Genomic DNA, 124,957 nt, shown 5'->3' with positions numbered 1-124,957 from the left:
AAGAACTCTTTAAATTTTAGAAATTTCAGGGTTGGAAGTTTAACTTGTTTTATGTGGCTTTGCCAATGTTTTGCCTTCCTCACTTTACTGAGGAAAATCTATAAAATCACTCGAAAAACAAACTTTTTAGTAAGACCTCCTAGACCTACCTTCATTTGTACATATCGACTCAGAATCACCAGCTGAGCAAATGTCTGTGTGTTTGCCTGTATGTAGACATGTGTACCAAATCAATGTCACTGGAATATCTTGTCACAGGCTCAACCGATTTTGGCCGGAATGGTTTTAATCGATCCGTCTTAACGTCCCCTAAGTTGCTATTTAAATTCATGCAGTTTAATCATGTATTTAAAAAGTTATGTTAAAAAAACTGTTTCATATTAAATTAAAATTATGGTAAAAAGGATGGTTTTTTCATGAAACCCTCACATGTTATATATTTTTAAGAAAGCATATGAGAAGACCTTTCTTGTGGATTAAGAAGTTTCAAGATCTGACTTACCTATCTGAAATTACAAGCAGTTTAAAAAATGGTCTGAATTTACATAACACTAAAATGGTCCCGTCTGGTCGCCACGAAAAAAGCCTTGTAGAGGGATGCCATTTTCCTGAAAGGCGGTGTCTGTATAATCTTGACAAAAAGTCTGTAGGAAGTTTGTTTTTTTTTACTCGTAACCGAGCTCGTCACTTATTTTTATTAGGACCTTTTAGGTGCTGCGATCACGTTAGGGGAAATCCATAAACCATGTGGACACTTTAGGGGATTGTAATCACTTTTTAAATGAGAGGAAGGCACCAACCACCTAAAGGTGGATTAAGTTACGTTTTTTAAAATGTATTTTTTTAGGGGTCAACTTACTGAGGAAAGGCTATAAAAACACTCGAAAAACAAAATTCTTAATTTGACCTCCTAGACCCACCTTCATGCATACATATCGACTCAGAATCAAATTCTGAGCAAATGTCTGTGTGTGTGGTGAAATGTTGATAAAAAAATGCATTGGATTATCACGGCACTGGCTGAACCGATTTGGACCGTTTTTGTCTCATTCAATCCGGCTTGGGGTCGCATAAGTCGATATTGAAAATTATAAAGTTTAGTTAAGTACTTCAAAAGTTATGTTAAAAAACGATTTTAACAAAAGTCCAGAAGATTATAAAAAGGGTGCACGGAAAAAAAAATCAATTCTCAAAATCGTGAATTAAATTCACGAATGCGAGAACCACGAAGGAATATATTCACGTTTAAAGTGCAAATGCACCATACTCATGAATAAATTCCTTCGTGGTTCTCACATTCGTGAACTTAATTCACGATTACGAGAATTGATTTTTTTCTGTGTGTCTTTTGTAAGAAACCCCGTCATTTTAAACATTTTTTAGAAAGGTATTCGAAAGACAAGTTTAAGTGATTGAAGATCTGACAACAGACATGCATCCGCTCTAACTCCTCTTTTAGAAGAACTTGTTTGGCATTTCACGTAGAAGATACCCAGCATGTTGTGCCAGTGATTAGAATACGCTAATTACACTTGTCTTTTAGGCTCCCGAAGACCCTGAGAGATTATTTTGAAACCCAACCGAGATATATTGTGAAAGCAGACAAAAATCAAAATACGAACGCAACCTGTCAAAGCTGTTGCGCCACAGGCTGATGTACACGCTAACGACAAACCACTAAATTTCTGTTCGGCGCAACAGATTTTTTTCGCGCAACAGAAGTGTTGCGCACTTCGGTTTGGTGGTGCGCGGATAATAGGTTAAGAACTCTTAATTGCACTCAAAGAGCTTTTAAGAAGTTCTTCTTGAAAGCTTAAGAGAACATTTACATGAAAATATAGCTAAAATCGGGTTTTCCAATTAACCAATGTTTTCTACATATTGTTCAAGCCAAAACCAAGAGATTTTTACCTAGCAAGAAACATAACATTGCTTTAAACGAAAATGCCATCTAGAACAAGCTGAGTGCCGTTAAAAAGAGCTCATAGTGCCGATGCATGTCAGACTGACAACCCTATCAAAAGTTATACGCACTTAAGTATTATTTATGAAATTTTTAGAGTTCGGATCTCATATATCGATGAAAACGTTGTTCGGATATATCATGCGACTTGTCGTGGGGTAGGTAATCAAAAGACCTTTCCAACGAGTTCAATAGATTGCAGATCTGACAACCAAATCAAAAGTTATAAGCACATAAGTGCCCTGAATTATGAAGATCTGACTACCCAATCAGATGGTATGAATAATAAATCAAGTTGGTAGAACACTGAAAGGTCCGCCCTTTTGTATCTATTTTGGATTACATTACCCTCTAAATTTGAGGGAGGCACCAACCACCTAAGGGTGGATTAAGTAACGTTTTTTTACTAACATTTCCTATATTATAAGTAAAAAGAAGTATGCATTAATTTTTCTAGTGTCCCAGACTATGTCTCTACGCTTTTATTTACAATTTAAATGATAATGGTGCCATTTTATAGCAGAAAATGTGAAAACAAGCAAAAAATTTAAAAAAGGTGGCTTAAAAACATGAAAAAATTAGATAGGTAAAATGTAATGATAGAAAAACCAAAATAAACTAAACAAGATAAATGCAAATTAAAATACTAAAAATGAAACAATAACATCATAAAACAAGAGAAGTAAAGTTTTTCGTACAACAAAAGTTGCTCAAAATAACCTCCCGAACACGGGAAAAATAAAAAAATCGAAAAAATGGGCAGTAGAGGGTTAACCATATCTAAGTTTAGATTTTGCAAGCTTAGTTCTCATTGGGAAAAGTAAATTTTGAAAAAAAAACTTAAGATTTAATTTTTAGTTTAAAAGATCTTTTTTTCTAATCTAATCTAATCTAATCTAATCTAATCTAATCAGACCCTAGCGCAGCCAATCTCTCGAAGGGATCCTGGAGAGTGCCTTAGGTTAGATGACGCCTAGCACTCTTCTTGTCATTTATTAACATTTGTAGTGCGCCATTGCATTGAAATGCATTGAGACATCACAAGCGTTAAAGCGGCCAGGCCTACTGCGTAAAGCCGTATCGCAGAGATGACTCGTAATTGGGTTGAGTTTGAGCACTGAGTGTTCGAACAACAACACAATTCTGAATCGACAGGGGAGGAAGAAGCGTGGGGACACACCACCATACGCTCCGAGATTTTGGTTGTATTAGTTGCGAGCACCATGCTAAGAAGGTTTGGTACTCCGGGACCCTCTGGGATGGGACATTGTATTTCCACGGATGCCCAGGACACTATTTGCCGTGGTTATAGCGCCACAATTCGCTCTAAGTTTAAAAGATCTTTTTTTTTTAGTTTAAAAAATCTTTATGTTGTAGTACAGCTATTGAGAAATTTGGATTTTTTGCGGTGCTTGAAGAGGGAGAAAAAAGGGTTTAAGACCAGAAACATAATTTGGAAAGATAAACAATATGATAAACAAAAAAATCTGCTCTCGAAAACTCATAAAAATTTAATATTATAACTTAATAAAAAGATTTCAAGAAAACTATCAAAAGTGGTATGATCCGAAAATATTAATTTCTGCCATTCAGCCAAAACAAAGTACCCTGTCCATGTTTCCATATTCCATATTATTAAACAAAATAGGCAAAAAGTTTAACCAAACGCTTCATACAATATAAAAGATTATAATACAAAAAAAAAAAAACAAAAAAAAGTATTATAAGGCCGTTGCTCCAAGATTTTCGTCAATACTTAGGTATTTTGGAAACTAATGATTGCAATACCACTGGACTGATCAAAATTTTAACCGAGTTAGAATATGCTTAAAAATGAGAATCAAAGAAGGAAAATACTTTTAAAATATGTAGTTTTGAGTTGATTGCACTTTAGATTTGTTTGTTTTAAAAGATATTTCTCCGCCCCCCCTCCCCCCCCCTTAGTAGACAATTGTCCATACAAAAAAATCTTTTTTGTATGGAGCGTGGACAATCGATATAAATTTTACAGCAATATTTTTTTTGTTTTAATACAAAACAAAATCTTTCACGTTTTCCTAAGTTGCAACTTTTTGAGCATGGACAAATATGCGTATACAACGGCAGTACAATATAATAAATTCAAATGAAATGAAAATTCTGATGAAGAAAAAAAAAGCGTTTTTCATATACTTAGTGAGGCGCACGGTGGGTCAAGTGGACCATGTTTCAAGAGTGTGCCAACATGTTGACTAACTTTTTTTTAATCCTAATTTTAAAGTTACACATGATTAAATTTACAATTTCACAAGATTATTTATTAAGCTAGAGAAACAGAATCTAATTCCAGCGGGCCTCTAATGTTGGCAGGTCAGAACTTTGACATTCAATTAAAACTTATTAAAAGCGTTTTCAACTGAAATCGAGTGATAAATAGGTCAATAAGAAGTGAGCACGCAAGTTTCTATCAAAAGTTTTGCAGAACTAGTTGTTTAAATAGTGAAAATCTGCAAATTGGATGGAGTTAGAAGCGAGAGCTAAACCTGCCAAATAATCGAGAATTTCCCCTAGTTCTGACCACCCTAGCAACCAACATCGAAAAAAAAAGATCTTGTTTAACGATCGCGGACGCGGACGTGCGGCTCTGCTCCTTCGGTCGGCAAACGACCGATCAGGTTGGGTCAGTTGATCCCGAGAATTCGCCGCGGCCACATCGTAAACCGAAAACCAAGTGGCAATCCTTGTTGGGACACCAACAAAACGTCGTCGTCGTCGTCCCCTCTCTCCCGTGACCACCCGGGGGTGGCGCGGGAAAACGCGGAAAATCGAATCGACGCGACATCGCCGCCTCCGCCGCCGCGTGTGGATGTTTGAGAATTTGGTGTAACAAATTAAGTGATCTTGTAGCGGGAAAGTGAAAGCCAAACGAAAACACCATTAGCAACATCATCACAGAATTGTGCCGCTATACGGTGGGATTTAAGAGAGAGAAAAATACAGAAAAGAAAATATTGTTTAAAAAATGTTACAGGAAAATTAAACTTATATTTTCTATTTGCTTTTTTTTCTTGTTTTTTTTTATTGAACAAGTGCCTTTGAGTCTGGTCTCGTAACTGTTGTCGGTTTTAAAAAGTGCTTAGCAAAATAAGCTTCAAAATACCTGAAGCATCATTATAAACAACATGACGGAATCGACTTACTTGTCTAGCGCGCTGATCCTATATCGCGTTTAAGGCGAAGGCCAATATAACAAATCACAACCAACATGTAATAAAATTCAAATTACGACCTCTGTCACATTAGCGGAAATATATTGTGCACTTCAGTGACATTTATGAGAAACTTGGGTGAAAAGTAAAAGAAAACAAAGTTCGAATTTTGACCGCAGAACAGAGGTCATGGTTGATTGGCAAGTATTTTTTTTTGTGGAAATGTTCGAAAATTCGATAAGCCGGTTGATGAGTGACGGTTGATCGGCACTTTGACACTAGCTAGACTGGATTGGTTCACCGTTTGTCCAAGTCCAAGTCTTGTGCGTAATACTCCGCAGGGACAGGATTGTTTATGAAATCTACCCAGGAAAAACAAATCATTCCGACAGTTGTCGGTCAAATTGTTGGATGAAAATGTTGACGGATGCTAAAAATGTGGAAATCACCTGATCTAGTGGATGGCATATTTTTTCTATCATAAGATAAGAAACTGTTTAAGGATTTTTTAATTTTTTAAATTTGTTTATGATGCGGGTAATTTTCCGCCAACTAACAAGGAATAAGACAAAGTTGCCTGATCTTTCTTCAATTTGCCTGGAATTTTGTTCTAAGTGGCAATCAGGTACTGGTAACGCTTTGGGTAAGGCAGTTTAACACATAAAATAGACACTTTTTCTTTGGTTGTAAATTTTTGCTCGGGGGACCCCTTGGATCCCATTATCCGGTAATAATTTTATCATATTCGTGTTCCTGAGACAATTTCACATTAGAAACATGCATAAAGTTGTTTATTTTCATCCATTTTAACCTTTTAAAAAATCAAAGTTAAAAAAAATTAAGAAGCTGTTTTTCTGGTGTCATGTACAGTAGTTGTTCGGTAACTGGGCGTTGCTTAACTGAGCGTTCGATAACTGGGCCATAGCCCAGTTAAAATGCAGACAAACGTCAAATAACCAAAACAAACCAAAATTACCGAGGGGTTAATGGATGCAAAAATCATATTCAATAAATAAATTTTTTCAAACTTTTGTTTAATTTAGAGTTACAATTAAAGAAATATGAAAGGTAAAAATTGTAAATAAATTTGAGTAACTTTTATTTTTATATTTCATCTGGAAAATATTATTCATCGGTGGTCCCCTCGTTATTTTTTGTTCAGCCCAGTTAACGAGCAACATTCGGTGACTGGGCTACGTTCTCAGCCCAGTTACCGAACAACTACTGTAGTATCCTTGGAAACGAACTTGATTTCCAATAAATGTGAATCGAAGATTTTTTTAATTTTAATCAATTGGGATGCTTCACCCCGCATTTTGTTGGATTTTTTAAGCCTTTTCAGATGCATTTTGAATTTTGAAATTTAAGGTTTAAGGTTTGCCTAAGTTACAGCCTTTTTAAGATTTTTTACGATTTTGAACCATAAAACTTTGCCCCACTTCCCTTTGACCAAAAGTGCTCATATTATGGTCAGATGCTAGTTTTATATGTACAAACAACCCTTGAAAATTTCAGGCAGATTGGTAAGGAGGGCTTCAAAAAACAAAAATTATTATTTTTTTACAGGGTAAAAAAGGCTAAGGGTAAAAAATTACAGCGATTTTGAGGTAAAAAAAAAAAGATCCAAATTTAAAGCTTAAATATCTCTCGGGGAGATCCAGCATTACAAAAGCTGAACAAATCTCAGCGGTGTTTTCTTCTAAACTCGATATTTCTTCATTTTCAAAAGTCCAAAAATTGTCCAAATAAATGTTTTTCCATGTAATTTTGTCCGCTGAATCTGCCCTCAGAAGTGAGCCAAAGTGAAAAAACAGCGATTTTTGGTAATATTTTACATGGCAAGCCCTCGAAGTTTGGTTTGTTAAAATATTTTTTTCTGAAAAGATCAGAAAATTTCGCAAGGGTTTCATTTATGAACATTGAAAATTGGACCAATAGTTTCCGAGAATCGTCATTTAAAAATTACAGGTTAATTAGGTGACACTTAGAAAAAAAAATCATTTTCTTCAATTGAAGAAAATTATTTGTGAGGCTGAAACTCGAAACTATTAGCCCGATTTCTGGAGCAACATTTGAAAGCGGTGGTACGGCCTTTCATCCCATTTCAATGTGTGTAATGAAAGGCCGTAAGAGCAATGTCGTACCGCCCCTTTCAAATGTTGCTTCAGAGAGAGAGAGAATTGTTGGAAATTTTCTCAGCATTTCAAAAATATTTTTTCAGTTTTGCTTATTTCAAAATTTCTAAAATCGAAACTTGAATTGGTACATTTTATCAATGAAATTGTAAAGTTCTTTCAAAAAAAATTCTCAATAATTTTTTTGACCATGTTTTCGATATTTTCTAAAGTAACCCTTTTTCAAATCTTTATATCACAAAACCACGGGTTTCAGAAGAAGATGTATTTTTAGTCCTCCAAAACATATCAACAAATTTCGAAAATAAAAAAAAAAAACATATTTTTGGAATTCAATTTATAGTGATAAAAAGTTGAATAAAAAAATCGGATTTTTTTCCGTGTACTTATTTTTCTGAATAGTCCTAATCATAACCTACAACTTTGCCGAAGACACCAAATCGATCAGAAAATCCCTTCTCACGATAAAGAAAGTCATACATTTACATACCCACTTTGTATGACCAGTCCCCAAAATTATAATGATATTTGCATATAAATAATTTTTTTTTGCTCGCTGATTTTTTAAGCCGATTTTGAAGGGAAGGAGGGGAGGGGGTGACAGAAACATTGAAAAAAAAATGTCTGATTACATTTTGCTTAGAAAAATCAGCTTTGTAGTTGTGAACATCAAAACCAGCAATGTTAATTTAACTTAGGGATCCAATTAATGAATTTTTCAAGTGAATTTTTAAATTTTTGAGTTTTTGAATTATTAAATTTTAAATTTGGACCATAATATTTTGGAATTAAGATTTTTAAAATTTAATTTATTTTTGAATTTACTTGTTTTTTGAGCGCTCAGCTAGCTAAATCTAAACTTAGATATATGTACTAGGATGTAACAAAAATGACTTTTTGGCGGGCATTCAAGGGTTTGTTCCGGTGGGCATACTAAGCCCAAATCCAAAATATGAGCTTGATTGGACGTAACAGGAGCTGGCGCTCTGCCCTTCAATTTTAAATGGGATTTAACCCGTAAAAAAAAGTTTTTTTCAAAAATGTCACATTTTTTTTAGGCATTTTGGCCACTGAAGCGTTTATTTTCAACATCATTGGCGTGTAGGCCAGATCCTTGCGCATCTTTTGGTGTATATAACATTGAAATTTGGAGCACCCTGAAGCTCGGTACAGACCTTCAAATTTTGGCATTTTTTTCGAAAAATCGCCCCCAGCAAAATCAAATGGCGTCTAGGGCGTCGCGAGGCGCGACGCGTATCTTTTTTGCCGGGGACGATTTTTCGAAAAATTGCCAAACTTTGAAGGTCTGTACCGAGCTCCAGGGTGCTCCAAATTTCAATGTTATATACACCAACAGATGCGCAAGGATCTGGCCTGCACGCCAATGATGTTGGAAATAAACGCTTCAGTGGCCAAAATGCCTCAAAAAGCGACATTTTTGAAAAAATCTTTTTTTGCGGGTTAAATCCCATTTAAAATTGAAGGGCGGAGCGCCAACTCCTGTTACGTCCAATCAAGCTCATATTTTGGATTTGAGCTTAGTATGCCCACCGGAACAAACCCTTGAATGCCCGCCAAAAAGTCATTTTTGTTACACTCTAATATGTACCCTTCTTATGAATTGATCTAAGTTGAAAAGTACTCCAAATATCTGAATGGCAATATAACATCCTGGAACAAAATTTATTGTAATTGTAATAAAAACACTAGTTGAGTAGAACAACAAACATTTTTGAATTTTTGAATTTTTTTCAAAGCTGTTTTATTTTTAATATTTTGCATAAAAATCAGAAGAACTGTTGAAGAAAAAAACGTTCTCCTTAATTTAATACACTTTGCTAGCACTTGTCCCGTAAACAAGTTGCATAATAAGCCTTCAAAGTCAAACTTGTCTTGTCAGAGCAATTGAACCCAATCTTATCACTTCATCTAGAGCGAGCTATATCAACGGTGTGTAAGCCCATTGCCCAAATCCCGAAGCAGGGGGGACATCATTTAAAAACAATTACCACGCGACATCTTCATGCAGCATCTATCTATCACTTTCTTGGACACCAAGATTGTCGTTACGCGCACAAGTCACAGTCCAAAATCAACCATCAGCGAGGTGGGTCGTAAAAGAGGTTGCATTTGAGCAGTTTGCTAGACACGTGTCGATCCTAATTAGTTTAGTAATTTAGGGTTTCGGGAAGTCAACTTTAGCGCTTCGTGTTTGTTCTTCCCACTCTGGGATATTCTTCTGGCTTCCGTTCTGGCGATCACCATTGTCAAGTGGGATTGACATATATAAGAAAAAGTTTACCAACAAGCTCCGCACATGAACGCCGCCCCGTTGAGATGCGGGGCATTTGTTTGTTTGAATGGGAGTAAGGTTATTTTTAAAAACAAGCGCCGCCAACCCGAAAGAGTATTCCTCCATCATCGGAACACGGTCACGGTCGGCGGAGCTGTTTTGGTCCTGTACACTTCCCAAGTAGACTGTTTGTTAACGTTAGCTCGAAAATAGGGTCACCTACTGTTCGTAGTGCACCCTGCCTGTGAGCAAACTGGGCCGGTGGGAGTGTGTACTGTACACGTTCACCTATCCTTCGATGAGCATCCATCAGAGACCGCACGGATCGGCAGCCAGTGGCCGGCATGTTCGACAATTCGACGGTCGCAACCAGAGCAGATCGATCTGGTAGAAACGCGCGACAACTCTGGCCGAGATTCGATCGCGGAATCACGTGTTGATATTGATGTATTTTCTTGTACTTTTTTCTACAGTGTAACCTTCGATCCGGTGAAACACCTCATCTGGGAGGGGGAAAGAAAATTAAACATTGATTAACTTAAATAGCACAAAGTGCAAAAGCAAAAAACAAAAAACAAAAAGAAAAATAAATAGTGATGTGATTAAAGAGAGCACACAGAGATGGCGCTTCAAGTAACGAAAAAATGTTTAGTCTACTCAACGCTCGGGGCGATTCTGGCGGCTGCGGTGATCGCGACCGTGCTAGTTCTAGTGCTGCGCGACGACGAGGAGATCATGAAAAATTACGCGATCGATAATACCGGCCTGGTTATCCAGCTGCAGGAGCAACCCGACCATCGGTACGTGCTGGCGCTGCTGAGGGGTGAGTAATGTTGCGTTAGATGTTGAGGAAAAAATCAAACGGATCATCAATTTAATGCGCCTCCAACAAATTTTAGTGTAAACTCAACCCAGATTCAATTTCACAAAGTGACACGGAATGGGATAGGACGTATGATATTGTTTAGTATTGTAGAAATGATTAAAAATCCAATCAGCATGATTAGTGCAAAGCAAATCAAATTTGTATGGATATTACTAAAAATCATGTTTTATTATTTTATGAAACCGACACCATAGAAATATAGCCCTGGATGTCCCGAACAACGTTAACGAAGAAAGTATGGTGCTTAAGTGCGTAATAAAAAAGATACAGAATTTTCAAAAGTAGTGTATCGAAAAAATCAGTAGAGCAATTCTCTACGAAATCGGTCTTTTTTCCTAAATTTTAATTTTTGTATTTTTTAATCCGACTCAAACTTTTTTGGTGTCTTCGGTATGCCCAAAGAAGCCATTTTGCATCATTTGTTTGTCCATATAATTTTCCATACAAATTTGGCAGCTGGCCACACAAAAATTATGTACACCCAAAATTCCGAGTCGAGAGAATCGTTCCCTCAAAATTTATTGAAGGCTCAGAGCCAAAATCGAGAGAATAATTCTATAAACTCACACCACCATAACAAATGAGTTCATTCGTTAATTGATACAATAAATCTCCAACAAGTGTCATACATCGACATCTGGCCACTCCTTAGCCACCAAAAATCTGTTTCTTTTGAAGGAATTTTTTGATCGATTTGGTGTCTTCGGCAAAGTTGTAAGTATGGATATGGACTACATTGGAAAAAATGATACACGGTAAAAAAATTTGGTGATTTTTTATTTAACTTTTTGTCACTAAAACTTGATTTGCAAAGAAACACTATTTCTAATTTTTTTTTTTATATATGTTTTAGAGGACATCAAATGCCAACTTTTCAGAAATTTCCAGGTTGTGCAAAAAATCTTTGAGCGAGGTATTGAACTTTTTCAAAACTTTTTTTCGCAAAATCGCGATAACTCGTGATGTTTATAAGCAAACCCCTTATGTATATATATCAAAATTTTTGTAATTATCTGCTCTACAACTTTGTAGAACATTGTTACACTCTAAAAAATAACCCTGCAGTTAGAAAAAACACGAAATTTTAAAATGAAAAATTTTGTTCTAAATGAAAAAATGACCCTTCTGGGTCAATTAAGATTCGAAAAGTACATTAAATTTCCCATAAAATGACATGTTCCAAAAATGTTTACAGTCGAGTAACGGAAAATGGGAGAATTTTTAAAACTTTTTTAGTGTTTTTTTCGATGAAAAATACGTTTTTTCGGATTTCTGAGTACGCCATCAAATCGGGCGTCTAATTTTACATAAAAGTCCCTTTGACACCAAATTTCTATCTCATCACCGTTTCAGGCTGCAAATTATTGAAAAACACCTCTTTTTCACATGTTCAATAATGGAAGGGGTCGTACCGCCCCTCCGTCACGAGATATCAAAAAACGGACCACGGATTCGTGATCATGGACAAAAGTTACCCCTTAGGACAAAGTTTCACGCAAATCGAAGAGGGGTCTCGGCAACTTTTCCCGATTTCGTGTGAGTTGGTAGAGAATTACCCATGTGAAATTTTTCGATCTATTCGAAAAAAATATTTTCAAAATTTTTAAACCAAGACTAACATTTTTAAAGGGCGTAATATTGAATGTTTGGCTCTTTTGAAATGTTAGTCTTGGCTTAAAAAAAATATTTTATTTTTTACATCAGCTGCCGAATTTGTATGGAAAATTATATGACCAAACTAATAATGCAAAATGGCTTCTTTGGGCATACCGAAGGCACCAAAAAAGTTTCAGTCGGATTAAAAAATACAAAAAAAATCGAATGACCGAAATCTGAGAGAACTGCTCAGTAGGTCTATTCCCGTACCAGCAGAATTGCAATATTGAACGCTCTGATGCTGATTTTGTGCAGTATTTCAGATTTCTGCGGTACGGGAATAGACCTTGTGTGAAACTCGCATTTTCTGTAAACATTACCAATAATATATTATAGTTTTCCGAGTTTTCCAAAATTTTCGCTTGACTTGGCAGTGTTGGCAAAAATTATGATTTTTACCGAGTATTTTAAAATGTCTCTCTTGAACGCTCTGTAACTTTTGTTAGAAGTAATTTAGCACCATACTGTCATCGAGAGAGTTGTTAAGGATATCTTAAACTGAAACTTCTACTTAAGTATTTATTTTATACAGTTAAAATTTAAAAAAATGAGAGTTTTTCCATAGTATTATCCATACAAATTTTAATTGTTTTGCGCCAATCGTAAGCATAACCAATCGTTCCCAAATTTTGGTAGGTTGTTCGTGACCCTAAATGGAACAAAAAAATGTATTACTGAAGAAATTAGAGGCGGCCAAAAAAGAGCGAGCAGCTTAAAGAGCCGGCTCACTTAAAAGAGCGAACGAACCATGGCTCACGAAAAAAGAGCCATTCCATGATGGAATAATGTTAAAGCCTTTGTATATTTTTAACTTTATAAATATTATTAATTGTATATCAACAAATTGTATCATAAGTTTTTTTTTGTTTAGAAAATCATTCACTTTTGAAGTAATTTAAGAACATGAAAAAGTACACCGTGTACACAATTCTGACAAATTTGACTTTTATTTATAAGCATTGAAAATTTTTAAACTACATTTTCAATTCTCAAAAACAAAAATTTCTTTGTGTAGTTTAAAAAATTTAAATGATTATATATAATTTATAAAGTAAACTTTGTCAGAATTATGTACACGGTGTACTTTTTCATGTTCTTAAGTTACTTCAAAAATGAATGATTTTCTAAACAAAATAAAAAACTTTTCATTACACAACTGATCGGAAATAAACATTAAAGAATTACTCGAGTGCCAATATGACCATTTTAAAGTGCTTTACTTGGAACATGTTGCCGAATAACTACTTAATAGCCATATCCTAACTCCGACAAACGATAAAACTTTGGCATTTATAGGCTTTTTGATTAAATCAAAAGGTAGAAAAAAGTTCGCAGAATATTTTCTCAAAATAAAATACCAGAATTTGTTTAATCTTAGCATAAATGAACGCAATTTTGTTAAATTGATAGACATTTTCCTCAAAATCGTAGATTTAATTTTGGGTGCTTTCCCCATCCAATCATTCGAACGTTTAGACCTTTGGTTCTCATGTGAATCTTCCCGTGTCTCGTTTTTTTTTTTCAAATGTATTAAAGTCTGATAAAAAACATAAAAAATCCCACAATTCTTTAAAATCGAAAAAAAAATTAAAAAGAGCGAAAGAACCGTTCAAAAGAGCGGATCATTTTTAAGATCGAGCGAAAATGAGCGTCTCCTAAAAAGAGCGGGTTTGCCCACCTCTAGAAGAAATCAATTTTCGATTCCACCCTACTGAAACCAGCAAAAAGACTTATTTATGTAGATATTTGAGGCACTTTGGCCACTAATGCACAAAAAAGCCATGTTTTGAAGTTTGACAAAACTAATAACCTTTCAAATGCAACTCGGAGGATGAAATTCGATTTAAAAGGTCATGAATTTATGAAAAAATTGCATGGAATTTTTCAAAAATCTGTACCTCGTAAAGACATTTTGTTAATTGAGCAATTCTCTGAGATTTCGGGCATTCGATTTTTTTTGTATTTTTTAATCCGGCTGAAACTTTTTTGGTGCCTTCGGTATGCCCAAAGGAGCCATTTTTCATCATTAGTTTGTCCATTTAATTTTCCATACAAATTTGGCAGCTGTCCATACAAAAATGATATGTGAAAATTCAAAAATCTGTATCTTTTGAAGAAATTTTTTGATCGATTTGGTGTCTTCGGCAAAGTTGTAGGTATGGATATGGACTACACTGAAAAAAAAAATATACACGGTGAAAATTTTTTTGGTGATTTTTAATTTCACTTTTTGCACGTGATTGAAACTCGTCTGAAAAACCTGTATCATTTTCTCAATCAAAACGGTACCGCCGCGTGGTGGTAGCTGCCCTGTTTATTACACTGTGAAATTATCCATGGCTAATCCAAGGAACCAAAAGGTGACAACAGAAATGTCCGCCCAAAAGGGGTGCTGCAAAAAACTCCTTATTTAAAAAAAATCCTAACAAATCAGCAACGAATTACAAGTTTGATAGTCGAACTACACTTAAAAGTTGGTTTTGTTATTTTTTTTTTTTTTTTGCAAAACCGCATATTTTTAAACAAAAGTGCCAAAAATATTCGTAACTACCTTTTGCCTCTTGGTGGCGCTTTGTGTTAGTATGTGTGTGGTCGATATTTGCGAACGTGCACGCAGAACACAGAACAGTGAGAACTAGCGAAAATGCCTCACTTTCTTCTGATACAAGTCCCCATATTGAAATTGCTTGAAGATTCATACCCGTGCTTTTTGTCACTAAAACTTGATTTGCAGAAAAACACTATTTTTTTTTTTTTTTTTTTTTTGATATGTTTTAGAGGACATAAAATGACAACTTTTCTGAAATTTCCAGAATGGGCAAAAAATCTTTGACTGAGTTATGATTTTTTGAATCAATACTGATTTTTTCAAAAAAATTAAATATTGGTCGCAAAAATTTTTCAACTACATTTTTCAATGTATTTGTGAAAAAATAGATACATAGACATTTTTTTGCTGTTTTGCTGATTTTTTAATTAACTTCTTGTCACCAAAAAGTGAATTTCTCCAAAACACAATTTTAGGTTATTTTATATGTTTAAGGGGGAAAAATGCCATCATTTAAGGTATGACTCAGCACATAAAAAAATCGACGTTGCGGCAAAAAAAACATTGTCAATGTGAAATCAAATTTGCAATTTAAAAGAACTTTTAAGATTTTTAAATAAAGTACATCGTGTCTGAGTTGAAGCCGTTTTAAAGACTTTTATAAAAGAAAAACCTAAATTTTCGGCCTCAAAAACAGTGCCCATGCTTGCCCATCCATGAAAATATTTGTTTTTAAATTGATCACAAAATTTCACATACAAATAACTATAGGTTTAACTTACTTTATTTTTACTGGTTTTCACAGAAATCAATGAGATACAGATAGATACAGATTTTTTAATATTTACATGCCATTTGTGTATGAACACAATAAAAAAATCAGGAAACATAAAAAAGTCATTACTTAACAGGTAGATTAAACAGTAAATTGAATCACTATTTTTTTTTAATATTTTTTCAATCATCAAATCCATTTGTCTGTGCGCATTTTCTCCACACTTTTCACGTGCTGTTTATGTATAAAATATAGCATAGCAAGGTACTTTGCAACCCATTCGAGACTTTATAATCGTGGATTTCCTGCGGCTGCGGATTCGCCACGGTGCATTTTCCAACGCCACACGCGTCATTTGCGGCCAAATACACTCACCGTAAATTACACTCTATAACTTCACGTGGACCGTGGTGCGGCTACGGTTTGTGGCGCGCGCGCTACTCTAGTCCCATGGCGTCAAGTTTCGTTCCATGAGAAATTTGTTTATAAATAAAGCTTTATTTATCAACGCAGGATTTGACACCTTGTACACAGGCCACAATTTAATGGAATTAATTGCGAGTGCTTTTTTGTTTTTGTTGGTTTAATATTTATTGAGAGCCAAAGAAGGTATTTAAATATTGTTTGTTCAAATTCTTCAATAATGTTTGTCGATCGATCTTATAATGTCATTTCCTCACATCAATTCCAGAATGCATTCCACAGAATAACTACCGAATGCAAGCCACTTAGCACACGTCATTTCGGCAGACCATTTTGACATTTTTAGTGATTTGGGAAATATTTGGCGCCAACTGACCAAGTCAAAGCAAGCCGAATTCGAAACGTTGCTAGCATGGAAGCAATTTAATGAGTTCAGATGATTTAAATTGAATTTCACTCGGACTGCTTGACAAACAGAGTCAGGTGACGATCTGGAATGGTTCAAGTTGCGAAAACTACTCACTTTGAGAAGGTTAAGTTGCTGGAGTTGAAATATTAAAACTAATCCAAATAAATCACCCACCAAAAAAAAACCTATGAAGCCGTTAGTCGTGCGCCAAAGCGGAATCAAAGAGCTTCAAACGAACGGAAAATTGCATTTGTCCCTTTGATATACAGCATAAATTCCCGCCAAAAGTGCCGTTTCGTTTTGACAGTTTTTGGCGCAACTCTCGAATGCTCTCGAGCCTGACCGGCCAGGGCAGGAAATGGAATCACGTGCCGTCTGTACAGCTGCAAGGTGTCCGCACTTGAAGAAGCTAGATGCATTTGGATTGGAAAACCGATATGGTTTTGGGATTTTTTGATGTGGGACTTGAATAACACGAGCTGTGGATCAGTGAATTCTAAATATTCTGTATTTTGAAGGTGTCGAAATATTTCATAATAATCACGTTTCTATTATATGAAAAAGGACCATCAATATCGAGTTTTTGTGTTTTTATCTGAAATTTTGCCGAAGATACCAGAAACACAAAAAAACGTGAAAAGTGCGGTCATCCTAAATGGAATCAAGCTGCTTCGACTCGTTGCTGACACCTGGTTGTCTGGTGTTTGTCACGTTTCGGTAAACAGCTGAAATGTTTACTAAACAGTCCAATTTTGTGGTTGAAAGGCGTTTGATATCGAATTCGAAGATCGGCCTTATAAACAAGAAGTAGAAAAATGCGTCATTGCAAACGTCATCCCAGGTTAGATGAAAATTGTGCAATTTTTCATTACATTGAATAACGTAGAATTACATAAGACAACGGTTTAATTATATTGACGTGTCAAGAATTGTTTTTGTGTACGCCTCATTACATCAAATATTTGGCAAAAACACTCAAAGATTATGTGTCACATCCATCATATTAATTAGACATTCCCCCCTCCCAAAACCGCTTGCTGAACAAGATCTTGTTCTTGTCAATCCCACCTCAATCATCCTCCGTCCAAACGTTGAGTGGAGACACCTGGTCACTGCCGAAAAAAACAAGAAACGAGCCCCATTATTTTTCGTTCAATGTCGCTCAGTTTTCGCGCTAATTATAAATGGTATCCCGCCAAAATAACATCAGTTAATGGTCCTTCCAAATTAGCAGTCGATCTTCCCCCCATTTATCAATGGTGGTGTGGTGGCCGCGTGGCTGCACAGGAACCAGTCCTCGGAAATGGTTTGGCTCAAATCCATCCCCTAACTAGAACAGAGCAGACACCCATCAGTCAAACTTGGGTAAATAAATGTATAACAAGAGCAGTGTGTTGAGTAGTGTTATTCCCTAATGCCAATCTCAATGTTGACGAGAGGCCAAGAAAGCACTTAACAATCCCAAAGCGAAAATTTTAAGATTAAGACGAAATTACAGTTTGCTACCCTAGCTTATTTTCCGGACTCGCTCGCTGACGAGCTGCTGTCAGATTGCGAAATGCATTTCTTTAGCAGTTCCCTGCCAGAAAAGGTGAGTTGAATCGAGGACAGCCCTTGTTTTACCAGATCGGTCATGGTCGATCGGGCATGTGAGAGCAGGGAAATAAATCACCTACAAATAGAAATTGAAAATGGAAAAGTTGCAGCGTTTTTAACCCCCCCCCCCCTTTAGGTGGTTTAGATTTTCCTCACTATTATAAAGAATTTTGTTTTTATTATTGTTCGGATGAAAAATTGGCTAAGCTTCAAATAAATCTTGAAATTCCTAAAATTCTTATTTTTTCTTTAAATTCGTGAAATTCTTGAAATATTTTAAATTTATTAAAATCTTCAAATTTTGGACATTTTTTAAATTCATGAAATTTTGAAATTCGTAGAATTCTTGAATTCTTAAAACATCAGAAAATTAATTAAAATTCATGAAAATTTCTTAAAATTCTTGAAATTCAAAAAATTCTTAGAAATCAGATTTTTTTTTAATTCTTAAAATTCATAAAATTTTTAAATTTCTGAAAAAAATTAAACCAGGGGTGCCCAACTTTTTGGCCCTGCGGGACGTATCTGATTTTTCTGAAGCAGTGGCGGGCCGGATTTGATATTTGATAAGGGTTGAAAAAAGTAAAAAGTATATCTTGATTTTAAGAATAAAACACAAAGATTACTTGCAAAAATGTGTTTATCTGACATATATTATAATTGTTGTTAGTTTAAAATGATATAGTTATTGTTTTAGACGATTGCAATTAAATACCTCGGTATATTTAAAAAAATACATTCAAATTTCAATGGTCGTTGTAATTTTTTAAAGTTTAATTTCCTCATTACTACAATATAAAAAAAAAAAACATTGTGACATGATAAAATTTACTCAAACGAAACTTGGATTCGAATATCTTTTTCAAAAAAAAACTTTGTTATAAACCTTTATTCAAATATTTTTAAAAAATATTTTAAAATGATTTTAAACACAGAAAATATAAAAGTTTAAAAAATAACTTTTAAATCAGTTTCAATTCGTTATTCCACGAAATTCAAATTTTATGGACAAATATATGTTTGCTCCCTAATTTCTTTGCTCATTTTAAGTAATTTTTTAATATTTTTAAAATATGTGCAGCAATCAGTACGAATAATTTGCTTTTTTAGGCCATTAAAAAAAACCTTATCACAGAAAAGTTCTTCTTGAAAAATATATTGGGGTTTGCTTAGTTATTTATCTAAAAAAATAGTTTTAAATAGAAAAAAAAAACTTCTATGCGAAGTTTACACAGTTAAAACTGAAAGAATTTTATATTTAGTTCCATTGTGTACATTATTAGACAACAATCCAAGTTTTTTTTTTTTTATAAATTTCTCAATTTTACGAAATGGATAATTTTGTTTGTTGCACCATTTTTCAGTTTAAAAATATCAGTATAGAAATAATATGAACTAAATTCAAACATGAAGAATGTTTGTATAATTGTTTCAAATTTGATCTCAAGCTTACTTTATTTTTAATTCAGACAATCAATTTATTTATTTTATATTTCATGAACAGCCTTTAGGGACGGTCATAGAACTATTTTGAAAAGCCGTTGCGGGCCGGATGAAATGGCTTCTTGGGCCGGATCCGACCCGCGGGCCGGACGTTGGGCAGGCCTGTTTTAAACCTTTTAAAATTCTTGAAATGCTTGAAATTTTTAATTTATTCTTATAATTCTTATAATTCTTAAAATTATTAAAATACAAAAAAATCTTAAAACTCTTAAAATTCTTCAAATTCTTACAAAATCTTAAAATTTTTAAATTCTTAAAATTTTTAAATTCTCAAAATTCTTAAAATTCTTAAAATTCTCAAAATTCGTAAAATTCTTAAAGTTCTTAAAATTCTTAAAATTCATAAAATTCTTACAATTCTTAAAATTCTTAAAATTCTTAAAATTCTTAAAATTCTTAAAATTCTTAAAATTCTTAAAATTCTTAAAATTCTTAAAATTCTTAAAAGTCTTAAAATTCTTAAAATTCTTAAAATTCTTAAAATTCTTAAAATTCTTAAAATTCTTAAAATTCTTAAAATTCTTAAAAGTCTTAAAATTCTTAAAATTCTTAAAATTCTTAAAATTCTTAAAATTCTTAAAATTCTTAAAATTCTTAAAATTCTTAAAATTCTTAAAATTCTTAAAATTCTTAAAATTCTTAAAATTCTTAAAATTCTTAAAATTCTTAAAATTCTTAAAATTCTTAAAATTCTTAAAATTCTTAAAATTCTTAAAATTCTTAAAATTCTTAAAATTCTTAAAATTCTTAAAATTCTTAAAATTCTTAAAATTCTTAAAATTCTTATAATTCTTAAAATTCTTAAAATTCTTAAAATTCTTAAAATTCTTAAAATTCTTAAAATTCTTAAAATTCTTAAAATTCTTAAAATTCTTAAAATTCTTAAAATTCTTAAAATTCTTAAAATTCCTTAAAATTCTTAAAATTCTTAAAATTCTTAAAATTCTTAAAATTCTTAAAATTCTTAAAATTCTTTAAATTCTTAAAATTCTTAAAATTCTTAAAATTCTTAAAATTCTTAAAATTCTTAAAATTCTTAAAATTCTTAAAATTCTTAAAATTCTTAAAATTCTTAAAATTCTTAAAATTCTTAAAATTCTTAAAATTCTTAAAATTCTTAAAATTCTTAAAATTCTTAAAATTCTTAAAATTCTTAAAATTCTTAAAATTCTTAAAATTCTTAAAATTCTTAAAATTCTTAAAATTCTTAAAAAAAATTTTAAAATTCTTAAAATTCTTAAAATTCTTAAAATTTTTAAAATTCTTAAAATTCTTAAAATTCTTAAAATTCTTAAAATTCTTAAAATTCTTAAAATTCTTAAAATTCTTAAAATTCTTAAAATTCTTAAAATTCTTAAAATTCTTAAAATTCTTAAAATTCTTAAAATTCTTAAAATTCTTAAAATTCTTAAAATTCTTAAAATTCTTAAAATTCTTAAAATTCTTAAAATTCTTAAAATTCTTAAAATTCTTAAAATTCTTAAAATTCTTAAAATTCTTAAAATTCTTAAAATTCTTAAAATTCTTAAAATTCTTAAAATTCTTAAAATTCTTAAAATTCTTAAAACTCTTAAAATTCTTAAAATTCTTAAAATTCTTAAAATTCTTAAAATTCTTAAAATTCTTAAATTTCTTAAAATTCTTAAAATTCTTAAAATTCTTAAAATTCTTAAAATTCTTAAAATTCTTAAAATTCTTAAAATTCTTAAAATTCTTAAAATTCTTAAAATTCTTAAAATTCTTAAAATTCTTAAAATTCTTAAAATTCTTAAAATTCTTAAAATTCTTAAAATTCTTAAAATTCTTAAAATTCTTAAAATTCTTAAAATTCTTAAAATTCTTAAAATTCTTAAAATTCTTAAAATTCTTAAAATTCTTAAAATTCTTAAAATTCTTAAAATTCTTAAAATTCTTAAAATTTTAAAATTCTTAAAATTCTTAAAATTCTTAAAATTCTTAAAATTCTTAAAATTCTTAAAATTCTTAAAATTCTTAAAATTCTTAAAATTCTTAAAATTCTTAAAATTCTTAAAATTCTTAAAATTCTTAAAATTCTTAAAATTCTTAAAATTCTTAAAATTCTTAAAATTCTTAAAATTCTTGAAATTCTTAAAATTCTTAAAATTCTTAAAATTCTTAAAATTCTTAAAATTCTTAAAATTCTTTAAATTCTTAAAATTCTTAAAATTCTTAAAATTCTTAAAATTCTTAAAATTCTTAAAATTCTTAAAATTCTTAAAATTCTTTAAATTCTTAAAATTCTTAAAATTCTTAAAATTCTTAAAATTCTTAAAATTCTTAAAATTCTTAAAATTCTTAAAATTCTTAAAATTCTTAAAATTCTTAAAATTCTTAAAATTCTTAAAATTTTTAAAATTCTTAAAATTCTTAAAATTCTTAAAATTCTTAAAATTTTAAAATTCTTAAAATTCTTAAAATTCTTAAAATTCTTAAAATTCTTAAAATTCTTAAAATTCTTAAAATTCTTAAAATTCTTAAAATTCTTAAAATTCTTAAAATTCTTAAAATTCTTAAAATTCTTAAAATTCTTAAAATTCTTAAAATTCTTAAAATTCTTAAAATTCTTAAAATTCTTAAAATTCTTAAAATTCTTGAAATTTTTAAAATTCTTAGAAATCTGATTTTTTTAATTCATTAAATTCTTAACATTTGTAACATTCTAAAAATTAATAAATTATAAAATTATAAAAAAATAAAAATCTTAGATTCTTAAAATCCATAATTCAGAAAATCCTGCAATTTTCTTACTACAAAATTCTTTTATTTTTTTGTCATCTCATTATGTTACTAACATTCTTCTTCAAACTTTCTTCCCTCTTCCAGATGGCATCCCCATCCAGCGCATTACGTTCGATCACGACTTCACCGACGACTCCGAAGTGGAGTCGATCCCGCGGGGGCTGCAGCTGATCGGCAGCGGACAAACCATCACCATCAAGGAGATCGAGACGTCGCCCAACTTTTCCCTCATCAGTATTACGCGCACGTTGCGCAAGGGTCAGATCATATCCGATGTGGTCCACTTCAACCCGGGCGGCGAGCGGGAACTCCAGTGGTACGGCGGTCCAGAACAGATGGAGCAGCACTATCCGGTGCAGAAGTTGCGTTTTGAAGATTACGCGTACGTTCCGAAGGAGTTGCACAGTGCCGCGATCGTTGAGCGATACTGGCTGAACTCGGCCGGGGTGTTTGTGTACGTGGAGAAGGAGGTACCGCTGTTTATCGATCAGGACGAAGAAACGCTGCGATTGACGGCGAAGAAAGAGATCCCGTACTATTCGTACGACGAGAGCTTTGAGTTCAATTATCGTATTGGGGTGGCCAAGGACGCTCGCGAAGGTCATCTGAAGGCGGTCGAGAAGGTGCTGAACAAACCCGTTGGTATTCCGGATGAGCGCATGGTGCGACATCCGATTTGGTCAACATGGGTGAGGTATCGAAGACCGATCAGCCAACAGACGATTCTGGACTTTGCCAGTGAGATCAACGGGTATGGGTTCAAGAATGCTCAGCTGGATATCGATGACTATTGGGAAAACTGCTACGGTTCGTTGATCTTCAATCCGATCACCTTTCCGAATATAACCGAGCTTACGGAGCAACTGAAGGAAATGGGCTTCCGTGTGACGCTTTGGATTCATCCGTTCATCAACAAGAACTGCCAACCATGGTACACGGAAGCGTTGTCCAAGGGCTTCCTGGTCAAGTCCCACAACGAAACCATTGGCTACAACACCAAGTGGTGGAACAGCGGTGAGAACGAAGCTTCGTACATCAACTTTAACAATCCAGGTGCACGCGAGTGGTTCCGTCAGCGTCTGCAGGAGTTGCGTGACGAAGGGATCGACAGCTTCAAGTTCGATGCTGGTGAAACCAGTTGGGCTCCAGAGGACCCGGACGTGGACGGACAGAAGGCACTGCTGCCGACCAGCATGACCACCAACTTTGTACGGATGTGTGCCGAGTTTGGACCGATGATCGAGATTCGTACCGGGTTTACCACTCAGGATCTTCCCGTGTTTGTGAGGATGCTGGATCTGGACACGCGTTGGGGCATGAACAACGGGCTGCAGTCGCTGATTCCGACGCTTCTTCAGATGAACCTGAATGGGTATCCGTTTGTCCTTCCGGATATGATCGGTGGAAACGTGTACGGAGACGACATCCTAACCAAGGAGCTGTTCATCCGGTGGCTACAGGCGAACACGTTTATGCCGAGCATGCAGTTCTCCAAGACCCCTTGGGACATTGACATTGAGGTACGTGCGAGTGATCTATTACCAATACGTCACAAAATACAGCAAATTCTTTCATTTCAGAGCGTAGAGATATCCAAGCGTTACGTAAACCTTCACGAAGACTACTCCGACTACATTCTGCAGCGAATGCGATTGGCCGTTGCCGAAGGAATCCCCGTAAACCCCCCGATTTGGTGGCTTGATCCCGAGGATGAAATCGCCCAAACGATCGGCGACGGTAAGAACTGGGAATCTTATTCAAGAAACCCCCATTTCAGCAATCACTCTTTATTTCGTAGAATACCTCCTCGGCGAGGACATCCTGGTGGCGCCGGTACTGACCGAGTTCGCCACCACCCGGAACGTGTACCTGCCCAAGGGAACGTGGCGCGACGGCAACACCAATCAGGTGTACGAGGGTGGCCGTTGGCTGTACAGCTATGCCGCGCCGATGGACACGCTGCCGTACTTTGTCAAGACTTCGTTCCAGATGCGGCGTTAGGCGTTGGAAAGGATTGTTATGTTTAAGAATTTAAAAAAAAAAGTGATGCGCAGATTCACATTCATGTGATATACGAAGTAAATTGTACGAGATTGTGTATTATTTTGCTGGGGTAGGGGAAATTCAGGTGGTAAATTAAACATTTTGCACATGGAAATTTGTGATTTTTTATATTTCAGCCAAATTTTCAATAGTCCTAATACTTATTATATTTGTATGAATCTGGTAAGAAAAGTCAAAACTGTATATTTCAGCAATCAACTTTATTATTTTCCAGAAACGGTAAAGATAAGGAAAGGAAACAGATATTAATTGCAGAGTTGAGGGATTGAGAAACAAACAACAAAAGAATTTTTGGAGTTTTTTTTTTTTTTTTTGAAAAGGTTCAATAAACCAAATTTTCAGATTTAATACCCCTGACTCAAGGCGGTTTCAAAAACACCCAAAAAGCAAAAAACTGGAAGTTTGATTCATTGGACCTTTAAAAAAAACTCCAGATTTATAGAATAAAAAATAAAGAAATTCAAAGAATTCCAGAAAATTACAAATTCATAATTTTATGATATTCTTTTAAAATTTCAAAACTTTAGAATTTAGATTGTTTAAATTCAGGAGTTAAAAATTTTAGAATTCTAGAATTTTAGAATTTAAGATTCTTAGAATTTAGAATTTTTAAAATTTTAAAGTTAAGAATTTTAGATCTTTTCAAACTTTTTTTTTATTTCCAGCTTTCTAAATAGAATTTTAGATTTAAAGAATATAAAACGTTAGGATTTCAGAATTTTTAACGGTTCACATCAACAATAGCATTTGCATCCAGATTTCTGTTACAGACATTTTGGTATCTTCAATACTGCGGGAACTATCGATATATTGTTTCCCCTAAATTACTGTCTTCGTAGTTATTTACAACAAAGTTTAACTATTTTCACAATCAGATTCTTGCAGGATTGGGTCCGTAAGTTTGACAATTTTGGAATAAGAAGACAACAACTTCCTTGGTTGATGTGCATCCTTAAACTTTATTTTTTTGGATTTTGTAATTTTAGATTTTAAGAACATTCTATTTCAGCGTTTTAGAAGCATAGAATTTAGGAGTTTTTAAATCTTCGAACTTCTAAATTTAGGAATATTTTTTTAATCTGCGAAATACGGAATAAGAAAATAAGAATGTAGTAATTTTATGATTTAACAATTTAAAATTTTTGAAACTTCAAAATGTTAGATTTTTATGATTTTAGAATATTAGTATTTAAATTTAAAAAAAAACTTATAATCATAGAATGTGAGAATTTTAAAATTTAAGTATCATTTTTTTTTAAATCTTCATATTTGCATATTTCTAAATTTAAGAATTATAGAATTTATTAATTTTTGAAAAGTAAATCAGCTCCCTCCGTGTACGCACGAGAGCATGCAGCTAGTGCTCAGTGCTCCATCGTTTTTTCGATTTTTTTTTCGCCGTAATTGATTGTGGTTACCCGCGAGTTTGCTTCTCCAGCATGCCAAAGGCCGGCCGTGGCCGTGGCAGTTCGAGTGCGGCCTCGAAAAACCCGCGAAGTTCGTCTACCGGCCGTGTGCAAAAAGGTAAACAAACAAACGCCGTGTCGGCCGCCATCGCGCAGGGGAGCGTCAGCGCTGAAAGCATCGACAAAAAGTTACTACATCCCGGATATGTCCCAAGATCACCAGTGCGAACCCGTTCCGGTACTTCCGGTGCCACGATCAGTGGCACATCAACATCCGCCAACATCCCCATCAGTAACGAGTTCCAGATGCTGAGCGACGATGAAGAAAATAACAACTCTGACGACGGTAGCACCACTACCGACGACGACGACGACGATGGTCGTGCACGGAAAAAAGTGCCGACGCCAAAAAAGAAAAATTCTCCAATGGAACGAAGACCACCTCCAATTTTTGTTTTGGACACGTTGGCGGACGATGTTGACGAGTTGCTGGAAGGCCTCGGATATTGTCTGAAAATCGGTAAGTCGGCAGTGCAAGTGATCACACTGACCAAAAAGAATTTCGACCTGGTGTTTGAAGAATTGAAGCGTAGCAACTTCAACTTCTACACATTCAACCCCGAGAAGCCCCCTGTTAAGGTCGTCTTGCAGGGTTATCAAGACCGTCCGATCTCCGACCTGAAGGGTCACCTTTCGGACGCCGGAATAAAACCGCGGGAGATTAAAGTGCTCTCGCGCAAGACAACGGTAACAGGTACACACACACTGTACCTGTTGTACTTCGACCGCGGCACCGTCAAGATCCAAGACCTGCGGCGGACTAAAACGTTGGACGGTTTTTGGGTAAACTGGCGGTTTTACACCAAGAACCCGACGGACGTAGCGCAATGCCACCGTTGCCAGAAATTCGGCCACGGCTCGCGGAACTGCAACCTCCGGCCCCGCTGCGTGAAGTGCGGTGAGTCTCACCTCTCGGAGGCGTGCGCACTGCCACGAAAGGCGGACTTGGGGGACAAGGCAGAACAAACCAAGCCACGCGTAAAGTGCGCGAACTGTGACGGCAATCATACCGGCAATTACCGCGGATGCGTCGCGCGCAAGGCCTACCTCGAGGAGCAGGAAAAGAAGAAGAAGAAAGCGTCCCACCCTCCTCAGCGAAGTACGAGCGCAGCCGTTCCTGCAGCTGGACAGCGTACGATTCCAGCGGAAAACTCAGCGTTCCCTCCTGGTTGGGGGCGTTCGTTCGCCAGCGTGGTCGCTGCCGGTAGCGGCAGTACGGCCCAGCAAGAAGTCACCGGGGAAGATCTCTTCACCCTGCCGGAGTTCTTTGCTCTCGCGGGGGGAGATGATGACGCGGTTTCGGAGCTGCCGGAACAAGGCAGAACAATTCCTGGCCCTTGGGGAACTGATGATCAAACACATCTACAAAGGATAAATATTCTGTGATCTAGATATAAGCTTTCTCTTCCTCTATCCCCTTTCCTTTGCAATTTCTGTAAGTTTTTTTTAATAGTTTTTTCTTACTCTTGCTAGTGCCTTAGTTAAAGAAATAATTGTTCCTAAATGGATTATGATGCAACACACAGCTGTAAGGAACTCCAAAACTCTGTTATGCACTTCAAAATAACTCATTGTATCTTGATTATTCACCAATAAAACCGAATTGAATTGAATTGAAAAGTAAATTTTTTGTGTATAATCTATAATTTAAAAAATATAAAATTTTACGTTTTTATATTTTTTGTTAGAATTTTAGAATTAAAGAATAATAGAATTTAAGACTAATAAAATTTTACGTTTTTTATATTTTTTGTTAGAATTTTAGAATTAAAGAATTAGGTTTAGAAGTAATAATTTCAAAAATAAGGAATTTTCAATTATTGTGTTTTCAGTTTCTAAATTTAGAAATTTTATTATTTTGTATTTTGTAAGAGTTATATAGTTTTTTTTTTATTTTATGAATTTGATAATTTTATGATTTAAAGAATTTAAGAAATTTAATTTTTGAAAGCTTTAGACTTTTAAGAATTTTAATTTTATAGTTTAAAAAGATTAGAATAAAAAATTAAATTTAAAAAATAGCAGAATTGAAAAATATTAGAATTTAAAAATATTAGAATTTAAAAATATTTGAATTTAAAAAAACATTTGAAAACAAAAATTTTCAAATTAAAGCACTTTAAAAAGTTCTGAATTTCAGAATTGAGGCATTTTAAGAAGTTAAGAATTTTAGAATTGAAGAATTTCAAATCTTCATACCTTCGAACTTCTTAATTTTGAATGACATTTTTTAATTTCATTTTTATTTTGAATTTTAGAATTTTGTAAATAATAATTTTTAACAAAATTTATGGTTAAAGAATATTTAATGCCTTAGAATTTTTGGAATTTGAGATTTTTTTAAATTATTAAACTTCATAATTTTTGTTTTCTGAATTTAAAAAATTTAAAACATTAGATTCATAGAATTATTGAATTTTAGAACCTTAGCATTAAAGAATAGTACCGTAATCTGGGGCGAATCGGGACTACAGTCTGAATAGAGACAGCAGTTTTTAGAGCACTTAAAGCTTTTAAATTTGGAAATGGATATACACATTTTGTTGGTCTAAGTCTGTTCTAACCGATACCAACCAGAAAAATCACAATATTGTGCTCCAACATGGTTAAAACTGCTGTCCCAATTCGACCCATGTGTCCCGATTGACCCCAGTTTACGGTAAATTAAAATGAATTTAGAATTTTAAATTTTGTATAGAAATTTTGAATTTATGAAATTTTGAATTTAAGATATATTTAGAATTTTATAATTTTATGATTTTCAAATTTTAGAGTTTTAGAATTTTATAATTTAAGAATAGAAAATCTTTATATTTTTGAACCTTCAAATTTTGAAATCTTAAAATTATTTGATTGACGAAATTTTAGAATTTACGAAATTTTTAAATTTGATGATTTTAGAATTTGACAATTTTAGAGTTTTAAAAGCTAAGATTTTTTTTAATGTTGATGTTTTGGAAATTCTAAATATTATGAATTTATGAATTTTTAATTTTAGCTTTTTAGAATTCTCACCCTGTACTCTACTTAAACAATGGAAAATTTTAATGAAGCTTACCTGAAGCTTTCAGGAGTAGCTAAGTAAAATCTGCGTAACGAGTCGTTATTTTTACTCTTAGGGAACTTTCGGCAAAATGAACTTTAAGTACTTTTCACTTCATAACAACCTTCATTCACTCTTGATCAATTGTTTCGCTCGATACTTGCCACTAACCCCTTTCCGACGATCTCAAAATCCCGAACCAGCGCTTCCTTGTTCAGCTGAAGAACGTCCTTACCGGAGAGGATCCTCCCGCTCACATTCGAAATCTGTAGAAAACAGAACCGAATAATTTTTACTAACATCCCAATCACGCAACCCGTCAATCCAACCCTACCGTAAACGGCTTCTCCTCGATCGCGTCCGGTCTCCAGAGCACCGCAATCCGATCGCCCCCGCAGTGGTCGTAGAAGAAGAGGGCGTACCTGCGGTAGCCTTCGCGCAGCTCCGCCAGATAGCATTCGGCCGGGCTGAAGCCCGGGATTGATTCGGGCACGTCTTCGGCGTTCGCGTTCGTACGCCGTCCCTGGGTGTAGTTGGCGACGGCGGTTATACCGACGGACGGTAGCAGGCGGGTGTTCAACTTGATGATCAGGTCGTACCCGGTGAAGGAGGGTTGGTAGAAGATCTAGGAGAATGAATTTGTGTTGAGTGTTTGATTGTTGTTTTGTTATTTGACGTCTTACGTGAACTTTGCTGCGAACAAGGGAGAAATTTTCTTCGATCTGCGTAATTACGACCTTGGCCAGCATCACGACCCGGTTCAGGACTTCCTGGGTGGGTGCGGCTTTGGCAAGCAGTCCGAACTTGTCTGCGTCGCAGGACGTGACGATAGCTAATGGAGGGAAGTTGTCGCGTCGATCGATGAATTGCTTTTCCAGTTCTTCCACCTTTTCGTCGGGGATTTCCTCGTTGAAGTTCAGCAGGACCAACTCCTTGCTCCAGTCGGTGTTGGCCAGGTAGTGGAGAAAGCGGAGGAAGCCGGCCTGTGGTTGGAGAGTGGGATCTTGCTTGAGGTAGAGGGCGGCTACTAGGAGTTCGGTGCACTCGTCCGGCCAGAGGAAGGGATCGATGAGTTGGGAGTAGAGCCACCGTTTGGCCATGGCGGCGACCGAGCCGAACGAAAAGTGCTGCTGGTGCAATCCGTGCAAGATGCTGGTAAGCTTGGGCAGGATGGTCGCTCGCATCTCGAGCTGAATGCTGCGGTCCGAGTCACGGTACAATTTGGTGATCTTGTTCTCCGAGAGGTACTCTCGCAGCAGGTTAATCTCCCGCTGGTGCACGATATGGAACCGGAACAGGTAGCCCTCTGAAATGGTGACTTGATGTAAAATGGTTCATTTGAAGCAATTCAAGGACTCTTACCAAACAAAACGTCCAGAAATTGGGAACTGGCCTGCGGCACTACCTTTACCGACGCGTCCTTGTACAGCCGCAACGCTTCAGCAATCTTCAGGTAGAACGCCGTCTTTAACCGCCGAATGGCCTCCAGCTGTTCGGGCCACTTTCCACTGGCTTCCAGCTGAATGGTGGCGTTCAGAGCCCGTTTCGCGCGGAACCTCAACTGACCGCGCTCGTCCCGCAAGGCCCGAGCCGTTGCTCGTGGCGGGTCCGGATCGCTGTACCGAAACACGGCATCCGTCCCAAGCAGTGCGTTGATCGTCAACGGCAAGCTGTCGAGATTTTTCATGATTTTGCTCAACGCGTCAAACGCTCGGATGCAGGCCAGCGAGCGCTCCTCGATCGTTTCGTGCACCTGGACGTCGCTGGGTTTGACCGATACTTCGAACTGGTGCGCCGCGTACGTGATCTTCTGCACGGGAATGTCAAAGTGCGCGTTCAGCAGGTACGTTACAATCTTGCGGCAGATGGATCGCTTCGTACCGATCGGATCTCCGCTGCTGCCCCACACGCAGCTCTCCGTAATGGAGCCGTCCTTGAAGCGACGAAGCTCGGCTTTGCCACGCCAAAAGTTTCGGAATTCTTCAGAGGCCGCCTTGTCAATCGCTTCCGGTCCCTTATCCACGGCGGCGAATGCTTCCTGTGGATTCAGCAGAATGCCCAGGGTAAGTTTCAACGGAGAAACTTCTCCAACTTCGATTGGGACGACAAACTGGGCGCGAGGACCCAGTCCTCGTCTTACGAGCTGGGAAATCATCTTCCGAAAATGTCCGTGAGGGTTTCCAAAGTAGTTCAGCTTGTCGTCGTCGCTGCCAAAACTCTCCAACACGTTCTGAATCAGTTCCGGTTTAGCGATACTCAGAATATGGTCATACTGCGTGTACACAGGGTACTTGTTCAGGAACAGCGGTATAAAGCTGTTGACTTTCTTGTCGTCCAACAGCTGGATCGCGATGGCCGATTCTCGCTTCACTCGGCGGTACAACTCACCCGACAGATTTGCACAAATGTTCAACAGCCCGGAATTGTCCAGAAACACCACTTCGTAGAACTGATGGTAACTCTTGGTTGATTCTGTGCCCGTCGATTCCATCGTAACTTCCTCCGTATCCCACTGACTGTTGGCCATCTGGTTCCAGAACAGTCGAATGATCTGGTAGCTGCTCATAGTGTTGTAGATCTTGCGATTCTGAATGAGATACGCTATGAAAAACGTAACCAACGCCCCATCAAACCCATAAAAGCCTTCGTTAAACTGTCGCTGACGAATCCACACCTTTAGCAGTATTATAGCTTGTCGCACGTGGTCCGATTGAACGACACTTTCAAGCACTTCCTGGTTCTTCAGCAACCGCAAATCGTACAAAATAGACGCATTGTAGTGCGGCGTCGGACACAGCTTGTAATCCTCCGTTACCTCCTTCCCAATCATCGCCGGCCGAACATTGTTCTTCTCAGGAACAAACCTCTTCAGCAGAAACTTCTCCGCCGCCACGGCATGAATCACAAACTTCACCTTCCCGGCGAACTTCTCCTCGCTTGGCGTCACCTCCAGCACCGGCTTCAGCGAATCACCCTTCAACGCCACAAATCCAACCTGCCCCGCCAGCTCGTACTTCGTCTGCCCAACCATCCGTTCCGCCAAATGGCACAGAAAATGTGCCCGCTTAAAGTGATACCTTATGTTGAGGTAATCTTCCTTGTGGAAGCATCGCTCCGGAATCTCCAGCAGCAAATCAACCACAATCGGCTTCCCATAATCCGTCCCCAACTTATTCGCGCCAATCTGGTGCACAATCCTCTGCTGCAAAAAATGAAACTTCACCTTCTGAAGCACCTCAACATTCTCCGGAAGCTCAAGCGGAAACTCCACCCCCTCATAACCAACATCGTCCAATCCCCTCTCTCCCTCCCCATCCTTCACCGTCCTCAAAAACTTCCGGAAATCGCCTAACCACCGCTCGACAAAGCTCGCTACCTTATTCTTCATCCGGACCTCCGCCAGCATTTGCTCCACCTGCAGCCGGAACAGGTTGGAGTGGTAAAAGTTTTCCGTCTCCTTCAGCCGGTTGATTTCCTCGACCGTCGGAGGCTTGTACAGCTGCTTCATGGCTTTGATCTTTTGCTGATGTTCCGCCTGGTCGCGATCGAGCGCCTTCCGCTTCGTGGCTTGGGCCGATTCCTTGCAGCGGGCAGGGGCGCGCACAAATCGGCCGCCACTTTCGTGGCCACTGTCACTGCCGGCCGGGGACGCGTCCGCGTCCTCATCGTTCGAGTCCTCGTCGGTTCCGTTTTCGATCATGGAATCGTTCAGATCTTCCTCCACTTGGATTGGCTTCGGTTTCGTCTTCTGCTTCTAGAATTTCAAACTTTTATCAGAAACAATACTTTGTATAACCCTTAAACGTACCTTCTGCTGAAACTTTTTCATTTTAAACAGTGAATTACACCAGCAAATTTACAAACTTATTCCAGATTGGGGACAAAACGTGAGAACCGTCGAAAACACCTCCACATTGTTTTTATTTTGCCTGCGAGGTTAGGTCGAGGGAGAAACGTCAGTCGCGGTGCTTGTTACACGTTGAAAGGAACTTGTTTGATTTTCGTTTGTTCTCAGTTGGGGCTACCCAAATAATGGGTAAAAACTGTGCGTTCGGCAACAAAACATTACGGAACTGGAAGAGTGTTTAGTTATTTCAGTTGATATAACAAAATCTTGAAAAACATCCAGAGATTTTTTGTACATAAAAATTGACATAGGGCTTTAGTACCCAATTAAACTAAAAATTAAAAAAATCAGAAAAAATAACATTTTGAAACATAATTCTGACCTAGATTCTGACTTTTTGTTTATTAGAATTGAGGAGTTTTAGAAAGATTTTAGCTAGGGTTTAAAAGTTTTTTAATTGGGTACTAAAGCCCTATGCCAATTTTTATGTACAACGGTAAAAAACACGATTAAAAACCATTTCTGATCACTTTTTTTCATTTTAATGCAAAAATTATTTTTGACAAGACAACATTTTTTCGATGGATCAACTATGGTCCCCTTGGAACGACCTGTCAAGTAGGCTTTTCTGTCAAGAAGGACCGCGAGGTTAATTTTTCAAAATTGATTTAAAAATCCATTTTAAGCTCTTTATGGTCGTACAAAGGGTCATTGTACTCAGAAAAATAAGCTTTATCGCTGTGAACAATAATATCAGCAATCTAAGCTTCATTTTAGGACCCAATTCAAAGATTTTAAGATCTAGGTTAAAATTCGAAATTACGAAAATCCTAAAATTACAAAATCTAGAATCATAAAATTTAAATTATTAATTAGAAATTTCAAATAAGATAATTTTGGAATTCACAAATTTATAAATTGAAATGAAATTTATTTAATTTTAATATTCGAGAATGAGAGATTACCTACAACTTTCTGATGTTTCGAAATAAAGAAATTCTAATAGTTTCAAAAGGAACTCAAAGGCTTTCTAGGTCTAGTGAAAAAAATATAATTTAACCCAAAAATGACGAACTTCTCGTCACAGTGTCCTGATGCAAACAATGATCGAGCTCGAGCTGTCACAGCCATGTTGGCTGTCATATCGGGAGGTCAGTCAAAAAAAAAACAGCTAGAAGTCGCCTGACAAAAAACTTTTGCTAGAAAGAGATAGGAAACCTGATGCAAACAATCGTCCAGCTGTAATGTAAACATACTTTGAATGTATTGGTAAATTTATGATTAGAAAGCCTTCTTGCATTTGGAAAATGTTAAATGTTAAGTTAATAATATTAAATCATAAAAAAAGAGTTGGAAAAAATATATTTTTATTTACTTCACTTTTTACTACTGCTGATATTTTTGATAATAAAATTAATTATTTTGACATTTTTGGGTACGAAGAATCTCACAGTTTTTAATTAAGTATAATAATTTTTTTTCGATATTATTATTTGGAAATTTCAAAGTCTGCAAATTAAAAATTTGTATAATAATGAGTTATTAGAATTTAAGAATCATACAATGTATCGATTGAATAATTGCAGATAGGACCAGTGACTTAAATATAATTCAACTCAAAAATTAAGAAATTATTAAACTAAAAACAAAAAAATTGGCAATAAATGCTAAATGAAAATCTCTTAATTCACAAACTAAAATTACATAATCACAAAAATGATGATAAAATTTAACATATGGGTCATTCCATCTCAACTGTGCACGAAAAAATGCAAATTTGAAAATTACCCTCTCCGATCCTGCTCAAATTTGGCAGAGCTGTTGATACTATCAAAACATGCAAGAATCCCAAATTTCATCCAAATCGGACCACCCCCTCCATTTTTGTTCCTTCCCAAAAAATCGACTTTTTGGCGATTTTTTACCAAACCTCCTAGTTTCAAACGGCGATAGCTCAGATTTTGATTAATTTATTTTTTCTACCTGTATTGCGCAATTGAAAACTTTAAACGGCCGTATCTCAAAACACCCCAACTTATTTTTTTTATTTGACCTCGCCATCGTGTTCCCCGGCCAATTTTACATAAGAATCACTTATTGACAGAAATGAATATGTTTCGTTCCAGAGATATCGAATTTTAAAGTTGTGTGTTTTTTATCGGCGACCAGAGGAAAGCAGAGGTCGGAAGTGAGAAGGAAAACGCGAGAATTTACAGTTAAGACTAACGTTTATTGTTGTAAAACACGACTGATCGAGTTGATCGCTAAACTGGTTATGAGGACGATCGACGAGTCGTCAAAGAAGGAGAGCTCGTCGTCGTCGTCATCGTGGTTGCCAGAAGGGCCTAGGATGTGCGCAGACTTGATGTGGACAGCGCAGATTTCCACACTCCTCCTCGATGGACAGCAGCAACGCCTACGCCAGCAGCCCGAGCGTTCCGCAGAACTGCCCAAGCTTCAACGGTCCCAGGGGCTTGGTGAAGAGATCGGCTACCAACCGGTTCGTCGGACAGTACTCCAACGCAATCTGCTTCGTGACGCACAGTTGCTGACGGCTTGCCCACGAGATTGCTCCTCCTCCAAAGGTGAAAACAAAGCCGGACGTTGAGCGTCTGTTTCCTGGGTCGCCGGCCCAGTCTGCTTCCGAGTGCCCAACAAGTGCTTCCCCAGGCTCACCGCCCAGTCGAAGATAGTACTCCCTCGTCGCTTTTAGATACCGGAGCACACGTTTTGCCGCGGTCCAGTCGGCTTCATTGGGCGCGCTGAACTTGCGCCCAAGAATTGCCGCACCGACCGCAATGTCCGGTCTAGCAGTACAGGCGATGTACATCAGTCCACCTACCAAGCTCCGGTACTTCGTCTGGTCTCCAAAGGGCGTACTCAGTTCTTCGGCTTTGAGGTACCCGGGGTCCATGGGTGACTTCGTGGTTTTCGCTTGCTCCATCCCAAACTTCGTGAGCAATTTGTCAATGTGGTTCTTCACCCGCACCTTGTAGCACCCGTCGTCGCGTTTCACCTCCATGCCCAGGAAGTGCTTGGCACTCCCCAAGTTGGTCAGCTCGAACTCTCTCTGTAGGCACCGGAAGATCCGGTCGATGTCAGCCTCCGCGTCGAGCCAACGAGCAAGTCGTCGACGTAAACAAGCAGCAACACAGTTGTTCCGCCTTGCTGCATCCGGTACAAACATGGATCTGCGTCCGCGGCCTTGAACCCCAGCTTCGTCAGCACTTCGTTGAGTTTCCGGTTCCAGCACCGAGCGGATTGGCGCAAACCGTAAATGCTGCGCCGAAGTCTGCACACGAGCTCCTCCTTTCCCAGCGCTGTACGGCTGGGCAGTGCTGCCAACTCCTGCATCGTCTTCCGCCACTCGGGTATCTTCATGGCTTCCTTGTAGTTCTCCGGATCTTCGAACGCACACGATGCCACGTCGACCTCGTACTCGTCAAGATGTTTCGGCAGCTGGATGTACTGCTTCGATCGACCGCCGCCGGCGCCGTCCGCACCCCCGGTTGGTGCCGGGTAATCCTCGGGATCTTCTTCAGGAACTGCGTCTTGAAGATCACTCACTGTTTCGTCCCCTTCATTTTCTTCTTGAGGCTCTTCTTCCAGCTTTTCCCTACACGGCAGCAACTCGATCTCCTCCTCAGCAGCTGGCGTTTCCGCGGCAGGTCGTTCCGCGGCAGGTCGTTCCGCGGCAGGCGGTCCCGCCACTGTTTCTCTGACGGCGGGCGGCCCCACGGCAGGCGGCCCCGCGGCTGGCAACTCCACTTGAGAACTCCTGTTGCTCAACTCGATGAACTTGGCGTCGCACTTTCTCAATTCTTTGCTGTCGAATCCGTTACCTCCGTCCAAACGGTTGATCTGCATCTTCCGGCAGGTCCGGTTCTCCGTCCACCGTACCTTGATCCTGTCCACGGCCTCCGATGTGCATCGACTGACGTCGTCGATGAGGTGCATGACGTAACGCTTGACAGTTTGTGTTGACATTTGTATCGGGCCGCACAAGTCTGTACGCACGATGTCCAAAATCTGCGTCGAATTTCTTTCGGTCACTGGCGAGAAGGGGCTTTGGCAGATTTCCTCCAGACAACATTCGCAAACGGACCGATTGCCACAGTCACGCACTTTCATCCCGGTGGCCAGCTGTTCATTGTTGATACGTTCGGCAGCTGCCAAGTCACGATGGCCCAGCCGCCGGTGCCATAGGTGTTGGCAACTCTCCGTGTGCTGCCCTGCGGATGCTTCTGCCAGGCACAGGAAGTACATCCCGCCGCGACGATCTCCGGTTGCCTCCACACGCCCGCTGGGGTCCGAAATCTGGCAGCCGACGTCGTCGAAGAACACTTTGAGGCCGTTGTGCGCCAGCTTGGACACGGATATCAAGTTCGTTGACAAGCCGGGCACAAACTTAACCTCTTTCACCTCTATTTTCACCACATCTTCTTCGCCGTCTAGGCCAAACAACACAACACTGCCTTCTCCTAGAATTTGCGTCTTCTTCCCGTCGGCGAGCGTGATCCAGCCGCCGGCAAACTCGGAGCGAGGTGAAAATCGACCGATCGCTCGTCATGTGTGCACTCGCGCCGCTATCGATCACCCAGCCAGCCCTTTCGTCACCGGGGTCACCGGCCGTGAACGCGACCGCTTTTGCGTCACTGTGAGCCGCCTTGGCTCTGCCGTTTTCTTCTTTCTTCGCTGGCGTGACACTTCTTCTTCTGCCCAATCGACAATTGCGCATCAAATGTCCGGGCTTCTTGCACTGGTAGCACATTTTTTCACACTGCTCGGCCGACCGCATGGCCTTTTCCACTTTCAGCTCACCGCCGCCATCGCGCTCCTGCCGACGATGGTACTCGTCCGACAGCTTGGACTTGACCGACTGCAGGTCCAGCGCCGCTACCAGGTGGTCAAACGATGACGGCAGACTGCGGAGCAGCATGCACACCCGGACATCGCTGGCCAGGTCCATGCCAGCCTCTTGTAAACGATCGAACAAATCGTCCAACTCCAACACGTGCTGTTCGAGGTCACCGCGTTCGGTGAGGTTCGTCGAACATAACCTCTTCAAAAGGCTTACTCGAAACGACCGAGTCGTTTTCAGGTGGTACGCTTTCAGCTTGTCGTACACTTCCTTCGCGTGGGTGCTGCCCTTCACGATCGGGAACTGGTTGTCCTCAATTAACACCCACTCCGGCTTCCGGGCGTCCCCGACCGGGATGGCGTCCGTCACGACGGACCACATGTCTTCGCGGGAAAGCAGCGCTTCGATCCGGATGTTCCAGGTTTGCCAGTTCCGGCCATTCAGTTTCTGGATGGCGAACTTTTCCGCCATTTTGTTCACTTCCGGTACGGAACACAAAGGCACAGACAAACAATAGTCTCTAAAAAAAACTTTTTCCACTGCGGGAACAAAGAAAACCACGCGGTTTTTCTTTTTACAACCGAACCTTCTATTCCGACTCTGCTGGGCCCATAACCTATCGGCGACCAGAGGAAAGCAGAGGTCAGAAGTGAGAAGGAAAACGCGAGAATTTACAGTTAAGACTAACGTTTATTGTTGTAAAACACGACTGATCGAGTTGATCGCTAAACTGGTTATGAGGACGATCGACGAGTCGTCAAAGAACACTGAGCAAAACTTACACAGCTTAACGAAGTGTTCTGCACATGATCTGACCCTGCTGTACAGAGCACTCAGAAATCAATCGCAAAACACTTGAATTTTGGGCACCTAAAGATGCTGTCAATTCAATAGCACAACACTTGAATTTGATGTGTTGTGTCACATGGAAAACCACGTTATATCTATTGGTTTTAAATGATTTTTCCTTCCATAATCAATGCATGTTTGTATGTAATAGAAATGGATTTCGGTTTATTTAAATAAGGGAAGAAGTTGCGTCATGAAATTATTTTGACAGCTTTTATTTGCTTGTCAAAAATGGAACATTCTTTTTGTTGTTAAATTGTCTCTTCTTCCGGTTGTCCCTGCTTTCAGGATCGTCCTCCTGGTCAGGTTCGGGTTGTTCGCCACCACCGCTTTCTGCGGAGATGGAGGCCCCCCGGGGAACCTTCTTGTTGATTCGGAACCGCGGTTGGTTCCAACGAATCAAACTGTGCCTTGACCATCCGAATGACGCATTGCTTGGCCCCTGGGTGGAATGTATCGAATCCTGCTTCTCACCGCTTCTTGTCCTCACCGACACCGATTCTCCAGCGCCCGGCGGGTGTTTTCCTTAATTTCATCAAACGCTTCCTGGTACGGCATCTGCAGCTCAATCGCATCCTTCCTGCAATTCACACAACAAAAATCCAAAAATCAAAACAAAACCCAACAAAAAAAAAAACACCAAGTGGATGAATCTCCGGAAAAGAACCTCTATCGCCAAAGTTGGCCTCCTTCCGGGTCCGGGAGACCGAGCCCTTCCGCTGACCATACGGATCCTGAGCCCGAGAACGCAGCCTTGTGGTGATGCTCGGCTTCGCGGCCACAAACCAGGCAGGCAATTTACTGGACAGGAACATGGCGGCAGCGAACTCACGCGGTCATTCGGGCCTGCGAAAAACGAACACACCGGACCGCCAAAGCACAAATGAAGAAACGAAGCAAAGTCTGACGAAGCTGTCACGAAACTGCATTTCAAATCAAAACAAGATCAATTTCAAGTGTTTTCCTCATCACTTTGAATAGTTCAGCACAGTGGGGCAAATTCATGAGCAAAACACTTGAAAAGTTTGAGCCACCCGAATGAAAATAAGGTGTCAAAAAATACCAAAAAGTCAATCGTTTAAACACTTGAATTTGATAATGGATTGGATTGAAATTCAAACACAAACAAATTAGATCTAAGATGTGGCTTCATTGAACCTTTCAAGTGTTTGGGCACTTGAAAAAAAAGTGTGGCGTATTTTCAGTGAAGGAGAGCTCGTCGTCGTCGTCATCGTGGTTGCCAGAAGGGCCTAGGATGTGCGCAGACTTGATGTGGACAGCGCAGATTTCCACATTTTTGAGATTACCTACATCAGCTTCATTTGCCGCATCTGCTAGAAGCACACAGGCGGGCTGATCAATAACTGCTACCTGGTGTTCTGGGAGATGATTGATTTAATTTATTTTTTAAAATTTTACGCAAATATTTATTCAAATGGCTCATAGGGGAAATACTCGTATGTTTGGCAAATTAAGTCCTCGCTCCTAGTTTCGTCCAATTTGCTCATTTTCACTATTTAAACAACAAATTTTGCAAAACTTTCAATAGAAACTTGCTTGTTCACTTCTTATTGAGCTATTTATCACTCGATTTCAGTTGAAAACGCTTGACGGCTGTAATTGAATGCCAAAGCGCTGATATGGCAACATTAGAGGAACGCTGGAATTAGATGCTGTTCCCCCTTGATCAATCTATTTTTGTGAAAGGATTATTTATTGGGTTATTTTGAATTCACCGTTTTTTACGTGCCGTCATCTGGGGCGAATCGGGACTACAGTCTGAATAGGGACAGCAGTGTTTAGAGCACTTAAAGGTTTTAAATTTGGAAATGGGTGAAGACATTTTGTTGGTCTGAGTCTGTTCTATCTGAAACCTACCAGAAAAATCAAAATATTGTGCTCTAACATGGTTAAAATGCTGTCCCAATTCGCCCCATGTGTCCCAATTCGCCCCAGTTGACGGTGTTGCTAACCGTTTTAGAGTACCTCCTAGGCCATGACTAGGGCCTTTATCATGGGCGGTAGCAAAATAGTGTCATTCAGCAAAAACCCCAAAACCTGCTTTATTATTATTATTATTATAGTTTATTATTGACACTTTACCATAATTTGGCAAATCTGATTTATGGTTCAAAATATTGATCATATTAAATCAATTTTTATATTGTGAGCCAGCTCCATTTGATTTAAAGATGATTTTGGTCAAGTTACATTTAATAAAAAAAAAACCTTATACGTGAGGACAGCAGTTGTATTGTGTTCCAAGAATCCAAGAATGATAGAAGAAAAAAACACTGTTGTTCGGAGGGTGTCGAAATCATCGCAACTAAATTTGGGGAATTAGCCGCTTCGCAGCAGATCAAACTTTGTGATTTTTTTACATTTTTCAGTTTTGCACTTTCCAGAAATCCTTTTTCTACTCCTTGTGATCGTCCTTCATTAGAGTACAACGTATCAACAAATTTTATTCATTTTAATTCATATGTTTTACTCAATTATGTATCGTGCACTTATTGTTCAGTGTTACTAACAAGATTAATTGCATTTTCCTGCTCGCTCCGTCGGAATCCAATTCTGCCCTTTACTGTGTGTCGTTATTGCTCTGTCCTGTGGGTTAACATAGAAATTCACTTAATTCATTTTTTTGAGCAGATAAACATTAGCGATTAAACTCCAGTTTCCTACAGTGTTATAGAGTTAATTTTTGCCCAATTTGATAAAGCTAATTTATGATGAAATATTATTTCAATAAATGACCAGGTAGCAGTTATTGATCAGCCCGCCTGTGTACTTCTAGCAGATGCAGCGAATGAAGCTCATGTAGGCAATCTCGAAAACACACAACTTTAAAATTCGATATCTCTGGAACGAAACATATTCATTTCTGTCGATAAGTGATTCTTATGTAAAATTGAGATACGACCGTTTAAAGTTTTGAATTGCGCAATACAGGTAGAAAAAATAAATTAATAAAAATTTTGAAAATGGAAATGGATTCTACGTCCAATTTCCTTCAAAATTGAGTCTAAGACCGACCTTCTAAGATTTGTGGTTCCTGAGCTATCGCCGTTTGAAACTAGGAAGTTTGGTCAAAAATCGCCAAAAAGTCGATTTTTTGGGGAGGTACAAAAATGGAGGGGGTGGTACGTTTTGGATGAAATTTGGGATTCTTGCATGTTTTGATAGTATCAACAGCTCTGCCAAATTTGAGCAGGATCGGAGAGGGTAATTTTCAAATGCTGTTCCGCTTCAGATGGAATGACCCATATTTATTTCAAAACAAAAAAAAAACTGCATTTAAAATTTAAAAATAAAACAGATTTTTTCAAGATTAACCATGCCAATAAAATTTAAGCTATGTTTATCAAAATAAAATGTTTTTTTTTTTTCAAAATTTCTATGAAATCGAAATTTAATAATATGGAATTTTGACGATTGACACAAAAATTGAGATAATTTAAAAAAATAAAAAAAATTCAAATATATAGTTCTAAATTTTACATGATTAGAATTTAATTGTTTTAGAGTTTTGGAACCATTAGTTTTAATTGTTGAATATTAGAACTTCATAATTTCATGGATAAAAAAAAAATATCAGGAATATTATATTTCATGAATTTTATTTAAAAATGAAAAAAGAACTTATGACTTTTTTGCTTGGAATATGAATTAAAGTAGTTTAGAATTTAAGAAACTAAAGAATTTTTGATGTTTTAATTGAGGAATTTTTGAGTTTATACATTTATTTTTTAAGTATTATTGAATTAAAGAATTTTATAAATTGATAATTTTAAAATCCAAGACTTTAATAATTTTAGGGTTTCAACATTTTTTCAATTACAGAATAGAAGATTCTAAAATTAGGCTCGAAATTTGAAATCTAGTTTTTTTTCTTTAACATAAAACTCAAGAAATAAAAAAGAAGAAATCTGGAGTTTTTTTTTTTGAAAAGGTTCAATAAACCAAATTTTCAGTTTTTGCTTTTTGGATATTTTTTGGTACCCCTGACTCAAGGCGAGTTCAAAAACACCCAAAACGCAAAAACTGGAACTTTTCAAAACAAAACTCCAGAAAATAACAAAAGTTTTACTATGCTCAACCTGCTCAACTAAATACAAACACGAAATGGGTCATTTCCAGAGCAACATTTGAAAGGGGCGGTACGACATTGCTCTTACGGCCTTTCATTACACGCGTTTAAATGGGACGAAAGGCCGTAAGAGCAATGTCGTACCGCCCCTTTCAAATGTTGCTCCAGATTTAAGTCAGCCGTGTGCACAACGACGAATTCGTCAAAACAACAAAAACAGAACCAAAAACATCATTCAGCAAAACTGTCAGTGCGTTGTTGACATTTTCCACCACACGATTTTCCACTGTTCGTGCCACCAACCGAGAGGCCAGTGTTTAGCTTTTGACTCTTGCTTGGTTTGCTGCTGCTGTCGCAAAAAAAAAGAGAGAAGTTTTCACTTTATTACTCCCTCACAGATGAGGATTGTTGCGACCTCCTCGTCCCGTTCCGTTACGCGCGTGTAACCGATCCCGGACAGACGGGGACCGTCCTACACACCCACAGGCAAGATGAATCTGCAGAGTCTGTTTCAGGACTTTAATCCGAGGTGAGTGCGTCGAAGGTCTCCCTTTCACACACGTCGGTGGTGGTGGCTTGCGCTGCGTATTTTCAAGGTCTAAACATCGATCGAACTGTCCAAAGTTGAAATTGCCATCAGCGTTGAGGGTCGTTTGTTTGGCCCGAATTATTACGATCTCGAGGTTTGATTCTTGTTCCATCTTTTCAGCAAATTTATCGTGCACTGCTGTTTGTTTACATTCACGGTACTGTTTTGCCTGCGATTGGACGACTATATTGGTAAGTGATGTGGCCGCGGGAGATCTACGATCGTGGTGTACTGACCGGATGATCACCTTGTTCACAGATTGGCCGTACTGGGTGATATTTATTCCACTATGGGTGTGGAAGTCCATCGCCACGCTCGGAGCGATCGTCGGGGCCATCGTTTGGTGTCGCTATCCACATTACAGGTAATTAGTATGAAACTTGTTGAAACTTTTTCTTTTATTCAAGAGACTGCAGCTATCCAAGATGTCGAACCGAGATTGCAGAATAACACGAATCTGGACGCGGTGTATCCCTATGTGCTCATATTGGTTTGAAAGCCAACACTTGTCGGGACGCTGAGGGAAACTTTCTCATGGACAAAAGCAATTTGTTGAATAGGTGGCAGCAGTTCTTCAACGAGTACCTCAACGGTGATGAAGCGAACGGAGACGACGTAGGAGTCAACCTTGGATCACCCACAGCTGATGAACGGTTCCTAGTGCCTGATCTTGAGGCGGTGAAGAAGGAGATCAGGAAGATGAAAAACAACAGAACTGTCGACAAGGGTCGGTTACCCGTTGAGCTTTTCAAATATGGAGGAGAGAAACTGGCGAGGGCGCTTACTGTGTGATCTGGTAGGAGGAGAAGCTACCGGAGGAATGGATGGATGGTGTCGTGAGCCCCATCTATAGAAAGAGGCAAAACTGGACTGGTGCAACTACCGCGGCATCACTCTTATCAACGTGGCCTATAAAATCCTCTGCCGTCAGTTGTCATCCCATGCAAGGAGGTTCGTGTAGCCCTACCAAGCGAGGATTACTGGTGCCCGGGCCACAACTGACCAAATTTTATCGCTCCGGCAGATCCTCGAGAAATGCCGTGAGCACAACGTGCCCACGCATCACATCTTCATCGATGTCAAGGCAGCGTACGATACAGTCAACCGCGAACAGCTATGGAAGATTATGCACGAAAACGGGTTCCCGGACTAACTGACTTGGTTGATCAAGGCAACCTTGGATCGTGTTATGTGAGCGGTTAAGTCGCATGAACCATAAACTACACGTTTTGTTTACAGAACCTACTGGTTTCATCAACGTGGTCTGATTCATACCTTAACAATTCGTTAACTTTCTTCCAGGGTCGAAGGCGATTCGTACGCGCACTTCAAAGCCATGCTGATATCGCTCTCACTGCACCTCATCCTGCTCATGTTCGAGCTACTGGTATGACCGAACACTTTACTGAACCCTGATCCTAGATAACTTATTCGAATTGTCACACTTTCAGGCATGTGATCGGCTAACATCCGGACGGCACCTTTGGGTACTGGTGTTTATCCCGCTGATCTTCGGCAGCGTGGCCAGCGTCGGCGCTTGCGTTTGGGCCGTCAAACACGACCGGTCGTTTGAGGTGGGGCTCTCATTAGTTTAATCTAGAGTTCCAAGATCAATTCTCATCATCTAAATTTCTAGCTCGAGCTGTTCTGCGCCGTCAACGCGCTCCAGTTTGTGTTTCTTCCGCTCAAGCTGGACGGATTCGTGTCGTGGAGCTGGGAAGTGGTGTTCGTTCCTTTGTGGATCGTGCTGTGCCTGAGCCTGGTGGCCGTACTGTACAGCATCATCTTCTGCGGCATTCTCCTGCGAACGCCGGAGGTCAGCCACCAGCAGAAGAAATCCGCCATCAACTCGGCCATCGGAAACTGCGCAACGGTTCTTCCCATCCTGGTGTTTCAGGTTCTGCTCGCCGACAAGCTGGACAATGAAAATTTGGATTGGCCGTTCATCGGCGTCGCCGGACCTCTCTTACTATCTCTGTTTGTACTAATTCTTCTCAGTTTCAACGCCAAAGGTGGCAACAAGTGTAAGTTCAAATTCCAGTGCCTGAACATCGACCATTCCAACTCAAATCTCGCTTCCTTCCCCAACAGGGTGGTTCGGCATTCGCAAGAGCTTCTGCCAGTTCCTGCTGAGCGTGCTGCCCTGCCTGCAGGAGTACGGTAACATATCATATCACACGGAAAGTGCGGCCGCCGCCGGCCAGAACGTGCCGCTGGACACGGCCGCCGTCTCCCAGCTGGACGAGTTTGAAAAGTTCGACAAAAAGAGCAAGAAAGCCCTGAGCAAAAAGAACGACCACCTCAAACCGGTGGTGCCGATCATCAGCATCGATCTGCCCGACTAGTCTGGTCCCGGAAGGCCGACAGGAACTACTTTCGCCAACACTTTTTTCCACCCCGCACGAGCCGCGTGCAAATTTGTGGGGTCTCAAGCTGCGAAAAACCTTGCGAGATTAATAATTTGGGCTTACAGAGAGCGAGCGGTCGCGCGGCAATATCCAAACTCTCTAAATGTGATTGATAATAACTTTTCCATTCATTCGGATTCAATTCGCCATATTATTTCATATCTTCGAACAAACGAATTCTTTTCATCTTGAACTCTTTTTTATACAAACATTATTTAGTCGCAACCTACTTACGGGTTGCTTATTATACCTACAAAAAAATAACCCTTACAAATAAGCTGCAGTTATCCTATTTATTTAACAGTGCAACCTACTCGGGTTGTTTTAGACACTAGTTAATGAAATGTTTAAACAAAAAAAAAACGCAAATTTTCATCCACAATTTTCGCGCCGCATTCTGAAGAACGCCACCTTTATAGCTAGGAAATTGGCAGTTACCAGCAAAAGTTAGCCGCATTGTTTAATGAGGACAATACATTAGTTTCGTTTTTCTTTTAAACAAATGACTATGTAGTTAGTTGGAACGAGGCGGCGACAAAAATTTCGTAGCAACCGGTAGCTTTTTTAGAGCAGACAATTGTTGTGTATTTAAACGACAGCATCGCAAAGTTTTGAAGAAAAAAACAAGGAAACACACAAAAATCGTGAGCAACTTTGTGGATAGCTATTTGTAAATAAAGGAATGTGAAAATAAGAACATTTTTTTTTATTTCATAGTGAAATTCGTTTTACACTATTGGTTGTTTATCATGAAATCCGAAGATAATATTAAATCTATAACAATAATCTGATTTTTTTTGTCTGATATCTAAAATTCAAGCTTTATTTCCAACATTTTCGAATAAAAAGTATCAAAAAATGCTTTATGCATTGCTAAAAATAACAAAAAAATAATCATAATAATAACAGCAATTATGTTTAAACCGTTCTTTGAATTAAAATGATGATGAAGTTTTAAAAAAAGAAACGAAATTTTAAGTTAAGTTATCTTTAACTTTTTGTCATTTTCAGTTGAAACGAAGTCGTTTGACGCATTTTGAGACAATAATTTGTTCAATCATATTTAATTTGGTCATTTTTTCTTTTCTAAATCTACAGATGGATGTTTTCAAGAAAGGACAGAACTTGCAAATTACCGAAAGCGTTATGCCGAAGGACCCGAGGTTGCTACAAGTCAGCATAAACGAAATAGTAAACCTCGTTATGTTGGACCCCAAGGCTGTCGGATTTATCATGTGCAAAAATGATAAAGGACAAAAAGGACTCGTAAATGTAGGCAAGGTCTAGGGGGTGTACAAAGTCAAAATAATTATATTTCGTCAATATATTAACGTTGTCGTTGATCTACTAGTTAATTTATTGACGAAAAATGGTATGACCTACATTTGCACACCTTGGTTGACAGTTGACAGACAAAAACAACAACAATTGTGGCGCAGAAAATTTCACCATCCTGAAGCATACTGTTCGGAATTTGTTTTGAAGAAGAAGTCCTGTCCAGCCACAGATTGGCCAAATCAGGCCTAAGCAAGCTTCCGCCATACTTAAGAATTTGATGTTCCGGACCGGGTTTGACGGAGCTCAAACGGGAAGAGGTTTCAGGGCGGCAGATATAGGCAGAAGATTCACTTAGATCAATCGTTACCCTCCGGTGTGGCTCGAGGAGGAGGAGGAATAGGTTATGTCAACAGCTGGAATGACTTTCCGGGTTCGTTCTCCAACGACGTGGATCTACCATGATTATGTTCAATTTTCTCCTCTTGCGTGGTGGAAGAAGATGGTAACCGTTCTCGGTGCTATTTGTTTTCATCCCGCCGCGCTAAATGGTTTCATTTGGCCACATTTGGTGATCGGATTTGTTTTGATCGGGTATGGTGAAATATGAACGGGGGGAGATTTCAATGTCGTAGGCGAAAGGAAATGATTGTTCTTGACCATCGTTGCTCTGTGATGTGGTTTGAGGTAGAGGAGACGGAGGCTAAATTACCGGTGGACAGGACTTTTGCAAGATTTCCCAGTGGGTCATAGCGACCATGGACATGGTTAAGTTTTTTTTTTTTTGGTGCGAGGTGGACGAAGACAATTAAGGATGTGCAATTCCGGTTGCTCAGATTGTTTAGGTTCTGCTCTCTATAGAGCACAGGAAACACGGAATATTTTACTTTTTGGTCCTCGAGTACGGGTCTAGGTTGTCTAGGGTTTTACTTTTTCCCCCTTTGTGCTGTTGAATGATATCTTGCCGGTGCCCTTCTGGTACACAGGAGTGGTTAGGTTCTGTCCTCCAAGTGTACTCCGGCTCTAAGTTTTCTAGTTTCCTAAAACAAATGATTATTTTTATTCTTTTGCGTTGTAACTTGACCAATCCTGGTCGTCGGAACAAGGTCCGCGCTAAAGATAATCTGTCCAATTCCGGCCGCTGCTAAATTTTTCTGCAGAATCTCCATGAGAATCTTCACCGCAAAAATTGATTTGCCATGTTTTGACATTTGATTTGACATTTCTATATGACAGTGGTGGTGGATCAAGGATGTACATAACCAGGTGAGGTTGCGTTAAAGTATTGACGAAATATAAATATATCAACGAACTATTGTTAGTCTATCGACCAAGTTGTCCTGCCCCTAGGGCAAGGTTAAGTCTGTCCGACTAATTGAAGAAAATAGCAAAATGTACTTCAAAGGAGGAATTTATCATTGCAAACTTTGCGTATTTAAAACGATCTCCCGGGAAGCATGCAGTGGCCACCTCTTCAAAGAATGTTCCCTCATGGTGGGATGTGATGTTTGCTCCAAAGTGTTTGCAGGAAAAAACTATTTAAAGAGACATCAAGATCGAGTACTCTGCAAGCCGGTGCTGGCAAGTAATGAATGCAAAAATTGCCTATCAACATTCACAAACAATACGAATCTACGTCAACATATGAAAAGATCGGTTTGCAACAAAGTGGCAGCAAAACTACGTAAAGTAAATCACGAAATTGTTTCGAACACGAAGAAGTTTGACATTTTCGGGTACAAGTGCAGTCTAGCAGATTTCATTGATGTAATCCCGTCGACGTCTTTGCTGAATGACGTTAAACCTCGGCTGGAAAACTTCATTAATCAACCTCAAGTTTTAATTATAAACCATTCTTCCATCTTCCAGTTGACGTCAACAAATTCAAGGAGTAATGCAACTTGACATTCAACTTCTGCCGCAGAAGAGCATCGGCAAGCAGATGGTCGCGTTCCACTGCGGCGTCCGACGGAGCGACTTCAAAGTTTATTAGCAGTCGCGAGCCAATTCTCAGCAGTTTGCGGCCGATGAACGGCAGAACGGCAGCATATATTGCCGTAAGAATCCCAAACAAAATCCAAAAACGCCCTAATATAGGCAATATGCATTTTTCACCCGGTGAAATGTTTCAATTTCAATTTAACACGAAATCCAGTTCGACCCCTGTTAAGGTGTATTCACATTATACCGCAGCCGCAGCCGCATCCGTATAAAATTTGACAGTACGGACGCACAGTGCCGAAGCGATTTTTCTAATGCATTTCAAATGTTCCCATTCACACTGTTCCGCATCCGTATACGGATCCGTACTGCGGATACGGATGCGGAACAGTGTGAATGGCTGCATTAGGTTTTACAGCGTGACGTCACGAGCGCACACGCACACACATTTTTGCTGAGACACACGTGCAAAAAATGTAAACAGTGCAGCCAAGCAGTCAAATTTCTAACCTAAAAATTTAGTCGGCGTAAAACCTAATATGAAATGCATTGGAAAAATCGCGTCCGCACTGTGCGTCCGTACTGTCAAATTTCATACGGATGCGGCTGCGGCTGCGGATGCGGTATAATGTGAATAAGGCTTTCTAGTCAGAAATTTACCAATACATTCAAAGTATGTTTACATTACAGCTGGACGATTGTTTGCATCAGGTTTCCTATCTCTTTCTAGCAAAAGATTTTTGTCAGGCGACTTCTAGCTGTTTTTTTTTACTGACCGCCCGATATGTCAGCCAACATACTTCGCAGGGCTGTGACAGCTTGAGCTCGATCATTATTTGCATCAGGACACTGTGACGAGAAGTTCATCATTTTTGAGTTAAATTATATTTTTTCACTGGGCCTAGAGCCTTATACACCTTTACACGAAAGTATGTAATCATACCTGAACTGAATTTCGTGTAATGCCGATCCTCCGTGTGAATCGAACTTGACTTTAAGTACATCCATCTGACCGTGCACCGGGAGTTGCACGGTCAGCTGGAGGTACTCAAAATCAAGTTCAAATCCACTCAAAATCAAGTTCGGGTCTCGAACTGAAAATGAGTGGTTTTCTGAATTTGATTTTGAGTGGATTTTTCACTCAAACGACAGTTCAAAAGCTGAGCCCGTGGGAGTCGCTCAACCTACATTCCTGTCACACATGAGGTCTGCACAGCTGATTCCACGTAGATTTTTCCCGCCAGTAATGACAGGAAACGTTGACAAACGGAATATGTGCCAAAATCATAAGTGGTTTTTAACATATGAAGGGAAATCATCGTGAACTGGAACTGCCGGTCGTTAGCCCGGGTAAAGTGGAAACGTTGAGATGATTGTTGTCCTCTGCTCTCATCTCGCAAAAAGCCATACAGAGAACCACGTCCCATTCAACCGGCTCCGTGGCTTAATGGTTACGGCTTCTGTCTCCCAAGCAGAAGGTTCAGGGATCAAATCCCGATTTACACTCTAGCAGTGAATTGATCTGTAGTGATGAAACATGTTATCTCTTCTTCTTATATTATTAAATACGCGCTGATCCCTGATTTGCCTGAGGGGATTGGAAGTCTAAATATAGATCGAGTTTCCTTCAGATGCTTGCTTCTATGTTTAGGCGGGGCCGAACAATGCCCAGCGACCTCGAAATTGGACCGCAAGGAGCTCTGTCATTCTGAAATGGGTCGTTGGAAGCAGCGCGAAGGCTATCACCACCTAATACCCGGGCCTGAGATAAGCTGTATCAGCATTCGGCATGTACAAAGTCTGATACAAATTATACTTTCCCATAATTTCGCTACCGGTTAGCGGGTATTGGATTGGACCACACGCACACAAACGACAGTTCAAAAGCTGAACTGACCTTTGAGTAGTTTGGACTTGGCGAAAAAAAAAGCATTAAACTCATAAATGAATTCCTCCACGCATGGTCCAAAATGAGTGAATCGAACTTGATTTTGAGTACCTCCAGCTGACCGTGTGAGTGTACCCGTTATAACGTTAACGTTAATTATTAAATAATTTAATTAATAAAATATTAAACTATGAAATTATGAAATTATGAAATTATTAAATTATTAAATTATTAAATTATTAAATTATTAAATTATTAAATTATTAAATTAATAAATTATTAAATTATTAAATTATTAAATTATTAAATTATTAAATTATTAAATTATTAAATTATTAAATTATTAAATTATTAAATTATTAAATCGAAAATTTGACAAACACAAAATTATTATCTACAATTCTTAAATTTTATTAATTCTTATGTTTTGAAATTCTTAATTTCTAAAATTCTTAACTTCTAGAAATTTTAAATAATTTGAATATTTTCGCCAGGTAGCAAATAGGAGAAATTCTCGTATGTTTAGCAAAATAAGCACTCGCTTCTGACTCCATCCAATTTACTTATTTAAACTATTCAAACAACTAATTTTTCAAAACTTTTGATAGAAAATTGCTTGCTCACTTCTTATTGGCCGATTTATCATTTGATTTCAGTTGAAAACGCTTTTTATGAGCTGTAATTGAATGTCAAAGTGCTGATATGGCAACATTAAAGGCACGCTGGAATTAGATGCTGTTCCCCTAGTTACAGTATTTTTTTATTATTTAATTCATTTCAGATCTGTATCAAACAGTCTCCAAACAGGACAATGAAAGTGTTAGTGGTGTTTGATTTTTAGAGAATGTCAAAATCGCCATTATCAATACTAAGACCTGGAAAAAAAGAACAAACTTGCGGCCGAGTACAACCTCTGAGTGAAAGCGATGGAGGTGAACGAACTACTCACGGGGCAGCAAACGAATTCTACCGGATTGGCCATCATCAAGCGAAATTTGGAAAATTGTGACTGCAGTGATAGTGAATATTTGGAAAACAAAGTGCAAGGCCAGTGAAAACTAATAGATATCAATAAAAATCAGCAAAACAACGAATAAAATGAATTTTATTTCGAAAATAACCTAAAAATTCCGAAATGACAGCACACGACAATAGCACGACATCCTAAATAACAAAACCGTGCGACGTCGGTCGAATGTCGTACGACAATGTCGAACAATTTCGATGATCGATCGCACGACAAATACGACATTTTGGTGCAAAAACGTATGACATTCGTGCGAATGTTGCACGACATTGTCGTGCGACGTCGTACGATTGCACGTACGACAAACGACGGACGTCGGACGGACTTTTCAGTCAGGGTACCGCTGTATATGTTTATGTATACATAAACGTCAACAAACGCTTTTGACGTTTCTCTACCCGCAACAGCGCAGAACATCAACAAACGTAAAGTAGAACCATGGCCAACCGCACGGTCAAGGACGCCCGGAACGTGCACGGCACGAACCCGCAGTACCTGATCGAGAAGATCATCCGGTCGCGCATCTACGACAGCAAGTACTGGAAGGAGCAATGCTTCGCGCTGACAGCAGAATTGCTTGTGGACAAGGCGATGGACATTCGGTTCGTGGGCGGCGTCTACGGGGGGAACATTAAGCCGACGCCGTTCCTGTGCCTGACGCTGAAGATGCTGCAGATTCAGCCGGAGAAGGACATCGTGGTGGAATTTATTAAGAACGAGGAGTTTAAGTATGTGCGGGCGCTGGGGGCGTTTTATCTGCGGTTGACGGGATCGTCGCAGGATTGCTACAAATATCTGGAGCCGTTGTATAACGATAATCGGAAGTTGAGGCGGCAGAACCGGATGGGTCATTACGAGTTGGTACATATGGACGAGTTCATAGATGAGCTGCTGCGGGAAGAGCGCGGATGCGACATTATTTTGCCCCGCATCCAGAAACGACACGTGCTAGAGGAGAACAACGAGCTGGATCCGAAGGTGTCCGCGCTGGATGACGATTTGGATGAAGAGGATGAGGAAATGCCGAGCGATGACGATGCAAACTTGGAGGAGATGGCGGAAGCGCTGAAGGCGAAGGAAAGGGAGAAAAAGCTGGAGACGATCAAGATCCGGGACAGCAAGAGGGAATCGTCGCGGGAGCGGCAGGCGGACAAGTCGAAGGAGTACAAGGATCGCGGCAGCGGGGGAGGGGACCGCTACCGGGACTACGACAGGGGGCGCGGCGACAGGGAGCGAGATTACGAGAGACGAGAGTATGGGGATTGATTTGTTGGTTTTGGGGTTCAGAATTGAATTGATTGAGTTTGGTTCTACTTGCAGACCACCGTCCGACTATCGCCACAAAGAGAGAGGGGATGGGCGCGACAAGGACCGGGATCGCCAGCGGCGCAGTGACCGTGACGAGCGAGATCGACGCCCCGCGGAAAGAGATCGCGAGAAGGACTACGATCGACGAGAGTAAGTTGACGAATCTTTTGAAAAGAGATTTCCTTTCATGATTTTAATCTGTAATTTTAGACCTCCGTCCGACTATCACTACAAAGATCGCGAGGGTCGCGAAAAGGACCGGGACCGACAGCGTCGCGGTGATCGCGATCGAGACTACGAAAGACGACACAGCGGGAGAGATCGGGAGCGATTTTAGGTGCGTGTTTGTGCGAATAAAAATAAAAGTCTTTTCAACCAAACTACTTTATTGAATCTTCAAACTTATCAAGTGCTAATCTGCACGAACGTCCGCTTGGCCAGTTCCTTTCGCTTGCGGCGTTGATTCTTCAGCCGGCGGTTCTTGGTCGCGTCCCGGAATAGATCAACCCCACCCTGGTTGGCTTCCGCTTCGCGCTGCAACATCTGCATGCCGTGGTGGTTCACGCCGATCATGTCGCGCTGCTCGTGGACGGCACGCTGTAGCTTGCCAATGAGGTCCTGAATGACCGGCAGCAGCGTCTGGTTGGCCACGATCGGTTTCTGGTGGATGCGGAACAGGAAGAGCACGACTTTGCAGATGATTTCGGTTTGGTCCTGGCGGGTTTGGGTTAGTTTTGGGATTCGCTCGAGCAGTTCACAGACGCTGGAGAAGGGCAGGAGAAGCAGGGCTTCCTCGAGGTCGCTGGCGCGGATGCGGGTGAGGACGGACAGTAGGAAGTCGTCGGTGTTGGTGGCTTCGTACGCGAACATTAGCGGTGGGATGATGCTCTTGTTGTCCTCTTGTTCGAAGGCTTTGCTCACGTCGAGACATTCGAGGATGTTTTCGGCGGCCTTTTCCGATCCGATGGTTTTCTTCGAGGGGAGTTTTAATCCCGGGAGTCCCGGCACGGCGGAGTCATCTCCAGTGGCTAGCGTGTTGTTTTCCAACTCTTCGCGCTCTTCTTCTTGGACGTCTTGCAGAACCAGAGGCTCGTCGGTGCGTTCAAAGAGACGTAGCGTTCGATCGGAACCGCAGCTCACCACAAACTTCCCGTTGGGACTGACGGCGAGTCCGTGTGCCTCACCAACGTGTCCCGGCAGGGTGATGATCTTCTCGAAACTGTCCGCGTCCCATTGCTTGAGGCGGCCGTCCTTTCCGCACGAGAAGAACAGGTGCGTCTTCGGGATGAACTGCAGTCCCATGACGGAGTTGTCGTGGGCGACCAGCGATCGGTGGCAATCGCCAAAGTCCATGCCCCAGATTTTGATGCTGCGGTCGGCGGAACCGGTCACGATGATGTTCGAGTCGTACGAAATGTCCATGCAAAGCACTGGGAGTTTGTGGCCGTACAGCGACAGGTAGAACTTGAGCGTGTCCAGGAAGAAGATCTTGACCGTTGAGTCGAGCAGCGCTACGGCGATGTACTTGCTGTTGCGCGAAAGCCTCACGCTCAGTACCGTTTCTTCCAGCTTGAGCACGTTCTTGTGCAGCAACGAGAGGACCTTCACTTCGCTGCCCTCCTCCCGGTTCGGGTCGGCAACCAGCTCAAAGTTCCAGAACTTGACCGTGGTGTCGCCGCCGCCGGTGACGCAACCGCGTTGATCCGGAGTCAGCACGATGCTCCACAGTTCCTTCGCGTGCGCCTCTATCCGCTCGATGACCTCCCCGATGACAATGTCCACGATGAGCAGCTGGCCCGTCTTGAGACCCACGAGCACGTGCCGATCACCGGGAACGAAGCAACAACTCACCACGTACCCGGTTTCAACGGTCCGCAGACAGGACTGCGTCGCGCGGTTCCACAACTTGAGCGATTCTCCGCTGCCCGAAGCGACGGCCAGGTTGTCCGAACTGAACCCGACGGCACGCACCTCCGTCGGATGTCCCTGCTGGCGGAGCGTATGAATGGCTTTCGGTTCGGCGTGCTTTTCCGCCACGTTCAACGTGTACATCTGGACGATGTTCTTGACGTAGGTCACGCATACGCGCAACTCGTCACGACTCCCCAGCAGCAGATCAAACGATTTAATCTTCTCCGGAACGGCAATCGCTGGTAGGCGTTTGATTTCATCGGTCAGCGAAAGTTGGCGATCCGCTGAAGACGAAGACGCCGCTTGATCATTCTTCGCTTTTGTGTCCAACTTTTTCAGACGCTTCGTCAGCCGAGCCAGCGCTTCATCGACGGTGTAGAAGTAAAACAGTTCAATCTTACGATCCGTTCCGTGACAACCCAGAATCTGGCCGCCACTTTCCGCGATCAAGTTGATGGTCCTGCCAAACCCGGACCGCTGAATGTTTCCAATTTGCGAGCATCGAAACGGGCTGGACGATTCCGACTCCAACTCTCCAACCGCCTCCTGACCACTGTTCTCCACGATTTTGTACACCGACAGCTGGGAGTCGTTCGACCCAGCCACCAAAAAGTCATCGTTGCGCATCAACACAACGCCCCAAACCTCCGTGCGGTGATCCACGATCGTCTTGAAGCAGCTCTGCGTCTCAATGTTCCAGAACTTGATCTGGGTGTCCTTGGAGCACGAAATCACCACATCGTGGTAACGCTGCATGAAGCAAGCCTCCGTAATGGGCGCGTTATGCCCTACCAAACGACACTTGCCAGCCTGGGCCACCACATCGGACACAACCACGTCGTTGTCCAACCCCCCGGAAACCAACTTCATCCCAATCAAGTCGTAATTCATCGCACTGATGGCCGACCGATGCGCGGCAAAGGTGCACACCGACTGGCGACTCTCCAGCTCAAACACCTCAATCACACCGTCCGTGTAACCCACGGCCAGGTGCTTCCCGTCCGGACTCGCCCTCACATAGCTAACCTCCTGCTTGTCCCGCGTCAACTCCAGCACCTTCTCGCCAAGTCTACAACAAAACAAAATCATTTTACCAACAAAAATCAACCGGTCAAGAATCAAACCCGACCTGGTATTCCAAACCAGCACCTTCTCGGCGGCGGCCACCGCCACGAACCGCCCGTCCACGCCGCCAACCGAGACGAACGAAACGTTGGCGCGCCCACTCGCAATCAGGTTGAAGCTGGCCACCGGCTGGAACGCCAGATACTGCTTGGTGAGACCCATGGTTTAGAGGTCGCTTTTTCACGGCTCGATTTTCTTCACACCAAAAAAAAAAAACTAGAATTTTATTCGGCATCCATCCGCGAAGCACGCAGAAAAACACGCCGTCGCCGTTCCGCGAGTAAACAACAAAAACATGCGCTGCCGCGCAGAAACGTCAAAACTACACGGTAAATTGGAAATGTCTTGAAGGTGGCGAGGTTCGGCTGGAAACGACTTTGTTTGCAGTGGCACCCAACTTAAATGATCAAAATCAAGTTTTGCCTAAACGCAGGCTATTCTTTATTTAAACATTCAAAAGATGATGTGATTCACAGAAAAAAAAGAGTCCTCTACTCGCTACAGAATCTAACTCCTCACAATATGAATATGAAATGGCCGACCTTCTCACAGCTCCGTGTGCTGCGAGGGAAATTTCTTCAGCACGGCGTGGTACAAATTGTAGAACGCGTACACGGACACCGACAGAATGACCAGCAGCGCCCCTCCGAACGCCATCGACAGGAAGTTCCCATCGATGATGCCACTGCAGCTGGACCGCGTCTGCGGTGCCCACAGATCGGACGCACTGCCGGTGGCGCTCGTCTGGTTCTGCCGTTCCGCAATCAGTCGCTTCATCTGGTTGAGGCGCTCGCGGAGCACTTCGACCGATTCGGACGAGAGGTCGTCTGGAAATTTGATTGACGCATGAATTTGAGAAGCCGTGGTTGTAATGTTATCCACTAAACTTACCGTCGGCGGCTTTCTGCTTCGAGGGCATCTTTGCTTCTTAGTCACAAACTGTATTGTCTAGTTTGGGTTGGCACAATTTGGGGTTATTTTGTAAAATTTGAGCAATCGAGACGGGGAGAGATATGGATGCTGCCAAGTGGTACAGCTCAAGTATTGATTATTTTCCTGTCATCGTTTGCGAAGATTCGAATTTCGCGCAGGCGCACAGCTTCGAAACGAGAGGGTCCGTTTTCGGCATACAATAACGACCAAGAAGTTGCCCACCGGACATTTCTATATTTTCACCGTACACAGACACAGATCGTTACGAAAATTGCTTAACTTCTAAGTTGTAAGAAATATGGTTGAAAAAAGAAAATAATCAAACTAACCTGACCCCGCGGCTTACGTGTACGTGTTGGCCAGACGGCGCATTCGTCGCGTGTTCCGGTCCTGGTCGCGAATCTTCTTCTCCATCTCGGCGTCGGTCAGCGTCTCCAGGAACGGAGCCCACTGGTCGGCATCGCTCGGTGTCCGGAACGGAACCTCCACCGTCGCCAGCGGAGTCTCGCTAAAAGCGTACGTGCGCTGGTGCCACGACAGCTGGCCCCGGATCGAGTACGAAATGGCGGTCACGAACTCACCGCCCAGTCCCAGCTCCGCGCACAGCTTGATCGCAAAGTCCTCCGGATTGTTTTCCTTCTCGGCCATGTCCCACTCGACCTGGTCCACCAGCGAGGTGTTGCCCACGTGAATGTTCAGCTTGACCAGCACGCGCTGGTCAGATCCCTCCTCCAACACAACCGGCTCACTCGGATAGGCCTCGATCTGCTGCCGGATCGCTGCCGCAATGGCCGGCACAAACGGCGTCGGATTCAAATCCAAATCATCGCACAGAACCTCCGCAAACTGCTCCGGCGTAATCATGCACTCGTTCCGGTTCCAGGTGAAAGTGTCCCGCAACTTCTGCCCTTCAATCTCCATATCCAACCGGATCGGCACCAACACCTCCGTTTGGGCCGAGTTCTCCACATTCACCGTCGGATCCGTATCGTCGAAACACATCGGAAACGTGCGAACCTTCTTGTTGTAAACCCGGTTCCGATTAATCGGAGTGGCTTGCGGAACCGCGTCCAAATGGCTCGAATTCGGCATCGTCGGAACCCACGGCGGTTGCTTCTTGGTCGACTTGCTCTCGCGAGGCGCCGGCGGCTCCGAAGCCGTTACGGCCACCGCCTTGTACTTCTCATCATTCCCCTCCAATATCTCCGCCACCTCGGAAGCCCTCAACAGCGAAACCGAACTCGCCAAAAACTGATTGCTAATCCCCGAGTCCAGCAGCTTCTTCCTCTCCTCCGGACTCAACGTCCTCCGCAACATCCCCGGGTACTTCTTGTACAGCAACCCTCGGAACAGCCGCAAGTAGTTCCCCACCTAAAAGTAAAACATCAAAAAATCAAGAGGGGGCGTAACGCTGTGTCGGCGGCCATCACCAAAAAACAAAAAAAAAAACTCACCTCGGAACCGATGCAGAAATACTCGCCCCCATCCTCGATCTGGAAGCTGACCGGCTTGTCGCCGTACGTCTTGAGGGACATCGTGTCACTGTGGACGGTAATCTGCCGGGAATTCAGGGTTCTTTCCGGGGGGAAAAATCACGGTAGAAAATGTCGCCGGAACGAAACGAGTGCGCAAACAAGCGTCGCTGGAGCGGAGTTTTGTTGTTTTTCGCATCACTCGCGAGAATGACAGCGCGAGGTTTCGCCCGAAAAGGATTTGGGCGAACTGGTCGAAAAGCAATTTCGCCTTGAATGATAAAGTTTGGAAAATGGAGAAAGTGTGACCGGTATTTTTTATTTGCTCAGAATGGAGAAACCAGAAATAATGTAAAATTACAAATTTAAAAAACCAAATATTTAAAAACTATCCAAGTTTTTAACAACATGGACGAATACCGAAGGTAACGCTTGTAACGGTACGGGGGTACGTTATGGTACGTTCGTTTGATGGCTAGTTCCACACTGAGTGCCGCACTCAGAGCTTGCTCAGAGCTGTCAAAGTGTTTCTTTGAAGAAACTCGCGCTAGTTCCGCACGAGTATCGCCGCCATCTTGGAACTGAAACTCTAGTGCCGCACTCGATATTTTTTCAGTTTCATGCGAGTTCCACGCACACTGAAAAATGTCGTTCGATTGAACCAGAACTGGGCGCCGACGAGTGCGGCACTCAGTGCCACACCGGCTCTTCAAACGAACGTACCGTTAGCCACGGACACGGTTCCGGCTGGCGGTTAGCAGGAAGCAGAGGTTCTTTCACGAGCTTCTTTCTGCCATTCTGTCTCGGGTTTATTTCTGGCACTGTGGTCACACGGACTTGTTTCCGGCCAGCGGATCTGCCTCGGGTTGCTGTGAAACGGGTTGTTTCGATAATATTCCGGGCAGCAGCAGAAAATGTTTTGTTGTGTGTGGTTGGTGCGGAATGGGAGCAAAAATATGTGACGACATCTTGGTGAAAATTTTTGACAGGAGCTCAAGAATGACGTGGGCGTGCGTTACAAAATTGGTTTGACAGTACCCCCGTACCGTTACAAGCGTTACCTTCGGTATTCGTCCATGTTGTTAAAAACCGGGATAAGATTTTATAGATTTATTATTCAAAAATTCGAAACTTTGAAAAAATGAGAATTTGAGAATGTAAGAATTAAAAAATTTTGAGAAATTTGATAATTTTGGAAATTTCCTAATTCTAAAAATTTTAAAGCTTCACGAATTTTGAGAAATCTTGAAAAATATATTTTTTTTACAATTTTGAGTATTTTGAGAATTTGGAGAATTTTGAGAGTTTTGAGTATTTTGAGAATTATGAAAATTTACAAAAATTGTAAAAACGTTACGAATTTTGAGAAATTTTTAAAGAATTTTTGAGAATATTAGAAATTTTAAGAATCTAGAAAGTTTTAAATTTTTTGAGAATTTTGAAAATTTTGAGAATTATATTTTTTTAAATTGAGAGTTTTGAGAATTTATTTTTTTTAAATCTCATTTTTTTTAAATTTTGATAGTTTTGAGAAATTTGAGAATTTTGCGTTTTTTAAGTTTAGTTTTTGCAAATTTTAAGAATGTAATGAATTTTGGAAATTTTCAAAACCCTACAAATTTTAAGAAATTTGAATTTTTTTAGATTTTTTAGAGTTTTGAAAATTTTAACTTAAAAAAAAATAAATTGTACAATTTCTTTTATTTTTTTTGAGAATTTTGAAAATATTAAATAGTTTTAAAATTTTACAAACTGTACAACATTTTGAAATTTTGATAATTTGAACATTTTTAAAAATTTGAGAGTTTCGAGATTTTTAATTTTAATTTTTTTTTTCGTAATTTGAGAATTTTCTTTATTTTGAGAATTTTGTAAACTATGAGAATTGAGAAAATTTAAAAAAGTGTTGATTTCAAGAATGTTGGATTTTTTTAATTTGAGAATTTTAAAACATAAAGAATTTTGAAAATATTGGGAATTTTGAAAATATCGGGAATTTTGAAAATTTTGTAAATGTTGAGAATTTTGAAAATAAAAAAAAAATTTGGAAAATTTTGATTTTTTTTTAGTTTTGAAAATTTTAAGAACATTAAGAATTTAGAGATTTTGAATTTTTGAATAGCCATATAGGAACAAATTATGAGAATTGAGAGCGATCTTTTATTTCTTAACGCTCTTATGGAAGGGGGTGGGGGTGGAGAGGGGTGTTGAGCCTGTATTACGCTCCATACATTTTTTATTTGTATGGATTTTTTTTAAAGAGAGAGTGGGGTCTATGAATCCGTTAATAAGTAATAAAGGAACGTTCCCATTTAAAGAAATTTGAGAATCTGTTAATTTTTTTTAATTATGAGACGATTAAGAAATTTGAGAATTTTTGTGAATGTGAGACTTTTGAGAATTTTGAAAATTTTGAGACGTTAGATATTTTTGATAGTTGATAATGGTTTTTTTATAAAAGGGTCCTTAAAACCTATGTCATTTATTTTCACTAAACTGTCAAGAAGGAAATTTTCCGTGAAGAAGCACGGGCCAATACGCACATCCCAAGAAAAGGGGTCAAGAAATGGCTTTACGAAAAGCAGAACAAAGGAGAGGGAACGTTTCCTTGGGGCTTTTCTTCACCCTATCTGGCTTGCTTTCGCTACCGCTGTTGCCCATTTGAAATTTTTCTTGACCGGTTTCTTCCGAAGTGCATACACTGTAACTGAAAATCGCACATTGCTGAGTTCGTTTTCGCACTTTTTCATACGATTTTTTCAGTTCGACTGTGATTACACAAAAAAGTGTAATCGCAGTCGAACTGAAAAAATCGTATGAAAAGTGCGAAAACGAACTCAGCAAAGTGTGATTTTCAGTTACAGTGTACCTTACATTCCCCTGGAGTTGAGATTTGCAGAAATGTTGTTGGTCGGTGTTTTTCTCTGAATTTTAAAAAAAATTGAGTTCTTTTTTTATTAATTTGAATGAAAAATTTAAAAACAATAAATTTAAAGCCAGACGATTCATCAGGGATAACACTACTCTTATGGTACGTTCCTTTGAAGAGCCGGTGCCAGTTTTGGTTCAATCGAACGTCATTTGTCAGTGTGCGAGTAACCCGCATGAAACTGAAAAATTATCGAGTGCGGCACTACACGCAAAATCCAGATAACACAGATCTGTGTAAAATTTGACACAGATCGCCTAAAACCTGGAATACACAAAATCTGTGTACAAGCCTTGTACACAGATCTGTGTTCAGCCGTTGTCTGTCAAATCTGTGTAATTTTTCAACCATCAATCTGTGTAAAATTTTACACAGATCTGGGTAATTTTTACCGCACCTGGGTTTTTGCCGTTTTTATAATTAAAACACGATTTTCGATTGATTTTAAAAATAAAACATCATTTATTCTCGTTTATTGACCTAATAAATATACTAACAAAATATTTATGGCCACATTTGATGCACTTTTGCCCGTTTTGTGACTGTCGATTATCGTTATTTTTGGGTTAGAGTTGGCTTCTCCCGATAGCGACAAAAACAACATAACAATGACGACGAGGATGACGTCGTAAAGTGCCACCCAAGCTGGCTTCCGGAACCTGTGGCCACTTTTACTTTTACCAACAAGAATATTCCGGAAACTAAAAAAGGAAAATCAAGGTAAGGTTAGGTATTCAAAGTTTTAAGAAACATTCTTACCAGGTTCCACAAACAATCATTTCATTGGGTACTGGTTAAAGTTTGGAAGATGGCCAAAGTCTGAAATAGTAAACTAATTTTAAATAACGAAATAACTCAATTAGAGAAATAAAACTTACCAACTTCACGAATAACTTTAATGGTGCCTGTTAAAAAATGACAACTGTTTTTTACACAGATTTGAAAGAACTGCTTTTCAAAAATCTGTGTATTTTTTTACACAGATCTGTGTAAAAAAATTACTCAGATTATGAAAGCTAGAACTGAACAACAATCTGTGTAATTTTTTTACACAGATCTGTGTTATCTGGATTTTGCGTGTAGAGTTTCAGTTCCAAGATGGTGGCGAAACTCGTGCGGAACTAGCGCGAGTTTATTAAAAAAAAACACGTTGACAGCCAAGGGGTAGGACACAGAGTAACTGAGTGACTCAATTTCACAAAAATACTCAGTGTGGCTCAAAGTTACTCAATCCACCTCTCGTTTTTTTCCACCGAGTTTCGGAATTTGTGAATAAACCAGTGCTTGACAGAAGAGCGCGATTACAAATGAATTTGACATATCTTCACGCCACGATGCTGCTAAAGTTTCCTTAGCCGAAACCCGGAGCAAACTATTCCGTCTGTTACGGATTTCGTTACGGAATGTGCCGTGCTGATCTTCGCCGCCGTTACCGGAGAATTCGATAGTGATAAAAAAATTCTCCAAAAATGGACAGACCCGAGAGAACGCTTAGCTCGCCATCACCCTCGGTGTCAAACAGTTGATCGTGGATGTCAACAAGATGGAATCGACTGAGCCCCCGTTCAACGAGGTCAGTTTAAGGACATCAAGAAAATCGGCTACAACCCGGCCGCCATCGTTATCGTGCCCATCTCCGGATGGCACGGAGACATGCTGGAACCGGCCATCAACCAGGCCCTGACCGATCATTCCTCGATCGCGCATGACGTTAAGTGACTTCGGCTGTAAGGTGTACATGGACAAGGAGTGGAAAGCCCACTCGGACATCCAGATCCAGAACGAGGAGGACTCAGAGGACATCGGCTCCTTTCAAGACTGTTCACTTTTTTCCGGCGCACAATGGACCAAATGCATCGAAATGGACCGCATTAAAAGAAACTAAGCAAAAATAAAGGCTTTTATTTATTAGTTTTATTTGACTCCTTTGACAGCTGAATTCTCGCAAGTATCCGCATGACATAACCGGAAATCGACATCTGGTTCACTCAAGGGAACTGTCCTCGCGGTCGCTAGTATCGATTGTTGTTTGGTGGCCTTTTCGGCTACCACGCACAGACCAGGGACCAGGAAGACGATAGCGTCATCACCAGACTTGTTGGACTTTGGATGATCCTCGGTGGACTTGCCGGAAATTACGAAAGACCTTCTCCTTGATCTCACTGAACTCGCAAGCAATGTGAGCGGTATGCCAATCCAGCACGGCGACGTATCCACGACGCAGTTCCATGACGGACAAGTTGTTGACGTTGTCTCCGGGCACGGCCTCCGGCAGGGCTTCTTGATACATTTCGACGGACTTGACATCAGTGGTCAGGTTGGCCGAAACGAAGACGATGGCGATACCGGGCTTGTTCACATCGGTTTCCGTTCCCGTACCACCGATTTTGGGGCAGAATCGCCCACGAACCGTTCCGCTGAATAACCTTACTGTTTGGACGGTCGTTTCCACGTTGTTTCTTTTTTGTGTCTGTCAAAGTCAGTCGTCTCTGGTGCCAAATGTCAGTGTCAAAATTCGTTACGTCATTTAAGAGGATTGAAAAACTTTGAGTGACTCAATGTTACTCAAAATTATTCAAATTTTCTCAATATTACTCTCTGTCCTACCCCTTGTTGACAGCTCTTAGTGCGGAACTCAGTGCGAAACTAGCCCTCAATCGAACGTACCATTAGGTGCGACTTGCTAATGCTAATGCTCTTCTCAATCACCAGTGTACAGTTTTTCGACCTTATCCGCCGAACCCCCTCTTTAAAAGTTTGACATCCGCGATGTAAACAAATCCCTGCTCAGCTTCACAAGTTTGTAAACTTTTTGTAGTTTCCGCGTTCGGCTCGCGCAATCGTTTGGATTATTCTGAGTTTTTTTTGCTGATAAATTACGCAAATGAAGCACTTTTTTTGGTGAACGGGGTGAGCGCCTACCAACCAGGTTTGCAGCCATGTCCGAGCAGTCGGACTCCGAGGACGGCGACGGAAGCTTCCTGACCGAGTCGGAAAGCGAGCACGATTCGACCTGGGGCGAGGACAAGTCCCAGAAGAATGTGGATTATACGGCGACAGCCAAAGAGATTATCTGCGAGAATGTGAACATTACGACGGAGAATGCGCTGAAGCTGAACAGCGGTTACCATAACATGCTAAAGATTTTGAAGAACAAGTTGGAGATATTGCTGGGACAGTGCCAGGAGCGGCAGAAGGAGATTGAGAAGCAGATTGACGAGTATCGGAACGCGAAGCGGCCGGTGGCGAGGAAGTCGCGCACTTCGGGGTACATTTGCGGGCAGCCTTTCTTTAAGGACGAGGATTTGTACCCGGGGCCGCACAATGACGACTATTTGACGCGGAAGAACGTGGGGAAGGAGTTTTTCCCGCTGGATTTGTTCGAGGTGACCGATACGAACTGGACGGTGAAGGACAAGGTGAACATCTTGAAGGGGGTTAAAGCGCAGATTGTGGAGTTTATCGAGCGGGAGAACCGGCTAAAGATTCGTAAGATTGGGAATGGGTTGGAGGCGGAGCGGTTGCGGCGGGAGATTGCGTCGCTTGGGCGGAAGGAGATTGGAGATTTGTGGGAGAAGGTGCTGCGGTTTCCGGAGGAGTATCCGGATCAGCGTTTTGAGATTGATTGGTTGAGGATTTCAAATGTGAACATTAGTGAGCGGCACTCGGTGTCGGCGTGTATTGGGATTTGGAACAATTACATGCTGCCGGGGTTGGTTCGGGATGCTTGGAAGCCGGAGGAGGAGACGCGTCTGGTGGAGGCGGTTGAGCGGTACCAGCGTCAGGATTGGGCGCAGATTGCGGTTGAAGTTGGGGGTCGTTCGGCGTACCAGTGCTTTGTGCATTATCAGACGACGTTTTCGGACATGGCCCAGATTAAGCACGAGCGATGGAGTGTGGAGGAGGATGCATTGTTGGTCAGATTGGTCGACGAGAACCGGGTTGGGTCGAACATTGTCTGGAACAAAGTTGTGGAGAAAATGCCGCTGAGGAACAAAATCCAATGCTACAACCGGTACATGTTCACGCTGATGCGACCGACGAAGAACGCCAAATTTACGCCGGAAGAGGACTGCGTCATAACGGCGTACGTGCAGGAACACGGTGAAGACTTCAAGTACTTCCCGCCGAATCTGCTGCCCGGGCGAACGAATCGACAGATCTGGGCAAGGTACCATCACACGCTCAAGTACGTGAACAAGCACTCCGGATGGACAATCGAAGACGATTACAGCTTGATGAACTTTATCAAGGAGAATCTTACCGACGAGGGACCGCGTAAAATATCGTGGGCCGCCTGCTCGAAAGTTCTCGGCAATCACAGCCGCTTGAGCTGCCGGACACGGTACTACACGATCGAAAAGTTCCTGGAGAAGAATCCGGACGCCACCCTGCTGGACGTTCCCCGCAAGGAGAAGCGCCTGTCGACCGCCGTAACGAACGAAAATTGGATGCAAACCATGGTCGAAATACGCAACACTGAGGACAAGGCAGAAGAAGAGCAAGAGGAAGAAGACGAACTGCCGTCGACGTCGAGCACAGCTCGAGAACCGTCGCCACCACCCCCGCAGGACGCACCAGCGAAGAAGACTCGCGCCAAAAAGGTCATCGGCCTGCCAAAGAACAAGCTTTTCTGCGATACGTTGCGATGCGCCATGAAGAAGAAGCTGTACGAAAAGTTTTTGTACTCGTTCCACTTCCGCTTCGGCGATCAATATCCGGACGTCGAAAACAAGCGCGTTTTCTGCAACCAGCAGGTCATTTGCATCCTCCTCAGCTGTCCAACCCAGTACGAAGCGGTCGCAACCGCCCGCCATAACTTTACCCTGAACGAGCTCAAGGCCCTGCGCACCAGCTTCTCCATCCAACTCAACGCCGCGTTGGCCAACTTCCTGCAAAACTGTACCTCCTGTTTCCTAATGCCTCCGAATTACAACACCATCCTTGGCCTTCGCGGAGTCGTCCTTCACGCCAACTACCCCAAACCACCCCCAAAACCCAGCAAAAAAGAACTCCCACCGCCAACTGACCAATTCGACGAAGCCGGCTATCAGAACGCCCTCCAAGCCTTCCGCGCCCGCTTCCGCTCCATCTTCCTGTGGACAATGCTGCTGGCCCGGCAAAACCCACGCGACGCCGACTTCCAGAACGTGGTCGTCGCAGACGACCCAGGCGCCCAACAAAGCTACGAACACGACTACCAGGCCCAACTGGACGAGCAAATCTCGCTGCAGCAGCTGGTACAGCTGGCCACCGTCCGGCCGGAACAACCACCAACGCCACAGCCCCCACCTATCTGCCAGCCGACGGGCGTTGAATCGCTGCGCAAGGTGCGCATCTCGCGCGCCACGCCCTGCTCCGTGTACGTCGAGGAGATGCGCGATGACGACTCGCTGGACGGGATCATGTCGCCCGAGCATCATCAACCGATCGCGGAAGTATTGCCCTCGGCGTTGCAGTCAACGACGGCGACGACGCAGACGGTCGAGGCGTACTGCCTGGACGAGGATTCGAACCAGCTCAGTTTGGTGTCGCAAATTACCGTCATCAATCCGGGGGATTTGCCGATTGTGGAGTTGTCTCAGCTAGAGGTGGAGCCTCAGGTTGACGTCGCCGACGGTCCGGTGGTTGAGGAATTGCCGAGCCTGGAAGAGGGCGGGGATGAGTTGATGGAGGAGGAGGACACGAGACACGATCCGGCGGAAGAGACGTTTTCGGCCGACGAGGTGGAGGACGAATCTGGACAGTTTGGCGGGGAGGAGGTTGGTGAGCAGGATAGTTCCAACCAGGATGATCAGCTGGTTTCTGATCGTCAAGAGGAGCCTGTTCAGAATGGTAAGTGTTACTGATTATTCGTTCATTTGATTTTGATCGTAATATAAAGGTGCCCCCCCCCCCCCCCTTTCCCCCCTCGTGAACAATTTCCATAAAATAATTTAAATTATCACTTTTGAATTTTCAACTCAAAAACTTTACATTTCATGAGTTTAAAAATTACTAAATTTTAAAATTTTTGAATGCAACTAAACTTTTCTTCAACTCTAAAATTCAATTATTTAAAACTTTTGTAAAAATCAGATTACAGTGTGCTAAAAATGTTATATTATGGTACCATCCATAAACTACGACGATAATTTAGTGGGAAGAGGGTGGGGGTTATCCATGTAGAATAAATAAAATATTCTTTTAGTTTTTTTGTCTGGGATTCCTTAAAAATTTAATTTCCAGGATTTTAGAATTTTTAAATTTCAAAATTTTGATTTCATTTTACTCAATTTAAAATGACAATCTCAAAGATTTTCTAATTTGAACTTTCGAACTTCTAAAGGACGTATTAGACTACGGCAAACAAACAAACTCGCAATTTTTCGCGTTTGACTGTTCACCAAACTAGCAAACTCGCAAACAAGACAAAATGTATGTAAGCTGACGTTTCTGCAAACAAATGTTAGAGAACAAACAACGCAGACAAGTTTGTTTGCCGTAGTCTTATACCTCCTTAAAGGTAAGAACAAGATTGTCCGTCAGGCCTGAACGCAAACGCAAAATTTTGCGCCTGTCATCATAGCCTGCCAGTCATCGACCATTGAACAAAGCAACCCCTGCAGATTGTTCGACTGACAGTTCATGGAAAAATCGAACTGGCACAGCGTTCTGCGTTCACCACTGCGTCGAACGGACAATCTTGTTCTTAGCTTAAGATTCTAAAATTTCAATATCTTATGATTCTGAAATTCAAAAAGGCTGAAAATTTTAAATTCCAGAATCATAAAGTTTTGATATTTTAAGATTTCAAAATTGCGCATTAGGAGAGCATGGAGAAGGTGGTCTTAGCGGGTTGCAGACTGGATTTCGTCATGTTTATGTGATGATTGTCAAGTCCAGGTTGCTTATCAATTGATTGAAGGGAATTAAAACCAATTCCACCAGAACAAGACAGGCAGAACAATGAGAGCCATCCATTGCCGGCCGCTCTCATTCACCGGGGAAGGAGAAAGGATGCGGAGCATGGGGAATTTTTATGCTTGACTTACTTAGAAAAAGGTACCGAAACCCTAGGCTCTTTTAAACGATTCTAGGGTTATAAATTATGAATACCTTATTTTATTTTTAAATTGTAAACTATTTTTCCATTAAAACACTCTAAGTTTTTAAAGTTTTAAAATTTAAATAACCTTTTTTTTTAATTTGAAATGATTGTTTTATAGATTTTAGCATCCATTATTAAAAAAAATCATTTATAAATCCTAAAAGAATCCTAAATATTTCAGTTAATTTATTTTTTTTTAATTTTAATTCCTTAATATTTTAATTTGCTAGATTTTAAAATTCTTAAAATAAATATTCCATAATTCTCGGGTGAGTTTTCAAAAAGCCGTAAGAGCCACCGTGACCTCTAACACTAATTTTCGTTTTTCTCGAAAATGAGACAAAATTTCATTTATTTTCAATTTGGGGCACTTGAAGGACGTGTAAATGAACAATCTCGAGCGTTTTTGATATTAATTTATCATAAGTAGGTCGAATACCGATTTAAAAAGGACTTTGTTTACCAACGGCTCTTACGGCTTTTTGAAAATATATCCGAGAATTGTTGAATTTATAAGCGCTGAAAACTTAAAATTTCTAAATTTTGATGTCATCAATTTAAAATTAAGTGTAAAGAAATTCAACGAAGTGTAAAAAAAATCTATTTTATTATAAAAAAACTTTACTTAATCCACCTTTAGGTGGTTGGCGCCTTCCTCACATTTAAAGGGTGCTATCCAAAATGCAAAAAGTGCGTAAATAACACTTAAGTGCTTATAACTACCTATCCAACGATTGGTCGCATAAGAGATCCGGACAGCATTTTCATCAAAATATCTGAGATCCGGCCTCGAAAAAGTGCGTAAATAACACTTAAGTGCATATAACTTTTGATAGGGTTGTCAGATCTTCAATGTTTTAGACGCATTGGAAAGCTCTTTAAATACCTATCCAACAATAGGTTGCATGAGAGTTCCGGACAACGTTTTCATCAACATATCTGAGATCCGGCCTCTAAAAAGCATATAAATAACACTTAAGTGCTTATAACTTTTGATAGACTTGTCAGATCTTCAAAGTCTTGGACGCGTTGGAAAGGTCTTTTAAATACCTTTCTTAAAATGTATAGCATGACGGGTTTTCTTACAAAAACCACCCTTTTTACAATCTTCCGGACTTTTGTTAAACTCGTTTTTTTAGCATAACTTTTGAAGTACTTAACTTAACTTTATCATTTTTAATAGCGACTTATGGGACCCCAAGACGGATCGAATGACGCCAAAACGGACAAAATCGGTTCAGCCAATGTCGAGATAATCGAGTGACAATTTTTTGATCAACATCCCACCACACACACAGACATTTGCTCAGAATTTGATTCTGAGTCGATAGGTATACATGAAGGTGGGTCTAGGAGGTCTAATTAATTAGAATTAGAATTGTGTTTTTATTAGAATTTAACAGTTCTGCTCCAGGATGTTACATTTGCAATTCAGAGATTTGGAGAACCTTTCAACTGAGATCAATTCATAAGCCTTTGCAGGGAGGATACATATTTCTAAGTTTAGATTTTGCTAACTGGGTGTTCTTTTAGGGAAAATAAATTTTGAGAAAAAACCCTAGATCTATGTTTGGCTTAAAAACTAATATCACAGTTGTTGACGGAGGAGTGCTTCGATGAGCGGATTCGTTGACATCCCACATGAAGTCCTGAAGGTTCTCGTTGCCTTTTCGATGCTTGCGTCGATGGTGTCGACGCCGGCCAGCTTGTGTAGATCGTCGGTCGGGTACCACGGGTCCAGGTTGTGCACCATCTTGAGCAGCTTGTTCTGCTTCACCTGGAGTCGCTTTCGGTGCGATTTGGCGCAGTTGCCCCAGACCGCAGCAGCGTAGGTCAGCATTGGACGGATGATGCACTTTATCACTAGCGACTTGTTCTTGATGCTCAGCTTCGACCGCCGATTCAGCAGGGAGTAGAGCGCTTTGGTGGACCGATCCACCTTCCCGATGATGTAGTTCACGTGCTTGTCGTACTTTAGCTTCTTGTCATGCACCACACCCAGGTACCTGACCTCGTCGTCCCACATCGCAGGCTGGCCATTGACGCTGATCGATCTGCGGGGAAGGTGCCGAGCAGCACGCCTCCTGGTGAAGAAGATGGACTGGGTTTTCCCAGCGTTCAGCTTGATGCGCCACTTCCGCTGAAACTCCTCGAGGTTGTTCTGTGCCGCTTGTAGGTGGGTGACGACGATCTTCGGGTCCTTATCCGATGCCAAGTATGCAGTGTCATCCGCAAAGAATGCGTACGACACTCCATCGATCATCGGCACGTCGGAGGTAAGGATGTTGTAGAGAGTCGGGCTCAGCACTGATCCTTGGGGCACGCCGAAGGGGATGTTGTGGACGGAAGAACGCTCGCCATTCACCGTCACCGTAAACGACCGCTTTGTCAGGAACGACTCGACGATCTTGACCAGGAACGGCTGGAGGTTCGAGCGGAAGAGCTTGTAGACCACGGCGTCCTGCCACACGGAGTCGTAGGCCTTTTCGACGTCGAGAAGGATCATGCCGGTCGACTTCCCCGCCAGGAAACCGCGCTTCACCATCTCCGAGATACGGGCGAGTTGGTGCACCGTTGAGTGCCCCGGCTTGAAGCCGAACTGCTCGTGTGGGATGAGTTGCTCCGTCTCTAGGTGACGGTTTATCCGGGCGAGGATCACCCGTTCCAGGAGTTTGCTTAGGCTGCTCAAAAGGCTGATCGGGCGGTAGTTACCTGGATTGGTTATGTCCTTGTTCGCCTTTGGGATGGCGATCACGTTCGCGTGTTTCCAGCCGGCCGGAAAGTAGCCCAAGGCCAGGCAAGCGTTGAAGATTTTGGTCAGGACGACCAACCCTTTTCTTGGCAGCTGCTTGAGGCACGTATTCCGGATTCCATCTTGCCCCGGAGACTTTCGGTTTTTGAGCTTGCTGATGATCGCCTTGACCTCTTTCGGCTTGACAAGGGCGGCCGGAGGCACGGGAGGAGTTGTCGCTCGGATGTGGCCAAGCGCGTTCTCCACAGCGACCGATGTTTCGGGATCACCTGGTTGCTCGTTGTTGTGGGCAGCGGCGATGCACTCGCGAGCGCTTCGGCTTTCGCTGAAGGGCTCGCTACGAGGTCTCCGTTGACGTTCAGCGGGGGGCTGTACTTGACCGTGTTCCGGAGGTTGCGGGTAAGCTTCCAGAACTTGTTGCTGCCGTTGTTCAGCGTCCTTAGCAAGGAGCCGAAGTTTTTGTAGCGGTGTTCGGCGCTTTTGGTGCTGATGACGTTGTTCAGGTGGGTCACCACCGCTCCGATGAGCGGGTCCCGTCTTCGGATGAACTGTCTACGCCGCACGTTCCTCAGCCGGATTAGCAGCTTCAGCTCGTCGGGAATGTCCTTCTTCTGAGGTAGGATCCTACGCGAAGGGACAGCGGCTTCCTCAGCTGCTTTGAGGATGGCGGTGAACTTGTCGATGGCGTCGTCGATTTTCTCCGAGCGATCCAGATCGTTGATCCAGCTTGCGTTAAGGTCGACCTCCCGCTCGATCGAGCGAGCAAATGTGCTCCAATTCGCTCTGTCGAAGCATCGGACGAGTCTTCCAGCCGGGGCGACTGGAATGTCAGCGTCGATCGTAAAGGTGACCGGCAGATGGTCCGACGACAGTTCGACGTGCGTTATCGGCTTCGACATCTGCACCAGGTTGTTAGAGATGACCAGGTCCAACGTGGAAGGCCTCCCTCGTCCAGCGGGGCAGCGGGTGGGAGTATCCGGAGCGTGTATGTAGATGTCCTTGGACTCGTACTCTTGGTGCAGTATTTGTCCTGCCTTGTTGGCCCTGGTGCAGTTCCACATCCTATGCCGCGCGTTCAAATCACCCACCAGGAAGACTGATCCATCGATGCTGCTGAGCTGCCGTATTTCGCGTCGGAACTGACAAAGCGTTGCCCTGCGTGTCGAGCCAGGGTAGTAAACAGCAACGATGTTCACTGGTGCGGGATCCACATTGATCGTGACCCCAACGGACTCGATTGCCCGGGTCGAAGTTTCGAGCTTGGAGTACTTTATCCCGTTACGCACCAGAAGTGCAACTCCTCCCCTCGAGCAGCATCCAGCGAGTTACGGTCCGCGCGAACAATGGTGTAGTTTTCGTGGTACACCGAGTTGTTGAGCTGCAGCCAGGTCTCCGTGATTGCAGCGATGTCGATTTCGTGAGCTTCGAGGAAGTGGAAAAATTCCACAACCTTGTTGCGGATGGAACGGCAGTTCCAATTCATCACCTTCAGCGAGCTAAGGTTGGCCATTATAAACAAACTTGATAATGAGCTCGCTAAGGGCGAGGAATTGCATGGCCTTCGACTGGCAATTCGAAAGCCTAGTGAAGAGTTCACTGGCTAGGCACATGAACTCCTCGACGGTGAACAAGGTTGACGACTCGGGTTGGCCCTGCACGGCTTGCGAGTACGAGACCCCAGGATTCGCGATGCTGCCGAGCAGCTGGCTCAAGTCGCCACCCAGTGGCCGTGAGGCAGGCGCAGGAACTGCAGACACCTTCGGAGCGTTGCTTCTGCTGGCGGGACTCGTCTTCTTCTTGGCCTTCAAGTCCTGCAGGTACTTGAGGCGGGTGGGGCAACCCTTGTAGTTCGCTGTGTGGTTTTGGCTGCAGTTAGCACAGCGGATTTGTGAGCGGTCGTCGTTGACCACGACGTCGGCTCGCGCGGGGAGTACACATGCTGTCGTCTGGTGGCGCTCGCCACACTTCACGCACTTGGCCTCCAGATGGCAGTTCCTCATCCCGTGCCCGTACTGCTGGCACCGGAAACATTGGACAACATCCGACTTCTTCTTGGAGTAGTGCCTCCAGCGAACGATGACGTTGAACAGGGCCTTGATCTGTTGCAGCTCCTGGAGTTTCACCGTTCCTTTATCGAACTGCAGCAGGTACAGCGCGTAGTCGCCGTGTTTCGACTTCCCCATCTGGCGGACGCTGGTGGGGCGCAGAAAAACACTTTCGAGTTCCAGTTTCACGTCTTCGACGGGGAACACAGGCAGCCCGGAAAGAACAATTTTTACCGGTGTTTCGTCGCTGGTTCCGTGCGTATAAAACTGGACGTCGGAATTTTTCAATTTACTCACCACAGCAGTGAAGTGAATTTTAGTCGACACCCTGATCTGGATGTGACCTTTGTTTACCCGCAGGTGGTAGTCGTCGATGCCCAGTTGGGTTGTTGACAAAAGCCGGTTGAGTGCCGGGACACTGGAACCGTAGACAAAGATCAGCGGACATCTCACCTTGGTGGGTACAGGGACCGAGTTTTTCACAACACTACCAACGGCAGCACCATTACCAGCGGCAGCAGTTTCCCCATCGCCGCCATTGTTGTTGTTCTCCTCATCGTCGCCGGAGATGTCGAAGTCAAGCGCCTCGTACTGGTTAAACGTCGGGAAACCACCAGTGCCTCCTCCGGGTTGGGTGCCAGGACGATGATTGTTGAGCTGGACCGAAGTCGACGAGATTCCGCCGAGCGAATTTCTTCGATGGCGCCTTGAAAGCGGGGTCGTCACGGCGATTTCCTGCTGCTGTTTGCGGACCTTTTTGTAGTTCACCCGCTGCAGGATCTGCGACGAACTGTCCCGTGCGGGTGAGCCTTCGCCGGGCAGCGGCGGCGGCTTGGGCTGCTTTCTTTTCCCCAGGGTGCTGGCGAACACACCGGGAGCGGTAATAAATTAACTTTTCGCGAGAGCTACTTATTCGACACGATGTTAGCACGCCGAAGGTGACAGCTCGAATGGTCAAGGTCTAATTAAGAATTTCGTTTTTCGAGTGATTTTATAGCCTTTCCTCAGTAACGCGAGGAAGGCAAAAATCAGTTCCTTAAAATTTATTTTTTTAAGTAAATGCTGAAATTTTAAACTTTTCGTCAATAAAAATTAAGATTATAATTCTAATTTTCAACAAGTGTTCACGATAAATTTATATGTTCCGATATGCTAAAATTGTAAAGCTATAATATTGTAAAATTTAGAATTGTCAAATTCAGAAATTAAAAAAAAAAACAAAATTCTGGTTGAACTCATTCTAAAATTCATAAAAAAAATTCCTATTCCTATGTTTCCGTAGTAACATTTCAATAGGGCCAATCTGCGTTTGTAAACAAGCAGTCTATCCCTTTCGCTCAAGTGACAGTTCACGTCAAGTAAGAGGGGGATAGACTGCTTGTTTACAAACGCAGATTCACCCTATTGAACTGTTGCTACGGAAATATAGGAATTTCATATCAAAAACTTATTTTTTTTTTCAAATTCCATATTTCTAGAACTCTTTAGTTAAAAAATTGTACGCTTCTAAAATTCTTAAATTTGGAACTTCTCTTTTTTTTATTCCATGTTTCTGAAATTTACACATCGCAGGAAAAAATATTAGAAATCCGATAATTTTTAAAGAGACCATCCATAAACCACGTAGGGTATGGACAATTGTCCACGAAGGGGGGGACGGCTTAACGAGTCTGCACCAAAATTTTGAGCCAATTTGGTCAAAGCGGTGTTGAGATATCGTGGCACTTGTTTTTGGAAATTCTAAACTAAAATATCTATATCTCGGCAATGGTACATCCAAATGTCTTCATTTTTTTTTTAATAAACGAAAATGTATATTTTAATGCCCTGCAAAAAGATTTTAAAAAATGTTTAAATAAGTGCTCATACCAACCTCTGTCATTTTTGACGATTTATCTGTATGTAGCCCCTTAAACTCTGCAAAATCTTAAGTTATAATTTTTTCAATTTCTATAATTCTAAAATTTGGAATTTGGATTTTTTTTATAATAGGGTTCTAAAGTCCTATGACAATGTTTATGTACAACGGTAAAAAAACACGATTAAAAACCATTTCTGAATTATTTTTTTACCAACTCTCCAAAATAAAGGAGAAAGGGGGGGGGGGGGGCTGTAATTGAATTTAAAAGTTATGATATGCCAACATTAGGTGAACGATGGAATTGCATGCTGTCTCTCTAGTCTTAGTTAACAATGTCTTATGAGTTGTATATTTCAGTAAAAAGTTTGTGTGCGCGTAAGCAAAAAGACCTGGCCTTTGAGGTTATGCAAAAATCACCCTTTTTTGTATCTACAAAAAAAGCTTTTTCATGGCATAACTCTAAAAGTACTTCACTAAACAGATCAAAATTTAATAGAGTTTAATTTAATAGGGACCCCAAAACGAACAGAATAAGGCGGATCCGGCCAAAATCGGTTCAGCCAGTTCTGAGACAATCGTGTGGAAAAAAATCATGTCTACACACATCCACACAGACATTTGTTCAGAATTTGATTCTGAGTCGATAGGTATACGTGAAGGTATATCTAGGAGGTGTATTTAAGAAGTTCATTTTTCGAGTGATTTTATAGCAGGTCTGCCCAACGTCCGGCCCGCGGGCCGGATCCGGCCCTTGAAGCCATTTTATCCGGCCCGCGACGGCTTTTCAAAATAATTCTATGACCGGCCCTTAAGGCTGTTCATAAAATATTAAATAAATAAATTGATTGTCTGAATTAAACATATAATCTTAACATCAAATTTTATAATATTGTAACAACATTCTTCATGTTTGAATTTAATTCTTGTAATTTCAACATCGATATTTCCAAACTGAAAAATTTTGCAAGAAAAAAAAATGATCCATTTCGTAAAATTGTGAAATTTATTAAAAACTTGGATTGTTGTCCAAAAATGTACAAAAAGACACTAAATTTAAATTTCTCTCGGTTTCTACTGTGTTTACTTCAAATCGAAGTTTTTTTTTCTATTTTCTATATTTTTAAATAAATAAGTAAACAAAAGCTAATGAATTTTTCCAGAACAACTTTTCAGTGATAAAGTTTTTTTTTTAATGAAGCAAAGCAAATTATTCATACTGAAAATAGATCGCGGCCAATATTTTAAAAATATAAAAATAATGTCTCAATGGGGCATGAAATAAGAGAGCAAAAATATATTTTTTTTATAAATCCTTGGGCATGAGTAAGGACCTCGACGCCGTTAGCAATGTTGGCTTTAAAATAAAATTTCGTGATAATATCACTTCCCCCCAGCCAACATTTTTGCCATGCGAAGCGGGCCTCGACGCTGTGTCTAGGTTTAATTCCTAGCTAGGAGCCATCAGTGTCTTAAGAGGTGGTCCCAAGGCCGAGTAGGAGTTCATGAAGCAAATTAGTCGTCTCCCACCCCTTTTAAATTGAAAAATGAACTCTGAAACCAGCGCTTACTCACAACAGAAACAGAGGCCTCTTCTAGGCATTGTAGGATAGAATAGATTTTGAAATTTATTTAAAAAAATATTATTACGTGGCATTTTGATATGTCAAAATTTCCATAGAGTCTCGGTCAATCAATAGTGCGATGATATCGGACAAAATTCGTTAATCTGTTGAACTAACGGTTTTCGGATTATGGTTGTATCGACCATTGTTGCGAATCGAGGGTCTACTGGAGCCTTGACGATCAAATGGAGCCTAACATTTCAAAAGGGCGCATGGGTTTTGTGAACAGGAGTGTGTCTCCTTCACTCAAATGACAGTTTACATAAGGTATAATAGAGATGCACTCTTGTTTGCAAAGCTCTATGCCCTAATGAAATGAATGGCATGAAATAGTCGTCTTAATTACTAGTGTTCAACTTATGAACTGTTCATTTATGTTTATTGGTTTTGGAAGCGGCAAGACTGGTTTAAAAACAAGATCCTTTACCTTATTTGGCGTTATAATAAAACATTCGGGGATTTGAGATTAAATTTACTTTCAGACAGTTTAGTTTAGGTTGTTGATTAAAGTTAGATAGTTTTCCGTGGATGAATAATTGGACTTAAATGATTAGTTGATTTGAACGAAGTGTAACATTTCATTGGCAGATCTGTTTCTAGTTGTAATGTACGACAAGACTATTGACGGACGTGACAGGTCGGCAGTTAGTTTTCATCTTTTTTTCTCTAGTATTTTTATTTCCTTTAAATTTGGAATACATCATAGGTTTCTTTTGTATAGATCTCCGATTAGTTACATTTTCTTATTTAATTAACTAATAATTTAATTTATTCCGGGCCTTCTTACTTTGAATCACAATTTCAGATTTTCTTTATTCAGTGTTAAACTTAGATTACCGTAACTGCTCAAATCATCCAAGTTCTTACTACTCACATCAACACTAATTTTCTTTCACCTCCCCCCTCCCGATCCCCTATATCTTCCGGTGGTGTTCATTTGGTATGCAATACTAGTTCGGCCACTACCCTTTTTTCCACAAGAAACCGGACTTGGACTGACTTGAGGCCGCGTCCCCCACCTTGCTCCGTAAAACGAAAACGAAAACGAAAACGAAAAATATATTTTTCATAAACCTTGAATTTAACGAATTAATAATGATTTAATACATATTTTTACACTTTTTAAATTTAGTTTGTGTTTAAAATCATTTAAAATATTTTTTAAAATATTTGAATAAAGGTGCACAAAAACGCAAAAAAGTTTGTTTTTTAAAAGGGATATTCGAATCCAAATTTCGTTTGAATAAATTTTATCATGTCTCATTGATTTTTTATATCGTAGTATTGAGGAAATTAAACTTAAAAAATTGCAAAGTCCATTGAAATTTGATTTTTTTTTAAATAAAAATTGCAATTGTTAAAAACAATAACTATACAATTTTAAACAAACAAAAATTAAAATAACTCAAATAAACTCATTTTTGAATGTTATCCTTGTTTTTCATTCTTAAAATCAAGATTTAGGAATATTATTTGCAACACTAGTTCTTTTATTTATGTTCTTTAAAAGAACCCAATAATAAAAATTGAACAAAAATGTGTTAACTTCTTCAACTTTTATCAAAAATTAGTTCCGGCCCGCCACTGCTTCAGAAACATCAGATCTGGCCCGCAGGACTAAAAGGTTGGGCACCCCTGTTTTATAGCCTTGCCTAAATGAGATGAGGAAGGCAAAAATTATGAATTTTTTTTTGAAATTCTACAGGTCTGGAGTTTTTTTTAAGGTTCAATAAATCAAATTTTCAATTTTTGCTTTTTGGGTGTTTTTAATACCCCTGACTCAAGGCGGTTTCAAAAACACCCAAAAAGCAAAAACTGAAAATTTGGTTTATTAGACCTTTTCAAAAAAAAAAAACTCCAGAAATCTTAAATTTTGAAATCCTTATATTTTTAGGTTATTATATTTAGATGATTTCAAAGATTTGATATTTAGATGATTTCAAAGATTTGACAACTTTTTGAACTTACCGTAATTTTGACAAATTGAGAATAAAAAGACAACAAATTCCTTGGTTTCTGTGCACCCTTAAGGATTTTTTCAAATTTTCATTGAGTTTCTAACTTTTTTTTTGTTTTTTTTTATTTTTTCAAATGAAAAAAAAAAAAAATACTTTTTTTATTTTGAAATTTGAAGTGACCTTTTCAAATTTTCAAATTCTTGCAAATCAGTACTTTAGACTGTCTTATTTTTTAGCCAGAGAAAAATTACATAAAAATCGTCGAAGATCGTTTTTAGACAACCGATCGAAAACTTTAAAATAAAAACACTCAGTCATCTAATTCAACAAAAATCCTCCTTTCAGAACCAATCGAGCTAACGACGACCACCTCATGTGACACCTCCCAAGCAGAGTGCACCGTCGCAGCAGAACCACCGTCCGAGCCCCACCATGAGCCGGATATTGGCGCCGAAAACGTCACCATTTCTTCGACCAGTTTGGCCCACGTGACGGCCGTCACGAACGTGGGCGACTTTGTGATCGAGGAACTCGAAGAGACCGAATACTGCGAGGAGGTCGTCACTCAGACGTCCTGCGATGAACCGTTGGATCTGCACATGTCACCGGTGGCAAACGCGGTGGAAGGACCGGCGGCGTTTGAGGAGGAACCGGTACCGACTGTGCGTGCGCCGCGCAAGACCTACAGCCGGGCAGCGGGTCGAAGCTCGCAGAGGCTGAGCGATCGGCAGGAGCAGGTGGTGGTGAAGCCGGTGTCGCACGCGTGGCGTTGGACGCATTTGGACGGGGAGGATGAGGTTGAGATTGAGGGCCATCGTGAGCTGTGGGAACGGTGCGATCCGGCGCGGGATGAGTTTCGAGTGGTGCAGAGCGATTACGCGACGGATTTGGCGGAGCAGCAGCGGGACGAGGTGATCGTGATTGACGATGAGATTGAGATTAAGGAGGAACCGCTGGACGTGGAGGAAGATCATTTGATTGACGTGCAGTTACCTCCGGAAGAGAACCAGGTGGACGAGTCGACGATCCAGCAAATCATACAAACTGCCAGCAACATACTGCGAATTTCGGAAACGTACAGATTGGACCAGTCGTGTTTGCTGCCGCCACCACCTCCACTTCCTCCACCGCCAGCTCCGGTGCCGGAACCTTTGCCAACCTGCGAATCGTTCCGTTCGGTTCAATCGGGTCCGCTGGTGGTGCAAACGCCGTCGCGGATCTTCGACGAAGAGTCCAACTGCTACTACTACGTGGACGAGGTCCAGGAGGAATCGGGCATGGAAATTACCGGTCCAGAAGTGGAGATAAATCCAACCGAAAAATCAACGCCCTTTGCGAGTCAAACGCTGGAAGATCTGCTGCAAGACTCGCTCCAAGCGACCTACGCTGTGATGCCTCAGTTTGCCACCCCTCAACGGGTCGTTGAACCGTTCGAAGCGATTCCAATCACGAGGACCCCCAACCGGACGCAGAGTACCTACGGAGGAAGAAGAAGTAAGCTCACAATGATCCCCTTTACCTTGACCTCACCAACTAACCTCACCCCATTCCTTTCAGCTCGCGCCATGGTGGCCATGGAGGAAATGTACTCACCGGCGCCTCCGATCAACCGGCCCAAGCGACCACCCCGCGAACCGGAGATCGCAAACCCAGCCGCCAAGCACAACATGCAAGTTAAAGCCCTCACCCAGCTGGACGCCCTCAGCAAACAGTCCCGTCATCCCCCCAGACCATCGTCCGCCCTCTCGATGGACCAACTCGTACTCCTTGAACCCACGCCAACTCCCAAAAAGCGACCCCACTCCTCCCAGCAAACCCGACCCCCAAAACCCAAACGAACCCGCACTCAACACCTCCACATCGAACCGGTGCTGCCAACAGCTCCGACCATCAAGCAGGAACCGCTGGACCTGCTCGCAAACGCCGAACAGGCCGACTTTAGCGCCGTCGACATCATCGACGCCCTAAACAGCATGAGTCAACGCATGAAGCAGGAGCGGCTCAGCGACGACGACGACGACGGCGTGGAAGACGACAAGAGTTCAATCCAGCATCTGGTTCCAACGCCGCCGCCGCCGCCACCTTCAGTTAAAACGACGACGACGACCACCGAGAGCCGATCGGTGATGCAGAAGATGGTGCGGACCATCATAGAAACGTCGGCGGGCCGATCCCGGATGGACGTGCACTTTAAGGTCGCGGGTGTAACGATCAAGAAGGTGCAGCAGCGAAAGTGAGGCGTTTGATTCATTGTGGCGCATTTCTAAGTCATTAGTTTGAACATGTGAGTAGCGATTAAGGAGACGGACTTTGCTCGAAATATACTTTGTTTGAGACAGTTTGATTCACGATCGTCACTTGCAAGGGTATCCGAAGCAAATCCTTTAAAAAATAATTCTACAAAGTTTAACGAAAACATTTAACTCGCCTTGCTTAGCCCCTTTGTATGATATTCTCGATTTCATTGGTAGGTTTTCAAACGAATTTTAGCGCGCCAAAATCAAGAAAGAGAATGTGAGTATGTGTGAGTGCACCAAAACGGTAAACTTTCTGTGCATGCGACTGAAAACTTCATACCTTCTCAAAAATCGGCTCTCTCCATTTCTCTCCCTCTCTGTTTCTGTGTTCTCTCTTTTTAAACTCTCTCTTATTTTAATGCAGGGTTGCCAAGATTAGTTTGAAATGTTTATTGGTAGGGTGTCACAAAATTGGAATTTTGCGAAGTGTGTAGCTGGATTTTCTGCACTGCAACTGAGCCTAGAACTGAGCACATTGCTGAGCTCGTTGCTGAGTGTTATGTTCAGTAACGATATTCTCGAAAAAAAAACTTTTTTTTAAATTAATATTTTTAGATCAAGTAAGAGCATTTTTGAATTCAAAGTTTGAGCTGTTCAATTCAAAAACCGACAATAAAGAACAACAACGTGTGATCCGGTTATCCGAAGATTAGATTGTCCAAATCTAAATAAAAATGTTTGCGATGCTAGCCCGCATCTGACCCGCCGCTTATTTCGATAGTTGTTGGTCGTTTCCAACGACCGATTACAGTAAGGAACTGACCGCGTGTAAAATATAATTTCACGATTGAACAACATTTCAGAAAGGCCAAATATTGAATATTCAAATCAAAATCAAATTATTCGCTCTACAGCATTGCCTTGGCGTTTTCGATTGCGCGATTCCTACTCAAAACTAAGTGTCCGAAGGCTTGATTGTCGAGGCAATTGCAAACCTCTTTTTACACCTGAGCTTCCTTCCACCCCGGGATTCGAACTGACGAACTTTGGATTGTTAGTCCAACTGCCTACCAGCAACTTCACCGAGGCTGGACCCAGGGACACGACTCCTTCACCTGGGCTGAGCTAACGACCTAACCCTTTAGGTTAGACCGGGGCCAATATTTACATCCCCGTCCGACGGAAGGCGTGATCAGACAAATCTCGTCTCGAAAAATGCCACCGGGACCGTCTGGGATCGAGCCCAGGCCGACTGGGTGAGAGGCAATCACGCTTACCCCTACACCACGGTTCCCGGGTAAATATTTAATATTACGCCCTTTAAAAATGTTGGATTTGATTCCAAAATTGAAAAAAAAATCCGATCGAAAAAAAATCAGAAAATTTTACAATTGTTAATTTTTTAAAAATAAATTGTTAGTTTCTGAGATTTTGTACTACAAAATAAAAGCTGTTTGGATCGTTTGGATGAATAATAAAAAAACGATAAAAAATATTTTCAAGAATGAAAAATCATAAGCAATATTTAAAAAAAAATCAAAAAACTAGAATTTTCATTTAAAACTGAATTTTAAGTGGCTACATCTTGAAAACGCTGCAATTTATAAAAAAAACTGTAAAGTACTTGTCGATTGCAAATTTGATTTTACATTAGGAACTTAAGTCAAAAAAAATCGAGTAAGACTTCATTTTTTCAACAAAAAAAATCACTTTTTCTTTTTCAAAAAAGCATAACTTGGCGGCTTTTCTTTGGCTCAAAAGCTGCGCTTAAAAACATTAAACATTAAACAAAAAAAAAATCAAATGTTGAAATTATAGGCTTTGGTAATTTAAAAATTATAAAAATTGAAAATACGAGCCATGGTTTCAACATTTTAATGAAAAAAGTTTTTTTTTCAAATGCATAATACACCTGTCCAGTTGTTTTGTCATCATTAGTTTCCGAAATATCAAAGTATTCACGAAAATTTTATTTTTTGCGAAAAATATTTTTTTTGCGGGGCTGTACATTGGAATTTCGTATAAATTCAAAACAATTTTAAACATGCCTAAACATGCAAAATATGATTATCCTTGCAGAAAAATGCATTTTAGATTGTTTTACGTTGATTTGACTTCTATTTTCACGGAAATTTTGAAGTTTTTTGGAAAAAGATTTTTTTTTGCCCCCTGATTTTTCATACCAATTTTGAAGGGGGGCGACCGAGGGGGCGACATAAACTTTCAAAAATATTTGCAACGGCCTAAATAGAAAAAAAAACTTAAATATGTGATATCAGCCGACTTTGCAGAGAATTGCTCAATTTGAGAGTTTTAGAATTCAAAAAAAAAAAAAGAGCTGGGTCCTGAACTGCCCCTGATCGCATAAATGTCCCATATGCATTTTCATCGGTTTCGAGTTTTTGATGCAGTTTGGTTCAAAATCGTGTGCTCTTTCAAAAGAGCCAATAACATCCAGTACTTTGTTCTAGAAATCAGGAGGAAATCCATTTTTTTTCGTGAAAACTTAACACGTAGCCTTATGTATGGGACAAACTTCAAATGCGTTTTTCTCAGCATATGGGACATTCATGCGAACATGGGCAGTGAAGCCCAATGATAATTTTAGCATGCAACGGACAAACCAGAGAATATCCTCTTTAAAAAAATTATTGCAACATAACGAATAGTAAAATTGTCAAGGGATTTGTTTAGTTATGGAGTTAAATTTCAGGTCAGATAACTAAATTTCGGCTATCGTCGTGAAATTTTGGTGAAGACTCCGTATAATCGAGTACGGACATTTTTCGCGTTGTATTTTTGATTTTGATTTTTTAATTTTATGTGAATTTTGGGCTGATTTTGAAAAATTATTTAAACTTTTTGAATTACTTAAAAAAATAGTTCATATCTATTAATCTCTTCTTTCCCGACGATCCGGCATCACTGCAGTCCCCCGGAACCATCTGGAACGTTCTCTCTCTCTCTCATTCTCACGCGCTCGCTCCCGCGTTTTTCTCTCTTTTTATAAATACCGCCGCCGACGCCGCAACCTCTCGCATTCATTGAACAGCAGTCTAAAGACGAACATCCACGCAGCAAGCTATCCCGCTCGTGTGTGTGTGTGAAGTGAAAAGTTCCAGCAGACGGAAGTGTGCTTAAAGTAAGGAAAAAAAAGCGGAAGTCCACAATCCTTCGTGGTTTTTAACGCCGACCAGCAAACACAAAGCAGAACAAGGTAAGTTTGTGAAAAAGAAAGGATTTTTTTTCTGCTGGGGAAATTTTCGAAAAGGGCGTGAAATATTGCGTGACTCATCGTTCGGCGAGAATTTTCCACACGTGGGGGAAACAAAATGGCTCTCGTCTGGAGGGTTTAATTTTGCATGTGGCTTTGAAATATTAATTTTAATACTAATTTAAAGCCATTTTCCTGAAATTTACCGAAGAAATTAGCAAGAGTTCGTTTTTTTTCGTTATTTTGAACTAGAACAATAGCTGGAATTTTCCAGACTGTTTTAGAAAGGAAATTGACCTCCTAACCTCAATTTCCTTTTGCAAGGGAGGATGACCCGGTGAAATGGGGGAAAATTTTTCGCACCTTCCAAGAATGAAAAAGTCTACTTTAAAAACGCACAAAACTTACGTAATTTTCCATGACTTGACACTCGTGTGTGGTGAACAAAGGAAAGAAGCGCGCAAACTTCCTTGACCGCGCGCCGCCATCGCGTTGATCGCAGCAGGCCGCCATTTATGGAAGTGTCTGGAAACAAGAATCCTTTTCAGGGGGGAAGGAGAACAGCGGCGGGTCAATGCGGTTCTTGCAACAAAAGGTCATCGCTTGTGTGAACCCGCGCGCCCTTCCTGGATTTTAAATTAAACGATTCCGCGTGCAGCACACGCCGCAGCCGTTTGAGGAAGAAGAAGTGAGGTTAGGGTGGTGGGTGCCGGCGGCGATGGTGGGAATTGAGGTTAGGGTCGCCGCATGGGGGGAGGGTTAAACCGGTGGCAACGAGGTTTGAACACACATGCGTTTGATGCTGTTGCTAAGCGAGCAAACTCCATGCATGGCCTACCACGTTTTTGCTTTTTTTTGCGTTATCATGTAATAGAGGAAGCATGCGGTTTTGCGCGCGCTTTATCGGGCTTAGGTTATGAGGTCTTTAAATTCTTAGAAATCTTTGGCGATTTTAAGATGAGTCACCACGCGGTATTGCATCATCCAACAACATTTCACCAGTTCCGAGAAGGTTCAATGAGCATTACTAACTCGGCCCTTTTCTTCCAACAGATGGCCGCAGCCAAGGCACCAGCAGTCGGTATCGATCTGGGTACCACCTACAGCTGTGTGGGTGTGTTCCAGCACGGAAAGGTCGAAATCATCGCCAACGACCAGGGCAACCGCACGACGCCGTCGTACGTGGCCTTCACCGATACCGAGCGTCTGATCGGAGACGCCGCCAAGAACCAGGTCGCGATGAACCCGTGCAACACGATCTTCGACGCGAAGCGACTGATCGGACGCAAGTTCGACGAACAGAACGTGCAGGCCGACATGAAGCACTGGCCGTTCACCGTCGTGTCGATCGAGGGCAAGCCAAAGATCCAGGTCGAGTACAAGGGTGAGACCAAGTCGTTCTTCCCGGAGGAAATCAGCTCCATGGTGCTGACCAAGATGAAGGAAACCGCCGAGGCGTACCTGGGCAAGACGGTCACGAACGCCGTCGTCACGGTGCCCGCTTACTTTAACGACTCCCAGCGACAGGCTACCAAAGATGCCGGTACCATCGCCGGATTGAACGTGCTGCGTATCATCAACGAGCCGACCGCGGCCGCCATCGCGTACGGTCTGGACAAGAAGACCGCCGGCGAGCGCAACGTGCTGATCTTCGATCTCGGTGGCGGTACCTTCGACGTGTCGATCCTGTCGATCGACGACGGTATCTTTGAGGTCAAGTCGACCGCCGGAGACACCCATCTCGGTGGTGAGGACTTTGACAACCGGCTGGTGAACCACTTCGCCACGGAATTCAAGCGGAAGCACAAGAAGGACCTGTCGACGAACAAGCGAGCCCTGCGTCGTCTGCGTACGGCTTGCGAACGTGCGAAGCGTACTCTTTCGTCGTCGACCCAGGCCAGCATTGAGATCGACTCCCTGTTCGAGGGAACCGATTTCTACACCTCGATCACCCGTGCCCGTTTCGAGGAGCTGAACGCCGATCTGTTCCGTTCCACGATGGAGCCCGTCGAGAAGGCCATCCGCGATGCCAAGATGGACAAGGCTAGCATCCACGACATCGTCCTCGTCGGTGGATCTACCCGTATCCCGAAGGTCCAGAAGCTGCTGCAGGACTTCTTCAACGGCAAGGAGCTGAACAAGTCGATCAACCCGGATGAGGCCGTCGCGTACGGTGCCGCCGTCCAGGCCGCCATCCTGCACGGAGACAAGTCCGAGGAGGTCCAGGATCTGCTGCTGCTCGATGTAACGCCACTGTCGCTCGGTATCGAAACCGCCGGAGGTGTGATGAGCGTTCTGATCAAGCGTAACACCACCATCCCGACCAAGCAGACCCAAACCTTCACCACGTACTCGGACAACCAGCCCGGTGTGCTGATCCAGGTGTTCGAGGGTGAGCGTGCCATGACCAAGGACAACAACCTGCTCGGCAAGTTCGAACTGTCCGGAATCCCGCCGGCGCCCCGTGGCGTGCCCCAGATCGAGGTCACCTTCGACATCGACGCCAACGGTATCCTGAACGTTACCGCCCTGGAAAAGTCCACCAACAAGGAAAACAAGATCACCATCACCAACGACAAGGGCCGCCTCAGCAAGGAGGACATCGAACGCATGGTCAACGAAGCCGAAAAGTACCGCAACGAGGACGACAAGCAGAAGGAGTGCATCTCCGCCAAGAACGGACTCGAGTCGTACTGCTTCAACATGAAGGCCACCATGGAGGACGACAAGCTCAAGGACAAGATCACCGACAGCGACAAGACCCTCATCCTGGACAAGTGCAACGACACCATCAAGTGGCTCGATGCCAACCAGCTGGCCGACAAGGAGGAGTACGAGCACCGCCAGAAGGAGCTCGAGTCCGTCTGCAACCCGATCATCACCAAGCTGTACCAGAGCGCCGGAGGTGCCCCGCCCGGTGGCATGCCCGGATTCCCCGGTGGTGCCCCTGGAGCTGGCGCCGGTGGTGCCGCCCCTGGAGCCGGTACCGGTTCCGGCCCGACCATCGAGGAGGTCGATTAAATCGCTCGCCCACTCCCCCCGCAAAACCATCGGCGCAGGCGGCTGATGCACAATTCTTAACAACTCAACCAATTCAATTCCGATTTTCAAACAATATCAGTATTTGTCTCAAAACAATTTAACTTATTACACAAACACTGCTTAGACAAATGATGAATATCCATTCCTCTGAAAAAAAAACCACAAATAAAGCAAACCAATCGAATTGAATTTCGCTTTTTCGTGCGTTACATTTTGTTGCGTGTTTCCGATCTCTTGTTGTGGAACCTTCTCTACGTCATCGATTAGGACCGATTGTAATTGGAACGAGTAATTCAGTTAGCAAGCAAAAGTCAGAATGAACAAAAAACAAAACGGAAAGGGAAATGCCCAATAAAACAAACGAAAGCGAGTTGAGAATTAAAAGCGAAACTGTGTTTTTATTTTGATTCCTCTTGGGTTCTGGGTTATTTTTGACATTCCAACTGGTAATTTTCTGGGTTTGTTCAAAACGACGCTTGAATGTGAGTGAGGAACTATCACTTTAGCAGTTATTCAAACAACATTTTCAGATAGATCAACAATGAAGAGTTGCTTGTTTACTTTCATTTGTGATGTTCGTTACGTATAGTGACTATCAGACTCAGACTAAATTCAGAGATTTAGAGAACATTTCAACTGAGATCAATTCAAAAACCTTTGCAAGTGAAGTAGGGTACATATTTCTAAGTTAAGATTTTGATAACTGAATGCTGTTTTAGGGAAAATAAGTTAAAATAAAACTCTCGATCTATGAATTTAGAATTCAATGTATGCAGAGCCGTACCTTGGGTCTACGGCGCCCTTGGCGAAGCATCAATTTGGCGCCCCTCCCAAATTAACAAGCATTTTGATAAATTGATATTGATTTTTAATTATTGCTTCAATATGAGTTTTGATGTTATAATTGCAATTGGAGACATTAATATGGTAAAATTCAGAAACACAGTTATTGTATGTTTTATTGTTCATATAAAATGAGATAGATTTAAAATTTATTACAGGAGTTAAGTTGGCTGAATATTTTCTGAGATTTCATAAAATTGATAATGATAGCAGTTTTTTTTTAATTTATTTCTCAGATAAATGCACATAATTAAATGCTCAATCATAATACATTTTTCTATAACTTGTTAGCAAATTTTATATTTTTAAGCCTGCATAATTTGATCTGATCTAGTCTTAATTTGATTGTATAAGCAAAGAACTTTCCCGGATTCGAAAAATAATTAGCTAATTTGGCTTTGGATTTCATTTCGATAATTACAACGAAAAATGAAAAAAAAATCCTTCTTCAAAATTAAAAAAAATAATAATTCGATGACCGTGTGCTATCTTGTTCTATCTAGATGGGAATCCCAGCAAGCTTAGCTCAAAAGAGCACACCGGCATCGAAGTATAATTTTTCAACATGCAGCGATAGAACAAAATTTCGTCAAAATCAATTTAGGCCTTTGCAAATATTTTTTGAAGTTTATGTCCCTCGACTATGACCAAAAAAATAAAACAGTTAAAAAATTTAAATTACAGGTAACGGTTTCAACATTTCAATGAAAAAAGTGTTTTAAAATGCATTATAAACTCCCCAAGTAGCACATTTCGAGCCAAATATTTCATTAGGGCACAAAACCAAAACGTAAACATTTGGGATTATTCCACTATTCTATTCATTAGTACACATTAGTACAGGGACTACATGCCCTCCAAGAATCAGATTGATAGCAAACAATTTACCATTGAAAAAATCAAAAACACAAAAGGGCACATAACAATTTTCACTCCAAACCCAAAATATTTTTTTTTATTATGAGTTTTATTGCGAAAATCAACATAAATTAAGAAGCAGTAAAGCAGAGTTAAGGGGTTACATACATGTAAATCGGCAAAAATGTCAGAGGTTGATTGAGAGCACATATAATTTTTTTTATATTTTTCAGGGCACGTTTTTCTTTTGTTGAACATCTCTTCATTCGTTAGAAAAGTCCGTGTTTCGAGCTAGTTTTGCAAGTGTCATACTTGCATAGAGAACGTTTTTTGAACATGTCATAAGAACTCATGACCATAAGACACTGAACACATTAACAACTTGTTTACGAGAAATCCCAGCTGAAACCAAAGGTTACATCTACTATGTCATCATGTTCAGCAAACTGAAATGAATCATCATGTCTGCAAATGTCATTTTGCTTTTCGAGTTATACAAGCATGTTTTATTTAAGTCAGAATAAACTTCAAAATGAACTATTCTTAATCCGTTGCTAGATTTGGCATTTGTGTTATAATGGTTTTTTGATCAAAATGTGAACAATTGACCAAATTTTCTGACACTTGTCCAATAATTAACGTATAAAAACGCTAGAGAAGCGATTGCTACTTGGGCCGTTCAGTTGTTTTGCAATCATAAGTTTCAAAAATTTGTAAGTATCGACGAATTTTATGTTTTGTTAGAAAAAAAGTAAAAAAAAATATAAAGATAAGAAATTTTTATTAATTTTGAGTGATTTGCCCATACGATTTTTGAGAATATATTTCATCATTTATTTTTTTAAAATTATGTTTCGCATTGATTTTTATTTGTATATGTATTTATTTGTTTATTTTTAATTCGTAAAATTATATTTTATATTCTAAAAAAATATTTTTGTGCGCAAAACTATATACAAATAATTTCAAACCTTGATAAAATATTATTTTTTTGGTTTTAACTTAAAGAAAATAGATTGTTTTTCATTATCAAAGCTTTTTAGACGATTTAAAAAGTAAACAACACTGGTTAAGCTAAAACATAAAAAGTGATGTGCTCTGAAAAACATTTTTTTTCTTAAACAAATCATGTTGGTCTTATTGGTGAAAATTTACAGCAGTTTCCCAAATTCAAAACCATTGTATTTTGAAAATTCAATGCACGAAGTTGATTATAAAAGGGGAAACCGTGCTGAAATTATTACAAAGGCCTTTTTTTTAACTCGAGAATGTAAAAATTTCAAAAGAAAGGTAAATATATGTTTTAATGTTAAAATAATTCCCATTTCATAGAATACTGTGATTCACAGCCAAATTAACGTGATAATAACATATAATGGGACATTTTTATAGTCTGGAAGGTATGACTTAATCTTCATTACACAACGGTCCAAACTTTAACGTGTATTGATTTTGAGAATTTCTTATAAAACTTCTTTAACTTTTTGTCGCTCGAGCGCCCCTTCTTCGATGAAAAAAATAATTTAGCATTAAATATGAATTTTCAAAAACACTTCAGTAGAAATATTCATACAATTGACTTTGGCGCCCCTGAATATTGTTTTTATATTTTAAACCAAATTAGTTAATTGTAATTCTATTTTATAATTCGGCGCCCTTTCTGTTTCAAATATCTAATGAAGATGTTATAGCTGACATGAAAATTATGTACAATCATCGATTTTGGCGCCCCCAAGGGCTGGCGCCCTTGGCGGTCGCCAACTGCGCCAACCCCTAGGTACGGCGCTGAATGTATGTCATTTTGTCTGAAGGACTGCAGTACTTTCATGGTGTCGATCCAAATCCCAAAATAAAATTCCCTGACTTTTCCCTGACCTCTCCAGACCACCAATTTTTTTCTATTTTTTACTAACATATTGTTTGGAGCGTTTTTATAGTTTCATGTATTTTCCTTTTTGAATATTGGAAATTTTAGATATTGAAAAACTTCAATGACTTTTTAATTTAACTTTTTAACGATTGATTCTGCAAAAACTTAAAAACTATTTTTTTATTTTGTCAATCATTTTTTTCTTATCAAACATCCAAAATGAGCAACCAAAAAATGTCCTATGTTTTTTTTATGAGGTTATGTCATTTAAAAAGTTGTCCTTTACCAAAAAATCTAAAGTTTTTTTAATAGGTCCTTTAAACATATGAAACACAATAGCTTATAGGATCTTTTTGAAAAAAAAAACTCAAGAAATAATTTATAATTAAAACTGTTGCAATTTTCAAATGGCGATTAGTTAATTTCACTTCATTTCGTAAAAAAAAAATTAAAGCTAAAAGTTAAAAAAAAAAATCAATTGAAAAATTGAACTTAAATAAAAAGTTATGTTTAATTTTAGAATTGTTGCCTTTTGCCGAATTTTCAAACGAATTAGGCCGATGTCATATTTGATTGTACTTTTATAAAAAACCTAAGGTTTTGGAGACAAAAACAAAAAAATATGTATTTTTGCAGAACGAAAAAACTGAAAAACTAAGAAAACTATACAATTTAACATTTAACTATTAAATGTGAATTTTTCAAGTACATGTTTACGGTTTTGAAAAAGATCTAGAACTTTTCAACAATGTTTGTATTTAAAGTAAACAGATTTTTGGATATTTGAAGAATTAAGTTCTTAAATAATTTTACAAAAAAATATTTTTGATATAAAATTAAAAAAAAAATTTCTACCTTGACCAGAGCCTGCAGACGATCATTCACACGATCAGTACATTTTATAAAAATAAAAACAAAATACAACCTTCTGCAATCAAATCTAAATAAAGAAAAAAAAAAAAAAAAAAAATAAAATTGTAATAAATCCTCGATCTTGACATTTTAATTTTTTTACAGTTCATACTCGATGATCTTCCCAAAGCGTCACTTAGAAAAATCGAAGCAAATTTTCTACATTCTCAAAATTTCTCTAACCGAAAAAAATAACTCCAAAAATACTTCAAATTTTATCAGGTATTCTGTAATCTAAGATGGTAAGATGGAATTTGTGAATTAAAGAATTAAAGAATTAAAGAATTAAAGAATTAAAGAATTAAAGAATTAAAGAATTAAAGAATTAAAGAATTAAAGAATTAAAGAATTAAAGAATTAAAGAATTAAAGAATTGAAGAATTAAAGAATTGAAGAATTGAAGAATTGAAGAATTTAAGAATTTAAGAATTTAAGAATTTAAGAATTAAAGAATTAACGAATTGAAGAATTTAAGAATTTATGAAAAAAATGTGTTCTCTTGATCGTTTTTATTTTTGAATAGTGATATTTTAGATTTTTTTTTTATATTTTTTAAATTCAACGGACAGATCTTTAATTTTTTTTAAATGATTTGTTTGTGGGGTTATTATTATTATTTTTCCTAATTTTATTTCCTAATTCCTGAATAATTTAATTTTGAATGTTGGAGCTGTAATTTTTTTGTTTTGATTTTTTTTTTCAAGGATGTTTAAATTTCAAAAAAAATATTTCTACTGGTTGAATCAAAAATTCAAAGGCGGAGGCCAGCTTCTGTTACGTCCAATCAAGCTCATATTTGGGATATAAGCACATTACACCCACTGGAACATGCTCTAATAATAATTTCCAATAATAAGCTGCCGCGCGAAATCTGCGCCAAATTCGCGCCGTCCGTAACAACCTTGTTTATTCCACAAATTTTTGTTTTATTTCTTCAATTCTTTAATTTTTTATTCCATTTTACCATCACTATTTGGCTTACATTTTAGATTAAACAAAATTAGATTACTTTGGAAAAAATCATAGTAGCCTTAATTTTTTTTTTTTAGAACTTCATAATAAGAATTTTAAAAAATTAAGAAATCATCAATTCCAAAATATCAGAATTTTCAAAATTGAGAATATTTAAGCTTTAGAATTTAAGATTTTTTTATTTTCAAATGTTCGAATTTTTTAACTTTTGAATTTTTTAATCATTCAGTTTTTCAGAGAAAATGTATGGTTTTCTCTATGGTCCCTATATGCTGAGCAAACGACCAATTTTAGAACAAATCTTTGAGGATGGTGGGGCAACTGCCTCATATTGTCCCACCCTGTGTGCGCTAATAATTTGTAATTTTCAGTTGAACGCAAATCCAAAGCAAATCCAAATTATTTGTTTTTTTAAACGTAAACATATTGCAAACAAGCAACGCGCGGAAGAAGGCCAAATGCAACTTTTCGTTGCTATTTCTTTTCTTCGTGACCCTTTTGTAAAGCATTTTTTATATGGAGTTTTGCGTTCCAATATAAAAAATTCAATATTATCAATGTTGCAAAGTTTGGCCTGGAAGACATTCAAATACATCATAAAGGGCGAATTTTCAAAAAGAAATGGAATTTTGTAGTAATATTTTTAAGATCATCGAAATTCCCTGACCCAGCTTAAAATTCCCTGACTTTCCCTGACTTTTCCAGGTCAAACAAAATTCCCTGACAATTCCAGGTTTTCCCTGACTTTTCCAGAAATCGACACCATGTACTTTATTTTTAGAATTATTATTTTTAATTTTAAAGCATTTTCGCACTTTGCTTTTAAATGTATTTACATCAAATCAAATTTACCATTTATTTAAACGTTGGATCTGGGGATATTACGACTGTCTGTGAAGTATAAATCGCACTCTACAAAAAAGGAGGTGATGATCACCTCATCCATAAATCACAGATTATGTACTATAAGTAATATTCATTTTCACATCTTTGTATTTCCACCGTCTCCATAAATTTCTCCTTTGTCTTGCGCAGCAAACCTTGCCGATCTCCGCCGTCGCCGACCTCCGTCCTCCCCCTCATTTGACTGCTCAATACCAACCAGTTCCGTGCTAGTCTGGTGCAGCATTTCCGGGTGCTCCTGGAGCAACTGGCGCGAGCTCGCCATCCCAGCCAGCACGCACTGCAGGTTCCAATCGTGGCGCAACAGCGACTTGTCCAGCTCAAAGTGCCCGTGCCGGATGCACCGGATGGCGACGCAGTGCGCGACCGACTTGAGCCCCAGGCCGATCTCGTGAACGAGCTGACCCAGGTAGGGTTCGGTTTCGTTGATGGCGTGAATTTCTGAAGAAAGTTTTAAATCAATTTGGGTTTTTTAAACTTCCAAAGAGGCTTACCGATGGTGAAGAAGGGCCGCCGGAATTCGGCCAACCGGATGCCGTAGATCATGGGCTGGCTGTTGTCGGCGGGACGGATGGTGCCCTTGACGGCTAGGTCGTACGCGGCCTGCGACTGCATGTCCACCCCACACAGCTCAAACATCTTCTTCTGGTGGGAGGCTTGCATGGACGCCAGCAGACGGGAGATTTTGTCCGATCCGATGTGGTCGACGGTGGCCTTGGCGATGACACGCGAATCGCCAAAGTGACTCTCGGTGGCCTTGCCCAGGAAGCCCGTTATGCGGTACACTCGCAGGGGACGGTTCTGCTGGATGCGGAACACCGTGGAGAGTCCTTTGTTGATTCCTAGAACTGTGAATGACAAGATATTACTAAATACTAACAAATAATGCTCTCAATTTCGTCTCACCGAGCACGCCGCTGGTCAAGCGGCCATGGTTGGTACAGGTGCGAACCCGGAGATCCTCCGTTTGATAGCGTGGACCCACGACCAGCACGTTGTCGGAGATGTCTTCAACTGTGCGTACGACAAACCGGGATTCTGCGCCGCTGGCGATGGCAACCCGCTGAAGCGGAGGTCGAACCCGCAGTTCGTTGAGGTCTGTGAAATTGTTAAAACTAAATTTTGAAGTAAAACAGCAACATTGAACATTTACATTTACCTCTGCAAAGATTCCCGATGATGGTGTGACGAACCTGCTGCACCGTTAGACCGGCCGGTTTGTACACGTTTATTACTCCGTTCAAATATTTCCACACCGTGGCGGCATCCTTCACTGTGACTAACGACATTCTTGTTGTAATTTTACATGGAAAGTTGCGTAAAATCAAAATCAACCAAGTTTTCGTTTGTTTACATCACAATCACATGTTTCGTTAAGGTTTTGTTTGCGTGGCACAGCTCTACCGAGATTTTCGGCGATTTTCAATTTTGACATTTCTTAACGTCATCCGCAGCTGATCACAGAAAACCGGCCTTTTTGTTATGCTGCTCCAATCGACGATTCGTCATATTTTTAGAAATTCTAGATTATTTCCGGGTAAGTTGAAGTCAAATTTGCACTTGAAATCAGCTTAATTTTAATTCCATTCCTCCAGCAGTTGCCCGTCACAACTTAAGCAGCATGGTCGACGCCAAACTGGAAGCGGTCCCGCTGGTCGAGATCGACGAAGGAATCTTCAAGTACATCCTGATCAAGGTTTACGGCAAGGAAAAAGCGGACGGTTCCGAGCCGAGCAAAAACATCGTACGGGGATTTGCGCGGGCCGAGTGGCATAACGACATCTACGAGGAGGTGAGCTCTTCGTTGGCCGGGCTCGGGCTGGAAACGGAGTGCCTCGGCGGGGGCCGGATTGAGCATCGTCCGGAGCAGAAGCTTATCAAAGTTTACGGATACTCGCAGGGTTACGGCAAGGCCGACCACCAGGAAGCGAGACGCATCCTGCTGACCAAGTATGCCGATTGTCAGATTGAGACCTCGGATGAGGGCTATTGAAGTTAAATAAAATGGTTTTTGAGTAAAATTGTTTAGTTTCATTAGACAGTCATTTATTTTATTTGATTGTTTAACTCGCTATTTTCACCCTCCCCGACTTTCTGCTCCTTGAGCACCTGTTGTAGCTTTTTAGCAAAAGTGTCAATCTCTCCCCGTGTCACCCCAAGCGCTGCACTGGCCGTCAAGTACGGCCCCACGTGCTCACCATCCGACGAGTGTGAACCCCACGCGCCAAACGTGTGTTCTGCGATTGTTTTTGTCTCGCGACCGGTCACCACCCGGCAGCCGGAAACTCCCCGGCGTTGCAGCATAGAACCAATCATCTGCGCGTTATCACCGAAGCTTCGCAACGTTAGGGCTGCCGAAATGGGATTGCGTCCACTTATGACCGATTCTCCGTACTGCTTGGCAACTGAAGCTAGTTGCTCTAGCAGATGTTGGTGAAGTTGCTTCCGTTCGGCGACGAGTTTCTGGAAGCCGGTCTTTCCCAGCGATAGCAGCGTCATTAGGACGTCCAAGCTCTGTGAGCTGGAGGCCCGACCCGGGTAAAGTGCCGCAATTTGATCGATTATTGCCGAGTCAAACCCGGCTATGATTGCGCCTCCCACAGGAACCAGCAGGTTTTTGTCCGTGCTTTGGACGAACGCATCCACCCGACCAAGCCGGCCAGCCTGCTCAATCTGGTGCGTCAAATAGGAACTCTGCAGCCCGTACGCGTTGTTGACCACGTGAGGAATCTCCTTACAGCGACACAAGTCCGCAAGCTGAGCAATCTGATCACACGTTCGTGGCGCAAAACAGCTCGTGGTCGAAAGAATGCAACAAACATTGGCCGCACCAAGTTCCTCCACCTTGTCTCGAAAAGCTTGCACGTTAGTCCCCAGTATCGGATCACCCCGCTCCTCCGCCGGAACCGTATCAATTACCACCGGAATCAACCCGGCCGTTACGATACTTTTAAAGCACGACTTTTGATCGATTCTGGACCACAGCACGTACCGCGCATCCGGTCTGCTGGCCTTCAGCGCACTCAGCACCATCATAACGGACATTCCCGTCGCCAACGGCACTAGCAGCGCCTTTTTGCAGCTTCGGATGCCCATTTCTCGGAGCAAATCCAGCACCAGGCAGATTGTTAAATTTGCCATGATTGTCGAGCCGGCCGCCTTCGGTTGAGCCTCGGTCAGGTTGCCGGATCGCCCAATGCCGTGGGCGAAACCGTAGTGGCGTTTGCGGACCAGTTCTAAAATGAAATTACAAATCAATAAAGAATCTTTTTTAGTCATGATGAAAATTGATTACCGCACACAACCCTGGCCTCGCGTTCTCCGACGCCGCATCGGCTGGGGAAATTGTTGCTGTCCAGCAGGGCCAGTCCATCGACCAGGTACTCGATGGTGCTGTTTTCCCAGCCATGCTCGGGGAGCTTTTTCTATAAAAATCAATATTAAGTTTTTGAATCAACTCAACTACAACTCAAAATGTAATACCTTTTCCAGCAGAACTTTGACTAGTTTATCACGGCTGACACGAGCATTATTCGCAATTGATAGGTAATTAGACGGTACTAGGTCGGCCGCAATGGATTGCAAGGTGAAATCGTTCATTTTTAGCTATTTAAATAAATATTTGAAATTTGCGTTCGAAAAACTTTTACTCCGTTCTCTCATGATTGTCACGGAAACATGATCCAAACAAAACGAGCAAACCGGCGGAGATGGGAAGGTTTGTGCGGCATTTTGTTTACAAGTTTGTTTCGTTAAGTTTTGGTGAGGGGTGATACACGACGCATAACATTCGTTAACATCGATGTACGCTTGTGAAGAGCGCAAAACACAGAAAACATGTTTTACACTTTTGAAAACTACACCTGATTTTTTTTTCACTGAATTCAGTAAACTGAAATTTTAGTAAGCGATTAAGAGCGAGTCCACGAGCAAAGCATACCCATCTCGCATCGACCTCACCAATCTGCCTGAAATTTTCAGGGGTTGTTTGTACATATAAAACTAGCATCTGGCCAAAATATGAGCACTCTAGGTCAACGGGAAGTGGGGCAAATCGGGATACAAAGTTTAAAGTTTCATAAACGTCAAAAATCTTAAAAAGGCTATAACTTAGGCAAAATTCAATCTATTTTCAAAATTTAAAATGCATCTGAAAGAGCTCAAAAATGCAACAAAATGCAGGGAGAAGCATCTCAATTGGTTAAATCTAAAGGGAGTTATTGGCATTTTATGAAAAATAGCATAATTTTTAAGCCACCGGAGGTCGCGTACGTGTACTTTGTACACAGTTTGTAAGGGCACTTGTAAGAAAGGCGAAAACACGCGACTTCCCGAAGGTTAAACTAAAATAAAAAAGTGTTCCATCCAGATATCAACTCGGTTCGACCTGCAGCTTGTAAGGGACATCTGAGACTACCATCTGAGACTGAGAACGCTTTGGGATTGTAAATTTTTGCTCGGGAGACCCCTTAGATTCCATTTTCTGGTGATAATTTTATCATATTCGTGTTCCTGAGGCAATTTCACAAAAAAAACGTGCATATAAATGTATATTTTCATCAATTTTAGCCCTTTAAAAAATAAAAGTTAAAAAAATCTTCGATTCACATACAGTCGACTCTCTGGTTGTCAATATTCAAGGGACCGTCGAGGAAGAGAATCATCAGTTTACAGAGCGAAGCAAAATGAAGACTCGATTGATTTTTTTTTCTTGATACCCAGCTATGGGAGAGAATCATGGCAACGTCCATCAAACAAAAACAAACTAATGTCAAACACCCTTCAAGGCTTCGTTTCGCCAAGAAAAATGTCTATGCAAGCCATGAGAAAGTGAAATTATTGACAACCGGAAGAGATTTTTAAAGCAAACAGAATCCAAGGGACCGTCGAGGAAGAGATCCTTCAAGCAAGGGAAAATATCGAGGAATGAAGATAATTGAAGTATGCAGATTGAAGGGACTGAAGAATTCATCGATAGATGGAGAATTATTGATATCGAGAAGATCGACAGCCAGAGAGTCGACTGTATATTAAAATCAAGTTCGTTTCCAAGGATACTAGATGACACCAGGAAAAAGCAGCTGCTTAATTTTTTTAACATTAATTTTTAAAGGGCTCAAATGGATCAAAATAAAATGATTCTATTGTAAAATTGTCTCAGGAATACGAATATGATAAAATTATCATCAGAAAATGGGATCTAAGGGGTCCCCGAGCAAAAATTTACAATCAAAAATTCACTAAAAGTAAAAGTGTCTATTTAATATGTTAAACTGCCTTACCCAAAGCGTTCTCAGTCTCAAATGGTAGTCCCAGATGTCCCTTACAAGCTGCAGGTTGAACCGAGTTGATATCTGGATGGAACACTTTTTTATTTGAGTTTGAAAATTATGCTATAAAGTCTTAGATTTAATAAAAGTGTCCGCGTGTTTTATTGATGGTTGCAATTGGGTCCTAGAATTAAGCTTAAATTTGTGATATTATTGTTCACAACGATAAAGCTTATTTTACTCAGTATAATGACCCTTTGACGTCCGCAAGGGATCTGAAATGGATTTTTGATTCAATTTTTAAAACATAACTTCACGGCCCTTCTTGACAGAAAAGATCCTACTTGACAGTTCGTTCCAAGGGGGCCAAAGTTGATCCATCGAAAAAATGTTGTCTTATCAATATATTTTTTGTATTGAAATGAAAAAAAAGTGATCAGAAAGCGTGTTTTTTACAGTTATACAAAAAAACTTACATTGGGCTTTTGTATCCTATTACCTAATTTCAGCTAACGCCTCCTTCTATCTGATGGGGATGTAAATTTTGGTCTTGGCCTAACCTACACGCGAGTTCAAAACCGCTATTTTCGTCAGAACCGAACCTACTAAAAAATATCCAGAGTCCAACGAAAACTTATATCCAACCAGATCTGCTTGAAATTCACTCAAATCTGACAGATGCCCCATTTGCCTCACCGTTTCTAGCCTTTGGACACGAGTTACACGGGGAAGCAGGCTTGCCACACATACAGATATTTTGGGCACAAACCAAACACTCAATCAAGTATAACTTTAAAGAAAAACATTTTTATCAAAAATTAAACAAGCAAAAAGATGCAAAAAATGTTTATCTTTTTAGTGCAGTTTACAAAAACTACTCAAATGTATTTTAACTGTAAAAATAATTAGTTTGAGTGTTTGGTCTGTGCCAAAAATATCTGTACATGTGACAAGCCTGCGGGGAAGTACTCCTGGTCACGGCGTTCTAGCAGGATACTGGCAGAACCAGCTCTGCTAGAATATCCCGTGACTGGGTGGTATCCCGAGCATGGGTAAATAACAAGGGAAATGCGTAATAATACCTTTCTCTGGTATCAATACCAAATTTTGGTATTCTTGGACCCTTTAAAATTTGTCTTAAGGATTATGCAAGAGCAAAATGTGGTATCATACCAATTTAAGGTATTGTTTTGATATTGCAAAATTGCAGAATTTGTCAATGATCGAACACCACATTTTGGTATTCTTTTGGTATTACAGTATTTTATCAAATTCCTCTGAAACTATGGGAAAATTTTGACCAATTTTGACAAAATAATTAATTTTGCGCTAAAATGATGTCTCAAAGCGAATGCTTTCATTCAAAACCGGAAATTTCAAACTCGATTTTAAACATTTTTGATATACCCCCTACAGAAATGACTTGAAATTGTGGAAAATTTTCTAAGTCAGGATGACACATTTTGGTATTATTTGAATATTGAAAGGTTTCATCAATTTTCTCTGAAACTATGGGAAATTTGTTTAAAAAATTTTACGAGTTAATTAATTTTGCGCTAAAATGACTTGAAACCCAAAAATTTTTTTTTCAAAAACATTGAAATATCTCTAAGTCGGGATAACCAAATACTTTGAAAAACGAGTCAATCGACAGATTAATGAATTTTGGTGAATTTCAATTCAGTTTCATTTTAATAATACTTATTTTTCAATCTTGTTATTTTTCAGAAGCTTCAAGAACATCAAGCACAGGCCGTTCATCAATGACAAATGCATTCGGTGTGGTGAAGAATATCACTAATAACAACATGGAATCATCAGGTGAGTAGATTTGGCTGTTGCATATGAATAATTTCCGGTTTTTCACTAACTGCAACTGCTGCACTAAAAATGGTATGTAAATACCAAATTTTGGTATTACTTGTTCAAATACCAGCGACCATAATGTGCTCTTAGTTGCCCAGTAATAGATGGTAAAATACCATGAAATCATACCAAAATCATGTATGTGAAAGACCACAGAAATACCAAAATATGATTTTCCAAGGGCGCGGGAATACCTAAAAATAAAACCATGGCAATACCAAGTTTTGGTATTCAAGCAATGTTCAAAAATCCAGAAGACCTCAACTTGGTATTGAAATGGTTTTATTTTGAGGTATTATTTTACCCTTTGAATAACATGGTTTGATATTGTTGTGCCCTTACACATACAAGATTTTGGTATGATTTCATGGTATTTTACCATCTATTACTGGGCAACCAAGGGCACATTTTGGTCGCTGTTATTTGCCCAAGTAATACCAAAATTTGGTATTCCCGTGTTATTTACCCCTGCTCGGGATTGTTGGTCTTACAATTGGGTCCAAAAAATCAGGTTTAAATTGCCGATATTATTGTTCACAACGATAATGCTTATTTTTCTGAGCTCAATAACCCTTTGTACGACCACAAAGGATTTAATATGGATTTTTAATTTAATTTTTAAAAGCTTATTAAATTCGCCCTTCTTGGAAGAAAACATCCTATAATTGACAGCTCGTTCCAAGGGGACCATAGTAAGTACATCGTAAAATGTTGTCTCGTCAATTTTTTTTGCATTAACATGAAAAAAAGTGATCAGGAATGGTTTTTAATCGCGTTGTTTACTGTTGTACATAAAAAATTTACATAGGGCTTTAGGACCCTATTTTGGTGAATTTGTGGGATTATTTTCAAGGGAAAAAAACTGATGAAAATTCCAGTTGAATGTCTTTTATCATTGTACACATAAATCAACATAAGGAGATAAGGAACCTAAAACCCAATGGCAAAAATGATATTGAAATAATTTTTATGTTTGATTTCAAAACATTATGAGTTGAGTAAAATACATAGTTGATTACCTCTAGAATTAAAAGAAGACAGAAGCTTGGCGAAACAGAAAAAAGTTATATCTTGTAAATGCTGCTGCATATCTGGAAGACACGACGCGGTACTAATTTGATCGAAGCCCCTTTTTTTGAATGCGCGGTCTCATTTCCGTTTTTGAACATGGACGATTCGATCGTAAACTAATTAACCATTTATGGTCGTCCATTTCACGCAGCGGCCCTCTTCCATACGACGCACCTGTCGTAATGTTTACTCCTCGCTCGATGGCGAACGGGAAAGAAAGTTGTAAATATCGCCGGTGTAAATGTAAAATGAAGGAGCTTCCGTACCAATTTTATATCGTCCAAATATTACCGTTGGAAGAAATTTAATTATCGTAGCCGCGGCGTGCGCCAGGCCATTTCTGGGATGGGGGCTGTTCCCCAATTTATCTTCATCTTCATCGTACGACACCCTTGCATTGGGCATTGCTGGGCGATCAGGTCACAGGTGCTGTTTTGGGAATTGCAAAAATGTCCCAAAGTACACTTTTTTTGTTTAAATAAAATGCAAAAAACTCAAACCGGTTATCAAATAAAACTAATATATTTTTTCATAAACAATAAAAATTGATTCAATTTTATTTTAATTTAAGAGCGAGTCCACGCGCAAAGCATACCCATCTCGCATCGACCTCACCAAACTTTTCAGGGGTTGTTTGTACATATATAACTAGCATCTGGCCAAAATATGAGCACTCTAGGTCAACGGGAAGTGGGGTAAATCGGGACACAAAGTTTAAAGGTTCAAAAACGTAAAAAATCTTAAAAAGGCTATAACTTAGGCAAAATTCAATTTAATTTCAAAATTCAAAATGCATCTCAAAGGGCTTCAAAAATGCAACAAAATGCAGGGTAGAGCATCCCAATTGGTTAATTCTAAAGGGAGTTATTGGAACTTTAGTGAAAAACTAGCATAATTTTCAAACTCAAATAAAAAAGTGTTCCATCCAGATATCAACTCGGATCGACCTGCAGCTTGTAGGGAACATCTGGGACTACCATCTGAGACTGAGACCGCTTTGGGTAAGGCAGTTTAACATGTTGAATAGAAACTTTTACTTTTAGTAAATTTTTTGGTTGTAAATTTTTGCTCGGGGGACCCCTTGGATCCCATTTTATGGTGATAATTTTATCATATTCGTGTTTCTGAGACAATTTCACAATAGAAACATATCTAAAAATGTATATTATCATCCATTTTAACCCTTTAAAAAATGAAAGTTAAAAAAAATAAGAAGCTACTTTTTTCTGGTGACGAACTTGATGTTCAATAATTTGTATTTGTATTTGATTTTGTAGTGTAGAAAATATTACTAATATATAAACTAATTTATCTTTAACTATTCAATTGAGTTTTTTTTATAAATAATATAAACATGGGTAATTCTCTACCAACTCACACGAAATCGGGAAAAGTTGCCCCGACCCCTCTTCGATTTGCGTGAAACTTTGTCCTAAGGGGTAACTTTTGTCCCTGATCACGAATCCGAGGTCCGTTTTTTGATATCTCGTGACGGAGGGGCGGTACGACCCCTTCCATTTTTGAACATGCGAAAAAAGAGGTGTTTTTCAATAATTTGCAGCCTAAAACGGTGATGAAATAGAAATTTGGTGTCAAAGGGACTTTTATGTAAAATTAGACGCCCGATTTGATGGCGTACTCAGAATTCCGAAAAAACGTATTTTTCATCGAAAAAAACACTAAAAAAGTTTTGAAAATTCTCCCATTTTCCGTTACTCGACTGTAAAAAAATTTGGATCATGTCTTTTTATGGGAAATTTAATGTTCTTTTCGAATCTACATTGACCCAGAAGGGTCATTTTTTCATTTAGAACAATTTTTTTCATTTTAAAATTTCGTGTTTTTTTTAACTTTGCAGGGTTATTTTTTAGAGTGTAACGATGTTCTACAAAGTTGTAGAACAGACAATTACAAAAATTTTGATATATAGACATAAGGGGTTTGCTCATAAACATCACGAGTTATCGCGATTTTACGAAAAAAAGTTTTGAACTAGTTACTTTTTGCGTTTCTCTTTGTTTCGTCGTCCGTGTCTGTCGCGGGTGACCATGAACGGCCATGATCGATGACGACCAACTTTTTCAAAACTTTTTTTCGTAAAATCGCGATAACTCGTGATGTTTATAAGCAAACCCCTTATGTCTACATATCAAAATTTTTGTAATTGTCTGCACTACAAATTTGTAGAACATTGTTACACTCTAAAAAATATCCCTGCAAAGTTAGAAAAAACACGAAATTTTAAAATGAAAAATTTTGTTCTAAATTAAAAAATGACCCTTCTGGGTCAATATAAATTCGAAAAGAACATTAAATTTCCTATAAAATGACATGTTCAAAAATTTTTTACAGTCGAGTAACGGAAAATGGGAGAATTTTCAAAACTTTTTTAGTGTTTTTTTCGATGAAAAATATGTTTTTTCGGAATTCTGAGTACGCCATCAAATCGGGCTTCTAATTTTACATAAAAGTCCCTTTGACACCAAATTTCTATCTCATCACCGTTTCAAGCTGCAAATTATTGAAAAACACCTCTTTTTTCGCATGTTCAAAAATGGAAGGGGTCGTACCGCCCCTCCGTCACAAGATATCAAAAAACGGACCTCGGATTCGTGATCAGGGACAAAAGTTACCCCTTAGGACAAAGTTTCACGCAAATCGAAGAGGGGTCGGGGCAACTGCTGTGTGAGTTGGCGGAGAATTACCCACATATGTTTTCTAGTTTAAAAGTTATTTAAAATATTTTTAAAACATTTCAATTATAATAAAGTTTAGTGCAGGTGAGACAAACACGTGGTTAAAAGGTTTCTCATATAAAACTGCACGATTCCCTCTCAATGGTATTCCGTTGAACTCACATGCCGGATTGCACCAGTCTTGCTGATAAATCCAGCAGCGATGTTTGAAGAAGCCCAGTTGTAAAATTCAAAACAGCGACCAGTGAGGCTCTAGTTCAAATATACACTTACAATCGTTTACGACATCTTTCCTTAAATGTATTATAAAGTTATGCCATTATTAAAATGCATTCAAGCAATTGGGAGTCCAGCATTAAATTATCTCTGAGCACTTTTTTTAAATACAAATATTGCATTTTTGATTTGAACTTTTGCTTTTTAAATTTCCAAACAGATTTTTTTTTATTTTCATGTTTTAAGTTTATGTATTTTTAGTGTTTAAGAAAATCATTTTTTGGAATGCATTACAAATCTAGTTTAATCTAATTATTTTTCGCAAAGTGCACCGTTTAAATTTAAAGCCACTATTATTTTACTGTTAATGTCTTAAAATGATGAACTTTTTTTGCTTCAACCAAATGTTACAACCCCTTCAAACATGGTTATAAGTTTAGACATATAAAAAAATATTCCCGTTTAGTGATTAATCACTTGTACCAAAAGCACAATTTAACACTCTATTATCGGTCCAATTTCTAGTTCATCAGACCTTGTAACCGGAATGTTCTGAGATTCGAAAAGGGGGCAAATACAATCACCATATCTTTTGTAAAACCGTCAGAGACAACAAATTACGGCTCATTTTTCACTGTCCAGCCCTTCTTTTTGATACATATTATAAAATGTTCATTAACACTTGGGAAAACCCGTTATTCCGGCATGAAATTCGCTCATAAACCCACCCGATCGTAACGGTTTGCTAATACCCTTATGGTACACGAACTTTACCCTTCCCATCGTCACGAGAGGATTAAACGGCCTCTGCCAGGAAGAACAAAAGTGTCGCAACACAGTGGCCCAATATAACCGTCACTTTTGACGTGGTGCAAAAACAAATTTTGAATTTTTCACGCGTGGCTTCCGTAAATCACGCGCCCAACCCTCGCTGCCCACACTCGAGATAATTCAATTTCGTTCGCCGCAGCCGCAGGGGTTCGAGTCCTGATGAGTACATATCTGCATTTTCCATCATTTTCCCGCCCGAGGGCAAGTCGTCCGTCGGTGACCAGAGGGGACCGAAGCACTTCCGTTTAACGCACATCACTACGCGGGAAGCAAGCACTCTCGAAACCAAAATGAGGTGCATCCGAACGGGAAGTGTGTGTGTGTGTGTGTGTGTTCAAGTATTGAAAAGTAATAAAAGAAATCATAATACGCAATAAAAATCATATCACACCACTTGGCTTGGGCTAAAAACAACAGAGAACGACTGCATGGTTCATAAATGGGGGATTGCTATATGGGTTATGGCCGCACCCTAAATATTTGCTCGAATGCTAAATCGATGTCGTAGCTGCACAGGCTAACCGTCAGCAAGATGATTCTCGTTTGTATTTAGTAGGTATGGTTTGGTGGTGGGTAAAGCATTCAGGCCCGTTTTGTGGCGTAAACAGCACGACGAGAGCAACCGGTTGCACTGCGAGACAGTGCAGATTAAGATTGTTTTAACGCGCTGAATAAGATGAGCATTGTCAGGTCAGCATAATTCTAGATTAAATTTAAAAAAATACCCTATCCAACATGGGTTTCCTATGCAGATAGGACCTTTTGAAAATTTTATCTAGAATTCACCTTGACATATTGCTTGCGATTTCATGCTCAAAAAGTAAAACAAAAATAGCAAACACATATTTGATGAATGAGCTATTCTCCATGAAATTCCTTCAACTGATTTTAGTTGTATTTTTTGATTAAGGTAAAAACGAGTAAAAGTTGGTGGAAGGCTTCGTTGTGACCCAAAATGAAAAAAAAAAAAAAAAAAAAAAAATGGTATGCAATTAATAGAAAATCTGTATCTCCGAAAGAAATTGACTGATCGATTTAGTATCATGAGCAGCTGGGTCCGAAGCGATTTTATTTACGGAATAATTGATAAAAGATGGGTAATTCTTAGGGCTAATGATTTTCACGGCTTTAAAATTGAAATTTCGCGGCATGCCAATAACAAAACATTGGAATTTCACGGTACTCAAAAATCAGCTTGAAATAAATGCAAAAATAGTACTAGTTTTAATACTATTGCGAGGAGGAAAGTAACTTTGAGAATTAACAATAGTTTAGAAAACAAAATTTTCCCTCCAGACACAAAATATTCTTCGAAATTTTAAATTTCTTCGGTCTTTCCAAACCGAAACCCTTCTAAATTTACCAAAAGTAGAAATAAAATATTTGATTATATCGAATAAGTTTAGGCAAAGTTCCATTTATAACAGTTTTTGCAGCAACCGCCTTGAGTCAGGGGTATTAAAAAACACCCAAAATGCAAAAACTGAAAATTTGGTTTATTGGTCCTTAAAAAAAAAAAACTCCAGAAGGGATTATTTGAATTTCGCGGCATTTCACGGTATTGACCAGATGTCACGGCTATAGGCAAATTTTACGGATTACGCGGCTTCCGTGAAATTGCGAAATATCACTAGCCCTAGTGATTTTCTACACGCAGAAAAATATTTTGTAGAATCAGCCTGTACGAGGTTTGATTCAACAAAATTGTTGTTGAATATAATCAACGCCGATTTTGCGTTGAAACAAACCTTGATTTTCTCAATTCAACAAAAATCTTTTTTTGTTTTGAAAAAGTTACTTTGATGTTTAGCGATTGTTCAACAAAAATCTTGATTTTCAAGTCAACAAAACGTTTTGTTGATTCAAATATGCCTTATTTTTCTGCGTGTACCAACTCACACTAAATCGGGAAAAGTTGCCCCGACCCCTCTTCGATTTGCGTGAAACTTTGTTCTAAGGGGAACTTTTGTCCCTGATCACGAATCCGAGGTCCGTTTTTTGATAACTCGTGACGGAGGGGCGGTACGGCCCCTTTCATTTTTTAACATGCGAAAAAGAAGTGTTTGTCAGTAATTTGCAGCCTGAAACGGTGATGAGATAGAAATTTGGTGTCAGAAGGACTTTCATGTAAAATTAGATGCCCGATTTGATGGCGTACTCAGAATTCGGAAAAAACATATTTTTCGTCGAAAAAAACTGTAATTTTTTTTGGAACATGTAATTTTAAGGGAAATTTAATGTACTTTTCGAATATACATTAACCCAGAAGAGTTAATTTTTCATTTATAACAAAAATGTTCATTTTAAAATTTCGTGTTTTTTTCTAACTTTGCAATGTTCTACAAAGTTGTAGAGCAGACAACTACAAAATTTTTGATATTTATACATAAGGGGTTTGGTTATAAACATCACGAGTTATCGCGATTTGCTCTTTGTTTCGTCGTCCGTGTCTGTCGCGGGTGACGATGAACGGCCATTATCGACGACGACCATATATGTTTATATATGAAAAGTTTTGTTAACTGCTCTACAACGTTGTACAACATTATTACACTCTAAAAAATATCCCTGCAAAGTTAGAAAAAAAACACGAAACTTTAAAATGAAAAATTCAGTTCTAAATGAAAAAATTACCCTTCTAGGTTAATGTAGATTTGAAAGAAAAAAAAAACATTAAATTTCCCATAAAATGACATGTTCCAAAAAATTGTATAGTCGAGTAACGGAAAACTCGTTTTTTTTCGGAATTCTGAGTACGCCATCAAATCGGGCGTCTAAATTTACATAAAAGTCCCTTTGACACCAAATTTCTATCTCATCACCGTTTCAGGCTGCAAATTATTGAAAAACACCTCTTTTTTCGCATGATCAAAAATGAAAGGGGTCGTACCACCCCACCGTCACGACATATCAAAAAACGGACCTCGGATTCGTGATCAGGGACAAAGGTTAACCCTTAGAACAAAGTTCACGCAAATCGAAGAGGGATCGGGGCAACTGCTGTGTGAGTTGGCTGAGAATTACCCAAAAGGTCCTATAAACAAATGAAACAAAATAGCTTAAGGGGTTACATACATGTAAATCGTCAAAAATGTCAGAGGTTGGTATGAGCACATATGTAAACTATTTTTAAATCTTTTTGCAGGGCATTAACATATATATTTTCATCTATTTACAACATAAATATGAAGACATTTGGATATACCGTTGCCGAGATATAACTATTGTGTGCATGACGAAGACTGATTTTCAAATACTTAATTCTTAAAAAAGATAAAAATATTTTTATGTTTTTCATATAAAAAATCGTCAGTTGTTGATTTTTTTATTTTTTAAAAAAGCAATATTTTAAAATCGGGCTTCGTCATGCACACGGGATATGTCTTGGAAGTCTTCACCCCAAATTTCAGCCAATTTGGTCCATCCCATCTCGAGATATCGTAGCAGCCGTAAATCAACTCGGTGTTTAGAGAAAAACGTTTCACAAAGTTTGACAGTTCGCTTTGCGCATGGCAAAATTATGAACTTAATTCGTCTCTTTCTCAGTTCAGTCACGAAATATCTTCATGAAACTTTCAGGAGTGATTGTAAATCATCTTTTTAGTGAATTAAGTGAATTTTCTGCATGTATGTAACCCCTTAAGGAACTTTAAAAAAAAACTCTTGATTTGAATGTTCAAAGTATCCAGCAACAAGAATTTTTCAAAAATATTTTCTTTCCAAAAATTGACATCAAATTGAATTCAAATTGTTAATTATTGTGTAAAGTTTTAGATTGGTTTCCAATAAAAAAATTAAAAGAAAAATGAAGTTAGTCTCATTCATCAGCCATTTTTAACGAAAAGAAGTGTTGAGCCGACTTGAGCATCTCAGATTTTTCTGATTCCGTCTCCAACGGATCTTCAAGAGTTCTCGACTTCAACTGCACAGCTCTGGTTAAAATGATCACTAAATGACTTTTGTAATAAATTTTCTTAAAAAAGAAATTTGGTTTGTTGTTTGTGATACATTCTCCGGGCTAGTATACCAGTGGAAAAATTCATTTTTTTTTTTAAACTTGATGTTGTAATTATATTTTACATTGATTCAGGCTTCTAAAACCGACTTTTACAAACTTTTAAAGGTTTATAAACTCCACATTTGACTCAAGTAAAGTATTAACTGCAAAAAAAAAAACTAAATATCGGGTTTTCAGGCACTTCAATCAGCAAAAAAAAACACCTCAAAATAAAATAAAAATATTCAAAAAACTAAATCTTCCGCCGTTGTTGATTTTAATGGCAAATTACTTTCAGAATCTATAGGGTGTCTTTCAAATATTCGAGTTATAGCCAAAAAACAGAAAAAAGACACGTCATTCCGTTGTAAAGTCACGACAGAATGTGTTTGTAATAAAATTTGTGATGTGTCTTATAAAAAAAATTAACGGTAGATCAATTTTTCTTTAATGTTGTAAAATATGGGCTATGTTGAATTTATACATAGAAAAAAACCTAAGATCTTGAAAAATCCCAGCATAAAACACTGAACTATTTTAGATGACGTTTTTCCAAGCAATTTTAGTTCTATCTGTGTCCCAAAGCTTCAACCGGCAGTGCCGGTTTACCCCGAAAAGGGACCCCAAAAAATGCTGGCCCTGGTTAGTCAGCGATATATCCCCGAAGGGCAAATCAATTCGCTTGTCCCGAATTAAAATTTATGATTGTCAACAGCAGTAGCAGTAGCAGCGAGGGTACGGTTCCCATTAAAGTAACGTTTTTGTAGTTGTTGTTGTTTTTTGCCTCTACCGTGTTTCGGAAGGGAAAAATTGTCAGAAGAGCGCGACGCGGTTTTCGCGCAAGGTAACTTCCAGTTTGTCCAGAAGTTGCCTCTCGGGGATATCGATTGCTGGTCGGGACGGGTCGACGCTACTGAATTGGAACTTGGCCATTGGGAAAACTCTAGAAGCAACGGCAGCAACAGCAGCAACAGCGATGTAATGGTGTACTGAATGATTCTTCGCTTTTTGTGTCAGGGAAATTGTCCGGTACCTTTCGAGAAGAGACCGGTTGCGTAATAAATAACTTTTATTGGGTTATACATGCGATTATAAATCATTTGAATGGCCGCGGACGGTTTTGGAGTCCAGGCCGTTGGGAAAGTTAGGGCAAATGTAAACGGTGGATGACTTTTTGGAACATGTGAACAAGTTCAATGCATAGTAAAATACAAAACTTTCGAAGAAAACCATTCTGAAACTCAATTTGATTCCAAAAATTTAAAAAGCCAAACGAATGCCACAGACTACATTCATAAATTTGGCAAAACAGATCAATGAAAAATAATCACTCTCGAAGAAAGCAGCTGCTCGTCGGAAGTTGCAATGCCAACAGCAGCAAACTTTTATCCTGGAGTTTTTCAGAGCAGATGAAATGGTTGGAAATCAGATAAAACAAACAATCGATGGCCTCGAGAGGGTGCTTGGCCAGCTTCGTACCTGGGCCCAAAAACGCCCGAAACGATCGACGACAGGACACTCAATTGGTGTAATTTTATGCCAGCTCTGAGTTTGAGCTTCTTTTTTCTCCAGCTTCGCGTTAATCCCGTCCTAAATCTATGCTTTTCCAATCACGATTTCGAACATCTGGTGCTGCTGCTGCAGTTGCAGCAGACGAGTTGATCGGAACGTTGTTTCGGCTATTCAGTTTGGCGGTGTATCCCCTTAGAAGGGTTAGTTCAAGCTTTCTTATTTTTTTCTTTGGTGATGATTTGTTAAAAAATTATGTTAACCTAAAAATAGATATATTTAAAAATGTTCAAAAATCAAATTTCATTATTTAGGTGTCCCATTTTTTCCTCGTTCTCGTTGAAACTTTAGCCTAACCACACCATTTCAAGAAATGAAAATCTGTTCTGAATGAAGGAAGGGAAAAAAAGTAAAGAAAAAATCTTCTCAAGTTTCCAGGTGTTTCCTTTCTTTGGTTCTTTGTCCGGCATTGTTCGGCCTGATTTCGGCCTGCGTACCTGGATCTGGTGCTGCCTGTCAGGCTTACCAAGGAGGGCATCCTGTGTACTCTTACTCTCCTCCGGTGAAGTGATTCAAACAAAAGGAGATTTAAGTTGGATGCTGCTGCGGCTGCCCGGGGAGGGTTCAAAACCCCGAAAAAAGCCTCTTTCCAGCAAATCCTTGAGCGCGATTATGGCGCTGCTGAGCTGTAAAATTCTCGAGAATATCGAAGGAACGTAGCAGTGTAAGGATGTAACGCAACGAGACCTGTTCTCGGGTTCGCAAATAAGCTAATATTTTGATTTTATTTATCACTAAATTTATTATGATGCTATATTTATCAAATTTTTATGCCCTAAAAGCCTTTTTGCATGATTGGTTCTTCAATTTTATAAGTCTTTATACAAAAAACAACGAAATTTCGATTATCCGAAGTTCGATTCGAAACCTTCGAAAGTTTAAAAAACTTCGAATAATAGAGTAACGTTTTCTTTGTGTTTTATATAATAATTATTTTAACATTGAATTCATGTTTTGTGACTGTGTTTGTAAATTTGCATTTTTGCATCCAGCATTTTTGAGATCATATCTAAAATTCAAATAAGGAAATGATTTTTTTGTCCTTATACCGTTCTTCCATCAGTTTATTTTTTTTAAAATTTAGTTAACACTTTTGAGCAACAGTAAATGACGGATTAGTTTTTTGCTGACCAATTAATTAATTAATTTTCGAAAAGCAGTCCAAAAATCAAACAATAATTGTAAGATCTCAAGTTTATAACTTTTGTATCTTTTTTTTTAAAGAGTGTCCTTACAAATTTTCTTAAGATGCTAAACAGATAAATGTTTTCGAATATTTTTATAATGGCAATTTGTATGTCACCTAATTTGTATTGTATCGAAAAATCAATGTAGCACAATAATTTTCGTGGATATAAATTAAATAATATTGCGATGAAAAATTGATTCACGAGAACGTGTGTTTTGAAACCACAGAGTAATCTGTATCTGTACTCTGTGTTGAAACTATTTTGAAGTCCAAATTGTACATTTTATTACCGTGGAAAAATCATCCACGGAAACAACAGTCAATCAAAATAATTTAATGAAAAATCTATTAATAAATAATATATAATTAATGTTCGGTTCTGTTATTTGGTTTAGGCTATTCGGTTTGTTTATAAACAATATTTTTCAAGTCAAGTCGAAAATTAGAAAAAAAGCATTTTTATTTTTTATGCATTTTTGCCTTCTTCACTGAGGAAAGGCTATAAAATCACTTGGAAAATGAACTTATTAATTTGACCTCCTAGACCTTCATTTATACTAATCGACTCAGAGTCAAATTCTGAGCAAATGTCTGTGATGTGGTGGTGGGATGATTAAAAAATATGCACTTCTTTTTTCGGCTTTGACTGAATGAATTTTGTCCGGATGTGGTCCATTAGGTTCACTTCAGGTCCTGCAGCTTGGTATTGAAAATTGTACAGTTTCATCAAGTCGTTCAAAAGTTATGATAAAAAAAGCTATTTAAACGACTACAAAAAGGGTGATTTTGAACATAACCTCAAATGGCCGGAGTTGTATTGTTAATTTGGTTAACCGCGGTGGATTTTCTTGAAATAATTCGAACTTTTTTAATAGGTCGTTTTAAAATCTAAATCTATTGAAATTATTTTTATTTCTGAATTTGATTTAAAAATCATAACAATTAGATAAATTTTAATTCGTTTTAATTCTTGATTCCTACTGAAACCAGTAGCAAAACCCTCTTTTTTGCAGATGTTTGCCAAAATTGTAACGGGGATGAATTTGTCCACGTGGTTACTTGCCCTGCGGTTCGAGAAACGAAGGGGAAATTGCTCCCTTCATTACTTTCTCGACAGTTTCAGTTTGAATGTGTGCGAGGAACGAGGATTTCTCCGGAAAACTGCGAATGAGGGATCCTGTAACCCTTGATGGTCATGGTGTGCGTTTGTACGCGTCTGTTGTGTTCTTGTAACGACGTGCAAAACTGGTATCGGTATTAGATCTCTGTTTGGTAGAGGGCACAGGGATTTGCACACGCACCGCAAACTTGGTTGAGAACGTCGTTACGAAAGGGGAGGACCAGTCTCACCAGTCAGTTCAAGGGCACCGAGCCGAGTTTATCCCCCTCAGGTCTTGGCCTGGAGAGGGGTTCTTCGCAACGAGTGCCATATGCGTTTTTATTTGCGTTTTACACGAATAATACTGGGGGAGTTTTGCACCGGAATCGGCTGAATTGTGCCATTATTGAACGATAAAAGTTAGGTTATTATGGCACTTTATGTTCGACACGCATGATTCATTTCAATTGCAGTTTGGTAATTGTATCGTCTCGATCTGATCTGATTTTGTAAACGTTTTTACTATAATTTGATCATATAAAGTGTGCTACAAATTGTTCCACCATCTTTTTTTATTAAACTTTCCTTCAAAAAATGCTTGATAACCTTCAAAACCTGACACAAGTTTTTCGGACCGGCAGGTGCAGTGGTTGTAATCACGTAATAATAATATTTTGCATTTAATTTCTACATTTCCGTTGATTAAAGGCCGCAGATTGCAGCCCAAAGGGCAGCCCGCGGAATGTGAACCGACAGGGCAGGCACCAACGCGTATAGACAGATCAATATAAAGGGGGCAACTCGAAAAAGCACCTTGTGTTTCGACGAATGAGCAGCTGGTCCATTTTGTTGTCCTGTACGCCCGCAAAGCTTAATGCCATGGTCGTTTTGGCTGTTTGGCTGCAATTGTCTTTCAAGCGTCTCCTAAACTTTCGTTTATTAAAAATATGCCTTTTTAAAGAAACCTCAAAGGACTTCACATCGTTGAAAAAAAAAAAACAGTAATATGCCTAGTAACATTTTAGGTTTTACGAAGGTCATAAAAGCCTACTAAGGTTGTATAATGGCTTTCAGAACCACAATAAAACCCTTCAAATTTGCCAGGGATTGCTATTTTTACCTTTTATGGCCACTGCAAACTTTATTTCAAGGATATAAAACTTCCAGAATGATCAAAACAACCAAAATAGATCGAAATGCACAAAAAAAACGAAATTTACCAAATTGACCGAAACGATTAAAATGACCACAATGACCAAAATGACCAAAAGACGAAAATGACCAAAAGACGAAAATTACGAAAATTACGAAAATTACAAAAATTACGAAAATTACGAAAATTACGAAAATTACGAAAATTAAGAAAATTACGAAAATTACGAAAATTACGAAAATGACGGAAATGACGAAAATGACGAAAATGACGAAAATTACCAAAATTACAAAAATTACCAAAATTACCAAAATTACCAAAATTACCAAAATTACCAAAATTACCAAAATGACCAAAATAACCAAACCGACCAAAATGACCAAAATGACCAAAATGACCAAAATTACCAAAATGACCACAATGACCAAAATGACCAAAATGACCAAAATGACCAAAATGACCAAAATGACCAAAATGACCAAAATGACCAAAATGACGAAAATGACCAAAATGACCAAAATGACCAAAATGACCAAAATGACCAAAATGACTAAAATGACGAAAATGACGAAAATGACGAAAATGACGAAAATGACGAAAATGACGAAAATGACGAAAATGACGAAAATGACGAAAATGACGAAAATGACGAAAATGACGAAAATGACGAAAATGACGAAAATGACGAAAATGACGAAAATGACGAAAATGACGAAAATGACGAAAATGACGAAAATGACGAAAATGACGAAAATGACGAAAATGACGAAAATGACGAAAATGACGAAAATGACGAAAATGACGAAAATGACAAAAATAACAAAAATGACAAAAATGACAAAAATGACAAAAATGACCAAAATGACAAAAATGACAAAAATGACAAAAATGACAAAAATGACAAAAATGACAAAAATGACAAAAATGACAAAAATGACAAAAATGACAAAAATGACAAAAATGACAAAAATGACAAAAATGACAAAAATGACAAAAATGACAAAAATGACAAAAATGACAAAAATGACAAAAATGACAAAAATGACAAAAATGACAAAAATGACAAAAATGACAAAAATGACAATAATGACAATAATGCCCAAAATTACCAAAATGACCAAAATTACAAAAATTACCAAAATGACCAAAATCACCAAAATCACCAAAATGACCAAAATGACCAAAATGACCAAAATGACTAAAATGACGAAAATGACGAAAATGACGAAAATGACGAAAATGACGAAAATGACGAAAATGACGAAAATGACGAAAATGACGAAAATGACGAAAATGACGAAAATGACGAAAATGACGAAAATGACGAAAATGACAAAAATGACCAAAATAACCAAACCGTCCAAATGACCAAAATGACCAAAATGACCAAAATGACCAAAATGACCAAAATGACCAAAATGACCAAAATGACCAAAATGACGAAAATGACGAAAATGACGAAAATGACCAAAATGACCAAAATGACGAAAATGACGAAAATGACGAAAATGACGAAAATTACCAAAATGACAAAAATGACAAAAATGACAAAAATGACAAAAATGACAAAAATGACAAAAATGACAAAAATGACAAAAATGACAAAAATGACAAAAATGACAAAAATGACAAAAATGACAAAAATGACAAAAATGACAAAAATGACAAAAATGACAAAAATGACAAAAATGACAAAAATGACAAAAATGACAAAAATGACAAAAATGACAAAAATGACAAAATGACAAAAATGACAAAAATGACCAAAATGACAAAAATGACAAAATGACAAAAATGACAAAAATGACAAAAATGACAAAATGACAAAAATGACAAAAATGACAAAAATGACAAAAATGACAAAAATGACAAAAATGACAAAAATGACAAAAATGACAAAAATGACAAAAATGACAAAAATGACAAAAATGACAAAAATGACAATAATGACAATAATGCCCAAAATTACCAAAATGACCAAAATGACCAAAATTACAAAAATTACCAAAATGACCAAAATCACCAAAATCACCAAAATGACCAAAATGACCAAAATGACCAAAATGACGAAAATGACGAAAATGACGAAAATGACGAAAATGACGAAAATGACGAAAATGACGAAAATGACGAAAATTACCAAAATGACAAAAATGACCAAAATGACAAAAATGACAAAAATGACAAAAATGACAAAAATGACAAAAATGACAAAAATGACAAAAATGACAAAAATGACAAAAATGACAAAAATGACAAAAATGACAAAATGACAAAAATGACAAAAATGACAAAATGACAAAAATGACAAAATGACAAAAATGACAAAAATGACAAAAATGACAAAAATGACAAAAATGACAAAAATGACAAAAATGACAAAAATGACAAAAATGACCAAAATGACAAAATGACAAAAATGACAAAAATGACAAAAATGACAAAATGACAAAAATGACAAAAATGACAAAAATGACAAAAATGACAAAAATGACAAAATGACAAAAATGACAAAAATGACAAAAATGACAAAAATGACAAAAATGACAAAATGACAAAAATGACAATAATGCCCAAAATTACCAAAATGACCAAAATGACCAAAATTACAAAAATTACCAAAATGACCAAAATCACCAAAATCACCAAAATGACCAAAATGACCAAAATGACCAAAATGACGAAAATGACGAAAATGACGAAAATGACGAAAATGACGAAAATGACGAAAATGACGAAAATGACGAAAATTACCAAAATGACAAAAATGACCAAAATGACAAAAATGACAAAATGACAAAAATGACAAAATGACAAAATGACAAAAATGACAAAATGACAAAAATGACAAAAATGACAAAAATGACAAAAATGACAAAAATGACAAAAATGACAAAATGACAAAAATGACAAAAATGACAAAAATGACAAAAATGACAAAAATGACAAAAATGACAAAAATGACAAAAATGACAAAAATGACAAAAATGACAAAAATGACAAAAATGACAAAAATGACAAAAATGACAAAAATGACAAAAATGACAAAAATGACCAAAATGACAAAAATGACAAAAATGACAAAAATGACAAAAATGACAAAAATGACAAAAATGACAAAAATGACAAAAATGACAAAAATGACAAAAATGACAAAAATGACAAAAATGACAAAAATGACAAAAATGACCAAAATGACAAAAATGACAAAATGACAAAAATGACAAAAATGACAAAAATGACAAAAATGACAAAAATGACAAAAATGACAAAAATGACAAAAATGACAAAAATGACAAAAATGACAAAAATGACAAAAATGACAAAAATGACAAAAATGACAATAATGACAATAATGCCCAATATTACCAAAATGACCAAAATGACCAAAATTACAAAAATTACCAAAATGACCAAAATCACCAAAATCACCAAAATGACCAAAATGACCACAATGACCAAAATGACCAAAATGACCAAAATGACCAAAATGACGAAAATGACGAAAATGACGAAAATGACGAAAATGACGAAAATGACGAAAATGACGAAAATGACCAAAATAACCAAACCGACCAAATGACCAAAATGACCAAAATGACCAAAATGACCAAAATGACCAAAATGACCAAAATGACCAAAATGACCAAAATGACCAAAATGACCAAAATGACCAAAATGACCAAAATGACCTAAATGACCAAAATGGCGAAAATGACGAAAATGACAAAAATGGCGAAAATGACGAAAATGACAAAAATGACGAAAATGACGAAAATGACGAAAATGACGAAAATGACGAAAATGACGAAAATGACGAAAATGACGAAAATGACGAAAATGACGAAAATGACGAAAGTGACGAAAATGACGAAAATGACGAAAATGACGAAAATGACGAAAATGACGAAAATGAAGAAAATGACGAAAATGACGAAAATGACGAAAATGACGAAAATTACAAAAATGACGAAAATTACGAAAATTACAAAAATGACCACAATGACCAAAATGACCAAAATTACCAAAATGACCAAACTTACCAAAATTACCAAAATGACCAAAATGACCAAAATTACCAAACTATCAAAATGACCAAAATAACCAAAATGACCAAAATGACCAAAATGACCAAAATGACCAAAATGACCAAAATGACCAAAATGACCAAAATGACCAAAATGACCAAAATGACCAAAATGACCAAAATGACCAAAATGACCAAAATGACCAAAATGACCAAAATGACCAAAATGACCAAAATGGCGAAAATGACGAAAATGACGAAAATGACGAAAATGACGAAAATGACGAAAATTACCAAAATGACCAAAATGACAAAAATGACAAAAATGACAAAAATGACAAAAATGACAAAAATGACAAAAATGACAAAAATGACAAAAATGACAAAAATGACAAAAATGACAAAAATGACAAAAATGACAAAAATGACAAAAATAACAATAATGACAATAATGCCCAAAATTACAAAAATGACCAAAATGACCAAAATTACAAAAATTACCAAAATTACCAAAATCACCAAAATGACCAAAATGACCAAAATGACCACAATGACCAAAATGACCAAAATGACCAAAATGACTAAAATGACGAAAATGACGAAAATGACCAAAATGACGAAAATGACGAAAATGACGAAAATGACGAAAATGACGAAAATGACGAAAATGACGAAAATGACGAAAATGACGAAAATGACGAAAATGACGAAAATGACGAAAATGACGAAAATGACGAAAATGACGAAAATGACCAAAATAACCAAACCGACCAAAATGACCAAAATGACCAAAATGACCAAAATGACCAAAATGACCAAAATGACCAAAATGACCAAAATGATCAAAATGACCAAAATGACCAAAATGACCAAAATGACCAAAATGACCAAAATGACCAAAATGACCAAAATGACCAAAATGACCAAAATGACCAAAATGGCGAAAATGACGAAAATGACGAAAATGACGAAAATGACGAAAATGACGAAAATGACGAAAATGACGAAAATGACGAAAATGACGAAAATGACGAAAATGACGAAAATGACGAAAATGACGAAAATGACAAAAATGACAAAAATGACAAAAATGACAAAAATGACAAAAATGACAAAAATGACAAAAATGACGAAAATTACGAAAATTACAAAAATGACCACAATGACCAAAATGACCAAAATTACCAAAATGACCAAAATGACCAAACTTACCAAAATTACCAAAATGACCAAAATGACCAAAATTACCAAACGATCAAAATGACCAAAATAACCAAAATGACCAAAATGACAAAAATGACCAAAATGACCAAAATGACCAAAATGACCAAAATGACCAAAATGACCAAAATGACCAAAATGACCAAAATGACCAAAATGACCAAAATGACCAAAATGACGAAAATGACGAAAATGGCGAAAATGGCGAAAATGACGAAAATGACGAAAATGACGAAAATGACGAAAATGACGAAAATTACGAAAATTACGAAAATGACCAAAATGACCAAAACGACCAAAATGGCCAAAATTACAAAAATGGCGAAAATTACAAAAATGGCGAAAATGGCGAAAATGACGAAAATGACGAAAATGACGAAAATTACGAAAATGACGAAAATTACAAAAATGACCACAATGACCAAAATGGCCAAAATTACCAAAATGACCAAAATTACCAAAATTACCAAACGATCAAAATTACCAAAATTACCAAAATGACCAAAATGACCAAAATGACCAAAATGACCAAAATGACCAAAATGACCAAAATGACCAAAATGACCAAAATGACCAAAATGACCAAAATGACCAAAATGACCAAAATGACCAAAATGACCAAAATGACGAAAATGACGAAAACGACGAAAATGACCGAAATGATGGAAACGACGAAAATGACAAAAAATACGAAAATGACGAAAATGACGATTATGACGAATATGACGAAAATGATGAAAATAACCAAAATGACCAAAATGACGAAAATGGCGGAAATAACGAAAATAACGAAAATATCGAAAAAAACGAAAATAACGAAAATAACGAAAATAACGAAAATGACGAAAATGACGAAAATGACGAAAATGACGAAAATGACGAAAATGACCAAAATGACGAAAATGACGAAAATGACGAAAATGACGAAAATAACGAAAATTACAAAAATGACCACAATGACCAAAATGACCAAAATTACCAAAATGACCAAAATGACCAAAATGACCAAAATGACCAAAATTACAAAAATGGCGAAAATTACAAAAATGGCGAAAATGACGAAAATGACGAAAATGACGAAAATTACGAAAATTACGAAAATTACGAAAATTACAAAAATGACCACAATGACCAAAATGACCAAAATTACCAAAATGACCAAAATTACCAAAATTACCAAACGATCAAAATTACCAAAATTACCAAAATGACCAAAATGACCAAAATGACCAAAATGACCAAAATGACCAAAATGACCAAAATGACCAAAATGACCAAAATGACCAAAATGACCAAAATGACCAAAATGACCAAAATGACCAAAATGACCAAAATGACCAAAATGACCAAAATGACCAAAATGACGAAAATGACGAAAACGACGAAAATGACCGAAATGATGGAAACGACGAAAATGACAAAAAATACGAAAATGACGAAAATGACGATTATGACGAATATGACGAAAATGATGAAAATGACCAAAATGACCAAAATGACGAAAATGGCGGAAATAACGAAAATAACGAAAATAACGAAAAAAACGAAAATAACGAAAATAACGAAAATGACGAAAATGACGAAAATGACGAAAATGACGAAAATGACGAAAATGACGAAAATGACGAAAATGACCAAAATGACGAAAATGACGAAAATGACGAAAATGACGAAAATAACGAAAATTACAAAAATGACCACAATGACCAAAATGACCAAAATTACCAAAATGACCAAAATGACCAAAATTACCAAAATTACCAAAATTACCAAACGATCAAAATGACCAAAATAACCAAAATTACCAAAATGACCAAAATGACCAAAATGACCAAAATGACCAAAATGACCTAAATGACCTAAATGACCTAAATGACCTAATGACCTTCATGACCAAACTGACTAAATTGACCAAATTGACCAAATTGACCAGTATGACGAAAATGACCAAAACGACCAATGTGACGAAATTGACCAAAATGATTTTTGCGAGTAGTACGTACATTTGTATTAATGTATAATTGCATTTTCTAATAATTTTTGAATATTTTTTTATTTCTATGAAATTTCAATATTCAAATCAGTTTTTTATTTATAATTTTATTTAAGAAAATCTTGCTTTATTATTTTGATTTCGTGTTACTTATTATTTCTAAATGTAGTTTAGTCATTGCCTTTAGTGTTGAATATGGACAACATAGTATTCGTATAAATTATATTCAAATTAGATTTTACGATTCCTTACCCTGAGAAACTGTTGTCTTATTTTTCCAAAAAATTTAAATGGAAAGCAAAAAATGGTTTTCGTTTTCAGCTTCTAAAGTTTAACAAATTCCACCATTTGTTAATCATCCACACTGGATCGTTTTGATTGATGCTCATTTCCTGGATAGTTTTTGTTCCTAGTTTAAAAGCAATATCCTTTTCCTTTCCGCACTTACATATACACCAACACATGCTCACAAAAAGGGATAATCGGCCCGATTCGATCTGGCCATTCATCATCTGTTGTTGTACGCATAGGCGCAATACGCGCGCCACCAAAAAAAACAGGAAGAAACCGATTTCGATCGTTATCCACGGTGGGACCATGCGCCGACGCCGGAGATGCCTTCATACCGCACTAGTTGCTTCTTAGGCTTTTTGGAGAAAAATTGTGCCCACATGGTTCCGTCTGTTTTTTTTTTTCGTTGGTCTGACTGCACCCGGCGTTAATCGTCACTCCCGGTCAGAGTAGTTTTTTTTTTTGCAGGTAAAATTGATTTCTGACTGACTCCCGATGCCTATAATTCGTCAGACAACTGCCGGCTCCGACTCCGGCTGTCGGCGGAATTGTTCCGGGGACACACACCGCACACCTAGGGCCGGCCCTCATCAATCTTCATTACGCATGTGTGCCCGACAGAGTCAAAACGTGTACCCAGAGAGAAATTCATCATCATCTTGCGCACCTTTTTGGTCCAGGATCTGTCTGGTTGACGCCGGTTCTGACACTCCAAAGTCGGCATCGAAATGGTTTTCCGCAAACAGCACTTTTGTGCAGAATGTTGTGCTGCAGCTGGTGTTGATGCGCAACTGGATGCAATACCGGTTTGCAGCTTGCAGCAGGGCCTGAAGAAGAGACTGCTGACACCTTTCACGATTGGACAGGCTGTGAAATTTCTTCCCTGTGATCGATTGGGCCCATACACTGCGGCTAATTGTTACTTTTCCGCATCATACAGATCATGGTTAGTGAGTTTTCGATTTTGTGAACCCTAAACTACTTTAAAGTGATTTAGAATTTTGAATCCAAGATGGCGGCCAAAATGGCGGAGATGAAAAATTGAAAAAATGCAGTTTTTAGTTTAATAACCATCCAAATTTGTATGTAAATGTAATGTAAAAAGAAAAAAACTTTTTTATCGAACATCCGATAATCAAAACTTCGTCTGGACTGTAGGGGAAATATACCCTTTCCAATCAAACACCTATCTTCATCATATGGAGAGTTTGATGCTCGATTAAAGCTCCAAAAATACTATATAGGCTATAAACTTACCAGCAACAGCACCGCCTCGAGTAAGCACGCAAATGTATGCCACTTACTGGTCAAAAAGATCAAATTTAATGCACTTTTGATCATAATTTCTATTTTGCGAGACCATTTCTCATCATTTCGTTGACACACACAATGACACACGCGAGAAACCCTCAAACGCTTAATGAGTATCGCCAAAATCAACTTTTCACGTTCGCTTACTTTTTCACAGGGCTTTCAATACAAAACTGCCCCCAACTTTCGGCAACATGTTCTTTAGCATATTATTTAGTTGGTCACTCACTTGAAAAATAATCCGGAAACATGCAAATCATTTACTAATGATTTGCATGTTTCCTTACTAGCGCCATAAAAAAAACAAACGCGCTAAGTCTTTTGACGTTTGAATTTTGACAACCCATTCCAATCGAAGGCTGAAGAAAACCGAGCGAGAAGCGAAGGCAAATAAAGAACAAAGGGTGGCCACCAACACGACCAACAGCGCCTGTTGGAGTGAGCCAGTGTTGCCAGGAAATTTTCTCTGTAAATGCTACATTTCGTGAGTGTTCGCATAAAATTTTATTAATTCAGACTCAAAAGAGCGCTGGAAGTAAACAAAAACTAAGCTGAAAATAGGAAAATGGGCGTGGCCCAATGAATTCGTTTGGTTAGAATACGTTTTGGAAATATTATTTTCAAATGCTTGTAAAAGGAATAGAATAACTTTAAGTAAAAGTGAAAATAAACAAAAATGTTCACAAAAAGATGCTCTACTCTTTGGTGTACTTGGTTTTAGTAAATTTCAAGGAACACTCCAGATTGTCCAGCATCATTCAAACACGACCGCTTATTAGGCTTAAAATGGGTTTATTTCCCCTATAACGTTTAATAGCAAGAAGTCGTCAATTTTGTTGGAAATAGATTCGAGAATCGCGACAAATTTCCTGAATGGTAGATCAAAACAGTTAAAAAGTTGCAGTGGTCGCGGAGAACTCGGAAAGTGACTTGAGCAGCCCCAGCAGCAACGAACCTTCGCTCCTCGCCACTAAGTTGCATTTAATGACAAGCGTATTATTCGCGCAGTTGGGTTGAAATTATCTACAGTTACCCTTCTTTTATAATGATGATTTCGGGCTATTTCCTTTCAGAACATCCAGGAAATATAAGTTGATGCCAGTTTACCTGGTTGATTGCAGGATGAGCAAGGCAGAAAATGATAACAACTTCCAAGAATGCTTACCTGAATAAAATTTACAACTCAGAAAATTCAGCAACGCCCCAACAGGCTAGAAAGTGCACAAAATCAATAACGTCGCTTAAAAGTGAGAAATCGCGGGTGCAATTAGCAAAGTCAATTGCAAGGGTCTTGCCTTATTCTGCCTATACAATATCTTGCATAGAGGGATGAAAAATAGCTCATAAAAGTTTATTACGTGAAAATCGCTTGCCTGCTGGATAGAATCTGGGTAATTTACTTCTGGACCGTTAGGAGGAGAACGATGTTGACTTTTACTGCCTTCTCTCAGGAGGGTTTGATGTATTGGAGGTAAAAGTAAAATTATAATGAGTGACACAGAATGCAATTTAACTTAAGGTGCTTTATTGCTACAGGTAAAATTGGTGGGCTTTCGAGTAAATACTAGAAGGTTGAATAAAACAAACATAATATTAACTTTCTTCGAATTTATGTCGGTTCAAATAAAGTAATCGTTTTAATGTTTTATTGCTGGTTTACCATACCGTTTCCTTCGTTCTACCTGTGAAATTCTGTAAATTCTCTTTATGATTTATTTCAGCACTAAAAATAAATATAAACTCACAAACAAAAATAGTATTCATAACATATTATAGTTGCTTGTGCAAACTGAATTTTCATGAAAGTAGGTTTAGTA

The 124,957-nt window shown here is 39.3% G+C and overlaps 13 protein-coding genes, 2 long non-coding RNA genes and 2 pseudogenes across 20 annotated transcripts; 8 read left to right on the top strand and 9 right to left on the bottom strand.

Annotated features, from left to right (window-relative positions):
* Window positions 1–4,639: 4,639 nt before the first annotated feature.
* On the top strand, window positions 4,640–24,293 carry LOC6041224 (myogenesis-regulating glycosidase). Of its 4 annotated transcripts, none has more exons than XM_038260635.1 (5): window positions 4,640–4,914; window positions 10,053–10,402; window positions 22,220–23,655; window positions 23,716–23,872; window positions 23,934–24,293. In XM_038260635.1, the coding sequence occupies exons 2-5, from the start codon at window positions 10,201–10,203 to the stop codon at window positions 24,134–24,136; spliced, it is 1,998 nt and encodes a 665-aa protein (XP_038116563.1). In that variant the 5' UTR covers window positions 4,640–4,914; window positions 10,053–10,200; the 3' UTR covers window positions 24,137–24,293. The 4 variants fall into 4 exon arrangements, with proteins under 4 accessions (XP_038116563.1, XP_038116562.1, XP_038116564.1 ...); XM_038260634.1 differs by lacking the exon at window positions 4,640–4,914 and adding an exon at window positions 9,326–9,393; XM_038260636.1 differs by lacking the exon at window positions 4,640–4,914 and adding an exon at window positions 9,413–9,652.
* Window positions 9,997–32,660, bottom strand: LOC6041225 (nucleolar protein 6). 2 transcript variants are annotated; one of them, XM_038260632.1, is made up of 6 exons: window positions 32,517–32,660; window positions 30,071–32,462; window positions 29,392–30,014; window positions 29,043–29,333; window positions 28,873–28,974; window positions 9,997–10,082 (listed from the first exon to the last, which is right to left on the bottom strand). In XM_038260632.1, exons 1-6 carry the CDS (start codon window positions 32,535–32,537, stop codon window positions 10,047–10,049), a joined length of 3,465 nt encoding a protein of 1,154 aa, XP_038116560.1. In that variant the 5' UTR covers window positions 32,538–32,660; the 3' UTR covers window positions 9,997–10,046. The 2 variants fall into 2 exon arrangements, with proteins under 2 accessions (XP_038116560.1, XP_001850517.2); XM_001850465.2 differs by lacking the exon at window positions 9,997–10,082 and having other exon boundaries at window positions 28,815–28,974.
* A 2,311-nt stretch (window positions 32,661–34,971) lies between these two features.
* LOC119768589 (secreted RxLR effector protein 161-like) lies at window positions 34,972–35,577 on the bottom strand. The gene has a single exon (XM_038258671.1). It carries the CDS (start codon window positions 35,575–35,577, stop codon window positions 34,972–34,974), a length of 606 nt encoding a protein of 201 aa, XP_038114599.1.
* A 7,039-nt stretch (window positions 35,578–42,616) lies between these two features.
* Window positions 42,617–46,046, top strand: LOC6041226 (transmembrane protein 185B). The gene is made up of 7 exons (XM_001850466.2): window positions 42,617–42,884; window positions 43,065–43,135; window positions 43,203–43,308; window positions 44,247–44,331; window positions 44,396–44,518; window positions 44,581–44,968; window positions 45,036–46,046. The coding sequence occupies exons 1-7, from the start codon at window positions 42,847–42,849 to the stop codon at window positions 45,287–45,289; spliced, it is 1,065 nt and encodes a 354-aa protein (XP_001850518.1). The 5' UTR covers window positions 42,617–42,846; the 3' UTR covers window positions 45,290–46,046.
* Window positions 46,047–46,673: 627 nt separating this feature from the next.
* On the top strand, window positions 46,674–51,543 carry LOC119770852. Its single transcript, XR_005279023.1, has 2 exons — window positions 46,674–48,684; window positions 51,238–51,543. It is a non-coding gene; the product is annotated as an uncharacterized LOC119770852 (long non-coding RNA).
* A 325-nt stretch (window positions 51,544–51,868) lies between these two features.
* On the top strand, window positions 51,869–53,171 carry LOC6041227 (pre-mRNA-splicing factor 38). The gene is made up of 3 exons (XM_001850467.2): window positions 51,869–52,736; window positions 52,804–52,941; window positions 53,002–53,171. The coding sequence occupies exons 1-3, from the start codon at window positions 51,922–51,924 to the stop codon at window positions 53,126–53,128; spliced, it is 1,080 nt and encodes a 359-aa protein (XP_001850519.2). The 5' UTR covers window positions 51,869–51,921; the 3' UTR covers window positions 53,129–53,171.
* Window positions 53,160–56,127, bottom strand: LOC6041228 (WD repeat-containing protein 3). The gene is made up of 2 exons (XM_001850468.2): window positions 55,832–56,127; window positions 53,160–55,771 (listed from the first exon to the last, which is right to left on the bottom strand). Exons 1-2 carry the CDS (start codon window positions 55,987–55,989, stop codon window positions 53,197–53,199), a joined length of 2,733 nt encoding a protein of 910 aa, XP_001850520.2. The 5' UTR covers window positions 55,990–56,127; the 3' UTR covers window positions 53,160–53,196.
* A 112-nt stretch (window positions 56,128–56,239) lies between these two features.
* Window positions 56,240–56,890, bottom strand: LOC6041229. Its single transcript, XM_001850469.2, has 2 exons — window positions 56,719–56,890; window positions 56,240–56,654 (listed from the first exon to the last, which is right to left on the bottom strand). Exons 1-2 carry the CDS (start codon window positions 56,744–56,746, stop codon window positions 56,374–56,376), a joined length of 309 nt encoding a protein of 102 aa, XP_001850521.1. The 5' UTR covers window positions 56,747–56,890; the 3' UTR covers window positions 56,240–56,373.
* An 84-nt stretch (window positions 56,891–56,974) lies between these two features.
* LOC6041230 (SWI/SNF-related matrix-associated actin-dependent regulator of chromatin subfamily B member 1) lies at window positions 56,975–58,448 on the bottom strand. Its single transcript, XM_001850470.2, has 2 exons — window positions 58,215–58,448; window positions 56,975–58,131 (listed from the first exon to the last, which is right to left on the bottom strand). Exons 1-2 carry the CDS (start codon window positions 58,293–58,295, stop codon window positions 57,103–57,105), a joined length of 1,110 nt encoding a protein of 369 aa, XP_001850522.1. The 5' UTR covers window positions 58,296–58,448; the 3' UTR covers window positions 56,975–57,102.
* Window positions 58,449–61,592: 3,144 nt separating this feature from the next.
* LOC119769916 lies at window positions 61,593–62,232 on the bottom strand. The gene is made up of 2 exons (XR_005278576.1): window positions 61,921–62,232; window positions 61,593–61,862 (listed from the first exon to the last, which is right to left on the bottom strand). It is a non-coding gene; the product is annotated as an uncharacterized LOC119769916 (long non-coding RNA).
* A 273-nt stretch (window positions 62,233–62,505) lies between these two features.
* On the top strand, window positions 62,506–62,880 carry LOC6041231 (annotated as a pseudogene).
* A 167-nt stretch (window positions 62,881–63,047) lies between these two features.
* LOC119768588 lies at window positions 63,048–63,634 on the bottom strand (annotated as a pseudogene).
* Window positions 63,635–63,953: 319 nt separating this feature from the next.
* Window positions 63,954–80,833, top strand: LOC6041234. Its single transcript, XM_038260098.1, has 3 exons — window positions 63,954–66,996; window positions 78,835–79,983; window positions 80,047–80,833. The coding sequence occupies exons 1-3, from the start codon at window positions 64,101–64,103 to the stop codon at window positions 80,724–80,726; spliced, it is 4,725 nt and encodes a 1,574-aa protein (XP_038116026.1). The 5' UTR covers window positions 63,954–64,100; the 3' UTR covers window positions 80,727–80,833.
* Window positions 80,834–83,753: 2,920 nt separating this feature from the next.
* On the top strand, window positions 83,754–87,366 carry LOC6041235 (heat shock 70 kDa protein cognate 4). The gene is made up of 2 exons (XM_001850475.2): window positions 83,754–83,943; window positions 84,994–87,366. The coding sequence occupies exon 2, from the start codon at window positions 84,994–84,996 to the stop codon at window positions 86,959–86,961; it is 1,968 nt and encodes a 655-aa protein (XP_001850527.1). The 5' UTR covers window positions 83,754–83,943; the 3' UTR covers window positions 86,962–87,366.
* A 6,032-nt stretch (window positions 87,367–93,398) lies between these two features.
* Window positions 93,399–94,731, bottom strand: LOC6041236 (mitochondrial mRNA pseudouridine synthase Trub2). The gene is made up of 4 exons (XM_001850476.2): window positions 94,500–94,731; window positions 94,247–94,438; window positions 93,835–94,188; window positions 93,399–93,781 (listed from the first exon to the last, which is right to left on the bottom strand). Exons 1-4 carry the CDS (start codon window positions 94,627–94,629, stop codon window positions 93,420–93,422), a joined length of 1,038 nt encoding a protein of 345 aa, XP_001850528.2. The 5' UTR covers window positions 94,630–94,731; the 3' UTR covers window positions 93,399–93,419.
* An 11-nt stretch (window positions 94,732–94,742) lies between these two features.
* LOC6041237 (sex-regulated protein janus-A) lies at window positions 94,743–95,361 on the top strand. Of its 2 annotated transcripts, none has more exons than XM_038263556.1 (2): window positions 94,743–94,877; window positions 94,939–95,361. In XM_038263556.1, exons 1-2 carry the CDS (start codon window positions 94,823–94,825, stop codon window positions 95,331–95,333), a joined length of 450 nt encoding a protein of 149 aa, XP_038119484.1. In that variant the 5' UTR covers window positions 94,743–94,822; the 3' UTR covers window positions 95,334–95,361. The 2 variants fall into 2 exon arrangements, with proteins under 2 accessions (XP_038119484.1, XP_001850529.2); XM_001850477.2 differs by having other exon boundaries at window positions 94,747–94,877; window positions 94,936–95,361.
* Window positions 95,362–95,369: 8 nt separating this feature from the next.
* Window positions 95,370–97,036, bottom strand: LOC6041238 (O-phosphoseryl-tRNA(Sec) selenium transferase). The gene is made up of 3 exons (XM_038263555.1): window positions 96,824–97,036; window positions 96,636–96,765; window positions 95,370–96,576 (listed from the first exon to the last, which is right to left on the bottom strand). Exons 1-3 carry the CDS (start codon window positions 96,938–96,940, stop codon window positions 95,387–95,389), a joined length of 1,437 nt encoding a protein of 478 aa, XP_038119483.1. The 5' UTR covers window positions 96,941–97,036; the 3' UTR covers window positions 95,370–95,386.
* Window positions 97,037–124,957: the final 27,921 nt, after the last annotated feature.

This window comes from Culex quinquefasciatus, chromosome 3 (genome assembly GCF_015732765.1).
Source record: "Culex quinquefasciatus strain JHB chromosome 3, VPISU_Cqui_1.0_pri_paternal, whole genome shotgun sequence".
In the NCBI taxonomy this organism is placed as follows: Eukaryota; Metazoa; Arthropoda; class Insecta; order Diptera; family Culicidae; genus Culex; species Culex quinquefasciatus.
This window is presented reverse-complemented; position numbering and strand designations above follow the sequence as displayed.

Bases quoted from the DNA above. Each gene is read 5' to 3' on its own strand.
- LOC6041228 (XM_001850468.2), bottom strand. From the start codon at position 55,989: ATGGGTCTCACCAAGCAGTATCTGGCGTTCCAGCCGGTGGCCAGCTTC. The intron at 55,772-55,831 runs GTCGGGTTTGAT...GTTTTGTTGTAG, and splicing joins GTGCTGGTTTGGAATACCAG to ACTTGGCGAGAAGGTGCTGG.
- LOC6041236 (XM_001850476.2), bottom strand. From the start codon at position 94,629: ATGTCGTTAGTCACAGTGAAGGATGCCGCCACGGTGTGGAAATATTTG. The intron at 94,439-94,499 runs GTAAATGTAAAT...ACAATTTCACAG, and splicing joins CATCGGGAATCTTTGCAGAG to ACCTCAACGAACTGCGGGTT. The intron at 93,782-93,834 runs GTAAGCCTCTTT...AACTTTCTTCAG, and splicing joins GCGGCCCTTCTTCACCATCG to AAATTCACGCCATCAACGAA.
- LOC6041235 (XM_001850475.2), top strand. From the start codon at position 84,994: ATGGCCGCAGCCAAGGCACCAGCAGTCGGTATCGATCTGGGTACCACC.
- LOC6041238 (XM_038263555.1), bottom strand. From the start codon at position 96,940: ATGAACGATTTCACCTTGCAATCCATTGCGGCCGACCTAGTACCGTCT. The intron at 96,766-96,823 runs GTATTACATTTT...TGATTTTTATAG, and splicing joins TCAAAGTTCTGCTGGAAAAG to AAAAAGCTCCCCGAGCATGG. The intron at 96,577-96,635 runs GTAATCAATTTT...ATTTCATTTTAG, and splicing joins CGAGGCCAGGGTTGTGTGCG to AACTGGTCCGCAAACGCCAC.
- LOC6041226 (XM_001850466.2), top strand. From the start codon at position 42,847: ATGAATCTGCAGAGTCTGTTTCAGGACTTTAATCCGAG. The intron at 43,309-44,246 runs GTAATTAGTATG...ACTTTCTTCCAG, and splicing joins TGTCGCTATCCACATTACAG to GGTCGAAGGCGATTCGTACG. The intron at 44,519-44,580 runs GTGGGGCTCTCA...CTAAATTTCTAG, and splicing joins AACACGACCGGTCGTTTGAG to CTCGAGCTGTTCTGCGCCGT.
- LOC6041225 (XM_038260632.1), bottom strand. From the start codon at position 32,537: ATGAAAAAGTTTCAGCAGAAG. The intron at 32,463-32,516 runs GTACGTTTAAGG...TTGAAATTCTAG, and splicing joins TGAAAAAGTTTCAGCAGAAG to AAGCAGAAGACGAAACCGAA. The intron at 30,015-30,070 runs GTAAGAGTCCTT...TCACCATTTCAG, and splicing joins ATTTCTGGACGTTTTGTTTG to AGGGCTACCTGTTCCGGTTC.
- LOC6041237 (XM_001850477.2), top strand. From the start codon at position 94,823: ATGCTGCTCCAATCGACGATTCGTCATATTTTTAGAAATTCTAGATTA. The intron at 94,878-94,935 runs GTAAGTTGAAGT...CCATTCCTCCAG, and splicing joins AAATTCTAGATTATTTCCGG to CAGTTGCCCGTCACAACTTA.
- LOC6041234 (XM_038260098.1), top strand. From the start codon at position 64,101: ATGTCCGAGCAGTCGGACTCCGAGGACGGCGACGGAAGCTTCCTGACC. The intron at 66,997-78,834 runs GTAAGTGTTACT...TCCTCCTTTCAG, and splicing joins AGAGGAGCCTGTTCAGAATG to AACCAATCGAGCTAACGACG. The intron at 79,984-80,046 runs GTAAGCTCACAA...CATTCCTTTCAG, and splicing joins TACCTACGGAGGAAGAAGAA to CTCGCGCCATGGTGGCCATG.
- LOC119768589 (XM_038258671.1), bottom strand. From the start codon at position 35,577: ATGGAGGTGAAACGCGACGACGGGTGCTACAAGGTGCGGGTGAAGAAC.
- LOC6041230 (XM_001850470.2), bottom strand. From the start codon at position 58,295: ATGTCCCTCAAGACGTACGGCGACAAGCCGGTCAGCTTCCAGATCGAG. The intron at 58,132-58,214 runs GTGAGTTTTTTT...TTTTACTTTTAG, and splicing joins ATTTCTGCATCGGTTCCGAG to GTGGGGAACTACTTGCGGCT.
- LOC6041229 (XM_001850469.2), bottom strand. From the start codon at position 56,746: ATGCCCTCGAAGCAGAAAGCCGCCGACG. The intron at 56,655-56,718 runs GTAAGTTTAGTG...TCAAATTTCCAG, and splicing joins GAAGCAGAAAGCCGCCGACG to ACGACCTCTCGTCCGAATCG.
- LOC6041224 (XM_038260635.1), top strand. From the start codon at position 10,201: ATGGCGCTTCAAGTAACGAAAAAATGTTTAGTCTACTCAACGCTCGGG. The intron at 23,656-23,715 runs GTACGTGCGAGT...CTTTCATTTCAG, and splicing joins CTTGGGACATTGACATTGAG to AGCGTAGAGATATCCAAGCG. The intron at 23,873-23,933 runs GTAAGAACTGGG...TTTATTTCGTAG, and splicing joins CGCCCAAACGATCGGCGACG to AATACCTCCTCGGCGAGGAC.
- LOC6041227 (XM_001850467.2), top strand. From the start codon at position 51,922: ATGGCCAACCGCACGGTCAAGGACGCCCGGAACGTGCACGGCACGAAC. The intron at 52,737-52,803 runs GTATGGGGATTG...TTCTACTTGCAG, and splicing joins CGAGATTACGAGAGACGAGA to ACCACCGTCCGACTATCGCC. The intron at 52,942-53,001 runs GTAAGTTGACGA...CTGTAATTTTAG, and splicing joins AAGGACTACGATCGACGAGA to ACCTCCGTCCGACTATCACT.